At 35.9% G+C, this 123,816-nt stretch overlaps 2 protein-coding genes across 2 annotated transcripts; both read left to right on the top strand.

The window, feature by feature from the left end:
• Nucleotides 1-19,470: 19,470 nt before the first annotated feature.
• Nucleotides 19,471-46,480, top strand: Pmvk (Phosphomevalonate kinase). Its single transcript, XM_089106571.1, has 3 exons — nt 19,471-19,601; nt 40,092-40,297; nt 46,191-46,480. The coding sequence occupies exons 1-3, from the start codon at nt 19,522-19,524 to the stop codon at nt 46,478-46,480; spliced, it is 576 nt and encodes a 191-aa protein (XP_088962697.1). The 5' UTR covers nt 19,471-19,521.
• Nucleotides 46,481-46,505: 25 nt separating this feature from the next.
• On the top strand, nt 46,506-116,618 carry LOC148939413 (fanconi-associated nuclease 1-like). The gene is made up of 11 exons (XM_089106570.1): nt 46,506-47,787; nt 51,562-51,763; nt 54,126-54,356; nt 59,930-60,061; nt 69,586-69,817; nt 71,368-71,549; nt 73,595-73,707; nt 89,171-89,463; nt 94,461-94,580; nt 107,056-107,170; nt 115,080-116,618. Exons 1-11 carry the CDS (start codon nt 46,506-46,508, stop codon nt 115,703-115,705), a joined length of 3,528 nt encoding a protein of 1,175 aa, XP_088962696.1. The 3' UTR covers nt 115,706-116,618.
• Nucleotides 116,619-123,816: the final 7,198 nt, after the last annotated feature.

The raw sequence follows: 123,816 nt of genomic DNA, 5'->3' as shown, positions 1-123,816 counted from the left end.
TTTGATGCTTTGATAAACAAAAATCACACTGTTCAAAAAAAGAATAGTTTTCAAGATTGAAGCCGTTTAGAGATTTGAGAGGGGAAGCACGGTATATCAAGAACGAACCTAAACCTAATATCGAGAGCGGGATTCAGCATCCGTCACATTGGCCCAAAAATCTGGAACTCAATTCCAGCATCAGTTCGAGAATGCAGCAACAAGCGACATTTTCTAAGACTGGTGAAGAAATATCTTACGACACGTTAAGCATTTTGTTTATTATGGTTTTCTTTTTCATTGTTGTAAAAATTAGTTAGAAAATGGCTGTGTGTTTTCGTTGGCAATATTTTCAGCGCTAAAGTATGCCACCAGGCATGTGCGCTGTTTTGTGACATTTATTTATGTACGTGTTATAAATAAAAATATTCTAATCTAATCTAAAGAACGATTTGTCTGGGTGGCACGGTGTATCAGAGTCAGTGCACTAGTGTTGATCAAATAAAAATCGAAGTGCCTCACTTGTATTATTATTTTTCTTTTCTACTTTATATAGAAGGCATGTTCGTAATAACTTGTAAGGGGGCTCTTTTGATTTAAATTCTAGTACCCAGTTTGAGGGCTGAAAGTGACTAGAGGTCAATCAGTTTACGTCCCATAAGCTTTATGCCTCCTGAATGATCCACTAAATACGCGTCCGTGGATGACACGAGCCCTGCAGCACCAGGAAAAAGGGACTCAAATCATATAAATTCCCTCATTATTCACAGATTGGTTTTGTTTTAGGCCTGGGAATGTTTGATCTTGGCTGTCTGATTGGAATGACGTTTTCGGCTATTGTTCTTTGGACCAAGGAGATCCCAAATTTTCTTAGGTTGTTAGGGGGCATGGAAATAAGCCGAAAATGTTTTTGCCTCTGATCGCTTTGAAGTTTCTGGCTTTCAGTCCTTAGGCCAACGGAACATAACACACTGAAAAAAATTAGTTCCCTCCCAAAAAAACGGTCCAATATGACCAAAACACTTTTCTTTCCGACTGCCTTGAAACTTATATCCTTGTGCTTTGGCCGTGGGTGCTGCAATGTACAAGAAAACATGGACACTGGTTTCGGAAAAAAGACTGGTTTACCTAAAAATGGGACCGGAAAAAAGGCCAAATAACTTTTTTCAGGTAAATTGAAATATGCGCCCGTAAGCTCCTGGGACAAGAAGACCTAATGCTCTGAAATAATTTTTTGATGGGGGCTTGAGTCCCCAATAATAGGACCCGAAAAAGAACCAAAATATTTTTCTTCAATTGACTTGAAACTTAAATCCTGAATTACTTGGGTCGAGAACACCCCAATGGAAAATATAAAATTGGAAAAAGAGAAGCTGGTTAAACTGAAAAAGCCCCAAAATGTTTTCTTTGAACAGTTTGAAACTTAGGCCCATTAGTTTTTGGGCGAAAAGACCTAATGCACCAAATGATATATCTAGTGTGCGGTCTCCTCCAAATGGGACCCAAAAAAGTCCAAAAAATACTTTGTTCTGGTTGACTTAACTCTCATAACCTTGGTTTGCCCCACAATGAGCTCAGAAAAAGGTCCAAAAAAGTGTTACTATGAATGGTTTGAATTTGAAATCAGTAACCCCCCTAGGCTCCATGAAAATCGGTCAAAAAGCTTTATCTATATTAGCTTGAAACTTATATCTGCAAATTCTTAAGTCATAAAGATGCTAATTCAAAGAAATAAAAAAGAGTACTTGGACTTGCTAGACAAATTTTGCCAAAGCCAGACTAAAATTTCTTTGTAGTGGCTTGAAAGCTACATCTGTAAGTTCTTGCACCAGGGAACCTTGTTGCAGGAGCCCCCCCAAAAGTGGGGGTGCCAAAATTCAGCAGAAAATATACCTTATAATAATTCTGATTCGTTCGAGGACCCTTTTTCAATCTTTGTCCCCTTGTTTTTCCCATAAAAGAACCCTTATTTTTAAAAATGTTTGAGCTGGGAGTGTAGGCTCCCAAAAATGGGATCCAGAAAAGGACATAAAAACTTAGTTTTTCTAGCGACTTGAAGCTTCTATCTTTAAGTCGTTGAGTCGAGGGAGACAAAATGGAACAATAAATAAATATAAATTCGCCTGAAAGAGGCAAAAAATTCCTAAGCATCTCGAATCCTATAAACATTCAATTCAATCATTTATTACCCAAAAGAGAACAAGTAGTACAAGTGGAGTATAAACATAATAATTTAAAAAAAGAACATCAACAAGCACTAGCAATTAATTTCTACTAAGAAAAAACTGTAAAAGACCATGGCCAGGGCCAATATTACAAAATGCATCTGCAGAAAGCTTTTTGTGTAGGTCGCCAAGCTTTTGAGTTACATCTGTAATATAGAAATTTTAACTAGATACCGATTTCTAGTCCATGGTGGCAGAGAAAAAAGAAATTGCAAAATTTGAAATATGTAACATTAATCTTTTTCAAATCCTTTAGCTTAAGAACAGAATGAACACCCGAAAAATTAAGTACAGAATGATCAGAAAAAGTCGAGAATAAGCACCCAAGAGCTCTTCTGTTACATTTTCCACTGTTTGCTACAATTTTTGAATAACTGAACTGAATGTTTCCTACTGCATCGGCAACAGTTTGTTTACGAAAAAGAGCTAGAGAATTAGAAACAGTAATACCAGGCCACCGAAAGGAAGAGACAGAAAGTACAGAAAACTCATTACATACCAGAGGAGTAGACGAAGACAGATTATAAGATAAGAATTCCCACTTGTCAAGATTCAGGGATAGACCAATATTTAGGAAAGACTGAGAAACCAAAGAAACCATCACAGAAACAGCAGATTTAGTACGACTAATCAACAGAATTTCATCAGCATAGGCAATGTAAGAAATATCAGTAAAACCAGAAAAATAAGTGCCTGAGATATTTTCGAGAACAGTAGAAATAAAAATATTTGAGAAGGGTTGGTGATAAAACACCTCCCTGCCATACGCCTCGAAGCACTTTAATAGTTGTTTCTGGAGAAGATTTCAGGGGGAGGTAAGAATTAGAATACCAAAACCATAGAAGGTAAATAACCGAAAAAATAACACCAGAAGAAGCCAAAGAAAAGAACCAATGAACAACAGAATCAAAAGCCTTTGAAAGATCAAGTGTACAGAGATTCACGCGTTTACCCTTAGAAGAATTAGAAGTTAGAATAGAAGAAAGGACATGATGAGCATGTTGGCACCCCACACCAGATCTGAAACCAAGTTGATTTTCACCAAAGAAAGAAATATTTTGAGTTAGATTAGGTAAAAGAATATACTCGAAGACCTTGCTAATATTGCAAGAAACAGAAATTGGACGTTAAGAAGAGCAATGTGAGCAATTTAGTCACGTTGCCACACAAAATGCTTTCCGGGATGATAGAAGACGCCAAGCACATTTGAAACAAAAGCGCAAGATGTGACACAAGTTCAGCACATTGGGGAGTTAGATGCTTTTTAGAGATACCATCAGCATCAATAGATTTTGACTTAAGATGGTTCAAAACTTCACAACGGGATATAGGCAGAACAAAGTGCTGACTTAGAAATCTAGCGACAATTTTAACAAACGCTTCGCAAAACATTCTATGAACATAATAATTCAAAACGGAGAATATCTTCGAATAATGTGCATGCCAAGAATTTGGTGAAATAGCATCACTACTAAAATCAGAATCGTCTGTTTTATTTGAATTAATTACTTTCCTCCATTCTTTAGGCGAAGATGGAAAATCAAGCCCACGTTATCGGACACTTTTTAGATACTTCTCGAATTCTAATTTAGTTTTCTGTTTAATAAGAAAACCATTACTAGACCTAGGCCGACCACATTCTGTCCAAACTTTTAGCCAAAATTTAGCTTTATTTTTACATGCCTTAAGGTCTAGGGTTAAGTGACCAAAGAGGTTTTTGAGTATTCTTTCGGATTCGCTTTACTGGGACAGAAATTTTTTCAGCTTCTTTCATAGTGGAGAGGACAGTTTGATAATATCGGTCTATTTCATATTTAGCATAAATAAAATTCTGACTACACTGCAGAAGCTGCTACGGAACGTAAATCGTACTTAAAAGTGAAGCCAATGTTGTAAGATAAACAGAAAAATTCGCATTATTCCAATCAGGCCTATAAAACCATTTAAAACGTACACCACGACTCTTAGAAATACTCCCAGAACAAACTTCCGACTTTGATAAAAAAAAAAAAAGACAGCGGAAGGTGATCAAGATCTTGCTCATTAAAATGAACCGTAACTGGTGAGCAGACAAGAGCTACAGAACAAATAACGTGATCAATGTCTAATTTACTACCTGAATGGTGAATATACGTATAATCATGGGACTTCCGAACAATTTTATAAGCCGGGAGGGAATCAAGAAGCTGATCATTCCTTACATCATCAGAAACGATATTATCTGATAATTTAGACTATCAGAAAACGAGCGCACTTAGGAGAGCTACTAGTATATGCCCTTTCCAAATGCCCAGGAGAACGACACTTGAAGCAACACTTTGGCAATTACTTGAACTCATAAACACGGAAGTTTCAATACCTAAACTTTCCACCTTTTCACAGAAATTATCCTTTGGAAAGCACGTCTGCAAACTAAAACTTACCGATTTACTTCTTTCAAATGGACTAGATCCGAGCATACAGAACTGGTCCATAGTAATTCAAGCTCAAAATTAGATTGGATCTCTCGAATAACACCAGAAGATAATTTCTTAAACCACATTGGCCTGTCATCACATAAAGAAAGAAAAACGAGCAAAAATGGGGTTTTTGAAGGCCAAATGCAAAATACTGTAAAAACACAACAAAGCGAATATTTCGAGAGGACAAACGCCTCTCTTCTTCAGTGCGAAACGAAACTATGTATCCAAGGAAAGCGCCGAAGAAAAAAACGACGAAAAACAAACGCAGAAAGTCAATGTGAAAAGAACCAGAAAACCAAAGAAAAAACCAAAAACTTAAGAGATGAATAAAATTCAATAAAAGCCAAAAATTATAAGAATTAAAACCAAATACCTAACAGCCATAAAAGCAAGTAATCTGCCAATACCCATAATTTGCACGATACCCAAAAAAAATATGAGCTGCCGTCGAAGGGTATTTTCGAACAACGAGAGGATAAAAGAAAGGAAAACAATTCATTCACTCAAAACAAAACGAACAAGCAATCAAATAAGTTGGAGAACTAGGTCATCTGATTTCGGATTTTAATTATTGCATTTCTCGCAGACACCCTTTGAGACCTAAAGGGTTGTTCACGTGCTTGATTATATGACTGGGAAAGTGGTTCAAGGTTTATTTCAGGGATTACTAAAGTATCGGCTTCTCTTTTGAGAAAACTGAAATATGACTCGTTTATTCTTAAATCACCGGAATCTCTGTTTAAAGCTAGACCTAAATGTTGCTATTTATAAATTTCAATAGCTTTTCTGTAGTGCTGGACAATACCTTTGTCATGCGAAATTAGGCTAACTTGAACAAACAAAACAGTATGGTCTGGGTTTTCAAAAATGTGCTCTGCAGAGTCAAATTTTTCTGTTTTTTCCGCTTTTTAGGTGTATTATTAGTTGAACTAGAATGCTGAGTTAATTTATCAGCGAGCAGCTCATCAGTTCTTCCGATATACCAAAGACCACACGAACAAGGAATTCTATAGACACCGGAGTTTTCACCTATCGGGACAGGGTCTTTGCCTTGATGAATTGGGACCTGATAGTTTTTCTGGGTCTATAGTAAGTATAAATATTGTTGTTTCTTAGATTTTTTTAAATGTGGTCTGAAACCCCATTAACGTATGGGAGACGTAGATAAACTGAACTTTAACTTTGATTTGTGTTTTCTGTGTAACTATCTGATAATCTTTTAATGTGTTTTGCAATTACAGAATTTATTAAACTAATTGGATAACCATTCCCAAATAAAATATCTCTAAGGTGGTTGAGCTCTAAATCCAAGAAGCGTGTTGAACAAAATTTCAATGCTCTATCAACTAGAGAAGTGACAACTCCTCTTTTCACAGCAAGAGAATGATTAGAGGAATAATTTAAGTAACGGTCATTATGTGTGGGTTTCCTATAGACACCAAACTCGCAACATGTATCATTTCGGTGCACCTAAACATTTAAGAAAGGAAGACGCCTCTCTACCTCTGCTTCCTGAGTAAATTTAAGTTTTGGATCCAAGGAGTTGAGCAAGTGAAGAAAAGAACACAGAGACTCGTCACCATGCTCCCGCAAATAAAAAACATCATCTTTAAAACGAACCCAAATTTCAGGTTTACAAAAACTTTGCAAAATAGCCCTTTCTTCAAAGTCGTCCATGAAGATATCAGCCTGTATTGGAGAAAGGGGAGCACCCATGGAAAGTCCATATATCTGTCTATAAAAAATGCCTCTATAATGAAAGTAAAAAGAAGTTCTGTTAAAAAGGGCTGTAAGTGAAAGAAGTGTCTGATTTAAAAGAGTAGATTTTTCTAATATAGGTGGGTTAGAATTAAGTTTATGCTCCAAAATCAGTTCGGCCTTTTGAGGATCGCAATTGGTATACATTGAATCTACATCAAAACTGCCAATTTTTGTATTTGGTTTAACATAAACGTGGTTTACCTTGGAAACGAAATCACCGGAATTTTTAATATAGGATTTTTGAGCCTGAATTAGTTGATGAAATACAACTGATAAGAATTTACCGCCTCTCTTCTTCAGCGCGAAACGAAATGATGTATCCAAGGAAAGTGCCGAAGAAAAAAACAAAAAAAACGCGGAAAGTCAATGTGAAAAGAACCAAAAAACCAAAGAAAAAACCAAAAACTTAAAACATGAATAAAATTCAATAAAAGCCAAAAATTATGAGAATTAAAACCAAATACCTAACTACCATAAAAGCGAGTTATTCGCCAATATCCGCGATTTGCACAAAATCCAAAAAATTATGAACTGCCATCAACGGATATAACTCGCTTTTTTGGTTGTTAGGTATACTGCTGTGAGAGATTGCTGTAGTTAGAGCACATTTTGTTGAAACTTTGTTGGATTCGCCTTTTGTTAATAATCCAAATTTAAAAAAATTTAGTAAAAATGAACACTTGCTTTTACACGCACTACATAAAGATCATTCCAGGATTATTACGAAAGTATAAAGACAATACTGTTGTTTTATTAGATTCAGATGATTACGACAAAAAAAGTCCGAGAAATTTCAAATGATTCTAACACATATGAACAATTAGCTACCAATCCCACAGAAAAAGTTGTCCAGGAAGTCCGAAAAGAGCTTTTTTAGCTATGTGAGAATGTGGGAAAGCCGTCATAACCTGACTAAATTATAAAAGTAGCAAACTATAACTTTTGAGTAATGATAAAGTAACGAAGTATCAACTTTCTTTGTGTAAGAAAACAAACAACATTTAATTTGAATAAGTGTACCCTATATCCAACAAGGTCCATTAAATGCAAATACAAATACCGGACCGCCGCTTCAAAATCGAGGGGTCAACGACAAGAATATTACGCGATTTTTATCACATGACAAAAAACGGTTTTAAATAGAGAAACCGGAAACTAACCTTTTTGAACAAAAGACTTATTATTAGGATTACATCAAAACTGGTCTCTGGCCAATGAGAGAAAAGAATAACAAAATAAGACAAAGCATAAAATAGGGATTCGGGGACGAAAACAAGGTAGTCTTTCTTGGACCAAACAACGAGTAAGTGTTTTTTTACTTTGTAATTAAGGTCGACTACCACTGTCTGTCTGAATTCCCCTTGGAGATAAAAGTTTGAAGATAAAATTAAAATAAGAAGAAAACCTCTAAAGATTTCTGTCACTTGGAGATAACTTAATACGTATGTAGGAGAAAATAATAACAACTAGTGCGGAAATCTAACATTTTACTCTAAGTTGGTGTTTTTGGGTTTATTGTTCGGTAGTATTTCCACTTAGACAAGGATTGAGCCATTTGGACAAAACAGCATTTTAAGGTTAGAATAAGCTAAATAAAATTTCTTCCCAGAAATTTAAGCTTCGAATAACTGAGGGTTCAAAGAGGGAAGAAACCTTAACCAAGAAGTCAACTTTAGGAGAGCCATTGTGCTGCCCCTTTTCAGCCTAGAGTTCCTTGGAACTTAGTTTGACTGTATCCGCACCTTATATCCAAAAATTGGAATTATCAGACAACAACATTACTTGCCCCCCCCCCCCTTGTGCAAAATCCAGACGTTTAAGCGAAGGAGAACCCTGTTCCCTTTTAATCATTCTTTGATTTTGTTAAACCCGTACTGCATGTTTATACAAAGGTGGCCTCGATGTTTATACAGATAGATTAAGGGAAAGGGAACAATATTGTCAATTTAAGAATCTCCAGACCTTTATGTCCACATATTTTCAAATGAGAGTTTTCCTTGCTAAGGTAAAAGCTTACTAAAGGTCCAAGGAACACACAACCCTTGTCAAGAAATAATAAGAGGATCTCTTGGTTTGGGTTAATGTAAATTGAAAAAACCAAGTACGGTTATTCTTAGCTTAGCTCAGCAATAGCTTGAACTAAAGGATTTTAATAACCCAGAACTCAAGCCTTGACTAGCTATTTACAAGTGTAACTCTTTTAAGTAGAAACAATCAATAGTCTATAATTATCTTAATATCATTGTTTTTAGTAAACATCAGGGGATGGAACAAGTAGACCATACAAATTGGGCCTAAAAGAGGTTTATACATCTTAAACATAATCAGAATTATATTATTTTTCTTTTTATCTTCTTTTGGTTTAAAAAAACTTTGTCACTGGATTCTGATTACCAATTTCTTACCCAACCCTCATTTTGTAACACTCTACAAAATTTGTTAGCCCTGCTAGTAGCGATATCCATACAAATGGTTACAGCGGTACTCAAGTTCGGTATAATTTTCGTTTAGTTGGGGGAGGATTGATTAAATTTATAAAATTTGGTAAAATTTATTCCTCTGTTCCTCACAAGAAAGTGTGTGTTCAGTTTTCCAAACCTATCCAAGACAGAAAAGTTTGTAAAAAGTGTTCATTAAAGAAATTTTTTGACCTTAAAGGGAAGTTCAGACAGCCTTTTATCTTCCAAAGATTTTGTCTTTCTTCTCCTTTTCTTTCTCTTTGTTACAAGTTCTAGTATCCGAATCGTCTATAATTTACTTAAATAGGGTCATAGATTTATCATCCTCAAGTGTGTGTAATTATAATACTAAACTTGAGGATAAATTTAAATCAAGGTACTGAGAAGATTCTCATACAATTTATAAATAGACCCATTTTAGAGACTTAAAACACTATAAGGGATCAAAACGTTTCCCACACTAAGAGTTTATAAGAATAGAACAATCATGAGTACAAATGAAAACAAAATCAAAGAGTTAGAAATTGCACTACAAGACGCACTGTCTAGAATAAACGTTCTAGAAGGGCAATATAGAGATGCCACGGTCACAATTAGGCCTCAAAATCTCTTTGTGGAGCAAGCACCTCCCATCTCGTTACTGACATATCCCAATGAAATCCATTCATGGATTACCACCCTTAAACAAATACAAAGGAGTTTAGGGAAAGATGAATTATTAGCGCTGACAAAGAGATTTGAATCGATTGATTTTTTTGGAATAGGTAAAGAAGAGATGAGGGGATTTCAATTAGAAGACCCTGAAATTAAGGTGGCAATCAATGAAATAATAGAATTAGAAAATACACTCTTAGGCTTAAAATCTCCCCAGGATACATATAAAAATAATGAAAAGTCTAAGGAGGGTAGAAATGAACAGTCGAGCCAGACTGGTTTGACCAGGCCCTGTGAGGGATGTCAGTCAAATACGGGTAGCTCAAACAATCCCGGAGCTATCAAAACATCGAAAGGGGATGAATTCAGTAAAAATACTGAAGAGGAGTTTCCTTCTATAAGAAGGAACAAGCCTGGGTACAGGGATAGATGCCTAGCCTTTGGGCCTATCCGTGGCAAACTGAAAGAGGTAAAAGTAAAGGGCAGTACGCATGCGTGTGTTACTGACAGCAGGTCAATTTTAGAGGGGAGTGAAATTGAATCCTGTAAAGGACAAGTTCTGACGGCGGAACTTGCGAAGACCAGAACTACTATGGGAGCTACTGGCACTATGGATAATCGGGCCGAATCCGAAACGTCCAGGCATTCAGACTCGGAGAGGGACGAGCCTTTATAGATACGACAAGCTCGTGCGGTGGAGCTTGCGAAGACTAGGACTATAGAAAGGGTCACTAGCATGGATAATTGGGCTGGGTCTGGAATACCCGCAGACCTAGGCACCAAGAGGGGTAAGCCGCAGGAAGAATTTCCAAAATTTGACGTTTCGGGCAGAGCTCAAATTAACAACAGACCAGAAAATTCAAATTTGGGGAAAGGGAATCCTTTTGTTGTTAAATGGTTAAGAGATCTTCAGTTCCTCGTCCAAGGAATATTGTACGCAATAGACGACTCAGAAAGAAGGAAACAGATGCATCAATTTAAAATCATCCTACCAAAAAAACTAATTAGAGGAATAATTAATCTTATGCATAGGAGCCTTTTCCTAGGAGCACATATTGGGACGGTAAAAACTTTGAATAAGTTAAAACAAAGTTGTGTTTTTGAAAATATGTACTGCCAAGTTGAGGAGGCGGTAAAGAATTGTGATCTATGTTTAAGGAGGAATAAAGTTAACAATATATATCCTAAATTGAAAGAAATTATTTTCCCCGATCACCCATTTCATATTTGGTCAATGGATACCACGGGAAAACTACAACTTTGCGCTAACGGTGACCAATATATAATTATTGCAGTAGAGCATTTCACTAAGTATACAGTCATAGCACCAGCCAAAGACCTCAGGTCAAAATCAGTGATGGAATTTATAATAAAAGAAATCCTATCCTATTTTGGAAATATGGATTTCCTACTGTCTGATAATGCCACATGCTTTACAATAGTATTTGACAACATTGTTTCTAATCCGAGGGAGGGGTTCTGTTCTGAAGCTGAATGGGTATCTAATCTCGTTCAAGAGGTATTTGTCAGCCGACAAATATGTATGAATGAATTAAACAGGGCCGTAAAGGTCAAGCGGCACAATACAACAACAAAATATTGGAAATCGAAATCTTCCCTAATAATTTAGTGTATTTCATTCAAGTAAGTTCATCAAAAAATTATTCTTATAGGGGACCCTATCTAGTGTTATCGGAATTATATAAAAACGTCTTTTTGTTACAGGAGTTAAAAACTTTTAAACTTTGTTTATTAAATATAATAAAAATTAAAAATATAAACGACCACGAAAGATTCTTAGCCATGAACCCCGAGATTGCAAAACAAAGGTCAAAGGTAGATGACAAGCCCTTAGATCCTATACCAGACAAAATTGAAGGGGAGCAAATAAATAAAACACAGATAGAGGAAGACATCCCCCATAATATATGGCAATGTAATTTACCAAATAAATAAATGAACTTTATTTACACTTATTCAAATTAAATGTTGTTCGTTTACTTACACAAAGAAAGTTAATACTCCGTTACTTTATCTTTACTCAAAAGTCATAGTTTGCTACTTTTATAATTTAGTCAGGTTATGATGGTTTTCCCGAATTCTGACAACCTCCCACACTTAAAATTCTTAGTACAGTTATTTTTTCTTAATGAAACCATAACTTTGCTAAGAATCAATTTAGTTAAATTTCTTCTTGTTCCACATTTACGTGAAATCCTTGAGACTTTTGTTTCCTATAGTCTAACCATAGTTTTCTCAATGTTTTGAATATTATTCCTATAGAGACTAGTCCTAATAAAGATATAAATAGATTAAAGGTATTGAGAAAAAATGTCCAATAGCTAGCTGTTTTCCTTCCTCTAACGTCCCTTAAGGAAACGTGCATTTTTCTTAGTTCAGCTATGCCAATCTGCGTCTTGGAGTTGTTCTGGAAATATATATAGATTAAATCTTCAAATTCTTTGCTCCATTCGTTTTCTAATTGGAAGAAATATGAAGTGTTTGACACTGGGAATGGAATGCTGAACATTTCGAACATTCTGAACCCATCTTGTTTATTTGATATTGAGAAATCACAAATAACCATCAGTTTCTATTGTTGTGTCACCACATTGCAGCTAGTCGATTTTTAAACTTCCAGTAAGTCGTAACATCTATAATTAACCGATATTCTATAGCCTATTGGTAGTGAATTTTCAATTTCAAAAATTGTCCTAAGCATATCTGCCGGATCTGTGACAATGAATGGGAAACTTTTATTTTTTGCTTGAAGAATAGAAAGGATTACTGTTTCTATTTTCTTTACTAGCTTTTTTATTTGGATTGAACTTTTTCATTTCTTTGTTTATTCTCGAACACTTTCACACTAATCTAGCGAGAAGGGAAACCAAATTATACCCTGTTCAGGTTGCTGATTTTGAAGGTTTTTGTACTTCTCCAGAGGAACCAGTTTGGAGCAGCCTTTTGAAATTTTAAATTTATAATAAGGTATGTTTGTTATTTATTAAGGTTTTACTATTTTCCCGCCGAGAAAATTCTTTAAACTAGGATCTTTATAATTTAATGGTTTTGATTTAGCTTTTCTTTCATGGATAAATCTTCCTTGTTCGTAATTATCAACTGTTTGCACAGAAACATTTCCTTCGGAATTGTCATTTATTTCCTCGATGTTCATTCCGTCCATGGGTTGTAATTGAGGCTCTGGTAAACTCAATTCTGTCTGTTCCTGCGTTACCAGAACCATTCACCTCACTCGAAGTCGTAATGTAAGGTTGGTTTACACTTTCCAAATTATTTTCATTTATTTGGTAAATTATATGTATATATATATATATATATATATATATATATATATATATATATATATATATATATATATATATATATATATATATATATATATATATATATATATATATATATATATATATATATATATATATATATATATATATATATATATATATATATATATATATATATATATATATATATATATATATATATATATAAATAATAATAAATATATATATATATATATATATATATATATATATATATATATATATATATATATATATATATATATATATATATATATATATATATATATAAACTTGAGTGATTACTCATTTTAATTTGTGTTTTTTCTAGATTTTATCTTTTTGTCCATGTTAATTTGTGTGAGTTTTTTGATTGCTTATTCCATGAATTTATTTTATTAATTCCGAAATGCGGTAAGCTTTACCAAGCTTGTCGCACTAAACGCTATAAAAATTTATGACAATGCTGACATCATAATACACACATACACAATCTATGAAAATAACCCAGTATGAAAACATACAGGTCACAAAAACAATGGATTAAAAAAATACCCTCAAAACGGATTGTGATAAGACTTAGTTTGGAAATCTGCAGAGGCTAAACTACTTTTGACAGACTGGACCGTGATAGTCGCAACTGTTTCTGATGGAAGTGCGTTCCAAGTCTTCCACACTCGGCTATATTAAGACTTTTGGACTAACCTTCTCTGTGAACATGGTGGGTATGTTTTGTGTTGGTGTTGACGGGCACTACTGTATTCTGCAAAAGGGAAAAAGTGAGTTAGAGTGGTATTATCAATGTTCCTAACAATGCGGAATGTGTTTATTAGGTCAGCTCTATCACGTTGTAACCGAAGATTAGGCAGCTGTTGTCTCTGATTTCTCTGGTGGTATGGTAGATGTATAAGGTAAGTTATGAGTTTGATGGCCCTACGTTGCACTTTCTCAGCTCTTTCTCTATCTCTCTTATTAAGGGGATACCATACTGATGAGCATTGCTCAAGTATTTGATGTACAGTGAATATACAAAGTGAAATCAATCAACGAAGATTAAACTTTGAAAATGGTTTTCTTTAGACATAATAACGGATAAATTGCCTTATGGGTGATATCCGATACATGTTAATCAAATTTGAGACTGTTTTTGAATCAAACCCCAAGGTCTTGAACATGCTCCACGCTTGAAATTGATTTACCATCAACGAAGTAATGGTAATGTTGAGGGAGTCTACGCAAATAATGGCACAGCATTGCACTTGGTTTCGTTAATAAACATAAAGTTCGCCGTACACCACCTGCACAGAGCATCCAAATCCTCTTGAAGTAAAGAAATATCATGTTCATTCATGACTGACTTATTGCCCAAGACAACTGCCTTGCGGAACTCCACTTATGACAGACATAGGTGATGACAAAGCATCACCTACCGCAACCTCTTGGGTTCTATGTGTAAGATAATCCGTTATCCATGCTTCAGTTTTCGGGCCAATACCGTATAGTTTACATTTCTTTATCAGAAGGGGGGTAGGAATTTTATCAAACGCTTTGGAAAAGTCAATATAAGTACAATCAAACAAAATACCACTATCTGCCATCAATTGAAAATCATTTATCATCTCCAGAAGTTGCGTGTTACAAGACCTTCAGAATAAGCATGGGCACTGTTTCTGTTTTCTGTTTCTGTTTTGTTTTTAAAGTACCTGTTTTGTATTTACCTATTCTGTTCTGTTTCTGTTTTTATAATAGCTATTTCATCATGTTTCTGTTTTTTTTCTACCTGTTTTTCTTCTGTTTCTGATTTTCTTTATGTTATTCAAGAATAATATATTTGAGAATCTCGGACTTACAAAATAGTTCTTTAAATAATAAATTGAAATTGTGAAGAAGTGTGGTTACGCCTCATGCGATTTTTAGGATTGGAACGTAAGTAAAATGATTGAACTTATTCTGTCAAACATATCAAATAAGGCTGCTGTACGGTAAAGATATGTTTGACAGACTAAGTTCAATCATTTTACTTACGTTCCAATTCTAAAAATCTAAGTAAGTACGGTAAAGGTGCAGTTTAATTCCACTAAAACAACGTATTGCTTACAGTACATTATTCCGTCAATTGAGCAGGAAAGTTGCACAGGCACTGTCCAGGAGAAGCAGGATACAAACAAATCACTTATCACTGTATATCCTGGTTTTATTGGTAATGTGGTAGGGCCTCTGTCTCCTACATTACATGGAAAGTAATCTGCGCCTTTAGCTGGGAGAACTTTAATTTAACTGTTTTAATGGAACTTGTGCTGCTAAAATAAAAGTGACTTGCTATGATTACCATACTGACCTATACATGATAAATACTGATTATCAATTGCAAATTTTCTTAAATACTTAGCCAGAGAGGAATGTAAATGTATTGAAGTGTTGCCCAGTAGAAATATATATTTTTGCTAGCAAATCTATATTGCATCACCATAACAAAATAGCCAAACATACTTTTTCTCATGTTACTAAAACCATGTCTATATAAAATCAATTGAAACCCTTTCAATGAAAAGCCTAGAGTCTAAAAAGTGGCTTAACTAGCTAATTTTCTGTAAGGGCCAAAGTGTTAGGATAAGATAAGATTTATTGCTGAAAAACGGCTATCTAAAGCCCAAAATGGGCCGAATTCGTACTTTAGCGTCAATAAAACAAAGAAAATTTGAAAACAAACAACAACAACAAAATTGTAGAAGGGTCAACGTCAAATAGTAAAAATGTCAAAAAAAATTAAAACTCAAAAATTAAAAAGACAATGCCGAATCTTATAAAGTGCTCATATACTCTTTTCATTCAGTAAGATACCAATCTTCCAGTGAACCCAGCATTTATTTGCCATACTGCACAAGAAATTAAAAAAAATAATAATACTAAGTGGTGAATTATTTCTTATATCTGTCTCTTAAATACCCATTATAGACAAGCAAATTCCTGTAAAAATTAATATTGTGCTTTAAATGGTCTAAGTTTCTAGGAAACCATAGTTGGGATCTATCATTTTGCTTTTACTTGCCTATATATTGTCTTGGCTTATTGCGCCAACAAAACTGCTCAGGAGGCGACTGGTCCCTTTCTCCCTAGTTGCGCAACTGAGGTGGAAGAGGTCAAATGTTTGGGTGGAGGTGCAATTTTCAAAATGGTAAGCTGGTGGAAGGTGCTTTTAATTTTGTAAAAAATCCTAAAATAAACCTTTGTGTTAAGAAAAGCATGATGTCATTTTTCTGATGACGACTTGGATGTTCCAAGTAAAACTTTTAAGCTATCTCTGGGTATCCTACGAGAAAAAAAGGAATCACAGAAAGTAGCCTATCAGGTGCAACTTCTGCAAAGTGTCAGTAAAGGCTAAGGGAGTCTCTACCACGATATTTATGCGCCATCTTAAAAGGAAACATATAATTGATGTGCACAAACTAAAGTAAATACTACTGGTACACTAAATAACAAACCCGAACCAACTCAAAAAAATATATCAAATTCAGGCTGCTTCCCTTAAGAAAGCTCCCGATAGCGAAGCAAGTGACACAGAGGATAATGAATTAGTGAAATCTGGAATAAGAATAAGAGATAAACGACCATTTTTTATTTCTAATCAATCAAAACAAACTGCTCTGCAGAAGCTCTGCTACTAAACCCTGTTTAAGGACAAATTGACACTTTCTGTATTTGATAAGCCAGATATGAAACAGCTTATTTAAAATACAACAGGGGGCTTGAAAGCACCAGCCTGGGAAAGCATTCATCATCACATAAATGTTCATGCCAGAAAAAAAGTTAAACAGAAGGCTGGTGAAAATAATTCAAACGGCCTTTCTCTTCCTTTTTCTGAAATTTTCGGAAGATAAGATACTTTTCCTGAAGAATCTGATTAAACTGAGGTAGTGTCTACAGAATAGGGTGGCAAAACTGATGGAGAAGAACAGTGGGGAGCTGGAAGTCTGTCAGAAAACGAGGTTGCAGACCAGGCTATCTGATGACCTGTTAGACTTGCTCAAACATTGATAAACTGCGAAAATTATATAGAAAACCAAAAGTTTCCAGTGGCCAGCATGGTAACATTAAAAGAGGTTGCAACGAGAGTGACCTTTATTATCATATCCCTCTTTAAGTAAAAGTGCGATGAAATAGCACATTGGAAATGATTGAATCTACAATAAAACTTAGGGAGCCTGGAAATAGTTTTTACATTCGACAAATGCAACGACTCTATTAGGAGTATCTGGCCTATGTCTAATAGCTGGACAGTAATATAAGCTGCTTTTACCATACTTTTTACCAATTACAATACCACTGTAATGATAAGTACCTCTTCATATCCAACTGGCAGTCGAGCACAAATAGCTTTAGAAGGGCTTGAGCTCTTTTGTAATACTAAAGCCGGCAATAGTCCCATTTTGCACCCCTCAAATAATTCATAATCGTGGTGTAAAAAAGATTGTATGACAAGCCTTTATTTTGAAATTAATCTATTCCAAAAGGCACCTCCTCTGGATCCTTCAACATTTGAAAGGTTTTCACTTGGGGTTTGTTCTCTGGTCCCTCAATCTTTGATACCATTGCTGTAGGACACATTAAGTAATGGCACAGGGACTGCAAAAGGGGCCACTCCAACTTGCTTTTGTACTGCTGAAGTCCTTGAGGCTATGGTAGAGTCCGATGAGGAGAGCTGATTCCAGTCGTTTTGGATACAACAGGTTTCAAAATCATTTTTCTTCTTCATTACAGGTTTCAAAATTCGCAATTTCTTCTTCATTAATTTACCTAAATACAACAGTGCAAATTTATGTAATTCCGGGGGGGGGGGAAGTAAATTTTTCTTATATTACACCTTTGAAATATTGGCAGATCCAGATTTTCAGGGGGAGGGGATGGGTTCGGCTAAGAAATAAAATTAGTATTCTTGGATTGTGTAATTATAGTTAGTTATAATTGAGGGTGTCACTACCCCTTCTCCTTTGGAAATGGACCATGAAAACGTGTCTACATAATCAAAAGCATGGCCGCTCGTATCCTTAAAACAAAAGTTTAAAATAATATCAATTTCTATGATAGAGTAAGTGCATGCATTGAAGAAAGTATTTTCTGTCGCAAAGCAACGGCAATTTTCAAAATAAGTTGTGAAAAAGTACAATTGTCCTATATTTACATCTCTTCAAAAACCTATTTAAGAGAAGAAAATACTTAAAGAAAAGCATTATGTAGCAAAAAGTATAAATTTCTTCGAAATTCAGAATTTGAGAAACTTCATATTACTTAAAAATGAATTTGGTCGAGGGCATAGAACAAGATTTTCTAGCGCAAAGCACGGTAAAAATATCCGACGTACCCTTAAGCCATTATTTTTCTTGTGAAAAACTTTCACACAAATTGGCTAGGAAATAATTAATCTTAAAGGCTGCTTTAAGCCACGAGGTACGAAAAAATTTTACTTGGCAGTAAGAAGTGTCATTATTCCCGCGCAAATTTCCTTTTTTCATATTTTTGTTTAAGATGGCTTTCAAACATCAGTATGGGGGGGAGGAGGGAAAGCATGGGCTGGAGGGGAAAACTGCCCCCTTCCAAATCAACTACATGCTCTGCTTAAATAATAATGACTTTGAGCTGACTGCGTAATTTCAGGCTGAAAATTATTTTCTTTTCAAAATGTCTCAAGTAACTAATATGTATTTCCAGAAAATTTGAATAGATGCTGTATAAATATAAAAGGACAAAAGGTCTAAAAGGGATAAAGAGAAACTAAAAGGCTAATGTTTTCATATTGGAGACCCATTAATTTTATGGACCCAAACCAAGAGAACTTTCCGGAGCTGCCAGAAACCGCTCTAAAGCCTCATAGTTCACTACTACTAGTGTGCCGAACAAACATGCATTGATTGCAGATTATTTCGTGCAAAAGCAGTATTTCAGACAATGTCCAAACAAGGGGAAATCACAATTTTTAAATGATAAGCTTGAAGGCTTGAACAACTGATGGTATAATTAGCTTCACGATAATAAGCCAAAACTTATCATCTAGAATTTTTTTCTTCAATTTTTTGGTGTTCGAACAACAGTTGTTTCTTGAAAAAATAACTATTTTCTGTTTTTATCAAAAACAGAACAAAAACAGAAACAGGTCTTCTGTTTTTTTGGTGACATGTTCTGTTTCTGCTCTGTTTCATTCAAGCCCTGTTTATTTTTTTCTGTTTCTTCAGTAAATCAGAACAGTGCCCATGCTAACTCCAGAAGTTGCGTATTCTGATCTTTATTTTTGAAAATAATAATTAGTAATAGCAGTCAATACCAACTGCAGTGGATTCTTAACTGGGGAACAACAAGCACACATTGTCGGGCCTTGCTGGATGACTAACCGTGGACAGTAGCGAGGTGAAGAGTTTCACAGTTTATATTTTATAGTTTTTTGAATAGTAAAGCATATTGATAAGTTCATTAAATTATCAATATTTGGATTGGAAATTTTCCCCACACGACCCGATTATTCTTTCAATTTAATGTTGGTAAGATTTTCACGAGAAATAACCGAATCACCTCAAATTTTCGATATTCGCCCCACTTTATAGGAAGAACTTCGGAGCACTTTTGAGTTGACAACAGTGACGCATCCATAAATTTAAAAATACAGAACATGGCACCAGCTTTAATTTTTATATTTTCGGGAAAAAGAAAATGTGGTAAAGACTATATAACCGACAAGCTTTATGAAAGGTGAGATTTTATTAATCTGGAATGCTAACTATTTCTGACAAGGACGCAGAGTATTGATAAAAGATTGGTACTATTTCTTTCCAAATATAGGCCTAATGGTCACTGCTGTTACAATTTGCACTGCATCCCCTGCCTCTCTTTAGTCCAATACTCTTTAAACTACACTTTTATTGCCCGTTGTTTTATTGAACTGCATTTATGTTCAAAAAATTTATTTCATGGAACTACAGGTTTTTATTTACCACTTGACTTTTAAAATGTTCAGATGGATAATTATAGAGCCTAGTTTAAAATAAAGCAAATGCACATAAATATGGTCTATTATTCTTGAGGAATTGTCAGAAATGCTTTTCATCCCATTTAAATTGCCCTTGTGTTTGAGCAGTTGGTCTTAAGCATTAAGGGCTAGGCACATGTAGCTGATTTCAGCAAGGATGTATTCCATGTTGAGTGATTCCAATTAATGATGCTAAGAGGCAGGGCTTAGTGACAAGTTTTTTGGTGATTAATTAGCCTACATTCTAGACAAAGAATGTACGAAGGCTTTAGAGCTTTAGGCATGTAATTAATTGTATTTAATGATTATTGTAAATTAATTGTAATTAATGATGATTAGTCACCGAAAAATGTCACTAAGCCCTGCCTCTTAGCATCATCAATTATAATCACCTGACATGGAATATAAGCTACAGGATTTCAGTCTCCAGCCAGCCACAACAGCACCCCCTCCCAACTCAAATATAAGAAAAAAAAAGCTGAATCAAAGGGCTGTAAGCTATGTTTTTCACCCAGTGTTTGCATATTGAATTCATTATACTGGGAAAGAGGCCATCTTTGACCCTTGGTATCCAAAAAGGCTAAGGATATTAAGGCAAAGCTTACAGGTAGTGTTAAACTAAATCAAAATACACTATGTACATGAAGGTTGTCAAAAGGTTGTGTATCAGGTACAGCTTAGGGCATCAAGTTGGAATTATCAGGAAACGGCAGGGGCATAGCTCCAGCATTTTAATTGAGGGGGCAAACACGTTCCACATCCAGAGAGTCAAGGGGCATGAGTGTAGGCAGTATCTTGTATAGAGGGGGGCAGCCGCTTCTGTGATGGGGGGGGGGAGGGATCTTACTAATACTTCACAAGGTCTTTAGAAACTAGTCATTCTATATTTCACTAAAACTTGGCCTTTAACATTTTCCATGTTCTACTTTTCCTGCAACAGTATAACATAAGAGACCCACTATCCTACTTCCAATTTCCAGAAAACATAAACACCACAAAAGGGATTTGACACAAATCACATTATGGTTAGATAACAGCTTCTTCAAAGAATTCAACTCAAAAGTTTACATTTGAGCAAAATTAAATATCAAAATTGGTATAGGGGAGACCAGCCCACAAAAAACCTATGGGGCTTTTTGGTGGATTATAAAAGTTCTGACAGATTGCAGTGTATGTTTTTAAAAAGTCTGACCTTAATTAATACTTTTGCCAAAAATATCAGATTAGATCAGGTTTTATGGTGATTAACTCTGGAATTTTGTTTAATTTTGTCTGAAAGCCTATGCCTAATCACGAATACTAGAAAACTCGTGTTGTAAACTCACATTGTATTCTCTTATTTTTGCCTGTTTTTGACAGCTTCTGAGACATGCCATCTTCACCAGTTTGCTGTTAGTATTTTTTCATCCTGTGGGATAGTGAACTCCCATGTTTGGCCACAATACCCAGGGTAAATTTGACATGTGGAACCAATGTGTCCAAAAGTAGGCTATGCTTGTAAGAGCTGTATAAACAGCATATTTAAAGGTTGAAGGCAAGCTTAAAACCCAAAACTGTGTTATTTCTGGCGTTGTTTAATCCTGTCAGAACAGTAGGTGAACTGAATTTCTATTTTTTCCTGTTAAATTTCATTCAAGATAAAATGATTAAAAGTAAAACAGAAGAGAAAAGAAAGAAAGGTGGCTGTGATCCAGAAGAAAATAAAATAGCAGTTTTTTCTGTATTATTCTACAAAAAGTTAGTTGGATTCTCTGGAAGTACCATGGGCGTCCCTAGAGGAACACAGCATGACTACATAAAAAAAAAAGTTGAGAAGCTGAATATCCCTCTAAAAAGTCTGGACCTGAATTTCCTTACAACCTGTTGCAACACATACTAAATATTTACAGAGGAACAAGAAAAAGGACTAAAAACTTACTTGAAAACGATAGCTGATATGCTTTTGACTGTACTCCCCTAGAAGCGCGTAAATTTGCATACACTTATGCCATTATTAAGAGCATAAAAGTACCGGATAACAGAACTGCAAAGGCAGTGGAGGAATTACAGGTAAAGATTGGTACCGTGGTTTTATGGATTGCCTTAAAACTCTATCAGTAAGAACACCAATAAGTACAAGCCTATGATGGACAACTGCTTTCAACTGTCACAGTGTTGGAGCTTTCTTTAACAACCTGGATTGAGGCCTATATAAACACATGTTCAGACCACAAGACATTTGAAGTTTTGAGGAATCAGGTCTGAATAAATCCACAAGCCTGGTAAAATCATTGCACAGCAAGGCCAGAAGTAAGTAGGGAAGGTCATGTCAGCAGAAAGAGGTCAGTTGAACACAATTTGTGCTGGTGTTAATGTGTTGGGAACACAATCCCTCCTCTACATATTTCCCCACAAAAAACAGTCTCCAAAATTTTTACTCAGGGAAGCTTTACCAGGAACCATCACGATCAGCTCAGAAAATACTCCTGGCTGGATGACTGCCTCTCATTCTTTGCTTTACTTGCAGCATTTTATCAATCAAGTCAACCCCAAAAAATCAACAGGAAAAAAATATGGAAAAGTCAGAAGTGCTCACTGACACCCCTATGAAAGAATGCATTACTGCTAGGATAAAAGGTGTATCTGCCAAAAAGCCCTAGTCCTGGAACAGAAGAAAGTCAGACAAGTGAAAAGACTAAAAAGCAAAAGGTGTGTCTCTTGTAACAATAGTTATAGTTAGAGTGACGATTCTGATGTAGATGATCCTGTATACAACAACTCTTCAGAACCCAGCATAGACATTGAAGACAAGCCCCCTACCAGCAACTTCTAATTTGACACTGAGAAAGTCAAGGCTGATGATTACATTCTGAATGAGCTGAAGAGCAAGACAGGGAATTCTGTTCACAATATTATCATTATTAAAAAGTAGCAACTAAAAGAACTTAAGGTCCACGTTTGGAAGGAGACTGGAGCAAGAGACTTTGCGCTAACTGACAAGATGGATAGTGTCTTAAAGACTGAAGTTAAAATAAAAACTGCCACCACTGAAAGGTAGAACACCAAGATTAGTGGAGTGGCTTACTTTTGGTGTTGATAAGTCAATGTGTAAATTGAAATTAATACTCTTTAGTTTTTTTTAATCCTAAATGAAATTAATTTTTTAGTTTTTTATGCTGACCATATTCTTTCTTAATTTTATAGCTGAAAAACAAGCTTTAATGTCCTCCTGGTCACTTTTCTTTTTCTTTTGTCCAGTGGCCAAACATAAGCCAGAGACGACCAAACTAGTGCCAAGGTGGCCCAGGTTTGGCACTCTTGACCACTTGGATAGAGAGGCATCCAGGTGGAAAAATGGCGGAGTATTTCTAATTGTCTTTTTCAAGGATGGTATTCAATGAGTTACTTTTGCTTTGGCATGCTCAGCAACTTCTTATTGCTTGAATCAATTCATGGAGAATTAAACAAGTCAAAATCAGCCAATCATGGGTCAGTCTCCTGTCTATATATCAGACCAAAAATCAATATTGAAGATTGAAACGTAAATGTTGATATCACAAACAATATTTGGAAATTTCTGTTTATTTCCAGATTTTTTAACCATCTACCAGGTAACATCAAACAAAAATTCTAAAATACAAAAAGTTCTTGCTAATATCTATTTTAAATTTGAAGTTCTAGGGGGGGGGCAGCGGCCCCCCCCACCTTCCTTACGCCCATGGCTATATAATAGTTTTTTTTAATTTATTGGGGGGCAACTGCCCCCCCGCCCCCCCCCCCCACCCGCTTGCCCCCCTGCCACCCCCAAACAACGCCACTGGGAAATTTTGAAGGGGATTGAGGCAGTATGGCTAAAGGAATGTGCTGAGTACATTGTTAAGCCACTGCTGAAGATTTTCCAGACATATATAGACAAAGGGGGTTCCTTCCAAACAAAAGTTGTGCCACACAACTACTAGACACACTGAACAAATGGACCCAAGCTCTGGAAGAAGGCTGCAGTATCTTGGCAGTATTGTTTGATGTTGTAAAAAACATTTCAGAGCATCTCCCATCCCTATCTTGTCAAAAAGCTACAGGATTTCAGTCTCCAGCCAAAACTACTAAACTGGGTTGAGTCTTTCCTGAAAAATAAAATGCAAAGAGTCAGGGTTGGTGAGACCCCTTCTGAACCAGCCAGAGTTACAAGTGACCACTTATTGGGGTGTAAGTCCGGGGTTGCCACTTATTGATGCAAAAATGGCGCAAAAAGGTTGCTATGCCACTTACTCAAAGGGGAGAACCCCTTGTCAGCCCAAATGTTAGTGGGATTCCCGCTCTTATTCCAACGGTTCTGCAAATATCGGGTTTGGTACTACCCGATTTACAGTATACCCTGTCCCCAGGTATGATAACGCAGTCGAGTGGTCAAATGGCCACTTTCTAAAGCCAAATGTACCTGCCTTGGGTTACGGCTAGAAAATCTCTTAACTCGCTCCTTCGAGGTAACAAACCTCCCTGTCAATATAATAATGACGGTACCTCGTAGCTCTATTCCTACCCTGCCTGGGTTAAGGAAACTATTACACAGTTTGTAGAAAATACCTTGCTTGTATTCTTCCAAAAGGGTCACAATAATCCCACATAAATTTATATCCCTGAACGGGGTCTAAGCGCAAACTAAAAACAAAATAATATTTTTCACACCACTATTCATATAGGTGGACCTTCACTTGGCCCAGCCAATCAGCTACATCCCCATTCAAACCCAATTCTACCTCTTATATTTATCTTTCAATGACTCCCGAACCAGGAAGTACAAAAATAAACTTGGTTCAAAGCTTACTTATTGCAAAACCACTATTGCTTAGTAACAGAATTTGACCTGTCTTTTGAAATTATACTATAAGCAAATGTAATTAAGAAAACATATTGGGGCAAATTACAGGGGTCACCACTTATTGATGCAAAAATGGCGCAAAAAGGTTGCTATGCCCGTACTCAAAGGGGAGAACCCCTTGTCAGCCCAAATGTTAGTGGGATTCCCGCTCTTACCCCAACGGTTCCATAAATATCAGATTTGGTACTACCTGATTTACAGTATACCCTGTCCCCGGGTATGATAACGCAATTGAGTGGTCAAATGGCCACTTTCTAAAGCCAAATGTGCCTTTCTAAATGCCTTGGGTTACAGCTAGAAAATCTCTTAACCCTCTCCTTGGAGGTAACAAACCTCCTTGTCAATATAATAATGACAGTACCTCGTAGCTCTATTCCTACCCTGCCTGGGCTACGGAAACTAGTACATAGTTTGTAGAAAATACCTTACTTGTATTCTTCCAAAGGTCACAATAATCCCACATAAATCTATATTCCTGAACGGGGTCTGACGCAGACTAAAACAAAATAATATTTTTCACACCACTGTTCATAGGGGTGGACCGTTGCTTGGCCCAGCCAATCAGCTACATCCCCATTCAAACCCAATTCTACCTCTTAGATTTATCTTTCAATGACTCCCAAACCAGGAAGTACAAAAATAGAACTTGGTTCAAAGCTTACTTATTGCAACACTGCTATCACTTAGTAACGGAATTTAACCTGTCTTTTGAAATTACACTATAAGCAAATGCAATTAAGAAAACGAAAACAGGTCATTTATCTGAAAGGAAAAGAAACAGGGGTGGAACCCCAACAGGAGTCATTCAAGGTAGTGTTCTTGGGCCCCTGGTGTTCATACTATTTGTCAACAAAATTAACAGCAGTATCTCAATCTCTACCAAGACTTTTTGCAGATGACATTAAACTCTACTGAAAATGGCATCACACATGGATGAAGCCATGATTCAAGCAAACATTGACAAACTGACAGAAAACCTGAAAAACCATGGGCTAAACTTCAACACAAGCAAAACAAAAGTCATGTAGATCAGCAAGAGAAAAGAAACAGCCCCACAGTTGACTATAAAAAGTAGATCAGGTGCAAGGGTACCGCTAGAGACAGTGGAATCTGAAAGAGACCTCAGAATTATTATTGACTCTCAGCTTAAGTTTCATAACCACACAAACAAAATAGCTTCAAAGGCCTATCAATTCACTGGTCTCATTAGGTGGGGCTTCAAGCATCTTGACCAGCAGACCTTTGTAAAGCTGTACAAAGGGTTAGTAAGACCAACTATTGACTATGGTAATGTCATATGGGGGCCTCACTATAAAACAGACTCAGCCAAGATAGAAAAAGTTCAAAGACAAACCACAAAGCTTCTTCCAGGCTTCAAAGAGATGAGTTGTGAAGAGAGGTTACAGAAACTGTAACTTCCAACACTCGAGTACAGAAGAAAAAGAGGAGACCAAATCCAGATGTACAAAATGAAAAACAAGTTGGAAAAACTCAGCTTTGAAAATTACTTTCAACTCCCAAAAACCCAGACTACACAAGGTCACTTGGTAAAAGTGTCCAAACCTCATGCCTTAAATAAATCAAGAGGGAGTGTAAGAGCTGTAGACAACTGGAACAGTTTCCCAGAATGTGTTGTGACAGCAGACAACCTAAATGTATTCAAAAATGGACTCAACCGATTCTGGAAAGAACACATGTACACACACAACTCTTAAACATCTGACTATATTGACTTAAACTGTTAACACTACCACCTGTGCACACTCCTCCAAAGTTGATGTTGTGCTGAGGCTCTGCTGGCTTTACACTCTGGGAAGACCCTTACACATGGTTTAAATTGCAGAATTTCAGATAGCCAAGTATCAGAGAAACAAGACTTGATGAACCAACTGACAGCCATGTAAAGAGTGCCATAACAGGGAGGTTTCCCTAAAGGCACTGAAGATCCTTTAAGGAATGATTAATTGACCCAAAGGAAATATGTGCTTGCTACTTACTACCTCTATGACTAGTGCTAAGGCTATTAAGGGGAAAATCTCAGATAAAATAGAGGGGCATGGGTGCACATAAGCTGAATTTTAGGGGGGCTTACCTGGTCTAACTGGCACTTTCAATGCTGTAGGCCTATATTAGAAATCTCAAAACAAAATATAAAAATATAAGGCAGCACCATTCAGCCAGGAGGGGCTAATGCCCCCCCCTTGTGGGCACCCATATTGACATGGGGATTAAGGTGAAAATTTCAGGGAATATTGAGACAGAAGTTGAACTAAATCAAAACATACTATGTGCATGCAGGTTACCAAAAGGGTGTGTCATCAATGTCTTAAGAACTGCTTAGTGCATTAAATTGAAATTTAGAGGGTACTCTGTAGGGGATGTTAAACAAACCAAAAGGCAGGGTGAACTCAGGTAACTCTAACACCCCTATCTTATGTGGCTCAGTGATGGCAGATGTCTGTATTTCTGTACTCTATTTTCTTCCTTTGGCTTGCTATTTGACAACAGTGTTCAATATTTAAACCATTTTCAATTCCTTTTGTAGTGAAGGAAATTTGAAACTTCAAGGAGGGTATTTTTTGTTGGCCACAAGGTAGCTAGCAATTTTTAAGTGACATTGCAGGAGAATAGAGCAGGAAATGAATATTGAGCAAATTGTTTTATCACCCAATAGAATGATTCTAAACAGCTGATGAATTAACAGGATAGTTTAAGTATTTATGGTTATTTATTGGTACTTTACTCTCAAACCAGTCAGGAGATATCAGGACTTCCCAGAAAAAAAAACCCTCATTTGGGGTAACTCTGACATGTTGGACTTACCCTGTACAGGGTAATTTCCAACATAGGGGACGAGATTTACCCTCTGTATACAAGTGGCTGGTCTTTTGTAATTCTACCCTAGATTTTAGTGTATTTTTCAACTATTCATAATGTTAGCAATTCTCAGTCCCAATGATTACTCATTTTACAAACAAACAGCTAGGTGAAGACTAGTGGCTTGAGTTTAAGAAAAGAAACAACTTCTCACTTAAGAAACCTGAGAAACTTGAAAATATGAGGGCCATGGAACAAGCAGAACCCTTCATCATTCGGGATTTTATGATCTGCTTCAAAAAAACAACAGAAGAGCTTAACATTGGAGACAAACCAAAATGATGGTTCAATGTGGGCAAAACTTCTTTTTGTTATGATCCTGGTAGCCTTAAAATTGCTGGTGCAAAAGGATCCAATAAGCATGCCCAGATGACGTCTTACTGCAAGAAGGACTTGAAAATTTGTCAGATCTGTGAGACTTACCTTACCTCTTCACTGATTAAAAAATCTGATTAGAAATCTACGATTCCAGCATGTATCAACCTCAACATGATTGATTGAGGTTGAGTTTGACCCAGCCAAGTTTAAACAATATGCTGAGAGAAAGAAATCAGAGACTCAGAAGTCAACAAAAGTGACAACCACAGTGAATGGTGCAACTGATCAGATTACTATTTCAGTGTTAGTTAGTAAAAATCATATTGAAATCATTTGAAGATATGATTTTTATATGATCAGCATGTACATGATCACCATACCAGGGTACTTTGTATTGAAGGAGTTATCATAGAAACTTGGAAAATGGCTCATTCGATTGGAAATGGGAGTGGCTAGCAAAGGGATTGGAGGGCAACTAGCCCCCCCCCCCCACGCCCATCATTCCTTCAAACACATCCAATCAAAATTTTGAGATAGCCATTTTATTCAACGTATTTTTAAGTTCTGGAAATTAGGTTTTTGAGGATGACACCCCCCCCCACAGCCCTCAGGGCAAGGATTGTAAGTTATGCCCTGGGGGCATATAAGGTTTTTATAGAGCGCGTTGTCATAGAACCTTCAAAAAGGGCTCATTCAATTGGAAATTAAAATGGCTAGTGCCCTTTTTAATAGTTGAAAGTGATGGAAAGGCAACTAACACTCCTTCCAAGCCCACAATTTCCCCAAACACATACAATAAAAATTTGGAAATAGTCATTCTGTCCCAGACAGTTCAAAGTTCAGGAAATTATACCTTTGAGCAGGACATCCCCCCCCTCCCCGCAGTCTTCATGGCAAGGGTTATAAGTTATGCCCTGGGGACATATAAGGTTTTTATTGAAATCTTTGTCATACAAACTTGAAAAGGGATCATTTGATTTGAAATTTAAAGGGCTAGTGCCCTTTTTAAGAGTTGAAAGTGATTTGAGGGCAACTAACCCCCCTCTCACACCCACCTTTTCCCCAAACATATCCAATCAAAATTTTTAGATAGCCATTTTATCCAACATAGTTGAAAGTTTTGGAAATTAGGTCTTTAAGGATGACATCCCCCCCCCATAGCCCTCAGGGCAAGGGTTGTAAGTTATGCCCTGGGGGCATATAAAGTTTTTATTGAAAGCGTTGTCATAGAAACTTCAAAAGGGCTCATTCAATTGGAAATTGAAAAGGCTAGTACCTTTTTTAATAGTTGAAAGTGATTGGATATCAACTAACACCCCTCTCATGCACACCATTTTCCCAAACACATCCAATCAAGATTTTGAGATATCCATTTTGTTCAACGTAGTTGAAAGTCCTGGAAATCAAGTCTTTTAGGATGATAACCTCCTCAGAGCCTTTAGTGCAAGGGTTGTAAGTTATGCCCTGGGGGCATAGAAGTTTTATATAGAAAGTTGTTGTAAAAATTTCGAAAATGGCTCATTTGATTAAATTGAAATTGCCCTTTTTCATAGGCAGCGCCATTTCGGTGCCTAAGTAAGGAACAATGTTGACACAATGTATTATTCATTTTTATTTATTTTTTTTCATACCAGGGCACTTTGTATCAAAGGTGTTGTTGTAGAAACTTCGAAAAGTGCTCATTCAATTGGAAATTGGAATGTCTAGTGCCCTTTTTAATAGTTGAAAATGATTAGAAGGCAGCTAACACCCCTTCCACGCCCACCATTTCCCCAAACACATCCAGTCAAAACTTTGAGATAACCAATTGGTTCAGTATAGTTGATTTCCAGATAGAAATTATGAATTTTGAGGAGGACACTCTCCCACGACCGTCAGGGTAAGGGTTGTAAGTTATGCCCTGGGGGCATATAAGGTTTTTATAGAAAGCGTTGTTGCAGAAATTTCAAAAAAGGCTCATTCGATTGGAAAATAGTTGAAAAGGATTTGAGGGCAACTAATCCCCTTCTCACGCCCACCTTTTGCCCAAACACATCCAATAAAAATTTTGAGATAGTCATTTTGTTCAACGTAGTTGAAAGTTCTGGAAACTAAGTCTTTGAGGATGATAGCCCTCCAAGAGCTCTCAGGGCAAGGGTTATAAGTTATGCCCTGGAGGCAAATAAGTTTATCATAGAAAGCATTACCATAGAAACTTCAAAAAGGGCTCATCTGTTTGGAAATTGAAATGGCTAGAGCCTTTTTAATTGTTGAAAGTCATTGGAAGCCAACTAACACCCCTTCCACGGCCACCATTTCCCCAAACACATCCAATCAAAATTTTGAGTTAGCCATTTTGTTTAATTTAGTTGAAAGTTCTGGAAATTAGATCTTTGAGGATGACAACCCTCCCCCCCACCCCTCAGGGCAAAGGTTGTAAGTTATGCCCTGGGGGCATATAAGGCTTTTAGAGAAAATTTTTATCGTAGAAAACTCAAAAGGGTTCATTTGATTGGAAATTAAAAGGGCTAGTGCCCTTTTTAATAGTCGAAAGTGATTGGAAGACTTGACATTTTTACAGTAAAGATTGATGTAGGTATAATGTATTATTTTTTTTGTTGGTGTTTAGACCAGGCAGTTTGTATCGAAGGAGTTTTTGTAGGAACTTCGAAAAGGGCTCATTCGATTGAAAATAGAAAGGGCTGGTGCCCTTTTTAATAGTCGAAAGTGATTGGAGGGAAACTAATCCCCCTCCCACGCCCACCCTCCCATTTGCCTTTATGTCTAAAAACTAAATGTTGCCTTAAGTTTTAATCAAAATGCACTGTGTTAATGCTAATTCCCAATAAGGCATCTCAGGAGTACCCCAAAAACGACTGAGGGTATTATGTTCAAATTTTTGGGGCTACTTGTGCTCTTAGAATTTAACCAAATCAAAATAGCGTCATTTTTTGTTTAATGGAGCTCTTTACTTATCTTTGAAAATCTTATTTTGTGGAAAAAGTTTTTTTAATTAATCCATACGTAGAAGAATCCTCTATCATGTTTTAGGGTGATATAATTTGTATCTCTGTATACATAGAATTTACATGGGGGGGATGTCATATTTGCTCCAGACTTGGGGTATGTTTGACCTTCCTGAGATTGGTTACTTTGGTGCATTTATTCATGAAAATACCACGATTAGCAAAGTTTCTGGATTGTGAAGAATATTACTAGTATGACTAAGAGCAATATCAGAGGGTTTTTATTTTTCCAGAAACTCCAAATCAATTTTAGGACAAAATTAAGCTGAAAAAAATGCAATAAGGCCAAGATCACCCTGCTATATGCATGCTATTACTACTGCCTCTAATGCTACTAGTACTACTATTGTTACTACTGCTATTGCTACTACTATGGCTATGCATATTAAGGTGGAAATTTTAGGGTATGTTGAGGGGATGCTGAACTAAATCAAAATACACGTTGTTTATGTTAGTTGTCAAAAGGGCATATCATTAATGTCCCATTAACTGCTTAGGGTATTAAGTTGAAATGTTCGAGGTATGTTGGAGGGGGGGGGGGATAGAAAAACAAAAGTTGCTATTTGTATACTGCTACTATTATAACTACTACTTCCACTGTAACTTTTGCTAAGGCTAAGCATATTAAGGTGAGACATTCAGGGAGTGTTGAGGGGGATGTTGAACTAAATTAAAACACACTATCTTCATGCAGGTTGTCAAAAGGGCATATCAGCAGTATTTTTGGGATGGCTTAGCCTTATAGTTGTAAGTTGGAACTTTCAGGGCATGATGAGGGGGATACTCAACTGACAAAAAAGACAGTATATGCATATTACTACTGCATCTACTGCTACTACTAATTGTACTCCTACTTTCAGGGTATGTGAAGGAAAACAAAAGGTGCTATGTGCATACTGCTACTAATTCTACTACTACAACTATTACACTACTCAGGCTAATGATTTTGGTGAAGCTTTCAGGAAATATTTAGGGGATGATGAACTAAATCAATATGCACTATGGGCATGTAGGTTGTCAAGAGCGTGTATCAGGAATATCCTAGGAACAGTTTAGAACATTAAGTTGAAACTTTCAGGATATGCTGGTAGGTTTGTTGAACTAACCAAAAGACTCTATGTGCTACTACTACTGCAATTACTGCTACTGCTGAGGCCAATTGTATTAAGATGGAGCTTTCGGGGAATGCTTAGGGAGAGTTTGAACTAAATCGAAATGCTGTGTTTGCATGCTGGTTGTCAAAACAGCATATGAGTAATATCTTAAGAACAGCTTAGAGTATTAAGTTGAATCCTTCAGGGCATTTTGGGGGGATGTTGAACTAACCAAAAGGCATTATGTACTACTTCCACTGTTGTTACTGCTACTATTGTTTCAACTACTGCAAGGCTAAGGGTATTAAGGTGAAACTTTCAGGAATATTTAGGAGGACTTACTTATTTACTTGCCATATTGCTCCTGCTTGTGGGGCTGTGTAGAGAGAGTAACCACTCATTACCTCCAGTTCTGAGCTAGCATGATAGCTTCATCTGGGATGCTACCAATCATTGACAGGAAGTGACCAAGACTCTCCTTCCATCTAGAATGAGGCCTTCAATGCGGGTGCTTTTAGCCATGCGTTAAGGGATTGAAACTAAAAGTAGGATAATTCTGACTTGCGTTTCTGCTGGTATGCAGGCTAGGTGGCCAAACCACTGAAGAGTCTGTACAACAAGCTGATGTGAGTTGGGTATCTGGTTTGTAAGTTACAGCAGTTGGGTGTTGAAGACAAACTCATACTATTTAATCCCTTTGATTTGTCTGAGAAACTTGATTGGAGCCACACCTACAGCATTTAGGACAGAAACTACAGCAGGTCAGGTCTCAGCACTGTACAGAAGAACTTGGTTTACTTGGTGCTGCAAATATTCATCTTTGTTCAGTGGGTAATGCTGGGCTTTGAGCAGGCAGCACAACAGAGTTGGGCCATGATGGAGGAGGTTTTTATGATATGGGACTGCGTTTCAGCTTTGATAGAGCTGCTGTCCATGATGAGTGAGCCAAGATATGTTAACTATATATCAACTTCATGGTATGTCCTAGTATGCTGAATGCAGGTGAGTTCGAGGTTGTGTCTGCTGGATCAATGATAATATCTTAGTCTTTTGCCAGCTGCTTTTCAAGCCCTTTTTAGATACTTCTTCTGCCAGTGGGGTAAGGGCTTCTTCGAGTTCAGCTGCAGATGTGCATATCAAAGCTATATCATCCACAAAATTGCAATCACTTAGGGCTTGGTTGCCAAACTACAGTCAAAACTACAGACAGTTTGTGGTTTGGTCCATGACGTAATCAATAACGGCGTTGAAAAGTTTTGGGGCAGCAGCACATCCTTACCTCACACTAGTTTTTATTTCGAATACTGGGTTACAACTGTTTATCTGGACAGAGCTCTTAGTATCACTATAGAGGACCTTGAACAGATGGCAATTCTTGTCAGGAAGTTCTGTTTGTTCAAGTATCAGCCAGAGAGAATCAAGGTCAACCAAATCAAAGGTTGCTTTAAAGTCAACAAAGCCAATATATGCCGTACGCTGGAACTCGTGGGCTTTTTCTACAACTTGATGGATGGTGAAGATCTCATTATTCATGGACCTGTTAGGTATGAAGCCTGCTTGCCAAATTTGGTGGTATTTTTGGAGGAATTGATTGCTTCTGTCCAGTAGAGTCTTGGCAAACGATTTACTGGGGACTGATTCCTGGGGTGATTCCTCTGTCATTGTAGCAATCACTTCTGCTGCCTTTGTGCTTCAACATATTAAGGATTAGTCCTTCTTTCCATTCTTGCGGTATTATCTCTGTCATCCAGGCAATCGACACCGACCTGAAGAAATCTGGGGGGAAAACACGAAAAGCGTCGGATGATTTGACCCCAACGACGCATTGCACTCCCGGCCGAAGGCATTGAATCAGGAGATCGGCTACTGCGCAACGCAGACCTATGGTCAGCATGTGAAACAGTTTTTTTAAGTTTCCAGACGATGAAGAACAGCATGTGTAGCCAAATAAGCATTGCTGGTCCTCCGAATTTCAGCAGTTTGACGGTGATACCACAGATTCCGGGCGCCTTATTGTTTTTCATTCTCCGCAGAGCTTTCTGTATCTCTTCCACTGAAAGTGGATCAGGTTCTGGATGATTCTCTTGTATGGTTTGCTCAGTGGATGACAGGAGATAAGGATCAACATTCACTCTATCAGCATTCAGCAGCTTTGTAAAGTGTTCTTTCCATCTTCTAGTTTTGCACTTTCATCTTCAAGTATTCACCAGATTCTAATCTGGCTGCTCTTATTTTTGGAGGTTTTCTTTTGATCAGGTCTCTGACATGCCTCAACAGGGACTTACTATCACCTGTGCTAGCAGCTTCTTCCTGTTTATCAGCCTTTTTTCAACAAATTGTTGCTTATCACGGTCAATAAGTTTGTTCCTGATCCTGTTTAGCCGTTTGTATGTGTGCATATCACCAGCCAGCTGGCTTTTCTGCGCTGTTTAATGATCTGCAGTGCTTCCATGGACAGCCACAGCTTTTTGGAGTGCATCTCGTGCCATATGGTATCATCAGGAGCTTCTAGTGTGCTGCTCTTGTAAGCTTGCAAGAGAGTATCTGGGTTGTCGAGGGTATTCAAGCTACTAAACCTATTTTGGATTTCAACTGGGTACTTATGTCGGATTTCAACCAACTTGAGTTTTTGAACGTCTGACTTGGGTTGGCATCACTCTGACGGCGGAGCTCTTAGTCTGAGACGGAATTTGACCGCTACCTTGTGCCCTATGGTATCATCAGGAGCTTCTAGTGTGCTGCTCTTGTAAGCTTGCAAGAGAGTATCTGGGTTGTCGAGGATATTCAAGCTACTAAACCTATTTTGGATTTCAACTGGGTACTTTTGCAGGATTTCAACCGACTTGAGTTTTTGAACGTCTGACTTGGGTTGGCATCACTTTGACGGCGGAGCTCTTAGTCTAAGACGGAATCTGACGGCTACCAGTCTGTTGTCGGTGTTTCTGAGTTTGGCAGAACGTTATGTTCAACAATTTGTGACTGACAATCTCCATCTCTGGTTGACTATGATGTTGCCGCGGCATTTCTTCGCCTTCTTTTTTTAGCAACAGGCCTACACCACTACTTCTACTAGAAGTTTGACCTGGCCGTATAAACCTGTGACATATACTGGTGATTTTTTCATTACCTGATCGTGTCAAGTGGGTTTCTCTCAACCTAAGAATGTCAATTAAACATCTCAACATCTTGAGGCCAAGAAGATCTTTGGCTCTAGAGCTATTCGTGGTTAAAACATTCCAGGTGGCTATTCTAAGCCTACTTTGATCAGCAATATTCAGAAGATGTCCGGGACGTGCTGAGATCGTAAGGATTTAAAATCAGTAGAATCTGAGGCTTGAGTGCTCTTTCATTACAATTACTTCCAGGACGAAGGCCACAAGCCCTACTGTCCTTAGGCCTGGATTCTGGTTGACACCAGGAAAACCCTGGGCATTGACAGACCCTATGGTGGGCTCCCACACACATGAGGTTGGGGCTGCCTTATTTGGGGCGATTAGTTTGGTGTATTTGTAATTTCTCAGGAATGACTTAAAGCATTAAGTTGACTTCCCAGTGATGTTTAGGGGGATGTTGAACTAAATCAAAACACTATGCTCATACAGGTTGTCAAAAGGGTGTATCAGCTATAGGCATATCCCAGAAACAGCTTAGGGTATTACATTAAAACTTTTGGGGCATGTTAGGGGGAATGTTGAACTAACCAAAAGGCACTATGTGCATACTACTACATCTATAACTGGTACTACTCTTGCTAATACTACTAGAGTTTCTACTACTACTACTGAAACTAAGGGTTTTAAGATGAATATTTCAGGGAATGTTTGGGGGATTTTGAACTAAATCAGATCACACTGTGTTGATGCATGTTATCAAAAGGGTGTAACAACTTAGAATACTAAGTTGAAATCTTCAGTGCCTATTGAAGGGAATATTGAGTCAACCAAATGATACTACATGTGTACTACTACTACTTCTTCTACTACTGCTGCTAAGGCTAAGGGCATAAAACAAAATTTGTAGAAAATGTCGAAGAGGATATTTTTTTAAATCAAAAGACGCCATTTTTGAGCAGGCTGTCAAAAGACATATCAGGAATATTTCATGAACAGCTTAGTGTATTAAGTTGAATCTTTCAGGGCATGTTGAGAAAAATGTAGAAAAAGTTAAAAATCAATTACACTGTTACTAGTAGTACTGCTGGTACTAGTACTGCTATTACTAAGGCTAATGGTATTCCAGTGAAATTTTAAGGGATTGTCGATGTTGGACTAAACCAAAAAAACGCTATATGCATGCAGGTTATCAAAAGGGTGTATCAGCAATATCTCAGAAACGGCTTAAAGTATTAAGGAGAAGCTATCAGAGTATGTCGAGGGTATGTTGAACTAACCAAAGATGTGCTATTTTAATACAACTACTGCCACTCTTACCAGGGCCATATTTAGGGCTCTGACGCTTCTAGGCCCATAGTTTTTTCCGTCCCCTTGGGGGCATTTTTGGGGAAATCCGTGAAAATTTAGTGATAATAGAAGCACTTTGAAAGATAGACTTAAAATCGAAATCTAAGATGTCATTCTTGGGAGACATCTGACAGTTTATAAATGGCCACGGATTTCCACGGATGTTGTTTAAAATTACCTTTCTGTGAAAGGGCAACGCGGTGGTGGAGTGCACCTGGCACTTCGCGGATAAATCACATTAGTCCAGTTTTTGTTAAGAAAAAAGTCGCTCAGTGATAATTTATTACGACTTCTTGCATCGTGCGTCCCTAGGCCCGGGCCTAGAGGGCCTATTGGTAAATCCAGTCCTAGCTATGACTAATGCTCGCTCTTCTCCAGCTATCACCACTACTACTTCCAATGCTCCTACTTATACTGCCACTACTACTAATGCTGAGGGTATTAAGGTAAAACTTATCAAGGCATTTTGAAGGGATATTTAACTAAATCAAAACTCACTGTGTACGTTTGGGCTATCAATGGGGTGTATCAGCAAAATCTCAGCAACCCCCTAGTGCAAAAAGATAAAAATTTTTGGGCCTCTAATATTGCTACCATATTTCCTATTATTTCTACTATTAAACTAAATTGAAATAGTTTAAGTGCATCCAGGTTGTCAAAATGGTATAGATGGGATTTCTTAGGACTTAGGACTATTTCTTAGGAAATAGAGTATGAAGTAGAAACTTTCAGCGAAAGCATATGTTGCTAGAAAATCAAATCAAAAGGCAATATGTGCATCTCAACTCTCAAGACCAGCTGAGGGTATGAAACTTTCCAGGCTGCTACTACTACTATTAAACTAACTCAAAAGGGTTTAAATGTATCTAGGTTTTCAAAATGACATAAATACAGTTTCTTAGGATTAGAATAAGGTATTAAAGATATTTCTCAGGGAAAGTTGAGGGGGATATAAAACAAAATCAAAAGGTACTAGGTGTATCCATATTGTCAAAGGGGTGTATTTGCAATATCCCAGCAACAGCTAGGGGTGTTATGTTGGAACTTTAAGAGAATGTTAAAGTAAAAGTTCAAAAGAGGGATAAAATGCGTTTTAATAGACGGTGTATAGAAAATTCACAAAAAATACCAGATATTTCGGTCACATATACAGTGACCGTCATCTGTATTGAAATATCTGGTATTTTTTGTGAATTTCCTATACACTGTCTATTAAAAAAAGGTTTTATCCCTATTTTGAACTTTTATTTTATCGTCATAGAAAGGCAGTGTGGTCTCCGAAATTATTTAAGAGAATGCTATTGGAAATGTTGAACTAAATCAAAAGACATTGTGTCTATCCAAGTTTGTCGTAATGTCGTATTTACGACATCTTTGGAACAGGTGACGGCATTAAGTTGAAGCTTTCAGGCCATATAGAAAAGGATTTCAAGAGTTCAAGTGGGCCCAGGACGTCAAAATGGCACAGATACAATATATCCGGAATGGAGTAGAGTGTTAAGTTGAAACATGCATGGAAAGTTGAGGGAGATATTGAACTACATCAAAATAAGATGTGTGTATTAAAATTGTCAAATGGGTGTCTATGCAATATTCGGGGTATTATGTTGGGCTTTTCGGGGCATATTTCTGGGAATGTTAAACTAAATCAAAAGATAATATGTGCATCCACTGTCGTATAAAGAGCATATCTGTGATATTTCAGAAGCGGCTAAGGGTATTAAGTTAAAATTGTGAGGGTATGTTGAGGGGTGAATTTAACTAGATCAAAATGCACTATGTGCAGCCAAGGTTGTCAAAAGGATGTCTCTGCGATATCTCTGGAAAAGTTAAGGGAGTTAAGTTGAAACTTTCCGGGCATGTGGAGGAAAAGAGTTGATTAATAATTTGTCTATATTCAAGGCTGTTGTATGATGGGGGGGGGAGGTAGAATTCCATCAACCTTATAGAACCCCAAGGATTGTGTAGGATTTCAACCCATGTATTTGAATATTTTCCCCTGTACCCAACAATCCAATGCTATTATTATATATAGTACAACTATTATTAAAAATTCTTGCAAGATTTTGTCCAACATAAATAGTAAACCAAAAGCAGAGTGCATTTTAACGTTATCTCTTTTTTAATTTGAATAAATCCAAAATTCTTAAGAATTTCAGGAATGAATATCAGTATATACATATATTAAACTGTCAATCCACATTCATTTATTATTTTTTTTTTAGTCATCTTGGTTATGATGGTGTTTCTTTTTTTTTTGATGTTTTGAGAAATAGAATCATCTAGTTCGTTATCACGAAGTGTTTGAAAGTTACTGCAATACAAGTAATGGCTAGTTAGGAATGAAAAAGTCGATCTGTAACATAACAAATTTATTTCCATGCCGAGAACGAAGGCATTGAAATCTGTCGTTTTCAGGGAAGCATTAGCATTGCTTTAGCGTTACGATAGAAGTAGGATAACTTCTATCCTATGTAAGTTTTTTGTCGCAATACTCTACCTTTGTTTGAAGAAGCCTGTCGCTTTAAATTAGGCCTATATTTAACATGAAGGGAACTGCCACTCCCGTCAACCCCCTGCTCGTTACGTCAATATGATGTTTGTCCATTTCTGAATACTTGCTACAATACAACCGACAGCTAATTAGTACTTTAAAAATCTTCAATCGGTAAAGAATACAAGTATTTTCGCATTAACAACGAAAATTTTTCGGGTACTTGTATGATATACCCCCTACCTAGTATTTTTCTAATATGTTTCTTTGACACTCAATCCTAATGAAATATACCTAAGTGTGATAAAAATATAATACTTAAGAAACAAATTTGGGCTATATATTTGCACATTAGGGGGAGTTGAAGCGGGTCTGCATGCCTAATGTCTTAGGTACAAATGTTCTGCATATTATGTAGTAAGAATTGTTTTCTAACTTCGCACTATCTATATACTTTACCCCCCCCCCCCCAATTTGAAAATATATAGCCCAAATCACTGTTTATATAATTAGTATATATGTTTCTATAAACTGTTCACTGTTGTATATTCACTGTTTCGTGTCACAGTGTGTATTCACTGTTTCTATAAACTGTGGCCCAAATTATATATTTTCCATCTATTCTGTTATTTCTCTGTCTTGTCTGACGCAAATTTGAAAGAAACTAACGAAAAAACCGGTTTACAGTGCGTCAATGCATACCATTTTTGAAAAATTAAGCAAGAAAATTATTGAAGTACCATTTTTCATTTTGAGTGAAATGCAAGCAGTACTTTAGCTTTACGATCAATGGGGGGGGGGAAGCTGACAGGGGCGTCATTTTCTATTTGCTTTAGGGTACTTTCTGTGCATGGTAAGTTTTTGTTGTCGGCATTTGCGTCGATTTGAAAAAGCATGTCGTTCTCTATTATTAATTAAGATTTTGAAGGAACGTAACTTTTGTTGTCATCCCCCACAAAACACGATTTCGAAAATAGTTTATCATACACTTCGGCCGCAAATGAAACATGAATTTCCATTTGCAGGTTATTAAGCATTTTCAGGTTAACGAAAATCTTTTAGGAGGACATTTTGAAATAAACTGTTCGAAATCTGTAATTTTTCCAGGATTGGGAATGAGAGGTCAGTTCTACTACGACTAGCTGCTCCAATCAAATTCAAGTGGGCACAGGAAAAGGGACTTGACTATCAAAAATTACTTGATAATTCTGACTACAAGGAACGGTATCGATATGAGATGGTGAAATGGGGCGAATGTGTTAGGACAAAAGACCCGGGATTTTTTTGTCGTGCCGCAATAGAAATGAATAATGGTAATTTATAAATATCATTCTCGCATTTGTTTTGTCTCTATGCTTGTGGGATTCGTTTTTTTGCATCAATTAAAAAACAAAAATTAAAAAAAAATGTTTTTGAAATAGAAGTAAACAACTATATTTAAAAGCCTAAACTGAGCAGAAATACAATCATATAACAGTTCAAACTAAAAAAACAACAGAAAATGCATCGAGTGAATAAATAAAACCCAACATGGACACAAATTAAAATAAATTATCACATCAAACATCATGCTGCTATGGATGAATACAAGAATCCTCGAACGAACAAAAACTAAAATGAATATTCATGCCAAACTTAATACGGTACCAACAAAAATTGAACGTATAAGATCAGGGTTACTAACCCTCTCCTCAAACATTCTACAGACCAGAGCATGATTTGCGCTTTACTAAAGAACGATCAAATATTGAGCAGCGTTTTTGTAAAAAAAAAAAAATTATCACAAAGCTATCAAATGGAGCGGGGGAGAGGGCCAGCTTCGTGTTTATCGTAGAAAAATTTTCAGTATTCCATAAATATTATATTCATATGCTCCGTGGATGCTTGCTCAAAAGTAGGAGGGATTGTTTCAATCCTTGCCCACACGAAAAAAAAATTCCTGGGGTGTCCTTTTATTTTAAAGGTTGCAAAGGGGCTTCTCCACCCTGAGTTTTGTGACGATTAGTTTCTAATTACGAACAAATAAACGCTCACATTGGTATAAGTCCATTTCTTAGACAGTGAAGACAGATACATAAGTCTGGATATTTCGATCACATGTACAGCAATCGTCATCAGCAGATATATTAAAGCATTAAAGTTAAAACTAACATTTTTATACAGAACAAAATAATAACTTCCGGTCCACAAATAGTTAACGGTTCATTCACTAGATCTGTCTGAGAGAGTTCATTAACAGGATTCGTTCAAAGTCTTGAGTTCTTCTTCTTCGCCTAAATGTAAGTTGAATTTCTAATGAAGGCGGCACAATCTTCCTCTTCTTCTAATTGCAAAAGAAATGATGTTGAATTTATATTTATTGGTCACATCTCCCTATATACACGACGTATTTTTGACGTAAAACCTTCAATTAGGTATTTTTTTTTCAAAGACCACACTTCCTTTCTATGATGAGCAAATAAACGTACAAATGGGGATAAGTCGTAAAATTTACAACTCAAGACTTTGAACCCTGTTAATGAACTTCCTCAGGCAGGTCTAGTGAATGTGAATATAGTGAATCTAGGGCATTACTTCGAAAACACTTTCTAATTAATCCTTTCTAATTAAAACTTTCTGAATATCATTTAGATATTCAAACGCCGTTATTGGGCGATATGGTTGATTACAACAATCGTGCATATTTAGGGCCCGATAATTTCGTAATTTATAGTTGTTTAAAAGGAAAAAAAGAACAAAAAAGATTTATGTAGTACTATTAAAACTAAGTCATCCTTCTCTTATCAAAAGTAAACGTTGGAAATTCGTACCTAATTCCAGACGAATTATAAAAGCTTATGCGGTATTTGTTTGGCTTTGGAACTAGTTTTCAGTGAGTCTTGTTTTACAGCTTTATTCATTGCACGGTTTTTTTTTATCTGTTTTTTAATGTTAGAATTTTTTTATTTGATGGATCGAAAGAATAAAATTCAAAATTAAAATAAAATTATTACGTCTCGTCCTGTGTAACATGTATCTATAAAACTAGCACTATAAAAACTAGCACTAGCACTAGCACCGACGATATTATCTGATAATTGTAGGATTACGCTGAGCTAGCACGTGCCACGTCACTGAAAACAGAAGCAAATAAAAAAAGAAAAAGAAAATAGTACCCGAAAAATTATTACGTCTCATCCTGTGCAACATCTATCTATAAAACTAGACGATATTATCTGATATTTGTAGGATTTCGCAGAGCTAGCACGTCACTGGAAACAGAAAACTGCAAAAAAAAAAAAAAAAACAATCAAACAAAAAGGAAAACTGCATTAGGAGCCGAAAAGTCACTAAGTAGCAATGGAAAAAAAGTCTAATTATTGCTAAGCCTCCCAATAATTTCTCATCGGCCATGATATGGATAAACTTTTGTTGTGGAATTTAAATTATATTAAAAAGTCAAGCAAATAAAACAAAATAAAAAATTTAGTACCCGAAAAGTCTTAAAACAGGATATGAAACTAACCGACTGATCTGTATGGCAACACGTGGGCCTCACCAGCCATAATATCAATAGCCTGTGATATTAAATTTTAACTGTAGAAACATGGTTTTATTGTTAGTTGAAATAAAGAATCTTAAACTTTAAACATAAACTTCAGAAAACAAGTTATTTCTGTCAATACTGCGCGGAAATTCAAGTTATAATACGAATTTATGAAGTTAGTTCGTAGTCCTAACACTACCAACACAGTTTCACTACGGATTTCTCTGCAAAATTAGAGGCAACGCACTAGCGTTGCCTCTACTAAAGGGTCATGAGGCTTCAATGTATTATTGATATTATTTTTTTCCCAGAGACACATCGTATGGAAGGGTTGGTCGTGTAAACTTCGGAGGGGGTTTGTCGATTGGAAATTGAAAGTTCTAGAGAGTCAAATCCTTTTTGAGAGTCAAAAGTGATCAGAGGAAAAACAGCCCCCCTCCCACCTCCTTGTTTACCAAATACATTTCATCAAAATTTTTCAGATAGCCATTTTGTTCAAAACTGTCCAAAGGTCAAATAACTATGCCTCCAGGGCGGGCACAGCCCCTGGGGCAAGGGCTGTAAGTTACGCTAGTTTCCCATTGTTAACATACAAGTTTTTTTTATTGGTGAAAAAAGGGCAGGTATGATCAAAAGACTTTGTATTAAGGTGAAACTTCTAAGGGGATGTTGACCAGGATACCGAGACAATCAAAACACACTATGTGCTTCATGGCTGTCAAAAGGGAATAGCAGCAACATCTAAGGAGCGGTGAAGGATATTAAGTGGAAACTTTCAGGGTATGTTGAGGGGGTGTTGAAGAGTTATGGGGGGGGGGGGTACCCAGCCCTATCTAAGTGCCCCCTCTCTTAAAAACTGATCGAAATTTTGAAATAGCCATCTTGTTCTAAATAGTTTAAAGATAAAAAAAAATATGCCTAAGGAGATGACATAACACTCTGCAGCTGTCAAAACGGAGGTGGGACACAATCAAAACAGACTGTGTGGATGCTGGTTTTCAAAAATGCGTATCAGCAATATCTCAGGAACGGTTAAGGGTATTAAGTTGAAACTTTCAGGGGATGTTGGAGAGTGATCAGGGGAAAGCCAGTCCCCTTCTTGCCTCTTTTAGATGCTCCTCCCTTCAATACTGATTGATGTCTCAAAAAAGTGATTTCTTTCAAAATAATCAAAAGGTCAAGTAACTATGCCTCCGGGGAGCCTCATCACAGCCCCAAAACAAGGATTTTAAATCATGCAATCTGTCCTTTTTTACATGCAGGATTTATCTTTAGGAAAATGTGGAAAATTTAATTATGGGTGTGTTCGAAAAAGCTAATGGTAAGGCCTATTGAGGTAAAACTTAGAGAAATATTGAGGGTAATGTTAAACTGAATTGAAAGACACTACGTTCATCCATTTTATTCAAAAGGTGTATGTGCAACTTCTTACGCACTGCTAATGGAATTAAGTTAAACTTTCTGGGCATTTGAGGGGGATGTTGAAAATTTTAAGAGGGCAACCGGTTTTTCTCCTATTCCCTTTTTAGCTGCCCTTTCCCCAAAGAAATTTGATCAACATTTTGGAATATCCATCTTGTTCAAAATATTCAAAAAGTATAATAATTATGCTTCCAGGGATGGCATCCCCCCAGCCCCTTGGGCAAGTTTTGTAAGGTGGTTATGTATGTTGTCCATTGTTTATTTATAAGGTTGGCTATCGAGGAAAGAGGGTAAGTTTGATCCTGAGTCTCCAAAAAGGCTTAGGGTATTAAGTTGAACGTTTAAACTCTTGCCCTTTTAGATGCCCACTTAAGACTAATTGAAGTTTTAAAAGGTTATTTTGTTCAAAATGTCATTAAGTCGAACAATTATGCTTCCAGCCATACTATGCCCCTACAGCCCCCGGGCAAGAAATGTAGATTACCGTATGCAATTTGTTAATTTTTTTACATGCAGGATTTATCTTTGGGAAAGGAGGGGATGTTTGATCTTGCATGCGTCCGAAAAAGCTAAGGGTGTTGAGGCGAAAATTTTGACAATTGTTGAGGGGTATATTGATCTAAATCAAAAGACACTATCTACATCCATGCTATCAAAAAACGTATCTGTAATATCTTAGGAACGGGTAAGAGTATTAACTTGAAACTTCCGGGGCAACTACTACTGCAGCTGCTGCTGTGACTGCAACTTCGACTACTCATGACTGTGATTGGGTCCAGCGCTAACAATTGTTGGTGAAAACGACTAAACATGAAAATCGTCGTTTTAAGATCTTGGTGATCGAGCGATTGAAGAATTTTTCATTATGAAGACTTGTGGTTTTCAAGGCTATAGGAAATTGAGTGAATTTGGAAGTTCTAAAACCCTAATACTAGGGTCTGGCGGACTCTCCCGGATAATTCCCCCTCCAATGCGGAAAATTCTGCCCTCCCCAGAAAAGGAGAAGTGGGTAGGGTTCATGATGAATAAGGAAGCTGCTAAGTTTTGCTTAGGTTGAGAAAGTATTAATAATAGAATATTATTTGCATATTTTATGACTGCAACGGGCAAGGTATCAGTCATAGTTTTATGTGACCCAGTAGAACCGACTGATGGATATAGCAGTGACTCAGAAGAATTTTACTTACAGCTATAGAAACAAATTAGAGTAGCATTGCGAGTAGAAGTAGGGTATTTTTATTAGGGGATTTTAATGCCCATGCTGGTGGAAACAGGGATAGATGATATCCTAGCCCAGGTAAATTTGATGCAGGAAAAGAAAATAGTAACGGTCATAGACTGCAACAATTTTGTAGGTAGGCTATTCTAATCTAGTTATAAAAGATACAGTATTTCGTCATAAAATTACTCATAAGCTAATTTGATACTCACATGATGGTAAGACGGCCAACCTTATTGATTGTGTTAGTGTAAACCGAAAATTGGTAAGATCGATACAAGATACTAGCCGCTAAAAGTAAAGATCAGTATCTAGCAATGTCTAGGGTTAATCTAAACCTGAAATTAGGGAAGGGTAGCTATCTTCTGGGAAGTTATGACGTTGGTCGACACCAGGTTGAGAATTTGAGACAACTCCTCGCAAGAATAAAGTTTTGGCCAACAAGACCAAGGATAAAACCTCTTTTGTTTTTCTGTTTATTTTAGTTTCGAAGGGGACTTCTGAAGATAAAAATAGGTGGAAAAAGTCCCAAGTACAAAAAAAAACTAACTGATAAATCAGCTTCACTGAAATTCAAAGGAAAGCAGCTAAAATGATATACAGCGTTTACATATTTTAGCAGCAAATTCTAGAGAAAGAAAGGTGAAGGGTCTATTGGCTGTTGGGAAACAGTCATAACTATTTTAGGATATCATAAAAGAAAGCTTTAAGACCAATTCACATTAAATTTTAAACGTCTGTGATATGCAAGAAAAAAGAATTAGGTTTTGCGCAAAATGTTCTTGGGAAATCTTCCACTGGAACATAAATATTTCAAACAAGAAGTAAATCATAGTTGCAGTATCTGCAATTTTCTCGTCAACCTTCTGACGCCCTTCAGTATAGTGATGTAATTTTTTTTAACACAAATATTAGTTTTCGTTTTCGTGTGGTTACTTCTGGTCCATTTCCTATATTAATCATGAAAGATTTCTTTAGTTTTGACCGTTTTCCTCGTTTTCTTGAAAACAATCGTTTCCTAATATCCTTTTTTTTCTAGCCGATTCTAAAGATATTTGGATAGTAACGGATTGCAGACGTCGTTCAGATTTGGCATTCTTTCGAACAGAATACGGCAATATTGTTAAAAGTGTGAAAGTAAAAGCTACTGAAGAAGTGAGAACGTCTCGTGGATGGGTTTTTACCCCAGGAATCGATGATGCTGAAACTGAATGTGACATGGACACCGTAACTGATTTTGACTTTACTATTGAAAATAATGGTGACTTTAGTGACATAAAGGATATATTCGAGGAGATTGTGGCGCTAGTGGAAGAAGTTTTAAATTAATTTTTATTGCTAGCTATTGACTAAAATGGGAAAGAAAAGTGGCAGCTTTCAGAAAAACAATCTTTTTAATTACTTTTCAAAAACGCAAAGTATCAAAAATGAGGAGGATAGCAAAAATGAGGAGAATGAAGTTGTCATTCTTGAAGAAGTTAAATCAACTAGTCATTCGAAATCAATTGGCGAATTTGTTGAAACGGCTGCAATTGCTTCAGCCTCTTCAAGTATTCAAATTAAAGAGGACAATATAAAAGTGTTAGATTGTGATAAACAACTTGTCAATGAATCTGAAGGGAAGGGATGCAAAATAGATCCTACTGCAAGTAACAATATACGAGACAATATCAGGGTAAAATCTGTGTCTGAGATGTTTCTGCGCGTGGAACCTCATTTAAATGATTCAGTCAATCCTCGGAAATTTCTCGAAGTTGAAGTAAACGAAGACAATAATTCTAAGGTTTCGCAGAGACTAAACTGTTCAATTTCAAAAGAATCAAGTTCTGAAAAAAATATGGTGCAGCCAAAATTTTACCCTTTGGAGCAAATTGCCTCAGATAATTCTATTGGAACCATCCATCAAGAAAATGAATATTTTGTAGATGATGTCTATAGTCCACCTCCTATTTCAAAGGGAGCACGATTCATATTTAAAGAACCTTTTTTCAGTATAGACCCTAGTCAAACTGAAGCAGGAAACATTACTCCCAAAAAAATTCGCCCGAAATTGTGGGATTCCATGACAGGAATAAAAACTGACGAGAAAAAAGGTGAAAATTCTCCATTTAAGCATTTGGCCACACCTCCTCATTCAAAGCAAATGGAACGAGTGCCTCCTTTTTCTATAAACAGCACTCCTAATAAAGCTGAAGTGTTGACTCCACGAAAGAGCCCCGTGAGTTTGCAATGTTCCTTGACTGATGTGAAAAAAAATAAGATAAAAAGTGTATATTCTCCTGTTAAGCATCTTGCAACGCCTCCTCGTTCAAAAAGGAACATATTCTCTAATAAAGGCAAGCCCGTTGCTCTTAAACGGCGCTATGAAATACCGTATTATTTGCTAAACTTTACGACATTGATTAACTTTGTCACGAATGATAGTTTTTACAAGGACTTATTTGATCAAACGGATAGGGGATGCTATGATATTTTTAATAAATGTAGCCGTGAAGCTCAAATAGTCTATGTGCGCCTTTTCAACAGGAAGAATGAATGGAAGCGACAAGACAATATAAAATATAAGGAAGAACTTGGAGATAGTGACTTATCAGAAATTTTGAAAGAACTCGTTTCTGCTGGACTTCTCGATGATGGTAAATTTTCCACCTTCCAGTCCAATCTACTCCTGGGCTTAGTATAAAAGCTTCGTTCTATTTTTGTAAAGACTTGAGTATACCAGGAATTTTGGGGATTGATTCTAATGGAGCTATTCTATAGTGGAAAACCCATATCTTCTCACTTAGAAAAATGACCTAAAATTACTCACAATTTAAGATTTTAAATAGACATTGAATGCTAAGTGCATAAACACATCTTATATAGTTTTAAGCGACTGAGAATATTTTACCTGGTAATATATGTTTACCTCATACAACAAATACTACAATTATTATTTTTGCTTAGTGCAATAGTAATATATAATGTTGGTTGTTAACTTTTTTTTTTATTTATTTATTTATTCTTAGGAGAATTGTGAAACAAAATAGCTTGTTACAAATAAAACATTTGCTTGTTACAAAATAGCTTGTTACAAACATATTTAATCCAGAAAAGGTTGTTAATAAGAAAAGCAAATTTACAATCCAAATAAAAATAAATACTCAGGAATATATAAGTCACTAAAGAATGTAAATGGATTAAATTTGGCCAAATTCTAAACTAATATTGATTAATTTATACCTTGCACCGAGGATAGAAGCTCAACAAAATCGTTTGTATCTTCTAAAGGCAATTGCTCTTAGAACGAACGCCTTTACTACACCTCCAAACAGCAGGGATAATAGTCAATGCAAACAGTAGTCTCTTCTGAGATTACTTTGATGATTTCCTCACTTTGATAAATTTCGGGAAATGTATGTGAAAACGCATGTATATGCGAATAATAACTCCACAGAACACCATATAGATTACTCGAGGAAAAAATGGGGGGGGGGGGAATTAAAATACTTTTTTGGTATCTTGATTGATTTAAAATCATAGTAAAAAGCCAAAATACAGTTAAGGGGTGGGGCCGCTCAGACCTCTTGGAAACTATATTTTCCAATTATTTTAGATATTACCCTGAAGCTGAAGTAGCTAAGAATATGATTCGCTGGCTAGAACATGTTGATACAATTACTGTAGCGAGTGTAACCGAAGCAGTTTTTCTTATGGCTTTCTGAAAAAAAAATCCGTGTATTCTCTTTTGATAGAGGCAAACCAACTCCGGTCCTAATGATACTCCCTAAAGGTCTGACCTATGTGGACGGGTCTGGGCTCATTTATAATACTTTCCTAAGCCCATAAGACATCAAGAAATCCATAATTTCTGGAAGCTTTGTCATCATTTTAAAGTACTCCACTACGCTTACTTAAACATATCCTTTTTTTCAACAGTTTTAAACTATTTCTAAGCAAGGCATGGTCTTGCCTTTAAGAAGTAGGCCTTCGGTCTACGGCCAATTGACTTAACCTTTTTTTTTTTTTTTTTTTTTTTTTATAGGCAGCATTAAATAAAACCAAAACTAAAAGGGAATGGCAATTTTGGATTTGAAAAAGCATTAAACATACCTACCACCTGGAGGGGATATCCCCCAGAGAATGAGAAATTTCCCCCACGAAGTTTGTTGAGTTTTTGGCGCAAAATGCATCGTTTTGAGTTTCAGACTTCTCCCTGTAGAAAAGTCCCGTATCATCTCACTTTAAAGTTTTGGCTTTTCTACCAATGGCGGGTTTTGTTTTAATGTGACATAAACATCCTTTTTTGGTAAATTATCACTGTCAATATTATTTTTATTATTCTGATTATTGTTGTGGACGGCCTTGCAAAATTGAGTTGAAGCTCATGCCATAAAAATCCGTTACCTCTACAAACCCCCCTCCAAAAAAAACATTAAAATAAATAAATTCATGACCAATAACCGCTAGGCTATCGATGCCCTTTGGGTATTGTATTTTGAGACATGACTTGCCTATATTTTTTCCCTTTATACAAGAGCCTTTCTTGGTAATGTTGACGTGTGCGACATTGTGTTTCCTGATCCTGGAACCCTACTTGCCAGCTACAGACCGGCTTAAGAACGCAGGACTTGTCCCTCAAAAGATAGAGGAGAGCCATTCACCAATTATCAGCCCTTAGCAGCAAATGCCACTTGAGTCTCGGAACCGCTACTAGCAAGAGAAATTATTTCTCCCACTTCGGATTGGCCCTTGATGCATCTTTTGTTATACATATCTCGGCACTTTTGTACTTCCAGGGGAATCCCCCCGGGCATGATTTTGGCTGTCAATACTAGCTTCGGTCCATTAAATCCCAGCAGTGTTTTCCTCAAAGCACCATGCCTCATTTTTAGAAACTGGACTGGACGGCCAGTGGTTGGACCATGACGAAAATTAGCAGTAGGAGGGCCCTGTCTTTGAAAAAAGATTGAAGATAATAAGTTCGATTAAAAAAAAAAAATGGGAATGGATCCTAAAGTGCAGGACACTCCTCCACCTGTTCTATTCTTAGTTTCTGTTTCAGCACATTATACTTTGTTAACTTTTTTAACAATAACTTTTAAAGGTATATTTTTCTTCAAGTCTTTAAAATGATTTTTCGCTGAGGCAAGAGAGTGTACTGAAATGTTAGTATCGGGTCACCGAAAATAATCTGAAACAAGAAAAATATGATCACAAAATGATCAAGAATTCTCGAAGAGAGGGTAGGGTGATAGTTCCATTCTAAGGGATACTTTTTCCATATTGTTAAAGCCATATCAGGCAAGTTAATTTCATAAACTGTCTTTACATTGGGAAAAAAAGAAGCAATTTTCAACGAAAAGATGCAAAAAATTGCAGTTGATCGTTTGAATTTGCCTAATATACAGGCATGGAAGTTTGTATTATCCACAAATTTACAGTGATATTTTCGTCGTAAGTTCGTGAGCCACCACTATTCACCGCTGCGCCAAAACGGTAGCAATCTTCCTTTACATCGAAAAGGTTTGAATGATGCCTGAAAATGAAGTATGAAAACAACTAATTTAATTCTTGACCAAAATCCTTTTTATTCCAAAAAAGTTATGCATGACTTCCAATGCAATGAAAATATAACATTTTTTTTTCTTTGTCCTCTAGTTCCTAGTTTTCTTTTTGTTGCTTACGATTAAGGGACACAAGGCACTGATTTTTTTCAAATAGTTATGTGTTATATCCAGCATGCGCTTTGCACTTTAGCCATTTTGTGAAAAAAATGGTTGATTTTTTTCGGTCATTATATACTTCTGGTAACAATATGGCTTTTTGGTCATTATCTAAGTGGTACTTTTATTCATATTTTTCATGTATTTTAAAATAGTTTTTACTATCTATTATTTGTCCAATTTTATTCTTATTATTTGGTTTTCTCTAAATTTAATTATATATGTGAGCGTTAGCGGGAAAACTTCTGGGGTGGAAAACATGGTTGGGTCATGGCTCTTGTCTGGTCCATGTTTCAGAACGGGATATATCGAATAGTTCTACAGGAATTACTTTAATAAGAGAGGTTTTCAACATTTTTGAGGACCCACATTTGAAAACACCAACTAAAGTACCGCTGAATCATACGATATATTAGATTAATTCTGGGAAAAATTGTACAAATTTGAAGATCTTGAAAAGAAGGAGAAAGACCCGAATGCTCCTCTGCGCAACTGCATGTGCCCAAACCATCACAGAGGAGGGGGTTCAACTATGGAGAAGGTGATTTTAACCATTATGCAACCAAAGTCGAATACTTTCAAGATAGGTTTTCACACTCTGGGTTACTCTGAACCCTCCAAACCCTCTCCTTTGGGATACCCCTGAAGAAAGAGAATACAAACAATTCCATACTTGTTTTTTGAAGTTTTTTTTTCTGTTTTTAGGGTCATCTCTAATTGATCTGAGAGAAGCATTATTGTTACTTCAGGCCAATGAGTTAAAAGAAATAAATAAAGATTTAAAAATAAAATTAGGAAGAAAAGAAGAGATCATACATGGCATATTGCAGCATTGCCAAACTGTCAAGCGTAATCCCTTATTAGGAAGCACAACTGTTATTTCGCTCGAAACAAAGGTGGTAGAAAGGTAATTTTTAAGACTTTAATTGGTTGCTATGGGTACTTGGCAAATATTTTACGCAAAAAGGATTTAATTGTGGTAAAAAAAAAAAATAATATATACATATGTACTTTACAAAAAAGGTATGCCAGTCATAAAGGACATAAACATCTTTAAAATAAAGAACGATATTAATTGATAACAGAAGTTGCTGTTTTTCGAGAAAAAAAAATGACAAAAAGACGTAGCCAATGATTTTTCTTGTAGGGGGCGGGGGTGGGAGACTTGCTAACAGGGGGAAGGCCAAATTTTCTGTTTCTTCAGTTTTCAACTTTACCATCACCTTTGAGGATTGTTTAAGGGGTGATTTTTTTATGGTGGAAGGGGAGGGGGGAGCTGTCTGTCCTTACTCCTAGTAGATTCACCCATGGCTGTAGCAAGTACATCTGTAATGGAACCAGAAGGTGTTTTTCAATTTAAAGGTCCTGAGCTTTTGTTTTGACTATCTTAGTCCGAAAACAGTTGGCTTTGATTTTTTATGTAATAGCAAGCTATTCGTTAAATATGGGAAACTTTCTAATAAGATGTACAAGACAGAAAATAAATATTATAAGTTTACCTGATAATCATTTTGTGTGTCAAAATATATAATTGACTATAAACTGAGAAGCTTAGTTAATGCATAGGTGGAATTCAATTTGTGCATAGGTTTAGGGGTACATTGCATATGTACAATGTACAATTTCAATGCATACAATAAATGTACAATGTACGTTGTGCATTCATTGTTTGAGTCATGCGATGAGTCATAGCCAGTCTGTCTATTATTAAGCGCTCAACTGATTAGCGAGCCTTGGTAACAATAGACACACGAAAAATTATTACCTGAGAAATCAAGCAAAGATTTATGAAAACATTTTTTTTTCAAATGTAAGACGAGAGTAACATCAAACCTTAAAACAAATAAACAGTATCTTGTACATAAGGGGGATTACCGTCCCTCTTAGCCCTTTGGTTTGACAAGTGCTTAACTGACCGTTTTTTTTAGAGCGCAACAGTTATAACCATTTAAAAATTGCAAGGGCCTTATTTACCGATCGCCTTCCGAATATTCAAACTAAATATTTTATTATTTAAAGAAAATGGGAATTAATTAACACTTGTATTCTCGAGGATTTGCGATGAAATAAAAAGATTTTATCACATAGCTGAGGGGTTAGAGTATATTTTCTTGAAGTACTAAGAAGGGGGTGGTTAAACTCTATGAGAGCCTAAAATGCGCTCTTGACCTCATTGGCAACCCCCTCTCTCCCCCCCATAAAAACCTGCTAGACTCTACCACGACATAAGGGCCATTCTTTACTGTTACTTACAGTTTGTTACTAGGAACTGTTTGATCTAAGGCTCTATGAGCCCTATAGGCTGTAATTCTAGGTTACAGCCAAAGTTGTTGTAACCCATTCTTCCACAACTTGTGTTGCTTGCGCTGAAGTTTGATGTTCGTGTATTATTGGGTCAGCAATACTTCTTTCGGTGGGGTGGGGGGAGATGGTAGTTAGTAGGAAGGATCTGGTCAGGATGCGAATTTGAGAATGGCCCAAACCCTCTTTAACACTGATCTTTTCCCGATTAGAAAATTTTGGGGAAAGGGTGAGGGGGGGTTAAGTCTCTCGGTCGAAATTTGTCGGCTTCTTTTTTTTGCTGAGATGAAATTTTGAAAGTGTTTTAATTTGAATGTCGCTTACTAAAAGCACTGAATTTTTTTGAAGCACTCTTTCTACTAAACGCACTCTTTTGAATTTTTCGAAAACTGTTAAGAGTCGGTAACTCAGCCAATATTGATGTGTTTTGCCTAATTTAAGCTCCATAAGAGTAATTCTTTGAATTTCTTACTGGCAGAATTTCACGACCTTGATATGTTTTATATGTTTCTTCTTTATTTGCAAAAAGAAATCCAAGTCCACTATTCTACCATAATACCAGGAAGTAAGAAAGGAGGCCGATTCGTAATTTCTAATAGGACTGTGTCTCGTCTTTTTTGACGCCATGTTGATTTTGGCAATAAGTACTAATCTGTTTTTTTAAATATTGAATTTTTTCATCATCTTAAACTCTTTGGTATCAGAAAAAGGTAAAATTGAGTCGTAACACCTGCTAATGGGACAGCAGGAGAATATAGATTTAATTTGCCTATGTTTTGAATAACAATTTTTTATAAAACTAAACAAATTTTGAAATTAAGTTGGGGCAATAGTCGGGGCGTGGCTACTTCAAATTATCCCCCTGAATCTTTGAAATAAAAAAAATGTAAAAAACAGCACGGGAATCACTTTGCTCTTTACTATGTGTCCAATATAGCGAACAGCATGATAACACATTTTTACTTTAGGTGTCGAAGGATTGTTGCTCCCTGTTATAGATTATCATCCGGCTTCCGTTACGTTTTCCGCCGTATGCTCTCGCTTGCTATGATGCATAAAATCAATTTAGAAGATGAAGAAAGAGGGAAAAGCTTTTTTCTACTGGGGATGCTTCAAACAATGGTTGGGAAAATGAAGTACCCAGATTACAACATCAACAGACAAACAAGAATATTCAGGACTAGAGATGACCTCATTAGGTATTTTGGTACTATCCTTTTGAAATGGAAGTAATTAAATCAAAATGGCAGCTTTTGCTTATCACTAATCTGTAATTGGGAGTATACCTTAATGGGATTTGAATTTCACCATAATCTCACACAAGTCACTCCCTTTCTCGATCGGATTGTAAGTTTATGAGATTATTGAAGAATTTCCATTTTCAAGAGCGATCCAATAGTGACAGCCTTATCTCTGTTGACGATTTATCACCGGATTATTATTAATTTTCTCACTGCTAATCTGGCTACCCAGCAAGGCTGTCAAAAAACTCCAGAAAAATCTAAATTTTTTACAAAATTGAATTAAGCTTTATAAATGAGATTGTGCAAGTGATGTTGATTCTTATGAAGGCTATAAAATAAATTGTATAGTTTTAACCTATCTTTTGTAAGCAATTTCCACTCGAATCTCCAAGCATCGTCCAAAATTTTGTGTAAATCTCCTTAGTCTCTTCGTATTACAGAGATTTCAACCTGGCTTAGGTGTAAAGATTTATCACGGAGGATCTGTAGTTTCTTGTGCAGTTCTGTGAGCTGCTCATGCTATTTTATTTTGTAAAATATGTCTTTTACCTGCAGCCATATCAATTGATATATGCATATCATTTTTGTCTCTTTTGCCGCACTTCAAAGCGGGAGCAGCTTCAAAGCTTTTTCTACTGTGGGCACTTTAATTTCTATATTATGGGCGCGTGGTTGTTGAGGGGCTAAATGAGTGCTAATAGGGACTGATCAATATGTTGCTGCTTCAGGTTTTTGCTTTGATATTCGTTTGATAAGAGATATTCACAAAGATATTCTATTAACTCTTAGATGCATGCTAGATTTCCTGGTTCGAGACCAAGTCATTATGAAAATTTAGCTATTATCCAAAGCAAGTTAAAGCCAGAAGTCATTATAGTTGCATAGGAATAAAAAACCAGAGTAGTTTGCTGAGAATATAAATTTTAAAATTCTATGGTCTAAATTTTCTAATTGAACCAGTTAGGCCTAGAAATTACAGAACTCTAAAAAATTATTCTTTGTAATCTGTCGAATTTCGTCATTAGCATTAGCTAAATCTTGTTATATTGCAGCATCCCTAAAGGCTTCATAGGAAAAAAAATAACACAAAAAAACGATTTGCTTCAACACATTAATGAGAACTGTGACAATGGAAAAAAAAATAAAATAAACTGTAGTTCGTTGGTCATGAATTACAATTTGAAGCAAATTCTGTTTAAGTTTATGTTGAGAGTGGGGAGGGGAAAAGGGAAAGAGAAATAGCCTTGGTTTTTAAAGCAGGTTGTATTTTTCTACATTAATGGATTTGATTTGAAAATTGAGTTAGAAAAGATAAGATATTTATTTCAAAAAATTTCTATCACAAGCCCCGAAGGGCTGAATTTGCATTTTGGAGCTATAAATCCCCCCCCCTAAAAAAAAAAATCAGAAAAAAGCACAACAACTAAAAAACTGGCAAAACAGTGCCAAAAACAACAATATCAGAATGGCAAAACCATTCATTAGTCAAAATTTTAACTGGCAAAATGTCAAAAAATTAAAAAATGTAAAAACTAAAAAAGAGTGAAATAAAATTAGCGTTAAAAAGGTTTAAAAAAGAACATAAAAAGGGGGAGGGAACAAAAGAATCAAACGAATATAAAACTTGGGTATCACCAGTAGCGAAAAAAAAGAAAAGGAAAACTAGCGGTTTATTTTATCATTAATGAAGGGGACAAATGTTTGTTCATGCCTGGAGCTAAAGCAACGGACGGGAAACAAGATAGGAATGCGTTAAGAAACAGTACGCGGCATGCGGTGTCTGAGTGGGAAGTGTCTTTTGGGGAAAATGTTTTCCGCGCGAAGGTTTATTATTGCATTTTTTTTTTAAATGGAGGCACAACATTCCTCTCCTGTGCTCAAAAGTTTGAAGCTTGGCCTTTTTTAGAAGGAGCGAGTATGGTGCCTTAGCTACTTTAAAATATTTTCTCAGGGCTCTTTTTTGAATGGATTCAATTTTTTATGATTCATGACGGGAGATGCCAGGATGCCAAACTGAATAAGCATATTCAAGATGCGGGCGGATAAAGGAAGTATAGATCCTTCAAGAATGGGACGGGGGGACGTTAAATTTATTGAAGAGGTTAAGGAGAGACGTGGACTCATTAGCTTTATGGACAATATCTTTAACGTGGATATCCCAATTTAAATTAGAGGAAAGTGTAACCCCAAGTAATTTAAAGGAAGACACAGAAATATCTGGGAGGAAAGGGCTGAGAAAAGGGTTGAGAAAAGGGGTGAGGTTTTGAGGAAACATATTGAAATTATCATAGATTTAGAAGGGTTTACTCTCATGTCTAAGTCCGCAGCTTCATCTGCAATATCATTGAGGATGCTCATAGGGTTGCTTACTAAGTTTCTGTAGTAAGTGTCAACAACCGTTAGGTCATCTACAAATTTCCGTCTGTCGCAAAATTCCTTAGCGAGGCTACTTATCATAACAGAAAAAAGGAGGGATCCTAGGAGCTTACCTTGGGGTACTCCATTGTGGACAGGGAGGGGATTGGAATAATTATTCTGATATTTGACTACCTGTGATCAATCTGATAAAAAGGAGGCAACCAATTTAACCAGGAAAGAATCAATATTGAAATCAGTTACAAGTTTCTCAACTAAAATATTGTGGTTAACAAGGTCAAATTCTTTTTGAAGGTCAATGGAAATTAAATTTAGCCAGCAATTAGGTTTTTCGAGAATTTTCGCAATTGAGTCAATAAGAAAAACATGGTAATGGGAAGTAGAAGTAGATTTGAGGTTCCCGAATTGTCTCAGGTCAGTAAGATGTAGGGTATTTTTCTTTTTGCCAATCTGCAAGGAATACTTCATATAGTTTAGAGAATATAGGAGTGAGTGAAATATGACGAACACCTTTAAAGCCAGGTTTTCCGTCTGTCTTGTTCAAGTGGGTTATGAAACCCTATTTTCAAATTTGCAGATATTGACCAGACTCAGTAATATCATTGAAAAGAACAGACAAGGGCTTTGAAAGGAAGTCACTGAAAGCACTAATAAGAGGAAACGGGATATCTAAAGAACATTCACTTGTTTTTCGTAATATCCCAATTCTTTTTTCGATCTCAGACGGAGATGTGAAGGGGAAATCACGTGGGAGATCATCAGGAGGTAATTGATAAGATAATGCCAGAAGGCTGTGGACAATAGAAGCAAGGAACTTGTTAAGATTATTAGCAGTAACTTCTGGGGATTCAGGTAGGTTGAAATCAAGCTGGTCTCGACTCCTACCACACAACTGTTTTACCTCGGAGTACCAATTTTTTGGTTTATTGATAAACAATTCTTCGACCTTATTCTTGTTGTAGGACCGGGAAGATTTACGTATTTCCTTGTTAATTGCTTTTCATAGTGTATTAACTTCATCCAGTGTACCATTTCTGAAAAGATTCATTTTTTTTTTCTAATTAGCACTTTTATGGGCTGATTAATGAATGACTTGTCACTGGAGCACTTTTTAAATATTTTTTTCTGGGAACAAAGTTAGATAGCTTTTAATTAGAAATTAGATAGATGATTTAGCTTTTTGTGAAAGGTAGTGATTTTTTCATCAAGATTATGCAAATTATAAATATCAAAGCAGTCCTCAATACTCAGCCACGTTTCAAAAGAAAGAAGGCTATCATTTTAAATGGGGGTAAGAGCCATAAGTTACTGAGAATGAAGGCTTAAAATTGAAAGAGGGGACAGGAGGAGGGAAGAAAACAACCACCCAATGGAGGCAGAGCTGAGGGAGAACTATAGAAATTATTCAGATTAGTTAGAATAACATATAGAGAGGTGTTTCCCCTAGTTGCTGGTATTTTAACTACTTGCTTAACTTTTAGAGAGGAGAAAATTGAATTCATCTTAAGTTCGTTGTTGTCATCAACCAGAAAAAGTCCGGCATTTGGGCACTTAGAGATGGAGATAACAAAATCAGCGCTGGTCTGAAATTGCTGGAAAAATTTGCATTTTGCATCAATGTTTTGGTTTAGCGAGTAATAGAAGACAGCTTTTTCAATGATATTGTAGGGACAGGGGAGTACTTTAGGTCTAATGCTTAGCCAAAGGATTTCATCATACTCGGGTAAATTAGGAAGAGGAATAATTTGAAACCACCTCCTGTTTTTCCAAGTGGGTGATCCGAAGGATTGAGTTTAATAAATTCTGAATAATTTGACATCTGAAGAAACCTTTGGTCATGAGACTCTACTTCTGTAACAGCTATAGCCTCAATTTTATTTTAATTCCGATATCACCGTGAGTTCAGTAAGTTTGTCAAAATTAAGATTTTCGGCGTTAGTTATTAAAAATTTTGTAATTTTAAAGCGACTGGGGAAACGTGACTGTCGTTGAGTTTCAGTTATTCTTGGGGTGGGTTTTCATTTTGGGCTGTGGGATGGTGTGGATAATTTTGGGGGCAGACTATTTATTACAGGATAATTTTTGAATGTAGGATCTCTCAAATCAGAGTAACATTGGCAGCGTACCCACGGGGAATAAAGTGCAAGGAATGGAAGGAAAGGTTTTTTGGTGATTCGGGAAGAAGTCAAATTGGAATTGTTTTTATAGGGGGTGGGGAGTAAGGCAAGATGATGCTGGGAAAGGGAAGTAGGTTGGAGGGTGTCTGAGAGGGGAGGGTCCGGTTCATTTCGGCAAATGACGAATGGAGGACAGAACCAGTTATCAAATTCTTGGACGCACGGAGAGGATTTAGGCCTATGTTATGTGGATTTTTGGGAGAGATGTGATTAAGGGGAGGTTAAGGGATAGTCCAAATTGGGTAACGTGATCTGAGGGGTTGGGTCGACCAGACACGCGTAAGGATTTGGGACGGAGGAGACTTTCGACGGATGGATTCCTGGGGTATGCTGCTCTGCATCGGGTATGCAGGGGGATAAGACTGGAAGTCGACTGGAACACGACCCAGGGGTAGATGGGGTCACGAATGCTTTTGGCGTCGCCCTAAAAAAGGTTGGATTTTAAACCTACCCTCTGCCACTGGTGATACATGAGCAAAACGACACGATTTGTCAATACAAGATATCCAGTTGGGGAGGAATATGATTGTTTTGTATCGCTAATAAGGGGTCAGATATAATGGTCGAAATGTACCTTAATGTTTCTTTTAGTCTGTCTTTTAATTTCGAAAGCCACAACGCAGACTCTGGTTTGATAATTTAAAATGTTGTTTTCTGGTTTAAGAGTTGTAATGTAAGTTATCTTTTTTCTGCAATATTTATTTTTATTTTGCAAATATTTCACACAAGTATTAAGATACAGTCTTTCAAGAAGACAGAAAAACTTAGAGGCCTCTGCTGATTAAAATGCTAAATAAACCATAAAGATTCGAAGTTGCATAGTGCTCAGTAATTATTCCGGGATTTCAAACTAGTGTTAGAAGTAGATTAAATTAGCTCCTCTTTTATCTCTTCTACAAAAATTCAATTAAAAATACAATTTAGTTAAAAAATTAAAAGTATGTGTTTATTTGAGTAAAAAAATTTGTCTTCTAGGTACTCTGACGCTCTCAAGCAATGTGAAATGTTACGGGAAGCCATGGATTCTAAAAAATATGAAGACGCTATTGTAATTGCACACAATTCCTTAGAAAATTTTAAAAAGGACTTAGAGAACTTAGAACGAATGTAAGAATTTTTAATTCCTTGTACTTAAAATTCGAGGTGGAAATAATTGTCCTGTCACCCATTGTTTTAAACTGATAAATAAAAAAAAGAAGTTTTTTTCAACTGAAAGCAGTGAGTAACATTGAAATTTAAAACGAACAGAAATAATTCAGTACATGAGGAGGGCTAGCCCCTCTTCAATCCCTAGCTTGTTACGCCAAAATTTGACTCTTTGTTAAAATTCTTTATGAACAACTGCTTAATAATAAGGACTGTTGAAGTGAAGTACGAAGATTTTTTAAAGCACTAAAAAACCTCAGTGTAACGAGCGAGGGATTGAGAAGGAGGCAGTTCCTCTCGTGTACGAAATAATTTTTGATCACTTTAAGTTTTAATGTTGCTCCTTACTTTCAGTTGAAAAAATATATTTTTTATTTGATTTCTGATCGTTTTCAATTCATGTCGGGAAATCCCCTCCCCTCCCCCTCCGTGGAAAATTTCGCCCTGAAGAAAAATCCACCCGCTGAAGACCCCCCCCCCCCGAGAAATTTCGCGTCGGAAAATTTCCGTATACTAAATGTAAACAGTCGTAAAATTGCATAACTTACAGGTCTTCCACTGGGGTCTGGGGGATCGTGTCATCCCCCTTTCAACTATGCTGAATCAAATGATTATCAAAAAGTTTTGATCGGATATCTGTGGGGAAAAAGAGGCGTGGAAGGGGGGGGGGGGGGCTAGTCGCCCTCCAATCTTTTTGTTCCTTTAAAAAAGGCCCTAGGATTTTCAGTTTCCGTTTGAATGAGCCCTCTCTCGGTGTTCTAGGACTATTGGTTCGATACGATCACCTCTAAAAAAAAAAAAAAAAAAAAAAAAAAAAAAGAAAAAAAAAGAAGCATCCGTGAATTTTCTTCCGGCAAAATATACAAAAATTTAGATTTTTGTTGATACATATACAGTAGTGTTCTCTGATATGCATAATCTGATAGTGTGGTTTACATTAACACCGTTTAACTTTTCGGGGGTGTTTCCCTCCTCTTTTTGTAAATTGGGCAAATTTTCTCTGGCTCGTTGGTTTTAGTGGGTAACATTAAACTTAATGCATATATTCTTGGAATCATCATTAAAAACTAACTTTTTATGTATTAAATGTTATCAAAATCAGTTTTTTTAGAGTTTCAGATATTATTGGGCTGAGTCGCTCCTTACTTAGAGTTCATTACCACAAATTGTTTTGAATTATGTGTATTTTCATATTGTAACGACTTCAATATAATTGATTTTATAACCAGTCTCTTTAAATGCTAGGAGTAGGATAAGAAATTAAGCAAATGGATGTAAAAAATTTTGGATAACAATAACTTGAGAAAACAAAAAATACAATAGACTGTTTTTCTTCGTGTCCTTTATAAAGGACAAAAGGACATTATTGTAAATTACATAATTTGTTGCCATTGACTCCTCTGACCTGCGAAGATTTACGATGCTATGACAGCTGATTTTTCATTTTTTTTTTTCTTAATATTTGCTACAATAAGTGCTCAAAATAAATCGTGACTATAAAGACCAAGGGGCGTATCTGGAATTTTAATTATTTAAACAGATGATAAAGTATACTTTGGAATATTTTTTTGGTCTTTTTTTTTGGGGTGGCAGAGGGTTTGAATTAAGCATGGGCACTGTTCTGTTTTTCTGAAGAAACAGAAAAAAAATAAACACGGCTTGAATGAAACAACAGGGCAACAAAAAAAACAGAAGACCTGTTCCTGTTTCAGTTCTGTTGTTTTTTTTGAAAAAACAGAAAACTACTGTTTTCGTTCAAAAACAGCTGTTAAACAGCTGTTTTTCGAACACTTAAAGGTCAAAGACAAAAAATGCAAATGATAAGTTTTGGCTTATTATCAGAAAGTTAATTATAGCATCAGTTGTCCAAGTCTTAAAGCTTACCATTTAAAAATTCTGCTTTCCCCTTGTTTAGGCATTGTCCAGGCATACTGCTTTTGCCGGAATACTCAGAGATCAACAATGCCTGTTCGCTCGACACTAGTAGTAGTACGCTGAGATGCTTTAGAGCGGTTTCTGACAGCCCCGAAAAGATCCCTTCATTTTTAGTCTAGAAAATGAAAAGGTAACAATATGAAAACGGTAACTTTTTAGTCTCTCATTAACTTCTCGTCAAGATTGCCGCTTACCACGGGTAGTATCACGGGTAGAGAAAACCCAGTACTATTACAGCATTTTTTCCCGCAAAAAATTGCAGTGTTTCTAATAAATGGGTGAAAAATTGTTTGTGCACGCAAGTATCACCATCCTTTTCCCGCTATGGTTATGTTCTTCCATTTTCCCGTCCCTTTTTTCCAAAAATGCACTTTTATATTTATAAAGCCTCATCTCAAAATTCTCGGAAATGCCTGGACATTTCGAAAATAAAACAATGTTCGGCATAAAATTATACAGTCAGCTCAAAGTCATTAGTGTTTAAGCAGAGCCCATAGTCGATTTGGGAGGGAGCGGTTTCTTCCTCCAGACCATGCTTTTCACTCCCCCCATCTGATATTCGGACTTCTGAAGCCATCTTAAACAAAAGTACGAAAGAAGAAAGATGGTTCATTATTTCCTAGCCAATGTGTGTCAAAATTTTTCAAAAGCAAAATTAATGATTTAAGGGTACTTCGCATATTTTTACGGCATTCGCGCTAGGAAATATAGTTCAAGGCCCCCCACCAAATTCATTCTTAAGTAAATAAGTTAGTAAAATTTCTCAAATTCCAAATTTCAAAGAAATTTAAACTCTTTGCTACATAATACTTTGTTTAAGCATTCTTGTCTCTTAAATAGGCTTTCAACGCGATGCAAATGTAAGGCAATTACAGTTTTTACAATTTACTTCGAAAATTTCCGTGGTTTTGCGGCAGAAAATAATTTCTCCAACGCAACCACTTGCTCTGTCATAAAAATTGTTACTACTTCAAACTTTAATTTTAAGAATAGGAGCGGACATGCTTTTGAGTATGTAGGTACGTTTTCATGGTCAGTTCCAAAAGAGAAAGGGTAGTGACACCCTCGACTCTGACTAACTATAAATACACAATCCAAGAATACTAATTGTATTTCTTAGCCGATTCCCCTCCCCCCTCCCTTCAGAAGCTCTGGATCTGCCAATATTTCAAAGATATAATTTAAGTAAAGATGCACTTTTGCCCCCTCCTCAGGATTCATATAAATTCATACTACTGTGTTTATGCAAATTAATGAAAAAAGAAAAAACTTACCGGAAAGCTCTATATCCGGGTTGCAGCGGCAGCTAGCAACCTATTAAGATTTATAAGAAAAATGCATTTTTTGCCCCCCTCCCCAGGATTCATATACATTCGTACTGCTGTATTTATGTAAATCAATGAAAAAAGAAAAGCTTACCGGAAAGCTCTACGTCACTCTGAAAGATAGACTAGCAGTTTCTCCTGAAAAAGATTTTAAAGCATTTACGGCAGAGTTGCTAATGCTGCAGTTGCGTCTTACGATTTGAAGCATGTTGTATCCAAAAACGACTGAATCCAGCTTTCCTCACTGGACTTTACCATAACCTCGACTTCAGCAGTACGAAGGCGAGTTGGAGTTGACTCTCTTGCGGTTTGTGCACCATTACTTAATGTATCCTATAGTAATGAGGTCAAAGATTTGGACCAGAGAACGATCCACATGTGACAACCTTTCAAATATTGAAGGATCCAGATAAGCTGCATTTTGGAAAAGATTAATTGCAAAATGAAGGCTTGTCACACAGTACTTTTTTTTAATTCTTTAACGGGTGCAGCAATGAGACTATCACCGGCTCTAGTATTACAAAAGAGATCTGGCCCTTCTAAGACTATGTGTGCTCGGCTGTCAATTGGATATGTAAGAAGAACTTACCATTACAGTGTTATTGTGCATGGGAGAAAGTACGGTAATAGCAGCTTCTAGTACAGTCCAGCCATTAGACATAAGCAAGGTGCTCCTAATAGAACCGTTGTAAATGTAATATGTAAAAATTATTTCCAGGATACCTAAGTTTTTTGTAGACATTTCCAAAGTGCTATTCGCACATTCATGTCAAGAGGAATATGAGAACGAAGGCCACTCTCTTTTCGACATCTTGTTAAGTTACCATGCTGGATAGTGGAAACTTTTAGTTTTCTAAATAATTTTCGCAGTTTATTTCAATGCTTGAGCATGGTTAAAGTGTCTTCGGATAGTCTATGCTGCAACATCGTTTTCTGACAGACCCCCGGCTCCCTGCTGTTCTTCTCCATTACTTTCGCCACCCTCTTCCGTAGACACTGCATCATTTTCATCAGTCTTCAACAAAAGTACCTTTACTTCCAGAGTTTTCAGAACAAGGAACAGAATGGCCGTCTGAATAAATTTCACCAGTTGGATCGGCATCTTCGACTTCTCTTCAGGGATGTCATTGGCTAAGTTTTGAGTGGACCAAAATCAAAGAGCGTGCGTAACAGATGAATGAAGACAATTTTCAAAACATGAAGTTCAGGAAAGTGATCATAGCCTAAAGTCACAATGTGGAGCATCTTAACTGTCAGTGAAAACTTCCTGATTGCAGCTTAGATTGCTGGAAGGATGTTAGTAGTTGTATGAGAATGATTAAGCCTCTTGAAATGTGAAACACTCTGGTGCAATCTCTGCTCATTTTTTATCTTCCAGGGTAATAGGCAGTGATACTTATAAAACCTGATCCTTTTGCAGACCAGCAGTCACAAGTCAACCTAGCCTTAGTGGCAGACCTTAAAGCAGCCTTCTGTTTAACTCTTTTTTATGGCAGCAACATTTCTGTGATGATAGATTGTGTCCCAGGATGGTGCTTTCAAGACCCCTGTTGTTTTTTTAAATAAGCTGTTTAATATCTGTCTTATCAAACACAGAAAACTACAATTTTGTCCTTAAACAGGGCTTTGCAGCAGAGCTTCGGTAAAGCAGCTTGTTTTGATATAAGCATGCTGAAGTATTCCACCTTTTGAAACCATTACCTGTCTTTTCTACCTTTAACCATATAATTTTTTTTGGTAGATAAAGCCCATTGAAGAACCCTAAGAGGACATTATTTCATTTTCAGAGCCAAAATAGACGCTCTTTGATATTCATAACATGAAGGCGATAATTTAATGTAATGATTTCTCTGCTTTAGGAATAAATAGTTTCGCTTTCTTGATAGGAAATAACTCCGCATTGTATTTGAAAAAGTTCCCGAATCACGAAATAAATTCGTGACCGTGTTAATTGCTAATTACCATTTGTAAGTAAAAGGTAGAAATATGATGATAATACTGGGAGATTTTAACGCCCAGGTTGGTAGAAATAGGGATAGATGGTATCCCAGCCTAGGTAAATTTGGTGTAGGAAAAGAAAACAGTAATGGATACAGACTTTTGCAGTTTTGTAGGTATAACAATCTAGTTATAATCTATACGGTGTTTGGTCATAAAATAGCTCATAAGTTAACAAGGTATTCACGTGATGGTAAGACAGCAAACCTTATTGATTATGTTATAGTAAACCGAAGACTGGCAGGATCAATACAAGATACTAGGGTATATAGGAGTGCTGTTATTGATGTTAAAAGTAAAGATCACCATCTAGTAGTGTCAAGGGTTGATTTAAAGCTGAAATATCGGAAGGGTAACTACCTCCCGGGAAGTTATGATGTTGATAGACTCCAGCATGAGAGTTTGAGGGAAACTTTTCAGGAACAGTTGAATACTAAACTTAAGAGTGTAAAATTTGATAATGTGGAAGATGGTTGGAATAATTTTAGGAAAATAATTTGTGAAGTTGCTGAAGGTGTATTAGGGAAGAAAGCTAGGACTGCAACTAAGAATATTAGTGAAAAAGCTTTATGTTTAATAGAAAGGAGAAAGGACTTGTACAAGAATTACCTGAGAGATAGATCATATAAAAATAAAAGAAATATAAAGGAAGTGGAGAAAGCACTAAAATATGAACTATGGAGGTGTGAAGGAGACCATGGATAAAATTGTCGAGGATCTGGAAGATGCAGCTAGACGGCATAATAGTAAAATATTGTACTGGCACGTTAACAAATTGAGAGGGAGTAGTCAATCCGGCCATGGCCCAGTTAAAGATAGGAATGGGGTCGCAATTAGCGATAAGGAAAAAACTAAAGAGAGATGGGCCAAACATTTTGAGAATTTGCTTAGCCGAGATAGAGTTGCAGAAAAAGATATACAGGAAAATGAAAAAGTCTGTGATACCTGGGATGTGAAGGAAGATTTGTTTTGTTAGGAGGAGTTAGCAACAGTACTAAAAGGATTAAAAAATAATAAGGCTCCAGGTGCTGATAGTGTGGTAAATGAGTGTCTTAAATATGGTGGCTTTGAAGTTAGAAATAAGTTACTGAAGATTATGAATATGATTTTTCAAAGAGGGGAAGTACCTAACGATTTTGGGAAAACCCTAATTAAGCCACTTTATAAGAAAGGTGATAAAAGTGAGTGTGGTAATTATCGAGGCATTATTCTGATCTTTGTAGGTAGTAAATTACTTAGTAATATGATGCTTTTTAGACTGAGAGATGCCGTAGACAAAGTTTTAAGAGAAGAACAGTGCGGTTTTAGAAAAGGTAGAGGATGTGTCGACCAAATTTTCACTCTTAGGCTAATAATTGAGAAGTGCCTGAGTTTTCAAACACCTTTGGTTCTCAGTTTTGTAGATTATGAGCAAGCGTTCGATTCTGTTGATAGAAGAGCTTTAGTAAAGGTTGTATCCTTGTATGGTATACCAGACAAATATATTAAAGTGATTAGTGTTAAGTACGAGAATAACAGTGCTGCGGTTAAGGTAGGAAATGAGGTTAGCAGCTGGTTTTGTATTAAATCAGGAGTTAAGCAGGGTTGTGTTCTATCCCGCTTTATATGTATTTTTTTGATGGACTTTGTTTTAAAGAGCACAGGAAAGGCAATGAAAGACCACGGAATTAAATGGGGAGGAAAAATTTTCTTTAATTTAGATTATATTGCTGATTTAAGCATTCTAGATGAAAGTGTGAGCAAAATGAATGATTTTTTAGAGGTGTTGCGAGTTCAGGGTGCCAGTATAGGTTTGAAATTTAATGTTAGGAAGACTAAGTTACTAAGGCTAGGAATAAGTGAAGAGGAAAAGGTGACGTTGGGTAATGAAAAGATTGATCAGGTGGACAGCTTCACTTACCTTGGTAGTATTATTAGTAAAGATAGTGGGAGCAGTGGAGATATTAAAAATAGAATAGCCAAGGCTCAGGGTTTTTTTTTCACAGTTAAAAAAAGTCTGGAAGAATCGGAAGATAAGTCTGAAAACCAAGATTAGAATATTAGAAGCTACAGTGATGACAGTGGTCAAATATGGCTCTGAAGCATGGACGCTCTGAAAAGCGGATGAAGATATACTAGATGTTTTCCAGAGAAATTGCTTAAGGATTGTTCTGGGTGCCCGGCTGACGGACTGTATTTCAAACTATAGGATACACGAAAAATGTAGTTCAATACCGCTCTCTAGGCCTATAATGAAAGAAAGGTTGATGTGGCTAGGGAACGTTGTGCGGATGAAGGATGACAGATTGCCGAAGATTGTTCTTTTTGGCCAACCATCTAGGGCTAAACGGAAAGCTGGTCGTCCCCGTCTTGGGTGGGAGGACGTCGTAGGGAGGGATTTGAAGGAAATGGGAACTTCGTGGGCGGGTGTAAAAAGGGAGGCTTTGTGTAGATTGGGGTGGAGGAGGAGCGCGCATAGCTGTGTTGGCCTCAGGCGGCTTTGTGCTGCGGTGACTCGTTAGTTTTTTTGGGGGGGGGGTATGATCTTCGGTTTTCATTCGTGCTTATGTCATGAAAAAGTTAGATAGAATTTTTTATTCGAATTCCAAATTATTCGGAAAGAAGTATTTTCGATAAATGGCTTAAATTTTTTACATACGAAGGGACTGAACAACATATTCATAAACTAAATTCCTCTTATATATTAACTGAGCAGAGGGAAAAAAGGAAAAGAAATATAGATACTAAATAAGTAAGACGAATGTTTAAATTCTCAAAGAACACGGTAAATACTTTCAAGTGGAAAAGGTCCCTTTGTGAATCCCGGCTGGTAAATTAGATTACAGCTGAAATTATTTGAACTCTTCATAGGCAATTATCGAAAAACAGACTTTTTGTTACTTCTCTGTAAAAAAAAAAAACCTAGTCTGTTCTTCAACCCTTGGGTAAACAGGAAATTTATTTTAAATAAAAATTTGCTGAGAAACCATGTCTTCCAGTCTGATCCTAAACAGAAATTAATGAAATACCTGTGTACTACAAAATGTCTTTTTTTGATTGTGTGACGTGAAGCTTGGTGGCTCAAGAAAAATTGAAATCCCTCTAGAATGTAGCTGTAAAACTTCTATAAATTTCTATACCAAGACTTCAAATAATTGTGTTTAAATTTAATAATTTATATGTAAGTTTTAAATAGTCTTCTAAATCAAAGAACATGTACTTCTTGGCATTTATTTTAAAATATATAAAAATAATGAATTGAGTGTCAATTTGGGAGCAACAAGTCCTTTATTGAACCTAAAACGAGATCAAAGCCTTTCAAAAGGATAGAAGCTAATAGTATACGAAAAACCTATTCAGTTCTTTATATATTTTTTATATCTAGTGTATGGTACAGTTACTTATAGATGAAAACACAGCTAGTTGGATGGTATGTAAATATTAAGAGATGAAACAGAAATAAGATGGAATGCAGTTTTGTCTTTAACTTTTTGATAAAAAAACGGTTTTAAACAACGGTCAATTAATGAATTAATCATTATGTCAATTAATTCTGCATCCTTTAGCTAGTTTTAAGCGTTTTGTTGTTTTCAAACTTTTTTTATGTTTTTTTTTTAACTCGAAATACGAATTCGGCCCCTCGGGGCTTGTGATAGCAATTTTTGAAACAAGTACATTATCTCTAACATCTTGATTTTTCGTGCTGTTAGAGAATGGATTTCAATCATAGTTTCCTTGCTGTGGAAAAAACGCACTCGCCGAACGCAAATGAGATGCAAATGTCGATGTCGAAATCACCGAGCAGTAAAGACATAGATATACAAAATTTTCTTTTAGAAAAAGAAAAAAGAAAACAGTCGGTCACCCGTGGTTTATTTTTCTTTCGAATCATAAATATGTGGTTGATTTTTTTCTCATTTTTGTTTTTCGCCTATGCTACTCTGTCCTTTTTATGTTGTTCTATTCTGGTTTTCAGATAAATAAATATGCTCAAAAGACAATATTCATCGAAGTGTGGACACATTAAGTTATCTTCTTAATTCGTATAAAAAGCCGAAAATCATGCTGGTGATTTTGACAAAAAAAAAACTACAAATAAAGACGCAATTTAACGTTTTTTCGAGTTTTAAATGATATCTTATCTATTCTAGTGACTTTTGGACTATTTTTCTAGTTATTCTTTCCTTGGGCTAGCAGCAGTTATGCTAACGAAGTGTTGAATTATATCTTTAAAATTTGCTTTCGTAGGGCATATGAAGCTACTATTCCTTTACATTTGCGTCGATATGTTTCTACCTCCCTTCACGCCTACGCAGTTTGGAAAATGGCTGAAGCATACGAGAAGCAGCGAAAATACCAGGAAGCTGTGGAAGTGATGGAGATTCTTGTTGCTCAAGATGTTTACATACCTTATTATAAAGGAAAAATATTCGATAGGTTAGCTTTGGATTATGGGACGCATCTTAAAAATCTTGATAAGGCAAGTTTTTTTTATTTAATTGTTGAATCAAATAAATAAATTGAAATTCCTTAATAAAATAAACTGAAATCTAAATTGAAATATATTGAAATAAATAAATTGAGTCAAAAGGCTGATCACTACTAAACCTCTGAAAATTTGAAAATGAAAACCTCTAACCTCTAAACCTCTAAAAATTTGAAGTCAAAATACTCTTGGATCAAATTTACTTGGGTGGGTCCTTCTTTCTTCTTTCTAGGATTCAAGGGGCCTCTTGTGCTTGAATTACTTTTTACTTAAATTATTTAAAATTCGGTTATATAGAAATTAATTGAATTATATAGATTTTATTCGGTTAATAGTTCTATATAAATTCGGTTATAAAGAAATTATTCGGTTACAGTAATATATATTACAAATGTTCAATTCTGTTATTGGTCAAATTTCTATTGGCTGTACAAGTATTGGCTAATTTTTCTACACTTAACGAAACATCACTCTCCCTGATGTTTCATCTCATCAGATACACTTTGTGAAATAGTTTTACTTTTCGATGTGATAAGACAATGCTCGCTAAAACAGTTATAAAATTTAGTAAAGTCAAGATTGTGGATTCATCTAAAGAATAATGTTAAGGAGAGATTTTTTTGAAGATTCGAGGTTCTTATTCAATTATTTTTATTAGAATTAATATTTTTGTACGAAAAGGCTTTTCACTAAACTGCTTGATGGAAACATCAGCTCTCAAATAAACTTAGTCAAATGTCTTTCACTGTTTAATATTCGTTTTCATGCTTGTTTTTATAGAATATAGTCCCTGTAGCAGTAAATGTCGCAAATTTGAATGGAAAACTGCAATATATTTTGTTAGCTCAAATAGGAAAAAGCTGAAACCGAAGTTGTTTTAAAACCGAAACGAATGTTTGATATCCCTTTTGATTAAAAGAAAAAAAAAGATGTGGATTGCAGAGAAACAGTATAACCAAAAAAAAGAGAATTGTTTACCTTTTCACAATTGACATGTTATCGTTCTTATTATTTCGTATTAGCCATACCCGCATTAGGAGAAAAGGAATCTTGAAAAAATTTGGGGTAGTTTGTTAAAATAGGAAAAAGATCCAAATATTTGGGCTGGAAAAGCTTTTTCATATACAATACCAAACCCTTCTCTCGGGTAGTTCAGAACAAGGGAGGGGGGAGGCATCATGTCACAAATCTTCTTGACAAGTGGATACTGTAAAAAGAGTGATTGTTTCACCCAACCAAAGGCAATGTTGACCAAGAACCCTTGATACTGGTGCAAATTTGGGACACAATTTTACCGTATAATTTACTTGTTCTTGATCATGAAACTAATAAAGTGTCATTTGTTTGGCAGCATACAAAAAGCAAAACAGCTCACTTATTCCTATTCTTTTGGTGGAAAAACGGACCTAAATGTTCCTCTGCTTGCGCCTGCACCTCTAAAAGAGTCTCAAGTTGTCCAGTTATCTTGAGTTGTAATTAAGAAAAAACAATTTGCGTCTTACAGAATCAATTTTTATTCAAATTAGTTTAATTTACTATTGCAGCTTAAGGAAATTGTTGATGTTGCCTGTAATAGCCGATGGGTCTCTGAATCTCATAAATTCTCTCTTAAGAATCGTCTGTTTCGTTTCACCAAGAAACAGGGTACATCTGTTGAAATGATAAGGGACCCTACCCAGTTAAGACTTACCAAACAAATTGAGCTACAAGGACGGAGACTAGAAAGGTAAGCTAATGCTACAGCATGGATTAATTGACACACAGATGCGACTGTTACTATGCTGCAGTAACTGTATATCAATCAATTTCATTCAAATTTTGAGTATAAATTCAATATCTAGGTACAAAACAGCAACTTTCATTAATGGATCCAAATCCACTTTGTAGATAGCACCTTTTTAATTAGTTTGCAATACAGATATCTACCGTATCCCGTAACCCTTTAGAGAGCTTGCTCCCATACAAGTGCCCTTCTTGCTCTTCCCCCTGTCGATGGCCCTGGTTTATGGAAGCCTAGTTTAAGATATTTAACACATTAGTCGCGACTGCAAAGGTTTACCATCTTGGTGAATGGAGTGGTTCTATCCCACCCAATATGTGTATTATGTAAGAGTAGCTTACGTGGCTTGGACATATCCCTAGGATGGGAAGATTTTTTCTTATTGATGAAAAAAAGGCCTTAGAGTACCATAAACAGCAAATAACGCTGTACTAACCAACCTCCAAGCGATTCTTTTTTCTCTGTCAGCAGAATGCCCTATGGGGTTTTTGTTCCGCTGCTGTTGTCCAATTGTTATGTAATTTTTGTAGGGGAGAGTAAAGAGTTCATACATTAAATGAAAAAAAACAAAAAATGGGGAAAAGAAATAAAACGGGGAAAAGCAGACAGTATGGCACCTTGCTTTCTTTGAAAACTATTCGCAAGGCTCTTTTTTGGATACATTCAATTTTTTTCTTTGCGGGAGATACCAGGGTGCCAAACTGGAGAAGCATATTCGAGATGCAGGCGGACAAATAAAGTATAAATGCTTAAGGAAGGGGAAGGAGGCGCTAAATTTATTTAAGAGCTTAAGGAGGGAGATAGACACATTAGCTCTATGGGTGATATATTTAAAATAGATATCTAGATATCTCACTTTAAATTAGAAGAAATTGTATTCTTGAACAGGTTTAGTAAATGGGTCACAAAGGCTTAAAAGAAAAACTGGAAGATTCAGATAGGACAGGGATAATAAAAACAAGATAAATTTTAACAGTTTTATGGGAAATGGCAAAATCAGAAGGTTCAAACAGTGTCTATCAGGGTGAAAGAGTATTTAACGCTGTATCTCAGATTTCTTAATGCTGTTGAGAGTTTTCTACTTCTTTTTTTGCAGTAGCACCAAGAGACTCATGCAAAACTCTAGCTGATAGAAAATTATATATTATGAAAATATTTTTCTTAGTGGCCCAACATAAATGTCTAATCACGGGATGCTATCTTAATTGCTTGAAAAAAGCAATATTAAAACTGCAAAGCATAAAATATTGGTTGTCACCATAAACGTTTTTACACTAAATTGAGCATAAGTATTTCATATCAAAACTCTAAATGAAATTGAAAATTAAATCACTGTAGAATTTAAGAATGGTTTTTATTAAATACAGATAAATTCAATTGAAGGTATCATGAACTGTAAGATTGTTTAGGCTACTGAAGAAAGCAAATTCCTCTTGTTCACGATGAACCAAAAAATTAAGCTGTAGAATTGACTGGGCACTGCCATCAAATGGGAATTCCATTAAAATTTGTCCAAGTTATTATAAGCTGTAAAGTTACATTAAACATAAAATTCTATTGAAGAATGTAAATATGGGCTTCACGGGCTCTAGTTGCTGGGCTCTACAGAACGTTCAACATGCCGTCATACTCCAGTAGTATGTAAGTATTATATAAGTTTTGTGTTCGAGTTTTTCTGATATTAAAGTGTTCATGGAAACCTCTCATTATGACAAGATGATATTACTTTTATATTACCATTAGAAAAGTCTACATATGTAAAATTAAGCCTAGCAATTGTTAACGTATGTAGCTAGTAATGTATGTCAGTTCTCCAACTCGTTGTAGTTATGGTCTTCAGATGAGACAGAAATAAATTCATCTTCTTGTAAAAACCTTTCCATTTCGTAAAAAGAGATTCGATACATTATATCATGAAAAGTTTGTCGAAGTTTCTAAAAATTACTAATAGATTTTATGGTTTTTGTTAATTTTACTGTAATTTTATTTAGTGAAACTGGAGGGAAGTCTACATTTATCAGATGGAATGAAAACGGTGAACGGACATTCTCGTCTGTCGAAGAATTTGCAATTCAACATTTTAAAGAAAGTGGCTTTTCAGAAGGTAATTTAATAAATGTTCAACTCCCCTTCCTCTCTATCCCTCTATGCTACGTATACTATCTGTCTTTACTGAATCACGCGACAAATTTTCAAAACCTCTAAAAATGTAGCTTCAGCAATGAAGTTGCAGTGTAGCCGCAAACTATCACTGCGAAAACCTTGATAAAAACCTGGATTTTTTTCTTGGGTATTCTTTAGCAGTTTTTTTTTTAAATTTGTTTTGGTTCTTTTGGAATTTGTGTTTTTTTTTTTTTTTTTTTTAACTGGGATTGAAGGCTTCAGAGTATAAGTTCTTTTTTGGGGTTCGCTCTTATTGAATTTGCATGTGAGGCTGCCTAATTGTCCTGCGATCCAACACTTTAAAAAACTGTTTTTTCTGAAGATAATGTAATAATTGTTCAATCAACTCCCCTCTCTCTAACTCTTCTCTCTTTCTCTCTCTCTCTCTCTCTCTCTCTCCCCCTTTCTCTCTTTCTCTTTACTACATATACTGTCTGTATATACTGATGCATGAAATAAATTTTCAGCTCTGAAAATGTACCCGCAGCCATGAAGTTTCTATATTCAACTAAAAAATAAGTTAGCTTTATTGACATCTTGTAATAGAGTTTTATGTTATATCTCTAAGAATGTACAAAGTGTTACGTTTGAGAGACTCGTACAGATAAAGCTTTATTTTATAATTTATATAGCACGTATTAATCAATCTTGAGACCGGAAATTTATTAGGAAATAATCAATGTTAGAAAATAATCAATGCTTAAGTTATGCTTTTGTTTGGAACGAAACCGTGCAATAAAATAAATAAAGCCGAGTGATCAAAAGGAAATGCTTAAAATTATATATTTTTTTCAATAAGCTCAATTGTAGGGTCGGGATGTCAAAGATACAGTTTGTAGGCCATGAATGGGCACCAGAGCATCTATACATAATCCCTGACATTGACTAATGTCACTTTAATTTCATAGCATCATTAAAACAAATTAAAAGTCAGTACTGACATTCCTGAATGAAGAATGATTCTTCAGCTATTTGAAGTATTTCCGTGAGTTCATTATATAAAATATAATATCTGGTTGTCACCATATAATTTAATAGGCACAGTACTAAGCTAACTTGTCGCTTTTTTGAGAGCCAAGTTTTAGCCCATAAATTTTAGTGAAAATCTTTCTGCGAATTCTTTTATGCTGCGATTATCCATTGAAACAAACCAGATATCCCAATTTGCTCTGTTACCCACAAACATGAAATCAACAAGCCTGTAATGTTGCAGGCATATAATAAAAGAACTTAGCTTTCTTATTTACAAATGTTCTGAGGTTGTCAATACCACAGTTATATGCCCCTGGCATCTAAAGAAATGATCTCCGTCTTTCTTCAAAAGCAGAACCAGCACACTTGCATTTATGTTACGGTGTTACTCGTTTATATCGATAGTGGATTTCGCTGATTCAACATATTGTATTTTCAATTATATTTTTCTTTAGAAAATATTTACTTATTTCATGTTTAATAAAGATTTGAATTAAATTACTGATTATTAAATATGAAAAAATGTTGCAAAGACATTTGCTTGTTTGTTATTTTTATTGTCGATTTTTTTTTCTTATTTTGGCTGCTGTAGCTTTTACCACCACTAACATGAATCTTGTACTGTGAATGTCCGAAATCTGGTTTATGTCGACATTCTCCGGTAAATGTCCGAAATTCTCTTTTTTCTTCTTGGATTCAATTAGTTTTGCGAATCAGCTTTTACAGTCTTATGCAAGCTTTGATGGTAAAAGCTAAAAAGGTTAGGCTGCGTTAGGTTAGGTTAAATTAGGTTATAAATCTCAGAAATGGGTTAAAAACCTAATCCAACCTAATCTAACCCAACTTAACCTATCACCATCAAACCTTGCATAAAAGTGAAAAAGTTGACTGGCAACGCTGGCTAAACCCAAGGAGAAAAAAAAAGATATTTCAAACATTCACCAGTGAATTCGACATTCACCAATTTCGGACATTCACGGTAACATTTATATCAAATATTGATAATTTGTTGAGCCTAAAAAGATGTATTCGGATGTATTATGTTTTCCTACAGAAACATTTTCTAACTAAAGTCAATACAGATTCTCTTAAACGGTCACCCATTCATCACTCGTTTGTACGTGAAGCTAAAAAAACGTGCGGTCGAGCCTCTTGGGGCCTTGCAACTTTAGTTCACCTCGCTCAGAAGCCTGAGCTTATTTCTTCTGATCATAATTTACTGGCAATAAAGTGCGGTAATATGGTTTTGCCTTGCAGCTTTAGTTCGCCTCGCTCAGAAGCCTGAGCTTATTTCTTCTGATCATAATTTGCTGGCAATAAAGTGCGGTAATATGGTCTTCATCAATGTCTATATGCCTTGCAATCGTAAGAACATTTCTTCCCTATCTTCCTTCACGGGTGCTTGCCAGCGTCTCAGGATACTTCTGCTAAGAGTGACTAATCAGGGATTAAATTGGATTGTCGCTGGAAATATTAATGCCAATCTTCTATCCCAATCTGAAAGAAGTGACCTGTTTTTTGATGCTTTGCCTAGTGGTTATCAGTTAGTCAATAAGGAAAAAGAATTTACCTACATTGATAACCGTGATGGTGATAAATCAAACTTTGATCATATTATAACTTTAAACGGATCACTTGTGATATCTCCTGTCAGTATTTTGGATGATAAAATTGAGGATGATCACTTGCCTTTAACTTGTGAAATTGAGTCGCCTGCTCTACTGGCTTGTGACTGTTCTTCTAACCATAATAAATGGTTTGATAAGCCAAATTAGAAACGAGTAAGTTTTGAAGTTTATTTGTATGTTCTTTGCTCGTTATTGTCAAACCTGAAAGTGCCTTTTCATCTTTTACAAACCTCTGTAAGGTCACCGACAACTAAGATTGATTTAAATTGCTACTATTACCAGCTCGTGCATTGTTTGAAGTCAGCTGCCTCAGCTTCAGTTCCTGTTGAGCGTGTTAGATTTGGCACCAGAAAACTGGTGTGGAATGTGTGCGCATAAGTGAAAAAAGCTAAACAACGCGCGAAGTTTTGACTTAACCTTTGGATTGCTTGTGATCGGCCCAATTCTGGTGAAATATTTAAAATCAAGCAAAATTCGAAACGTCGGTGATTTTGTTGCTCATTTTACTCGGGTTTTTTCCAAATTTAATCATCTATCCAGTCCATGTTTTCTTCCTTATTGCATAATACTATTCCTCAACTTCTTCAGCAAGCCCGTATATTTTCAATGTCTGGAGGTGTTATATATTGAGCTTTAAAGGAGGTTAAGAAATCAAGTGCTCCTTATATGGGTGGTCTGTGTCACAATCACTTTGCCATTAAGTGTCCATTGTAATAATAATAATAATAATTTTATTATAAGCCAAAAAACAGGCCATACAGAACAGTATTCTTAATTACCCTCCACAAGAAAAATAACATAAATATCAAGTTTCACTCATTCATGTCAGCGCTTCATTTACATATTTACACAACTGCCTGATTGACCTTTTTACAGTCGTTTTCAGGATCCCCGGGAACTCCAAGTTGCCACCCTCAAAATACTTTTCCCTTAATAGAGAAAGTTGCTGGCACTCGTTGAGAATATGGGTGACATCCTCAATACCTAGGTTACATCTGGGGCAAGAGTAATCCGCATTTGCATCTGCATTAATCCGCATTATTGTTAACATGCATTCAGCTTCTATTCCAAATTTGTTTAGCCCAATCGTTAGTTCCAGATAGTTTTCTTTCGGGAATCGTAACATCAGCTTCGAAAAAGGGAAAGGATCCAGGTCAGTGTTCCAGTTATCGACCAATTACAGTGTCCTGCTTCATGAGCAAGCTGTCCGAGTATGCCGTATTGCCTGAAATTTTGACTAAATGTGATTTTTCTGATTATCAATTTTGGTTCAGAGCTGGTTTTGGTTGTTCTCAAGCCCATCATGTACTTGTTTAATTGCTAGTCTCGGCAAAAATGCAAAAAAGGCCACTTTAGTTTTGCTCGGTCGATATCTCGGGCGCTTATGACAACCTTGCACATTCGCAAGCGCTTCCCCGCTTAGTTAAAGCAGGAGTCAATTCTTCCGTCGTAAAAGTTCTTCAATATTGGTATTTCAATTCGTTGGCTCGGTTAAAATGGATGTCTGATATATCTGAGCCTATCTCAGTAAAGAAGGGAGTCAGGCAAGGTGGTGTGCTGTCTCCATATATTTTCAAAACTGTTCTTGTGGACTGATTGCGAATGCTGTCTCCTACTGTGGTTTAAGAAAATGCTGTTGTTAGTCACATTGCCTATGCTGATGACGCACTGCTAGTTAGTCATACTAGGTCAGGCCTCACAAAGAATCTAAATGTTCTGATTAATTTTTGAGTATGATTGAGTTTTCTGTAAATGCTTCTAAATGTGAGGTTCTGTGTTTTAACATCTCTAACCCTGTTCCTCCTTTACGTGGAGGCACAGTGCTACTCGAGTGTGTCTCAAAGTTGAAATGGCTTGGGATTACTTTTTCTGACACTTTCGACTGCATGGTCGTCTCTGGTTGCTAGTGCTCTGCAGTGTATTCGCATCTCATATGGTAAAATATCGCCTAATAGAGGAAGGTGCAGCCGCCGAGGCTTATGTAAGCTTTACCATAGTTTTTGTTCTCCTACATTTCTTTTTCTTTCCGGTTTTCAGCCTCTATTGCGGAAAAAAGACCGTTTTCAGCTAAGGAAAGGCTATTTTAAATATTGTAAATTCCTGCTATGTTTACCAAGATGGTACATAAATCACAAGGTCATTTCTCATTTGGACTTATCGACCCTCTAGTGCTGCTTGACAACATCGCATAAGGATCTGAGGACCAATACTCCAAAGAAGCTATGTACTAGTAATCCTCCCACTTATCTTTTTCCAGATCAGTCATTCAGTGGATAGTCTTACGTTATTTATATTGTGCTTTTCCTTCTTATTTCCTTGTGAACAATATTATTTTTTTTATTTTTTTTTTACTCTGCATTTATTTTATATTGTGGGTCACAAATAAACTTACCTACTTACTTACTTATATCTCAATTAAATTGCTATATTTTAGCAACTGTAGCTTAATGCCATATAAATTTGTTAGAAAAATTTAAATTCAATTCAGAGCTTTTCTAAGTAAAATAAGCTTGTAACACTTACTAATGCAATAGTTTGGCTCTTTTACTAAAACCCTTGTAACTATATGTAACGCTTGAGTATATGCTCAGATACCTGGTAGCTTGCATCAAAAACATGTCTTTGTCACAAATATGGCCGTAGCTTCGAACTCTGAAATGCAAGATCTGCTTTAACGTGGAAGATATGAAGTTGAAAGAATTGTTCCCATCAATCTTTTGTTTGATATATTCGGTAATGATTTTCTTCAAATTTGTATTTAGGTCTTTTGCTTGGCTTTCTTGTTACAAGCGTGGATTATGACCTGCTGATGTCTATCATAGGCAGCGCAGCACCGCTGCCTAAGTAAAGAACGATGTTGGCACATTTTATTATTCATTTATTTATTCCATACCAGGGCACTTCGTATCGAAGGAGTTATCGTAGAAACTTGGAAAAGGGCTCATTTGATTGGAAATTTGAACGGCTAGTGCCCTTTTTAATAGTCGAAAGTGATTGGAAGGCAACTAACACCCCTTCCACGCCCACCATTTCCTCAAAAACATCCAATCAAAATTTTGAGATAGTCATTTTGTTCAGCGTAGTTGATTTCCAGATAGAAATTATGTTTTTGAGGAGGACACTCCCTAACAGCTCTCAGGGCAAGGGCTTTAAGTTATGCCCTGGGGCATATAAGAACGACGTTGGCACAATGTATTATTTATTATTTTTTTTTCCTTTAGACCAGGGCACTTAGTATTGAAGAAGTTGTCGTAGAAACTTGGAAAAGGGCTCATTCAATTGGAAATTGGAGTGGCTTGTGCCGTTTTTAATAGTCAAAAGTGATCGGATGGCACCTAACACCCCTTCTACACCCACCATTTCCCGACACACATCCAATCAAAATTTCGAAACTGCCCTTTTGTTCAGCCTTGTTGAGTTAAAAATAAAAATTATATTTTCGATGTTTGAACTTCCTCATCTTTTCTACGGCAATTGTTTTAAGTTATGCCCTGGGGGCATGTATGCCTTTTAAAGAAAGCGTTGTCGTAGAAACTTCAAAAAAGGGTCATTCGATTGGAAATTCAAAGGGCTAGTGCCCTTTTTAATAGTCCAAAGTAATTGGATGGCAACTACTCCCCCCCCCCCTAACGCCCACCTTTTCTCCAAACACCTCTAATCAAAATTTTGAGATAGCCATTTTGTTCAACGTAGTTTAAAATTATGGAAATTAAATATTTGAAGATGACAACCCCCCCCCCACAACCCTCAGGACCAAGGTTGTTCGTTTTGTCTTAGGGGCCTATATTGTTTCTTATAGAAAGCGTTGTAGTAGAAGCTTCAAAAATGGCTCATTTGACTGGAAATTGGAGTGGCTAGTGCCCTTTTTAATAGTCGAAAGTGATTAGAGAGCAACTAACCCCCTTTCCACGCCCGCCATTTCCTGGAATACGTCCAATCAAAATTTTGAGATAGCCATTTTGTTCAGCGTAGTTGATTTCCAGATAGAAATTATGTTTTTGAGGAGGACATTCCCCCACAGCCCTCAGGGCAAAGGTTGTAAGTTAAGCCCTGGGGGCATATAAGGCTTTTATAGAAAGCATTGTCGTAGAAACTTCAAAAAAGGCTCATTCGATTGGAAATTCAAAGGGCTCGTGCCCTTTTTAAAAGTCGAAAGGCAACTATCCCCCTTCCACGCCCACCATTTTCCAAGACACATCCATTCCAAATTTTGAGATAGCCATTTTGTTCAACGCAGTTAAAAGTTCTGGAAATTATGCCTTTGAGCAGGACACTCCCCCCAGAGTCTTCAGGGCAAAGATTATTATTATGTATTTCTAACTGACACTATACAGAGGTACAATACGTGGAGTATCACGAAGAAAAACACATAAAAATGTAACGCAAATTAATTTATAAATTAAAGATTACCAGTTACAGAGTAACACATAAAATTTATAAGAAACCAAAACAAAAGAGAAATAACATGAAAGGAGAAGGAAAAGAAGAAGAGAAAAAAAAATCACAACTTGCAGGATCTAACAAGCAGTAATATACAGAAATATGGACACAAGCTGTCAGTGTTATTATTATTATTTGATTTTACTCACTCTCTACAATACTAAAAAATGTGGGATGACCAAAGAGAGAAAAACAAACAAACAAACGCGATGGTGCGGAGAAAAACGGATACAAGCGGTATTTGAAAGTTCTCTGTGTAGAACTTTCTCTGTGATATTACTGTTACAGCAATATCAGGAACAAGAAATTTATTAATAATTACCCGGTTTTTAGTCCAACGTGGAAGAAACAACAAAAACTTACAAAATCTAAAATAAATAATCCGGATTCTTCTTAACTCATTATTCTTAAGTAGGGGAAAAATTGCAGAAGCAAAAAAAATTGAATGGTCACAAAAAGTTGACTAGAGCTTGGCCAACGCGAGTTTATTATATTTACTTCTATTGGCAACAATCTTAGCATATCCCAATTGAGTTTTCATATTAATATCTGAGACTGTGCGCTGACGCAAGCTCGGAAGACTATTAAATACCGAGCCATCGAAGAGAATCTACGAGAGAGATACTAAAGCCACCACAACGAAGGGGAGTACTAGAATTGTTATTAAAAGAAAGAAATGTACATCTATCTACATTAAGAGAAAGGCCTATGTCTGAAAAAGAAGTAGCAACACAAGAAACCATGTTAGATAGACCAGTTTTAGTACGGCTTATAAGAAGCAGGTCATCAGCGTAGGCAAGGTATGAAACATCGGAAAACCAGAGAGATAGGAAGCCGATATCTTTGCCAGAACTCCTGAAATACATAATTTAAAATGGGGTCGGAGATAAAACTCCACCTTGCCTTAAACCCCTTTTCACTTTAATAATAGAAGCTGGCGCCGATTTCAGCCGAAGAAAAGAATTAGAGTACCAGTAACGAAGAAGCATTATAACCGATAGATTGACACCGTAACCATGAAGAGCAGAAAAAAGCTGACTATGACTTACACTATCAAAAGCTTTTGATAGATCTAAAGCACAAAGATATATACTCTTTCTCTTAGAAGAATTCTCAAGAAGCAAAGAAGAATAGAATAGAATTTAAATTATTCTATTCTATACTCTTTCTCTTAGAAGAATTCTCAAGAAGCAAAGAAGATAATACACGATGTTCATGCTGACAACCTACTTCGGGCTTAAATCCAAACTGGTTATCTCTCTCAAGCATATTGTTAGTCTCAAAAGCTAGTAATACATGCTTAAGAACTTTACTGAAAGTGCTAGAGAAAATAATGGGTTGGTATGAAGAGAAAATAAAATGAGAATTTTCCCTCTTTAAAATTGAGGAAACAGCGCCACACAAAAACTCTCCGGTACACCAAAAGATCACATAAACACGTGAAAACGTAAATGTATATGGTCAATAAGGGGGGAACATTCTAATTAAAGATAAAATCTAGAGATACCATTATAATCAATATTATCTAATTTAAGTTCCTTAATTGCTTCAACTACGGATGAAAGAGAAATGGGGATACAAAGACGCTGAGATAGGGGGGGGGTACTAAAAATAGTAGAAAGAGAATGAGTATACAAAAAATGCACACGGTAATTAACATTAGAAAAAATAGACGAGTAATGGTCATGCCAGGCAGATGCAGTAAGACAATCACTACTTGGCAAATCACTTCTAATCGACTCAGAATTAATAACTTTTCGCCATTCTCTCTTTGAAACTGAAAAATTCATACCACAATAACGCATTGACTTAAGATACTTTTTTATATTCACTGTCGCGTCTTACGCTTAAGGTCAGATACAATTCCACAAGGCGGTCTATCACATTCATTCCAAACTTTTAACCAAAACTGCTTTATTTTTCAAGGTTTTTAAATTAGGATCTAAAGACCAAATAGGTTTTTGCGTACCACATCTAACACGTTGCAGCGGCACTGCAACTGCCTCGGCATCTTTTAGACATTTAATTATTTGACTATAATAGCATTCCAGGTCCTTTTGGCAATTTACTGGTATAGAGCACTGGAGCAGATGATAGGGAACTCGTATAGCAGGCAGCAGGTTTGTTAGTGTAAACGCATAGAGAGGGACATCAGCTTTCTTCCAATAACTTTTTTCAAACCATTTTGTAGACTGAGGTACTTTACGAATACTTACACGGTTTATGTTAAGCGTAAGAGTAAATGAAATAGGGAGATGGTCTAAGTCTTGTTCTTCAATATGTAGAAACACTATTGCTGTACTAATACTAGGTGAACAAATAATGTGATCAATATTACTCTTGCTGCCTGAAGGGTGAATATAAGAAAACGGATGAGTTTTGGGTATAATATGATAGGATGGAAGGCAATCTAACAACGAATCACTTCTCACGGGTAAAAGATTTACATCCGCATTAAATGCAATGATGATCATATAATGCAGAGAACTAGAAAGAACTTTTTCCACTGAACACTTGAGCGAGTTACATTCGTAGGAATATCTAGTCGCCAATCTGGCAGAACAATCATCGTACGGCAGATAAGAATTAATTAAAACTGTAGTGCCCATACGAACAGCCCAAAAAAAGTCATCCGAGTAAAAAATCACCGGCGAAACCAAATTGGGAGTGCGCTTAAAAACACAAGCTAGCCCACCGGATGGGCGGCTTCATATGGTTCTGGCAGTAGTAAAAAACACATCATGATGAAGGCTCCGACGCAGAACGTTAATGCTAAAGTCTGTAAGAAGATGCTCCTGTAGACAGACCAAATCAAAATCATTGTAGAGCTCATCAATAACGAAGTCCTTATCCTTTGTACCATTAATATTGAACGATATTATTGAAAACTCCAAAGTCATTGCAGAATGGGGGAACGCAACATTAGTTCCTTAGATACTGGGCAGGACAGACTATAAGAAGCATGGTTTTTAGCACAGTTAGCACACTTGGGAACGGCGCTACAAGGACTATCCTTAGTAGAAAGATGTGGCCCAGCACATCTGGCACATTTCGGGACATTGCTGGTGCAAGCACTGTGAAGGTGATCGTAAGACCGGCATTTGAAGCAGCATTTAGGTATTTCCTTAAATTGATGAATTCGAAAAAAATTAATATCCAACTTTAATTCCTTCTTTGAAAAACGCAGACTGATTGAACGAGTCCTCAAAGTCAAACTTGACTCACACAGTCTTAGCCAATCGATTGCACTTATTATACCTTGCAGTCGTTTAATAACTGAGTGGTCGACATCAACTGGGAAACCTCTGAGAATCCCAAAAAAGTGCTTGGATTGTACTTTAACTGTTGCTCCGGTAATAAAGTTCTGAACTGATGTACAGAATCTTCAGTTGCAGATTTATCAATATTGACATACCATCTGTCATTAACAGGTTTCACGCTACAAATTAATTAATGCCCAGCTATTTGATCGAGAACAGTTTTGCATTTAATCCAATAAAACAGCTCTGAAGGCACTTTAGAGACCATAATGAGTGTCAATTGCTGGGGTAGGTTTGGGTAGTTGAAGAAAATTCAACTGATAATTGTCCTGACATTTCAACAACCACTTGTTGTAGCTTCATAAAATTTTGAGAGTAAAGAAGTATAAGCATTTGCAGGGAGACATGGCACCTCAGTAGGTCGCTTTATCACAAACATAGGTACAAAAGTGTCGCTACTGTCAAGAGCTCTTAACAGAGAAATAATGTCACTAAAATGACTAGAAAATGCATTGTTCCCCTTACGTGCTGGGCAATCCGATTCAGGTGCACTTATTTGCCACAGTAAACTTTTAGCTTCTTTGACTATGTTCACGTCAAAAAACTCCATACCATGTCTTTTGATAATATCCTCCTCAATTCTGCTTAGCAAATTGCTTTGAATAGAATTCAGCACTGGGGAATATACAAGTTCAGGCGTTTCGTCAATGCTTTTCATAGCTATCGCAATCGCCACACAAATTAAAAAGTCCCAGTATTAATTCAAGAAAAAACACTGAATTAATGAATATCGAAATATAGGTCAAATTAAAAGCAAACTAGATTCCAATTTATAATCCTCTTAAGTTAACTCAGGTCAACAACTCACTTGGACTAAATGACCTATATTTTATGACCTCACCGAAATAAATCCAGACAGGCAATAATATCCAATTCAATTTTGGTGTTACCCCATTGAACTCTGAATGTAAATAAGATTCATTATTATTTCCTATTTTCTTCCTTTCTTTTCTAAAATGTCGTGGGGGCATATAAGGTTTTCAGTGAAATCTTTGTCGTAGACACTTGAAAAAGGGCTCATTCGATTTGAAATTCAAAGGGTTGACGCCCTTCCTGATTATAAAAAGAGTTTTAAGGGTAACTAACCCCCCTCTAAAGCTCACCATTTCCCCAATCACATCAAATCAAAGTTGCTTGATAGACATCTTGTTCAACGTAGTTTAAAGTTCTGGAAATTAGGTCTATGAGGATGACACCCCCCCCCCCCGACAGCCCTCCGGGCAAGGATTGTAAGTTAAAAACTTCAAAAAGGGCTCATTCGATTGGAAATTGAAATGGCTAGTGCCCTTTTAATAGTCGAAAGGGATTGGGAGGGAACTAATACCCCTTCCACGCCCACCATTTCCCAAGAAACATCCAATCAAAATTTTGAGATATCCATTTTGTTTCAACGTAGTTGAAAGTTCTGGAAATTATACCTTTGAGCAGGACACTCCCCCCACAGTCTTCAGGGCAAGGGTTATAAGTTATGCCCTGGGGGCATATAAGGTTTTCATTGAAATCTTTGTCGTAGAAACTTGAAAAAGGGTCCATTTGATTGAAGATTCAAAGGGCTAGTGCCCCTTTTAATAGTCGAAAGTGATTTGAGGGCAACTAACCCCCCTCTCATGCCCACCATTTATCCACACATTCAATCAAAATTTTGAGATAACCATATTGTTCAACGTATTTAAAAGTCTTAGAAATTAGATCTCTGAGGATGATAACCACCTCAGAGCTCTCAGGGCAAGGGTAGTAAGTTATGCCCTGGGGGCATATAAGCTTTTTTTCAATAGTGAAGTTGTAAAAACTGCCAAAAGGGCTCATTCGATTGAAAATTAGAAGGGCTTGTGCCCTTTTTAATAGTCGAAAGTGATTGGAAGATAACTTACACCCCTCTCACCAGTGGCGTCCCGAGACTCATTTCATTGGAGGGGCAGATCTTCGTAAATTTTACCGAATTGCTAGCTGATTTATGTCGAATTTTCAGCAGAAATCAAGAATTTCGGTAAATTGTGGGCAATTTTGCTAAATTTCTGCCGGACTTTTAGCCTTTGGCGAAAATTTTACCGAATGCCAAAAACATAGGAGGTGCGGCGCGCCCCTCCCCGCCTTCCCCTTTGGGACGCCCCTGCCTCTCACACGCACCATTACCCCAAACACATCCAATCAAAATTTTGAGACAACCATTTTGTTCGACGTAGCTAAAAAGTCTGGAGAGTATGTCTTTCAGGATGACACTCTCCCCATAACCTCCATGACAAGGTTTGTAAGTTATATCCTGGGGCCTATAAGTTTATTCTTATAGAACTCGTTGTTGTATAAACTTCAAAAAGGAATAATTCAATTTGAAATTGAACGGGCAAGTGCCCTTTTTGATAGTTCAAATTGATTGAAGGGTAAGTGACCCCCCTGTTACATCCGCCATTTCCCCAAACATATCTAATCAAAATTTTGAAATAGTCATTTTGTTCAGCGTAGTTGAAAGGTCTGGAAATAATTTATTTTAGGATGACACCCCCTCAGCCCTCAGGGCAAGGGTTGTAAGTTATGCCCTGGGGGCATATAAGGTTTTTATTGAAAGCGTTGTCGTAGAAACTTCAAAAGGGCTCATTGGATTGGAAATTGAAAGGGCTTGTGCCTTTTTTAATAGTTGAAAGTGATTGGAGAGTAACTCTCACGCCCACCATTTCCCCAAAGACTTCCAATCAAAATTTTGAGATAGCCGTTTTGTTTAACGTAGTTGAAAGTTCTTGAAATTAGGTCTTTGAGGATGACAACCCCCTCACAGCCCTCAGGGCAAGGATTGTAATTTATGCCCAGGGGGCATATAAGTTTTTTTTAGAATGCGTTGATGTAGAAACTAAAAAAGGACTTATATAATTAGAAATTGAAAGGAATAAGACCCTTTTGAATTGCCAAAAGGATTTTGACGGTTTCGTATTTTTACAATAGAGATTCATGTGTTTATAATGTGTTTCTATTATTTTTTCTTTTGTTTAGATTAGGGCACTTCGTATCGGGGGAGTTGTTCTAGGAACTCTGAAAAGGGCTCATTCGATTGAAAATTGAAAGGGCTAGTGCCCTTTTTAATAGTCGGAAGTGTTTGGAGGGCAACTAACCCCTCTCTCACGCCCACCATTTCCCCAAACACATCCAGTCAAAATTTTGAGATATCAATTTTCTTCACGTAATTTTCAATGTAGTTGAAAGTTCTGGAAATTAGGTCTCTGAGGATGACCCCCCCCCCCCAGCCGTCTGGGCAGGGGTTGTAAGTTTTGCCCTGGGGGCCTATAGGTTTTTATTGAAAGAGTAGTCGTAGAAACTTCAAAAGGGCTCATTCGATTGGAATTTGAAAGGGCTAGTGCCTTTTTTAATGGTTGAAAGTGATTGGAGAGTAACTCTCACGTCTACTAGACTCCGAAACACATTCACTAAAAATTTTTAGACTTCCACTTTCTTCACCGTATTGTAAAAGTCTGAAAATTAGGTCTTTGAGTATGGCAGCTCCCTCGCAGCCCTTTGCGCAAAGGTTGTAATTTATGCCCTGGTGGCATATAAGGTGCTTATAGAAAGCGTTGTCGTAGAAACTCAAAAAGGACTCATTCGATTGGAAATTGAAAGGGCTAGTGCCCTTTTTAATTGCCGAAAGTGATTGGAAGGTTTGATATTTTTATAGTAAAGATCGATGTGGGTGCAATGTATTATTATTATTTTTTTTTTGTCTAGACCAGGGCACTTCATATCGAAGGAGTTTTTGTAGGAATTTCAAAAAGGGCTCATTCGATTGAAAATAGAAAGGGCTAATGCCTTTTCTTATAGTCGAAAGTGATTGGAGGTCAACTAGTCTCCCCTCCTCACGCCCACCCTCCCGTTCCATTATGTTTAAAAACTAAATGTTGCCTTAAGATTAAATCAAAAGGCACTGTGTTAATGATAATTCCCAATAATGCATCTCAACAGTATCCCAAGAACGACTGAGGGTGTTATGTTCAAACTTTCGGGGCTACTTCTTAAAATTTAACCAAATCAAAATAGTGTAAGTGTATCCAAGCTATCAAAAAAAGTAAACAGATTTTTTTGGCGAGTGGTATCAAGTTTTCTATTTCAGGTCAACTAGAGGAGGTATGAAACTAAATTAAACACTACTATTTGTGTCCAGATTTATAAAAGGGAGTATTTTGTTAAAAATTGCTGAAAATGTTTCTCCAACATACAAATAGCAGGCCAAACTATAAAGTCTTAAAAAAACGAAAAGATTTAAAGAATTATTTTCTTTTTCCGTGAAAAGACTATGACAATATAAAACGAACAGAAATTAATTAAAAAAAACTTTTTCCACAAGATAAGTTTTTCAAAAAAAAGTAAAGAACTCCCTTAAACCACAAATGAGCAAAAATAAAATCAAATAATCGATCAAGCGTGAAACTACAACATATCAGTATCGATGAATAAATGAAACACAAATGAACAGAAATTACAATAAATAACCGAGTTAAACTCAAAACGAGCAGAAATTAACATGATCAGGGCTCAAAACCCCTATGCCTTCCCTAGGCCAGAACATAATTTGCACTTTACTGAAAAAATACAATGAATGTCCATTGTCAGTTTAATATACATATACTAATATTTAGTAATCAAAATGTAAATATTATTTGATTTATTAAAGTTATAAAAGTAAAACATTTATATTTTTTCAGTAATTAGTTGAATTTTATTTGTTCTTCTAAATGCGTTATTTGGAATTTCTAAGATGATTGATTTAAAAAAAAAATTGAGTTCATCTCAAATTTCATCTCAGCAAAATATTCCTCTGTAATTCGACACTAACTCACGCAACAGAAAGTAAAGTGAACTAAAGGAAGTGATAATAGTGAACTAAAGGATCCTACAACGAGCCTTTTTAGCCTCTTTTTTAGACTTTTTTGGACAACGAGCCAGCGAAGTCGGACAAGTTCTTTTGAATAAGCCGTTAGTATTTACTTAAGAACGTTTGTTTTTTTAAATTAAAATATTTTGCAGTGATCTAAATCACAAGTTTAAAGTACATTTTCAATTATAGGCATCCATTCTGAAGGATCGTTGTTTACATCTCTCTTTGGATTATCTTTCTGGGACATACTCTATGACTTGGACATACCTGATGCATTTATAGGAATACAGCAAGAAGCGCCTCTAGATTTGGACAGTTCATTTTATGAAAATCGAAAGGCGTTTATTGATGAAAGGCTTCAAAACATGAGAGAATGGAGAGAAGAAGAGGTCCGAAACACTTTCAATGCAGTTTGGGAGAAAAACTGCGATGTTATATCCTTAGTCAATTGGTCATTGCTGGGATCTGTGAATAATTGTGTTGTAAGTACTAAGAAACAATTAATAATGATGTCTACATTCTTGAAGGGGGTGGGGTGGGCTTGAGGGTCACATGCTAAAAAACCCATGCAAAAAAAATTCAGTTAAAGTAATAATTTTTGTAAAATTTATTAATTTTGTTTGTCAATTTATGTGAAAAATCCCTACCGTTAACTATTATTCTCTTCATCTTTCGAGTTTTACAGTAGATAGGAATACGCCTAAAAAATGACCTGTAAATTTTAATATTTTTAAACATCTGTTTTCAGGAGTTATTTCTTGACAAAATTTATCTGCTTTTCTCACTGGTAAGATTACTATCCAGATTTTGAGGTAAAGTCGTCTTAAAAGTGAACCTGCCATATGTTTTTCTTGCACCACGATTGATTTTGTATTAGATAACTTTGTGAAATCTGCATGTAGATTTTGATTAGCCTCAAAGTTTTTCATTAAGAAAAGTAATGCCAGGGAGTAAGGGATGATTTGACCTAGCAATGAGTGATATGTCTTCCAGGTATATATTATGCGGTCACTTCGTATGGAACAAATGGATGTAAAATCTAGGGTAACCATTAAAAATAATTTCTGGTTTTTGCACTTGGTCAGATTAACCTCTGAACAGCTCAATCGTAAAAAGTTAAAAGATAATCAATTTTACAAAAGAGAGTACTATTAACCAAACAGGAAAGGTGTTCTCCGTGTATTTATGTCTGAATCTTATGTTGTGCTAGTTTATGGCTTCGGTTTGATATGTCATACGTGTATGTAGAGGGGGGGGGGGGTTGGTGTTTGTTCAAAATTACGAACTACCCTAGAGCATAGAAACTCGTCTGTAACTAATGAAGAGCTATGCATATATCCACGGTGCGTATCATAACCCCGCTGATAGAATTCTGATAGCAAATCTGGTATATTTCTAATAGCAACACAACTTCACTGGGGACTTGACCTAAAGACTCCAAATTATGCAAATGGATTATATTTGAATATATGTTTTAGTAGAAAAGGTGGGCATGAACTACCTTGTAAACACCAAATGTATGTATAGAATTGAAATCTGTATGATTAGAAGTACAAATTGAACCTATTGCTCATCGTAACCCCAAACTTTTGGCAGGAAGGTAAGCATGTTGCACCTTACCTAAACTGTAACCACGGATTTTCATTCTCAGTGTCAAATTATCAAGTCGAACCTACGGACTGATCCATTGTTAAATGAGCTCAGTCGTAAAACGAGCCAAGCTTAGTCTTTTGCACAACTGAAATAATTTCAAGCTGTGACTGAATCGGTGAAAATGAGTTAATTCCTGTCTGGGTGTAAATGTAACCCAAGTTTTGACACGGTACAAAAGCGAGTCAAGTCCTGGTAAGGTCAACATGACCCAAGTTTTCCCTGATGTTGAACAAAGCTAAGTTCTGACATTTCAAAAATATAAGCCGAGTCCAAACTGTACTGTTACCTGGTTTAAAATTGATCTAAGTCCTGAATTGGTGTAAAAATGTTTTTTAAGAGCTAAGCCCAAGCTGCACATAGTTCCCTCAGAGTCATCTTTCTCAGCAGAATGGTTGGCAGATAGCTCCTTGTTTTAATTGGAAACTTGTTATGATTTTAATTTATATGATTGCTGGGAGAAAACAGGCCCTTGGCCCCTCCAATGGTCTCTTCTCCACTCACTACTAGCTTTTTAGCAGAGAGATATTTGTCTCGCACCTTGCTTCAAGTGTAATAATGCAAAAATATTCAATCTACAATGTTTTAGAGATAATTACTTGGCTAAAAAAAAAAAAAAAAAGAGAGAGAGAGAGAGAGAGAGAGAGAGAGAGAGAGAGAGAGAGAGAGAGAGAGAGAGAGAGAGAGAGAGAGAGAGAGAGAGAGAGAGAGAGAGAGAGAGAGAGAGAGAGAGAGAGAGAGAGAGAGAGAGAGACAGACACACACACACAGACAGACAGACAGACAGAGAGAGAGAGAGAGAGAGAGAGAGAGAGAGAGAGAGAGAGAGAGAGAGAGAAAGAGAAAGAAAAGAACTGTCATCCTAATCCAGTAATTGAGATAAATGAGCACTTGAACGAGGTCTTAACCTTACTTATCTGTTCAATTACCTAGGACAAAACAGTATAACCAAATCGAAATGTCCGAATCTTTGCAAGCTGTTGTAAGTTTACAAGCAAAATCATCTCAAATCTAACGAAATATTTCCAAGTAATTAAATTTCATTAGGGCTCATGAGAGTAAATACCACCTGCCTAAATGGGTTTTGACGCCTTACTTTCCTTACACGGCACGGTGGAGCGTCTACCATAAAGCTCTCTTATGGTATCCCATGTTAGGTAAAACTTGTGAAACCCATGCATGCTAGTAAAATTATTCAAAAAAATACATACAAAATAAGATTGGTTCTATCCATATTGGCATCCCATAGGTCAGTGAAACTTAAAAACAAATCTGGAACAATTAAAGACTCTATGGGCTGGATTTGAGTTACAAAACAGAGTGGTTTATTGGTTTCTGGAACCAATTATAGATTTAAAACCCTTCAAGCTGGTCTGGAAACATTGTACAAATTCGAAAATCCCAAAAGAAAACTGAAAGAGAAATTACATTAAAATATCCCTCAGTAGTTCTTTGTAATTTTTTGTATATTTACCTAAAAGCTCATTATGCACAAAGCTAAATTTTTTTAATTGCCAACTAATTTTACTGGCAGAAAAACCTCTTGAAATAAATTTTTGGCTAAGCGTTTGACATCTATTTTTGAAATCTGTGTAATTACTGCAAATTCTTGCATACCTAAATAGTTAGGAATAAAAAGCTGAATAAGTGATATCTGAATGTATCTTACTTTCGAAGAATGGGAAATTAATTACTTCAAAATTTAAATCATCAGTATTAATATATATTTTAAAAGTTAATTTATAATCATCTGAAATATTAATATTGAAATCTCAAAATGTTCAGAGTATCCTGTCCCATAGCTAGGCTCCAAAATTATCTCTAGTGAATAAATATTTTCTGAAATCTCTATAAACTCCGCACAAATAATTACCAAGAGATCATCCAAATATCTTTTATTATTTGAAAGGTAATATTTTACATTACTTGGGCTATTTTTATTTATCATTTAATTATATTCTAATTGACTTAAAAAAAAGTCTGCTATAAATGGACTGGTATTCCCAACCATATGAATGCCAATAATTTGTTTATATAAATTACATTTAAACCTTATAAAAGTATTGACCAAAAAAATTTTCAGTAAATCATATGTCATGTCCAAGCTATAACATCCTGAACTAATAGTACTTTTAAAGAAATTCGTCCATCGGGCTTTTTTTTATTAAAAGTATCTATTTTTAAAAATCTCATATTAGACAAAAGAAAAGATTTCTTAATAACCGTTCTCAATTTTTCGAACACTAAATTAAGTGACAGATTTGTATACAGTGTAGCAAAATCAAATGCATAGACTCTCTTAGCTGAAACCATAGCCAAAGAGTCTTTCACTTGTAATGAATTACTAACACTCCAATATGGATTAAAGTTAGAAAAAATTATAATTCCAGAGCAACATGCTTTAAATTTATGTCTAATTTCTCCTAAAATTAAAGACAGGTCAGTGGCCACAAATCTGGTTGGACACCTCGCTGCTCCAGCAATAAAACGTGGTTTAGGTGGATTTTTATACAATTTCACCGTCCAATATAAGAAAAGACTCTTAAATTTAAAAAATGTTATATAATGAATCCCGAGGCTTATTAAGGAGATGCACTCGTGGTTCTTAAAAGAGGTGATAGTCGCTAATGTTTGTCAATTGCTACTACTACTACTAACAACTCACCGCAGCACCAAGCCGCCTGAGGCCAACACAGCTACGCACACTCCTCCTCCATCCCAATTTATTCAAAACCTCCCTTTTTACACCCGCACACGAAGTTCCCATTTTCTTTAAATCTTTCTTTATGACGTCCTCCCGTCCCAGACGGGGACGACCTGCTTTCCGTTTAGCCCTAGACGGTTGGCTGAAAAGAACAATCTTCGGCAATATGTCATCCTTCATCCGCATAACGTGCCTTAACCACCTCAACCATTCCTTCATTATATCCCTAGAGAGTGGTATTGAACCACATTTTTCGTATAGCCTATTGTTTGAAATACAGTCAGTGTAGGAAGCAAATCAAATCAGGAGTTTTAACTTGCCAACTTTATTCCCCTTGAAAGTCGTCTGGTAGGACTTAAATCCATAAGTTTAGGTTGCCTAGGCTCTTAGAGCCTATGGCATCGAATATTCAACTCTTCCATAGACTTGAGTTGGCAATTGATCTTGCTACACGGTGGATGGATCGTGGCAGAAAGTTCCAAATATAACCACAGAGAAATTACTATCAACAGAGAACGATTCCGCGCCTAATTGGAGGGGGATTAGTGGTACATCTAAACCAGCTACATTGGTCACATAGAGATGAACAAAATGTATTTTAAGGTTATATTTTAACTAAGAAATGCGCAAAACTTCTGATCTCTTTGCACTCCCCTATATGGTATATACCGAGTAGATTTCGACCCAACAACCCTAGTCCCCTTTTATTCGAGCTTATTCATAGCTAAAGCCTTCTGGGTTACTGAAGGTTAGTTTAAAATTTTAGCCCGACTTGATCACTAGTTTTGTTATTTGCCATAAATAAGCTTTTTCTTTGGTATGTGTTTACTTTAGTCTCTGCTCACCCCCTAAGAACCGGAGTTGTCAAGTGATTTGGTTTTACGCAACTTGTTGGAAGCAGAGATTACCGTATAAGCTCCTTTGGATAGTTTCTTGTCTGACTGATATTCTGCAAAAGAATAACCTCATTATTAAAATTGGTCATTTCATTGTCTTAAATGAGACGATGGGAACACAAGATTAGAGGGGAGAAATCACAATATAAGAGAAAACTTTTTTTGGTCTAGTGATAAATCGACATTTGTGCGAACTCTCCTATAGCTACTTATACTCCTTTTTTCCAAGGGTTTAGTTCTGAGCATTGGCTTACCAGGATTTGTTGGCATTTGTGAGAGGTTTACTAAAAACTACCGTGTATGGAGATCTGGCTTTCCAGATCTTACTGTTTGGAACCCTGAGACACGGGTGAGTATACAGCTCCATATCTCTCTTCCCCTCTCCCCCTCTCTGTATCTCTCTCTCTCTCTCTGTCTCTCTTTTTCTCTCTCTCCGTCTCTCTCTCTCTCTCTCTCTCTCTCTCTCTCTCTCTCTCTCTCTCTCTCTCTCTCTCTCTCTCTCTCTCTCTCTCTCTCTCTCTCTCTCTCTCTCTCTCTCTCTCTCTCTCTCTCTCTCCCTCTCTCCTCTCCTCTCCCCGTCTCTCTGTATTTTTCTCTCTCTCACTGTCTCTTTTTTCTCTCTCTTTCTCTCTTCTTCTCTCTCTCTTTCTCTCTCTCTTTCTCTCTCTCCCCCTCTCTTTCTCTCCCTCTCTCTCTCCCCTTTCTCTCTCTCTCTCTCCCTCTTTCTCTTTCTGTCTCTCTCTCTCTCTCTCTCTCTCTCTCTCTCTCTCTCTCTCTCTTTCTCTCTCTCTCTCTCTCTCTCTCTCTCTCTCTCTCACTCACTCACTATCTCTCAATCTCTCTCTCTCTAAAAATCTCTCTCTCTCTCTCTCTCTATCTATCTCTCTATGTATCTATCTATCTATCTATATTTTTCTCTTCTCTCCCTCTCTCTCTCTCTCTGTGGGGAATTTTCATAGTTGGTGTAGATACTAATAAATTTTTGAATCGTGTTGGAATTACATTTGTTCTTACTACTCTGAGTACCATTACCAACATTAATGATATTAATCATAGACAGTGCAGTAGTGCTGCATTATTGAGAGGGGGGTCAACTCTTGGTCAACTGAATCCCCTTTGAATTAAACCCCCCTTTTAACTCAACCCCCATGCAACTCGACCCAAGGCTCAAGAAAAGTTTGAACCTGTACTGATTAGGAGCTCGAAATTTGCTCCAAACTTCAGTTGCTGATCAAGTATTATAATTAGCTTGTCTGAAATTGTGTGAATGGGAAGGAGTGAGGGTCGTTGAATTTGGGCCTTGGCTCCAAATTCAAAATATCTTTTTCTCTGGCCACAATTAAATTCTAATAAGATGTAGTCTCTAGTCTTGGAATACACAATAGTAAGAAAGAATTTAAGAAATATTGTGAGGTATAATGAAGAAATCGAAGTTTCCCAGGATTAAAAATTTCTGCTGCAAAAAAGGGTCTAAAAGAACATTGTGACGGTAGCAATTAATACGCGTATTTTGAATATAGAGTCAGTCCTCTTTTTATTTGGAATTTTCGGGTGAAGTATGCTATCATCAAAACCAGTGACCCGTTAATTCACACCTTTATGGGGTGGGGGAAATAAAACCCTAATTCAAAGAATCTTGGATAACTACCGATTTCAACGCCCCTATGAGGTTCCAGCGACCTGCTAGTGCTGCAAAGAAAAAATAAAGAAAAAGAAGATACTTCTGGGCATCAAGCTCTTTTTAGTAACTCCCAAGAATTTATCATAGTGTTGAGTTGATAATAAATGGCATTTATCCTTTTTTTTCTCACTTAGTGATTTTTTCAATTTTTTTTTTCACTTGAAAATGGGACTGGGAAGGTGAGTATCCAGGAGAGGAGTTTTAAACCCCACTTTAAGGGTTTTCAATCATACAGATTTCAGTGGTAGACCTTTTATTGTTTCGAGCCTCTACACTCCAGAAATAAAACTAAAATCATATTTCGGTGCCATAAAGTATTTTATGATGGTGTTGTCATTATGAAAATACAAATAGAAGTGCCTTGTTAGTACTGGAGAAACAAAAAAGAAGAAAGAACGCTTATCAGCGTTTCCAGCTCCTTATTAGTTCTTATAAATTTGTTTCCGCTATAAACTTTTACTATTAAGATCAATCTAAATAATAACTATGATTCCTTAATCAGTATTAGGGGCAAATTTTTCTTGCGAGGCTATGGGTCGTGGTTTTCTCTATCCTGTGTTGCAGCTATTGCTGCAACCATAAGATTCAAGTGTGTTTGGGCCCTGGGCATGAATTTTTTAGTAATTTAAAATATATACGACATAACGGTAAATTTTATTTTTTAGAGGGGGAAATAATTTGGCAGTCAAGAAGCGGAAAATATAAAACACTTACACATGCATTAACCAATGAATAAACACCATTTCATTCGATTCAACTTTTATCCCTTCCAGCAAAACGGGCTGAATTATATTTTCTAGTTATGTTGTTGATTTGAGGAGGGTTGAGCTGAACGGGGTTGAGTCAAACAGGGTTGAGTTGCATGAGGACTGTGGTAAATTAGGGTCGAATTGCATGGGGGTTGAGTCGAGTGGAGTTGATTTGCACAAGGGTTCAGTTGAAAGGGGATTGAGTTGCACGAGAGAATAGTTAAATGGGTTCAATTGCATGGGGTTGTGTTGGATGAGGACTGAGTTCCATGAGTGTTGAGTTGGAATTGAGTTGAGTTGAATGGGGGCTCATTTGAACGGGGGTTGAGTTAAAGAGGGTGTAGTTAAATGGGGGGTTGAGTTGTACGAGGCTTCAGTTAAATTGGATCAGTTGCACACGGTTCGATTAAACGAGGATCCAGTTGCACGGAAACCGCCTTCAGGTTGCCAAAAGGGTGGATCTGCAATACTTCAGCATGGGTATTATGTTGAAACTTTTAGAGCATGCTGAAAAGAATGTTGAATTAAGTGGAAAACACTGTGTACAACAATGCTAGGCAATATCCCAGGAACGGCTGAGGGTGTTTAGTTGAAGCCTTCAGGGCAGGTTGTGGGGAATATTATGCTAAATCTAAAGATACTGCTTGCATCCAGGTTGTCAAAAGGACGCATATGCAATGTGCCAGGAACGGCTAAGCTTATTCCGTTGAAACTTTCAGGGGAATGTTGGGGGGGGGGATGTAGAAATGCGCATTGAGGTTGTCAAAAGGGCGTATTCACAATATTCCAGGAACAGCTAAGGGCATTAAGTTGGCCTTTCGTGGCATATTGAACTAAATCAAAAGACACTATGTGCATCTAGAATACTAGGTTGTCAAGAGTGCGTAGCTGTAGTATCTTAGGAACCATTATGGGCATTAAATTAAAACTTCCAGAAAACTTTGAGGGGAATGCTGAACTATATTAAAAGACACTGTATGCATCCAGGTTGTCAAATGGGAATATCTGCAATGCGCCAGAAATGGCTAAGGTTGTTCAGTTGAGACTTTCAGGGCATTTTTGATGGGGATGCTGAACTAAATCAAAAGACGCTATGTGTATCGGGTTACCAAAAAAAGGTGTATCTGCAATATTTCAGGAACAGCTAAGAGTTTTCATTTGAAAATTTCAGGGAATATTGAGGGGGTGTTTACATAAATCAAAATATCCGATGTGCATCCAGATTGTCGAAAGGGTATATCCAAAATATCTTAGAAGCAGCTTAGAGTATTAAGTAGAAACTTTCAAGGTATGTTGATACAGATAGTAGACTGAATCAATTGACACTACGCGCATCCAGGTGGTCAAGAGAGTGTATCTACAATATCTTGGGAACAGCTAAAGGCATTAAATTGGAACTTTCAAGGCATGTTGAACTGAATGAAAATACATCATGTTCATCCAGGTTGTCAAAAGGGTGCATATGCTAGATATCAGAAACAAATAAGGGTAAGTTCAAACTTTCAGAGAATTTTGAGGAGCATATTGAAATAAATCAAAAGCCATGATGTCCATTGAGGTTGTCAAAATGGCGTCTCTGCTATATTTCAGGAACTTCTAAGGTATTCGATTGAAACTTTATATGCATGTTGAGAAGCATGTTGAACTAAATCAAAAGCCACTACTTGCATCCATTATGTCAAAACGGGATATTTGTAATAGCTCAGGAACAGTTTAGGCTATTAAGTTGAAATTTTTAGGGAATGTTGAACTAGATCAGAACACACGTTTTGATTCTGTTTGTATTTGTCAGAATTTATTTGTTTCTTTCCATTTTCTTTCTTTATACTCCATCAGTGTAGTATTTTATATTTATGATGAGCAATAAATTTATCCATACATACATATAGACATACATACTATGTGCATCCAGGTTGTCAAAATCGCATATATGCAGTATTTAAGTAACGGCTAAGGGTTTTAAGTTGAAACTTTCAGGATTTGTTGACGAGAATGATGAACTAAATCAACATAAAAAATTAAAAAATTATGTCCAATTTATAAATAGGAAGTCAAAATCTTAATTTTTAAGCAACATAAGAAAAAAAAGTACAAATGTTCCTTTTATTAAGCAATAAGAAAAACCAATGCCAATTAAAAGCGAGCATAAATTAACCAAAAAACTTTTTCTAAAACATGAGTTTTCTAACAAAAGTAGGGAGCTAAATCAAACCAAAGACGAGGAGCAATTAAGTCATTTAATAAATCAAACTTAAAACAAACCGAAATCATAAAACAGCCAGATATCAGCCCAATAGCGCTGCCTAAGTAAAGAATGATGGGGGACAATGTATTATTTTTTTTTTTTGTCGTCTTAGACCAGGGCACTTTGTATCGAAGGAGTTGTCGTAGAAACTTCGAAAAGGGCTCATTCGATTGGAAATTGGAGTGGCTAGTGCCCTCTTTAATAGTAGAAAGTGATCGGAGGGCAACTAAGCCCCCCCCCACGCCCATCATTCCCCCAAACACATCAAATCAAAATTTTGAGATAGCCATTTTGTTCAGCGTAGTTGATTTCCAGATAGAAAATATGTTTTCGAGGAGGACACTCCCCCACAACCCTCAGGGCAAGGGTTTTAAGTTATGCCGTGGGGGCATATAAGAACGATTTTGGCACAATGTATTATTTATTACTTTTTTTCCTTTAAATCAGGGCGCTTCGTATGGAAGAAGTTGTCGTAGAAACTTCGAAAAGGGCTCATTCAATTGGAAATTAGAGTGGCTGGTGCCCTTTTTAATAGTCGAAAGTGATTGGAAGGCAACTAACACCCCTTCCACGCCCACCATTTACCGAAACACATCCAATAAAAATTTTCAGATAGCGATTGTGTTCAGCGTAGTTGATGGCTATCTAAAAATTTCGATTGGATGTTGTTGGGGAAAAGTAGGCGTGAGAGGGGGGTTAGTTGCCCTCAAATCGTTTTCGACTATTAAAAAGGACACTAGCCCTTTGAATTCCCAATCGAATGAGCCCTTTTCAAGTTTCTATGACAAAGATTTCAATAAAAACCTTATATACCCCCAGGGCATAACTTACAGCCCTTGCCCTGAAGACTGTAGGGGGAGTGTCCTGCTCAAAGGTATAATTTCCTGAACTTTAAACTGCGTGGAACAAAATGGCTATTTCAAAAGTTTTGAATGGATGTGTTTGGGGAAATGGTGGCCATGGAAGGGGTGTTAGTTGCCTTCCAATCACAGTCGACTATTAAAATGGGAACTAGCACTTTGAATTTACAATTAAATATGCCCTTTTTGAAGTTTCTACGGCAACGCGCTCTATAAAAATCTTATGTGCCCCCAAGGTAAAACTCACAACCCTTGCTATGAGGGTTGTGAGGGGGTTGTTATCCTCAAAGACCTAATTTCCAGAAATTAAAACTACGTTGAACAAAATAGGTATCTAAAAATTTGGATTGGATGTGTTTGGGGAAAAGGTGGGAGTGAGAGGGGGGTTAGTTGCCCTTCAATCACTTTCGAGTATCTAAAAGGCTCTAGCCCTTTGAATTTCCAATCGATTGAGCCTTTTTTGAAATTTACACAACAACGCCTTTTATAAAAACCTTATATGCCCCCAGGGCATAACTTAAAACCCTTGCCCTGAAGGATATGGGGGAGTGTCCTCCTCAAAAACATAATTTCTATCTGGACATTTGATCGCATTTTCAGGGCATTTTGATGGGGATGCTGAACTAAATAAAAAGACGCTATGTGTATCGGGTTACCAAAAAAAGGTGTATCTGCAATATTTCAGGAACAGCTAAGAGTTTTCAGTTGAAAATTTCAGGGAATATTGAGGGGGTGTTTACATAAATCAAAATACTCGATGTGCATCCAGATTGTCAAAAGGGTATATCCAAAATATCTTAGAAGCAGCTTAGAGTATTAAGTAGAAACTTTCAAGGTATGTTGATACAGATAGTAGACTGAATCAATTGACACTACGCGCATCCAGGTGGTCAAGAGAGTGTATCTACAATATCTTGGGAACAGCTAAAGGCATTAAATTGGAACTTTCAAGGCATGTTGAACTGAATGAAAATACATCATGTTCATCCAGGTTGTCAAAAGGGTGCATATGCTAGATATCAGAAACAAATAAGGGTAAGTTCAAACTTTCAGAGAATTTTGAGAAGCATATTGAAATAAATCAAAAGCCATGATGTCCATTGGGGTTGTCAAAATGGCGTCTCTGCTATATTTCAGAAACTTCTAAGGTATTCGATTGAAACTTTATATGCATGTTGAGAAGCATGTTGAACTAAATCAAAAGCCACTACTTGCATCCATTATGTCAAAACGGGATATTTGTAATAGCTCAGGAACAGTTTAGGCTATTAAGTTGAAATTTTTAGGGAATGTTGAACTAGATCAGAACACACTTTTTGATTCTGTTTGTATTTGTCAGAATTTATTTGTTTCTTTCCATTTTCTTTCTTTATACTCCATCAGTGTTGTATTTTACATTTATGATGGGCAATAAATTTATCCATACATACATACAAACATACATACTATGTGCATCCAGGTTGTCAAAATCGCATATATGCAGTATTTAAGTAACGGCTAAGGGTTTTAAGTTGAAACTTTCAGGATTTGTTGACGAGAATGAGGAACTAAATCAACATAAAAAATTAAAAAATTATGTCCAATTTATAAATAGGAAGTCAAAATCTTAATTTTTAAGCAACATAAGAAAAAAAGTACAAATGTTCCTTTTATTAAGCAATAAGAAAAACCAATGCCAATTAAAAGCGAGCATAAATTAACCAAAAAACTTTTTCTAAAACATGAGTTTTCTAACAAAAGTAGGGAGCTAAATCAAACCAAAGACGAGGAGCAATTAAGTCATTTAATAAATCAAACTTAAAACAAACTGAAATCATAAAACAGCCAGATATCAGCCCAATAGCGCTGCCTAAGTAAAGAATGATGGGGGACAAATGTATTTTTTTTTTTTTTTGTCGTCTTAGACCAGGGCACTTCGTATCGAAGGAGTTGTCGTAGAAACTTCGAAATGGGCTCATTCGATTGGAAATTGGAGTGGATAGTGCCCTCTTTAATAGTCGAAAGTTATTGGAGGGCACATAAGCCCCCCCCCCACGCCCATCACTCCCCCAAACACATCAAATCAAAATTTTGAGGTAGCCATTTTGTTCAGCGTAGTTGATTTCCACATAGAAAATATGTTTTCGAGGAGGTCACTCCCCAACAACCCTCAGGGCAAGGGTTTTAAGTTATGCCGTGGGGGCATATAAGAACGATTTTAGCACAATGTATTATTTATTATTTTTTTTCCTTTAGATCAGGGCGCTTCGTATCGAAGAAGTTGTCGTAGAAACTTCGAAAAGGGCTCATTAAATTGGAAATTAGAGTGGCTTGTGCCCTTTTTAATAGTCGAAAGTGATTGGAAGGCAACTAACACCCCTTCCACGCCCACCATTTACCGAAACACATCCAATAAAAATTTTCAGGTAGCGATTGTGTTCAGCGTAGTTGATTTCAAGATAGAAATTATGTTTTTGAGGAGGACACTCCCCCATATCCTTCAGGGCAAGGGTTTTAAGTTATGCCCTGGGGGCATATAAGGTTTTTATAAAAGGCGTTGTTGTGTAAATTTCAAAAAAGGCTCAATCGATTGGAAATTCAAAGGGCTAGAGCCTTTTAGATACTCGAAAGTGATTGAAGGGCAACTAACCCCCCTCTCACTCCCACCTTTTCCCCAAACACATCCAATCAAAATTTTTAGATACCTATTTTGTTCAACGTAGTTTTAATTTCTGGAAATTAGGTCTTTGAGGATAACAACCCCCTCACAACCCTCAGGACAAGGGTTGTGAGTTTTACCTTGGGGGCATATAAGGTTTTTATAGAACGCGTTGTCGTGGAAACTTCAAAAAGGGCTCATTCGATTGTAAATTGAAATTGCCAGTGCCCTTTTTAATAGTCGAAAGTGTTTGGAAGGCAACTAATACCCCTTCCATGCCCACCTTTTCCCCAAACACATCCAATCATAATTTTGAAATAGCCATTTAGTTCCACGCAGTTTAAAGTTCAGGAAATTATACCTTTGAGCAGGACACTCCCCCTACAGTCTTCAGGGCAAGGGCTGTAAGTTATGCCCTAGGGGTATATAAGGTTTTTATTGAAATCTTTGTCGTAGAAACTTGAAAAGGGCCCATTCGATTGGGAATTCAAAGGGCTAGTGTCTTTTTTAATAGTCGAAAACGATTTGAGGGCAACTAACCCCCCTCTCACGCCTACCTTTTCCCCAACACATCCAATCTAAATTTTTAGATAGCCATTTTATTCAACGTAGTTGAATGTTAAGGAAATTAGGTCTTTTAGGATGATAACCTCCTCAGAGCCCTCAGTGCAAGGGTTGTAAGTTATACCCTACTGGAATATAAGGTAAAGAAGGTTGTTGTGGAAATTTCAAAAAGGGATCATTTGATTGAAAACTGAAATTGCCCTTTTTATAGTCGAAAGTGAGTGGAGAGTAATTAACACCCCTCACGCGCGCCATTTGCCCAAGAACATTCAACCAAAGTTTAATGATAGCCATTTTGTTCAACGTAGTTGAAATTTCTGGAAATTTATGTATTTAAAGATGACAAACCCCCCAGAGCCCCCAGGGCTAAGGTTGTAACTTTTGCCCTCAAAATTTTGATATAGCCATTTTGTTTAACGTAGTTGAAAGTTCTGGAAGTTAGGTCTTAGAGTATGACAACCACTGTAACAGCTTTTAGGGTAAGGGTTGTAATTTATGCCCTGGGGGCATATAAGGTGTTTTTAGAAAGCGTTGTCGTAGAAACTCAAAAAGGGCTCAGTTGATTGGAAATCGAAAGGCCTAGTGTCCTTTTTAATAGTCGAAAGTGATTGGAAGGATTGAAATTTTTATAATAAAGATCGATGTGGGTATAATGTTTTATTTTTTATTGTTGTTGTTTAGACCAGGGCACTTCGTATCGATTCGATACGATATGGCTACGGCTCATTCAATACGGCTTATTCGATACGGCATTCGATTCGATACGGCTCATTCGATTGAAAATAGAAATGGCTGGTGCCCTTCTTAATAATCGAAAGTGATTGGAGGGCAACTAATCCCCCTCTCATGCCCACCCTCCCATTTCCCCATTACGTTTAAAAACTAAATGTTGCCTTAAGATTAAATCAAAATGCACTATCTTAATGCTAATTCCCAATAAGGCATCTCAACAGTATCCCGAGGACAACTAAGGGTATTATGTTCAAGCTTACGGGGCTACTTCTGCTCTTAAAATTTAGCCAAATCAAAAGTCTAAGTTATCAAAACAGTAAACAGATTTTCTGAAATGGTATCATTTATTTAGGTCATCTTGATATGAAACTAAATTAAACCTGTTCAGTTAAAAGGACTATTGTCAGTAATTGCTGAAAATGTTCTCAGCACAGCAGGCAAACTATAAAGTCTTTAAAAACGAAAAGATATTATCTTTTCCCAGAAAAGACTATGTCAGTATAAAACGAACAGAAATTAATTAAAAACAAACTTTTTCCACAGAGTAAGTTTTTCAATGAAAATTAAAGAACTCCATTAAACAAAAAAAAATGAGCAAAAATACTATCAAATAATTTACCAAGCGTGAAACTACCACAAATCAGCATCGATAAATAAATGAAACCCAAAACGAACAGAAATTACAATAAATAACCGATTCAAACTCAAAACGAGCAGAAATTAACATAACGAGGACTCTAAACCCCTACGCCTTCCCAAGGTCAGAACACAATTTGCTGCTTTATTGAAAAAGATATACAAATGATTTTACATTTGTCAGCTTTAATATATCAAATAATATTGACATTTAGTGATTACTAAATGTTAGTATTATGTGATTTATTAAAGCTGTACAATGCACATTCATTTGTATATCTTTTTCAATAAACATGCAAATTGCGTTCTGACCTTGGGAAGGCGTAGAGGTTTTGAGTCCTAGTTATGTTAATTTCTGCTTGTTTTGATTTTGAGTCGGTTATTTATTGTCATTTTTGTTCGTTTTGGGTTTCATTTATTTATCGATGCTGATTTGTGGTAGTTTCACGCTTGGTAAATTATTTGATAGTATTTTTGCTCATTTTTTTTTGTTTAATGGAGTTCTTTAATTTTCATTGAAAAACTTACTCTGTGGAAAAAGTTTGTTTTTAATTAATTTCTGTTCGTTTTATATTGACATAGTCTTTTCTGGGGAAAAGAAAATAATACTTTAAATCTTTTCGTTTTTTAAGACTTTATAGTTTGGCCTGCTATTTGTGTGCTGGAGAAACATTTTCAGCAATTTTTAACAAAATACACCCTTTTAAAAATCATGGACACAAATAGTAGGTTTTAATTCAGTTTCATACCTCCTCAAGATGACCTGAAATGGAAAACTTGATACCATTTGCAAGACTATCTGTTTACTTTCTTTGATAGCTTGGATACACTTATGCTATTTTGATTTGGCTAAATTTATTTATTAAAGAAACTTATTTTGTGGAAAAAGCTTTTTTAATTCATCAATAAATAGATGTAAGTCAAAATGAACGAAAATAATAATGAATATTCAGTTCAAAATTTAAAACAAACAGAATTACCATAAACAAGAATAGGACTAACGGCTCCTAATCCTCCGAAATACTAAAGCACCATTTTTACTTTTCCGAAAGCAATTTAGTTTGGAACAGCATGTTCTTATTTTTTATGATATCCACAACAACACAACAAAAAATTACTTCTCAAGGCGAATCAAGGCTTACAAATGTGAGTGATGCTACCTCTTCCTTTCAGTCAATCTCTAAACTTCCAAAGGGCTTGAACCTCAGTTGCGATTTCATTAAAAACAATATGAACTTTGACTAGTGTGGTTTTATTTGTTTAGGTATCAGCAACAATGAAAAAAAAAGAAATCACAATAACAACTAAGATTACTGAAAAGAACGAGTTATATTCATTCCTGGAAGTCTCAGCAATTTTACATTTATTAAAGTTATAAAAGAGAAAATGTTTAAAGTATATTTTGTTTTTATTAAATCGCAAATGATGCTCTAGCTTTTTGAACGCTTAAAGGGCGCTAGCCCTACTCCTGTATCTGGTAATTTGTGTTCGTTTTAAGTTTAACTTTGCTATCCATTGTAATTTCTGTTCATCTCGGGCCTCGTTTATTCATAAGCAAAAGAGATAGAGAGACATCTCAAGCTTTCTTCAGAAAACGTTACTTTGTTTTTGTCATGGCTGGCCAGTTCGGTTTTAGATCTGTCATTTCTGTATTCATTGAAAGTGACTTATTTTCGTTTTAAGTTTGAGCTATTAAATGACTTTATTTCTGCTCCCCCTTTGAAAACTTCTATCTTAGAAAAAGTTTTTTTTAGTTAATGTGTTATAAAGCTATGTTAATCCAAAATAACTTTATGAATAAATAGCCAAGAGCAATACAAAAACCAAAAAGGAGTAGGAAAGAACGAAGTTATGTAGCTTACATGGTGGTCGTGGAGAAGGAGGTGTAAGTCATAAATCTGAGATAGTGGTGAGTGAGATAGTGGGGAGATTAATAAAAGTGATGGGAGATGATGTTGAAACGTGTTGTTGCTACGATCGCCGATACTTCGAGTATCATTTCACGTTTTACTGTATAACAAAAATGGGCCGTTGAAAAAACAAACAGAAATCAAATAAAAAGACAAATATTTTTGAGGATAAGGCAGCCTTTGGGGGCTTGAGGAGTGGCAGCCTCACCTTGATTTGTTGTAATTTCTGGTTGATTTTATTTGTTTTAGTTTGTGTCTGTTCTAAGTTTAGCCTCTTGACTGAGTTAGTTTCTGATCGTTTTAATTTAATTATTTTAAAAACTCAAAACTCACTCAGGAATAATTAGTGAAAGAACAAAATATTACTTATCTATACATAAGTTAGTTTACGTTTAAATTATCCAGATTCTAATATTTCATTAAAGTGCTAATTTTGGAATATATACATATATATATATATATATATATATATATATATATATATATATATATATATATATATATATATATATATATATATATATATATATATATATATATATATATATATATATATATATTTATATATATATATATATATATATATATATATATATATATATATATATATATATATATATATATATATATATATATATATATATATATATATATATATATATATATATATATATATGGCCCATAGGAGGAGGGCAGGTGTGGTGTAGTGATATTCTTATGCTAGATTTACTTATGGAAGTTTTACTATTATTTTTCTTGTTCATACATTTTTAAGATTACTTGTATGATCTTGCCTGTTAATATTGCAGGATCATTGCATTGTAGAAGTTAAAGGACCAAGTGATCGACTTTCACCAAAACAGATACTATGGCTAGAATATCTCAATGAAGTCGGATGTAAAGCTGTCGTCTGCTGGGTCGAAGGTATTTATCTATTCTAATTAGGTACTGATGTGGTTCGTCTATTCGGCTCGTGTATCTAGTATATCATACCATATCGAAGAGATTAGCAACCCTACCTGAAGAACAATAGTGAATTAGATCATTCAAAGTGTTGGCTCCAGGGCCTGATGCAAATTTTTTTCCAATCCAACTGCCAAAAGTGCAAAAATATAAGTTTACGTCAAAACTAAAATTAATATAAAAGAATTTTCGTCAAAGAATAAACAGAAAGTCATTATTACCAAATAAAAGCAACAGCAGCAACGACGCAAATAAAAGAAATAATATAGACAACAAAATGGAAGAAAAGTTAAAAAGATATTTATGACGAGGTTGCGAAGTCATACATGGACTAGAACTGATTATTTTGTTTCTTCTCCATTTTTGATAGAATAGACTTTAGATGCAGGGCATGAATATTTCGCTTCCCTTGGAAAGTGTTTGCTCTTAGAATTCCAATTGCTTGAAAACATGTTTTCTTCGAAATCTCACATCGTTCCCAAAACGGAGAGGTGATTCCTTGCGGGCTACCACCATCTTGCACAACCATATACGTCTTTAAAATTGGGAAAACCCGGGAAGTCAATTTTTAGTGAAGAAGACCTCCTTTCACAGCTGTGTAGTATTACTCGTAACGAGAGCAAGTTTGAAAATAATGAACCTGTGTGAAAAATCACCAGAAAATGAGTTGAAAAATATATTATCATGGAGGCCTAGAACCGTTACCTTCCTGATTACTATAGCGAAAGACAAACACTGCCATAATTATATCATAAATATGAATATTATTAAAATTATTCAAGATTAAAGACTTCAAATTGTTAGTTAAGTGACTTACCTATAAAAGCATCTTTTTAGAAAGACAAATAAGGTGTCCTATTCTGTTATATTTATTCCTTTAGTTTGAATATTGACATGTCCTTATTTTCTTATGGTTCCAACAATATCACTTTTATCACTTAATTTTTACATGTTCCCACTAGCCTATATTTGTTCAATACCCCTATTGAAGTGCGGTTGTACCATCGTATTGATTGCTGTTTTTCTCGACGATCACATGCAGATAAAAAAGGCGTTATAACTGTTTGGTTGGGCTTGTTTCTAAACAAGAAAAGTTTCCGCTTGTTTCCTTTTATGATTCAGTGTGGCAGCAAAGGTGAGAACTTGCGCAGCGAAGAATCTGAATAGTTTTGCAATAACCAAAAGAAAAATTGAAGAAAAATCCTGGCTTGCAGGAAAGAATGAACCTATCGGGCAAACAATGTTTTCATTTTAATTGGTTTGGTACTTACACTTGAAAGATTAATCAATAAGTAAAAAATTTATCATGATTAACGCTTAGTCTTTTTCAAGTAACTTGGTGCATTTTAGCTCCCAAACTTGCCGTATAAGAGGATGGGAAACTGTTAAGGCTTGAATCTCAAATTGGTGTCGAGGGTAAAAATAATCAACGGCATCTAGCATCACAAACACACCTGTGACGTTACTATACAAAGAGCCTGTCAGATAACAATCGTAAAAATCGTAGCTTATACTCTTTTTTGAGGATCGGAGAAGGAATAATCTGTCTCTTCACTCTCTTTCAAATACAGAATTCGAAGTCCCCTTACATCTCTCCCCCCACTGAATAAAAAGATAAAATTCTGGAATTTCAATTCGATCTTCTGCCCATGAGAAAAATATTATATACTTACCAAGACTACTTATGAGAACTTATCATGGTTTAATGAAACCTACTAACCGTGTATTTATGAGAATACTTGCTCAGCTTCAGGATTCAGGAACCGTTAATTAGTGTCATGATTGTTATCAAAACTTAAGTTTAGTGTTTCAAAGCTTAGTCTTGTTTTCAAAGCTTAAGCTTAGCTACAAATTATGGGCAATGGGCAATTATATTGGGTATTGTTACTTTTTACCGGCGATTGTTGATAGAGTTCTTTTTATAGATATTTTACTTCGTTTTTGATTCACATGGGTTGTACTGCATTATCTATGGTGATAATAGTTTTGGATATATTGGTCCATTTTAAAATCTTAAAGATCCAGCTCTCTTCAGTTTCTTAGTATTTTTATTGTGTTTTTATGTTTAAGAACTTAGTTGAACTAAATAACTACTAATTACCAATTAATATTTAGTTGTTGACAGCATATAATAGAGTATAATTTAACCCTATACGAATATGAACCACATGAATGTCCATAAATTAAAATTCTGCAGGGACAAAAATACTGTTTTCTTTGAAAAATCAAGAATACAAGATTTAATTAAATATAACGCAAATTTAGGGTTCCTATAGCTTCTGATACAAAGCTGTATATGATCAAAAGCATTCATATCCTTAAAATAGACATTTTCTATGGGAATATTTCTCTTTCTTCATTAAGCAAATTAATAAAAAGATGAAATTAAAATGTAAAATAATTTTTTTTTTTTTTTTTTTTTTTTTAGCAATGGAAGAATATTGTACGCAGATATTACGCTCTTCTTAGTAGAAAAGGTTATAATCTTCTCAACAGGTCCTGAAAACGTTCCCTTTTTGTACTTATAATTGTAACCTTTATTAGTAGGTGTATGATTCACAGGAAAAACATGCTATTGTTGTAAGCATCAACAAAACAAGATAGTATGATGAAGATAATACCTTCTTTCTTTTTTCAACGTGCTCTGTTTCTTCATTTTACTGCTCTCATCAGAGTCTATTCAGGAACGTCCAGTGACTTGTCTCTTCGATGCTCTAAGAAAGCTGACGCTTCAAAATGGTTAGTCAGGATATGGGGAATACATAACCTGTATCTGTCTACTCGAGAAAATATAAACGTCTAGAAGGGGTATACATAGTTCGATTGAATGAGATATATACTTCCACTTATATTCTGGAGGACCTAAAACAATGCTTCTATTCATACATACCCTTTACTATCTCAAATTCCTTGAGATAAACGCAAGGTCTTAAAGAACCACTGCTAGAAATATATGCTAGGGATCTCTTTTTTTTTATTGTGAATCATCTTCGTTCAGTCTTTCTCACAGAACGTTCATATACCTGTTTCTCAGCTTGAGATAAAACGGGTTGAGATGAAACTCCAAATTGCGATCTTGGTAGTTTTGTTGTTGTAAATTTGATTTTATCTAAAAATAATTTTGAACGATTAATCATTTACTATACCAGTTATCAAAACATGATAGAAAGGTATAATTACTCTTTCGTTTTCCACATTGTCGTCAAACTAGAAGGGGAACATCACTTATTTAGAGCCCCTTTACCAAAGTTCATAGACGTCATTGGGTATAAAAAATTCTTTTATTATATTGCCCATAATACCCATTGAGATAAATCCATTCCTAGCTACTTTTATGGTGTCTTTATTGTGGCGAAAGTCTCTATTCAATTCAATTCAAACTTTTTATTTCCTCCGACTACGAAGATTAAAAAAAAAAAAAAAAAAATAAACGCTAATCAACAGGCCATAAAATTATTTTAAACTATACAACAACAAGTACACAAAGGCCTTCAATCAAACTTACCATACAAATTAACACTTCATTCAATAAATAATAAATTAACACTTAAAATTAACACTTCACAAATTAACACTTCATTCAATAATTAATAAATCAAAAAAAAATAAGTGAACAAAAAATAAAATAAAATTAAATTAATTAAGCTTCATGCGCAGCTTTATATAAATTATAAGAAAAAAGAGGTAATTTGGATAAAAATTTTCTTTTGCTTTTTCTCCAAAACATCAACAGGGTTTTTTATTTTATATGTATTCATTAAAAAGGTATTTGATTTGGATTTAGAAAAGCGGCAAAGGAACTTGGCAAAATTCAAAAATGTGGTTTTTACATGCGCAATATTACTAATTCTAAAAAACAGGAAAAGCGATGAAAAAACTAAAATCTGAGGCAAAGCGACTATATTATATACCCAAGCCAGTGATTTCCGAGAAAAAAGATCGCGAAGACAAATTACTGCCCCGAAACTAGACGCTATTCTACTTTTAACTGCTTTAGAAATAGAAGCACGGCATAGAGCTGAAGTTGGTCCATAAGGCACACCAAGATATAAAAAAGATTCCAAAGGTTTTAAAATACTATCATAAATACGAACAAAAATTTATGAATTAACGAGATCATTAGCCTTAGGACCAAGAATTAAAAACTGACACTTTTCAGGGCGAAAACGAAGTCCATGCTTACTAAAAACCTTTTCCAAAAAATCTACATTTTGTTGAAGTGACTGAAGTGATCGACTCAAAAGGAGTAAATCATCTGCGTAAGCAATCCACAACAGAACATAACCTTTACCATAAATGGAAGTCAACTGAATTTGATCAAATAGCCCCGAAACAGTAATATTAAAAATCGAAGGAGAAATAATGCTTCCTTGCGTCAGCCCCCTACATAACTTAACATTATAATCACTAAACTGATTCTTCCACTTAATACAAATACGAGAGGAGCCATACCACTTTTTTAAAACCGAAACTACTGGTAGTGGGACATTATTCTGCAGAAGCGCAGTCATAGCCCAAGAATGGATAATTGAATCATACGCCGCCGCAAAATCTAACACATGTGTATAAACTATATCCCATTGCTTACAAAATGATATTATTCTTGAAAGGAGGGCATGAGCAACATCCATGCTTAGCCCCTTACGGAACCCAATTTGATTCAGACCTTGGTTACAAGACTCCAGATACTTAGATTAACCGTTGGCAGTGAAAGCTAAATCCAGTATGCTCATGAGATCCACAATGGAAGCAACAAGGTTCATTCTGGCAAGGGTTGTTCAGAGAATGAGAGTGTTCACCATCAAGACACTTGAGACAACATTTCACACTAGAACAGCTCCACCATATGTGCTCTAGTGACCTACGTTTTTAGCACATTCGCGGTAAAAACTTAAAATCAGTAAGCCGGAAATGTTCGTAGCCAATGTGAATCCCATGACGCAAATAATAAGACTTAGCCGTCGCCGAACGGAAGTATACACGATATGATTTCGAAACACCGATGCGCTGTATCTCTTTGATACCTTGGTTAGAAGCACACACACTCTCTGGATCGATCGGGAAGTCCATTCGTGATAATAAACCGACAATTTTCGATTTGCGAACCTCAGTTTTACCGACCTTTTCATTCAAACAGGCTTTCAAGTTTTCGGTGTTTTGTCTTTTCGTATGAATGACCCTTTTCGGTTGCTGGGATCCTGATTCCTTAGAAAGTAAAATCGGCATTATACCATCAGCTCCATCCAACGATTTCAGAAAAGCTTCACAGTTTAAGGGATCGTCACAATCTGGTGGTGGTGAATCTACTACAAGACCCACTGTTTCTGACTCGCTATTCAGCGGAGGCCAAGATTTATCATTAAGTTTTTCTTTATTTATACAGCTCAAAACCTCGCTCTGTACTCCGTCACAACACTCTTTCACCAAAGCAGGAGTCTCCGCTACCTAACTTGTGATGTAATCAAGTTTATCAATAATGCTAAAAAGATGCCGGTCCCGGGTTTGAATGGCACGGCTAAAGTGAGAATTTTGATCCGTATCTATCGCAGGTATCGCATCAGTTGCAGTCATAACGAATTTTAGATTTGGCAAGCGAGAGGTTGCATCCTCAGAAATAAGGATGTCTATAATATCCTGTGACAGGCTTTGCTTAGTAGAGGGGCCGCGACGTGCAAGGAGTTTATGCGTGGGACTCACTAGAGATGTTAGGAGGCTTCTAGCTTGATCAAAATGATCAGTAGAATAGAAGTTTGCACACGCAGATATACAGGAGGCGGACGAAATTCCTGACTGTAGACTGTGCCAGAAAAATCTTAAAACTGGTGAATAAACAAGAGTCTCTGAAGGAGGCGAGATCTGCGGGGAAGCAGGTTTATCAGCAAATTTCTCGCAGCAGTCAGAGCACTGATATATTATAATACTGTCTTTCCCAATGCTCTGAAGAATTTCACAGTGGTTATGGCAGAGGCGACCACAAGCCCCAGCAGATGTGTTGCAAATAACTGTTCCTCTGGTTGTGAGACTGAGGCTCTCTTTGCAAACTTTGCATCCTGTCTTGTACAACTTTTCAGAAGTCACGGCAGCCATTTATCAATTAATAATAAAAAATATAAATATTAACTTGGCACTATGCGCTAAGGAAATGGAAGGGGGCTACCCTAAACCCCTATCCCGCCTTCACCTGAGTAAAACTATTACAATATAAAATATCTGCTTACGGATGGTGTTTTCCTCGGCTATAGTATATCAAAAAAAAAAAAAAAAAAACAGTTCATAAACGCGCACAGACTATCACTCCGTATTGCACCAAAATTCATTTCATTTCACATAGCACCCTCCTTCGCGCAATTTAATTTACTGTAATTTGTTTCAAACTTAATCCTTATTCCGAAATGATCTATCGCCATCCAATCATACCAGTGAGATGAAGAATTAAATCTCATCATTAACAAATGTATTTGTTTGCACGTTACACATGCCTAATACCCAGGGCCGTATCCAGGATTTTGTTCGGGGGTGGGGGATATTCTGTTTCTTTTTTTTACAAAAAAAAACTTTAAAAACACATCAATAATGTGTTTTTATGCATTTTTATTACGTTTTTTACAAGTCAGACAAACATTTCGGGGGGGGGGAGTGAGGGTAAACCCCCTAGCCCCCTCCCCTGGTTACGGCCTCGCTGATATCTATTTGTTACAATCTGAATTTATTTCCTCCTATAAGCCTGTATATAAATTTTAATTGAATCAAACCAAGAACGAGTTTTTTGCTCAAATTCTTATTATTCGGAGAACGTTTTTTAATTTGGACAGGACTTGGGCAACACCTCTTTTCCTGAGTTTAAGAATTTCATTGATCTAATTTTGAGATGTTACCTAGCTACCTAGGTATCTAAATAAGCTACCTAGTAGTATTATTTAGAAGGACTGCAATTAGTCTTACCATTTCATTCCAAATAATTTTTTTACAGTACCGGCTTGTTCCTATTTGCTAAGTTGTTTAGGATGTAATTAGGGGACTTCCAAACCTGAGCCTTCTCTAGATTTCTATTATTCGAAGGATTTCTCCATAATTCCCACTATTGTTTACAAGACATACCTGGTTGGTGGCTTTTATACATTTACCCTCCACCTCTCATAGCATTGCTGAAGAAAACTTTTTTTTTTACCGAAGTTATGAATACTTCCACATGTTTACAGGAAAATTTGTCAAATGTGTTTACATATGTTGGCAGGAAGTTTCTGCCTCATAAATAGCATACGGTTAAAAGACGAGTTTTGACAGTAACAGTAGTGATATAATGGTAGTATTAATATTAGGAAACTTCTTGAAATTTTCTAATAGAAAAAGAATAAAAATTAATAGAAAATTTCTTATATGAAGCTCCTATCTCTTTTTGTTCATTATTTTGCCAATTTTACTATTATTGAGGGTGGTGGTTCCATATTTGCACAGAAATCACTGCGAATAACCATTACGGTAACTTTGAAGCAAAATATCTTAGAAAAATCGAAAACAAATTTAGCCTGTGTACTTTTATTTTAGAGTATGTACCCACAAAAAGAAGAACTGGAGGGCATCTTCCCGTAATATCCCTCTTGAGATCCCCTACCCCTCATAAAATTATGACATTCGGGAGTATAAACCTCACTTTTAAGGTATTAGACCCCCTTCCCTTCTTTCTATAAGACTTAGCTTTGTGCATCTGCGTTTGGAAATTTGAAAAGAAATGCATTTTAGGCTCCATGTTGTATGCGTTTCTCTAAAACTCTCCTGGTGTTCTCTGTCAGTTCCTTGAAGTTGTAATTGCCCCTCCTGTGTGTACTCGATATACTCGATATTTATTTTTTTCCATTTCTCTGCTTTCTAGATATTGGGAACTCAAAAAGGAAAAGAGTACAGGACGACGAAGAAGTAGTTGAAATACCTAAAAAGCGAAGTAAAAGAGAAGTCGTGGCTACATCATCTAATAATACCGAACTGGATTCGACCAAAATTAAGCAGAATAAGAGAGAAAGAAAAATAATTGGTTCTTCAAAGAAGCTTCAAGGTGAAAATTCACAAAAAACTGCCGCAAAAATAAGTGAATCATGGAATGGTGAGATATTTGATTCAGATGGATCAGATTTCAAAGTTAATTCAAATAAAAATCAAGAGAAGATGAGAAAAGAAAAAAATACTCGCTATTCAGACAAGCTTCAAAGTGAAAATTCTGAGAAGGTACCCGTAGAAAGCAGTTCGAGATTCGATTTTGATGAATCAAATGCTGATCAGACCCATAATATGTTATGTGATTTTCAGCTACGGAATAAGAGAAAAAGAAATGAAAGCTTGTCGGACAAACCTGAATCAGATCCCAGATGTAGTCATGATCACGAAAATAAATTTCCTTCTTCCGAAAGAAATAAGGGCATTGGTAGTAGCGCTACAGGTAATGGAGATACAGCACCAAAAAGAAGGTCACTGCGCTCAAGAAACCTAAAAATGTACAAGTAATAAGCAATAACAGACCAGTTTCTCTGTTGTCATTCCTTAGTAATTTAAGGTTTAGAATTTAATTTAAAAAGAAACAGTTTCTCATTCACATAACTTGGGCAACTTATGCGAATTTAGCGTTTCCAAAATTATTTATCATTCATTATTATTTATCCCTAGTGCCAATTAATCACAAATTTTAAAACCTTTAGCTTATTCTGAGTGAAGTAAGGCCAAATATTTGTTGATTTGTGGGAGATTTTAGATGCTTCATTAATGAGCGATTTTTAGTACCCACTAGAAATTATATGCTCAGATGTCTTGAGGGAGTATCAGAATTTGATGTGAAATTTCGAAATTTATTGAAAGAAAATTCTTAAGACCGTATAGCTATTACCATATTTTTGTAGACCAAATTGTATTATTACCTTTTTACTTGGTAATTAAATGGTGCCTTCATCTTCCATTTTCATAATATTAACCATGATGCTATTTAGTGAACTAGTCTATTTAAACTATACCACTCGTGTAGTAATTTTCTTAAAAATATTGTTTTCCCTTGGATAGAGATGGCTCTGTATCTTGATACGGCGTCGTGGGAGAAAAGTTTGCGTTCCAAGTTAGTGCTGTCTGGCACTCATAATAAGAAAAAGATGTTTTCTTGCTTCTTAAACACTTTAGGCCTTTTTGTTATTTGCTTGCTATTTTCAGTCTCTTTTTTTAGACTCCAACAATTGTTATAAAATACAACTAAGGTTGCATTTGAAGGTTTAACAAAATGGATTACATTTTCTCTGTGATTTATGCTTTAATCTTATTTTATACTTTTAAAGTATGCTGTTAGTATATCCTTCTCTTCAAAGTCATTTTAAAATTTCCTCCCTAATTAAAATTACTAAAAGAGTCTTCTAGAGAAACTAAAATGGTGTGAAAATTTAGCAAAGCTAAATATTTTTCAGCTTTTAGAATGAGGGGTGATTTTAACAGCGTATTGACAAACTTCAAAATAGAAATTGAAAAAAGGTACAAAATATATATATATATATATATATATATATATATATATATATATATATATATATATATATATATATATATATATATATATATATATATATATATATATATATATATATATATATATATATATATATATATATATATATATATATTAAAAATAAAAACAAATATTCGAAATGAAGCAACACAGAAAAAAAGAACACTTTGAACGAAAAACACTACTATTTTAAAAGGGATTAAAATCATGCTTATGTGTAACAGTGTATTTACGTGATGTAGATCTTCTGTTTAAGGGCAAAATTATTTGATAGATGTGTTGAATCTTTGTAAAAGTGCTTGCTTATCACCCTTCACTGAATTTTACCCATTTTTTTTTTTAATTAGCTATGGCTTATTGATTAACTTAGATACTTTGTGTTTTTCTAGTTAAAGTTCCTTTGATGATGTATTTTATCTTTCTGTAGGTGTTTGATTATGCTACCCTAGCCTGATTGCCCCACTTTGACCTTATTTATATTTTTCTCTGTTTTTTCTCACTTTTTTTTCTAACTCTGTTTTTTTTTCACTCTCTGTTTTTTTTTTTTATTTTTTTTTATCACTCAGAAATCTTCCCGAAAAAAACCCACAAGCATTTGATAAAGCACAATCATTACTTATCGTTAACATTTAATTTGGGGAAATTTGAGGGTACTGTTTTATTTAATGGTACACATCGCTATAGACTCTATCAAGGAAACTAGTCAAACGGGAGAGACAGATACCCGGTTATAATGGTTTATGAACCAAATTTGGGATATATATTTGCACACTAAGGAGGTGGGGGTAAAGCATAGCATATATTAAACACGTAACCTAATGTAACCTAATCTAGGTACCTCCCCCCCCCCTAAACCTAAAAAAACAACAGTTTAAATATTGTAAATTCAATGAGAAACTACGTTCTACGATCAATTTAGATAGCAATTACCTGCTTTACGGGTCTCCATGCTAATTTGCTATAGAGTCTATAGCGTTGTGTACCATTAAGTAAAACAGCACCGATTTGCAGTGGCGTCGTTTGGGGGTGGCAAGGGGGGCAGTTGCCCCCCCTAATAAATTGTAAAAAGCTATTATATAGCCCATGCCCCTTGACTCTCTGGATGTGGAGTTACACAAACACGTTATGTACTTTCATCTTGAGGGGCTAATGTTGCATATTTCCTGTGTCCTAAACGTACCAGTGTTTGCATTAACCGAGAAAACATTTGCCAATTTTGGTTTTTCAGTTAGTTAAATTAAAATTCATTTTGGTTGCTTTACTGACTGTGTGGAATTATTTGTACGGACCCGACATCTGTTCAACAGGTTTCTGTTGAAAATTCCGTTCAATTCCCTTGCTTTACTATGATTATAGGTTCGGTTACAAAACAAAAATTTTGTTGAATTGTTGAGAAAATGTCTTTTTGTCCAAGTTTAAATAAATGGGATATAAACAAGCATTAAGTAAATAGCCTGCTTGCATAAAGCCTGTTGCGGAATAGTGGATTTGAACTGATATGCCTAAGAAGATTATATTTTATTTAAGAAAATTGTATTTATTCATTCCTTTTTAATTATTGGTAATCCAGACTGTATTCGACTTCTAGCTTTTATTTTTCTCTTTTTTTCTTTTAAGTATTTTATAAACTTTAAATTGCATTTTCTGATGTTTTTTACTATTTTTACTTTTTTTACATTTTTACATTTTGTTGTATGGATATTTAAAAAAGGATCAAAACTAAATCGTTTAGGAAGTTTCCTAACGCATCCTTTTATGTGGAATCCAAAAATTAATCACGTCTTCATTTAGTACCCTCGTTCTTGCGTATTAATGTTTTGAAAGCTCTTGCGTCTGAGATACCAAAAATAAATGAATCTTAGTTTGAAAAAAAAATCATTGCGCAAAGACCAGGAACTAAAAAAACCCCTGAATTTACCATTAATAGCCACTTTAGGATCCTCTCCTGAAAAATCTAAGTTACTGAAAATATGCAGACAAAGAAAATTTCCCAAAAATCGTAACTGGTGTAAAGATTCCGATCGTTTTTGGAAATTCATCCAAATAATAAAATAATCTATCATTTTTCAAATGATTTGTCTTTTTGCTTCTTGTTTTCCAGCTGTCCATTTTCCAGTTGATTTTATCCAGGTAGGTACTACTGGTACCAAAAATTCCCCTAATTGTCGCATTTTCTTTAGTTTGTATTAATGATAAATGGGAATGATAATGATAAATTGGTAATAAATGGGAATATCTTCGTTTTTGGTCCTTTTATTACTGGAAATTTGACAAGGGTAATTTAATTTATTATAAGAGTTAGTATAACTAGAATCTGCTTATAGTAGGACATCCAATTTTGTTGTGTTAATATATCTGCACAAGTTTTAGGTACCGGTTTGACGGACCGCATGTCAAAGAATAAGATACATGGAAATCCCCCTTTATAGGGCTTTAATAGAAGTTAGACTGAGATGGATAAGACATGTTTTATGGAGAAAGGGTGTCATGTCGCTAAAGATTTTTTGGTACTGTATGATATACCCCTGACCACACAATTTGTTCATTCATTTACGCATTGCAGAACCAGTTTTTTCGTTAGTTTCTTTCTGCTTAGCGGGAGACAAGACAAAGAGAAGTGACAGAATAGATGGGAAATATATAATCTGGGCTATACATTTGCACATTAGGGGGGGGGGGTGTAAAGTGTTTGGACAGTGTAAAGTCAGAAAACAATTCTTACTTCACAATACGCAGAATAATCATACCTAGCACATTAGGCATCCAGACCCGCTATATTTTAATCCCCCCCCATCGTCTAATGTGCGAATATGTAGTCCAAATTTGTTTCTTGTGTTATATTTTTATCTTACTTTGGTATTTCATTAGGATTGAGCATCAGAGAAACATATTAGAAGAATATTAGGCCGGGGATATATCATACAAGTACCGATTTTTTTTTTTCGCCATCTGTCTGGGGCCAAACAAAAAGCAAGTCGTCCCCGAGTGGAGTGGGAAGAGGTCATAAGAAGGGACTTAAAGGAAACTAGAACTTCTTGGGAGGGGATAGAGAGCCAAGCTTTGGATAAATAGGGGGAGGAACGTTCGCAGTTTTAGGTGGCTTGGTACTGCAGTCAGCTGTTAGCAATAGTAGCAGCAATTAACTGCGCAAGAGTCAGATAAGTCAAAGACTATTTTCGTTGAATATTTAAGCAGCATCTTAACTCTCGTTCACTTGGACAGTGTTTTATAACTCAGTATGTAAAGAAGACGTAGCTCCTAGTACTTCGCTCAGCACAGAATAAAGGATACTATAGAATAAATCCACGTAGCATTGAAGACTAAAAGGATTCGAGAAAGGTCAATCGTAGGGTATGCGAGGCACAGTGATGGTCGTAGAAAAATGGGCTCATAATTAAAAACAATTAATAATTGTGCCAGAAATAGCATTCAATTTCTTGGTATTTTTGAGACCACTACGAGACTTTGGTGGCTGGCTGATTCCCCCCAAAGGAAAATAACAATTAGACCTCCTCCCCCGCAGATAATTTTCTCCAGAAAATCCCCCCTCTCTTGTGGATATTTCCAACCTGGAAACTTACCCCCACAGACAATTACACTCCGGAAAATTCCCACGCACATAAAATTGAGCAGGCAAAGGGAAAGTAAAATAAATAAAAAGATTGAAGAAAAGAGGTTATTTTGGAATATTCTGTTTATATTCCACAATATAGGAGAATATTTGGTGTAGAATATCTTATTGTATTTGTTTCTATAATTTTATTTCTTCTTTTTTGTGGTTGAGTTCATAACAGTGTAAGACAGTGGTTTAAGAAAATATTTTGTTTTCTTATTTAAAATAGATATTTCATCAGTTATAAGTTTGATAAGTTCTGACTTTGAGTTTGACTCCATGTTATTTAAATTAAATGAAAAACGCCCCTTGAAGGAACTTCAGATAGGAAAAATATTCTGATCTGCGCCAGAGTGGACGCGTTCTTTATCGCAAGGGGTCAATAGAGATAACGTATAACCTACTTTTTCATGGGAGAATCTCCCGTGGGGGGGGGGGGGGTTCGGGAGTAACAGCCTAACATCCAAGTCCTTAACTGCAAAACACTTTCCTTCCAAAGTAGCTGCAATAACAACCAAATTCTTACCTTATATCTCTTATTATATTACCTTATAATTGGTATGCTCATAACTCTAGACAAACCTGTGTATTTTATTTGCTAAAATTGAAAAGCTGAAAAACCAACTAACAAGACTCACTAACTCATTCTGCATAGTTTGTGATTGATAAAAATCCTTAATTATAGGATCGTGGATTCGATCCCCACACTTGGAGTTTTTCTATAAATATTGGGAATATATTCTTTAAAAAGTGTAAAAGCTGTGTTAATTTGAAAAGACTGATATTAGTGTAAAATTTGTCTGTAGTAGTCTAAAGAATTTGGCTAAGGGCGGGGCGGATAATGTTCTTTTTCCCTCGAGAGAACTTCATATTGTATGTGCATGAGTCATAGTACATGATTACTACTATTTTGGTAGATCTGCCATGTTTTGTCTCACAGCTAGAAGATCGAGATGAAACTTTCAGGGCAAGCAAAGTCGGGTTCCTTAGGACTTACCTATGTACCTCTGCTTGCTGATGCATGTGTAGGAAGGTTCCAAAATCTCAATATTTTGGCGACTACCGATATTTTTCTCAGGAGCTTGTCGTCTCTCCAATAAATTCCTATGTGTCTATCCTCCTTGAAAAATTCAAATGTCATCTCTGTTTTACTAATCCTGATAATGATTTTTCACATTAAATAAGAATAATGGGTACTCGTCGATTATGTAATAAACACTCAAGAATTTCGACCTCGAATGATGCGAACATGACACAAGAAACTGGTCAGACAACTTCTTTATGCCAAAGAATTCGCTTTGGCTGGGTTTGAAAATAAATCGTACCTATATTTTATTTAAGTATTTAGTTGGTATTTTAGTTAGGTCTAGTTAGGTAACTTAGGTTACGTATTTAAAATATTCTATGCTTTACCCCATCCCCCTAATGTGCAAATATATAGCCCAGATTTATTTCTAAACTATTATATTTTCATCCTATTTGGTTTTATTTCATTAGCATTAACCAAACTTGACTTTTCGAGTGTTTATTATATAACCAATAAGTACCGAATAATACAAAAATTTTATGGTTATTGCAGCTGGTTAGTAAGGGAGTGTTTCAGTAAAATCACAGTTTGATTTCATCACTTTTGAAATCAAAGAAGTTTTCCTCCAATTTTTCATTTATAAAAAACAAAAGAAAAATAAATAAACACTTAACTGATATTTTTCTTCTGACAAAAGTACAAAATTCCAAATTTTCGTAGATAAGAGCTTGGAACTACTGCAATAGGATTCTCTGATATGCTGAATCTGATGATGTGATTTTGTACTTTTTGCCAGATGAAAGATCTCAGTTAAGTATTTATTTGTTCTTCTTTGTTTCTTTCGTTTGCCCAAGGGTGATCGTGTCGATTAGAGGAAAATTGAAGGAAAACTTCTTTTGAACTGGATAGATGGATAGATGAACCAATATTTATTCGCTCAACAACAAAAATTATATATATATATATATATATATATATATATATATATATATATATATATATATATATATATATATATATATATATATATATATATATATATATATATATATAAACAAATTGCATTAATGCCAAATGACGTATTTAAGTGGAACTTGTATTACCGTTGCAACCACGGCAATGACGTGAATGAGTTACATCCTGAGCGTTTGCTTCCTAGTAAAATCAGAAACTTCTTTTATTATTTTATGGGACATGTTTTCTAACTAGAAATATAAAGTAAGTATGACGGCACTAGACCCTTAAGGTCCAAACCGGCGGTTTTGATCTCCATTTCGCGGCCCCCAGCCATCCTGTACTTTCGTACACCTTTCCTGCTTCCCTTCTCCAGGTTTCTCCAGGTACCCATTTAGAGCTAAGTCGACTCTGGCTGAGCTTACAGAATCACGCCAATGACTCCGTCCCAAACCAAATAGCCGGTCACACCAGGAATCGAACCCTTGCCCTTCAGACAAAGGATTCGCAACCAAGTCGTCAAAAGTGGTTTCTATCAATCAATTTCTAATTAAGATTAGAATTGAATTCCATGTTTTTGGTTTAACTTGACAGATTCTAAGCCCTGGTAACACTGTAGGCCTTAATTTAAAAGAAAAATCAGGAATTACATAATGTAGGGTAGTCATGGAGTTGTGAACTAGTTGGAAATAACTCTGGATAGATCTGAAAATTGACCAAAATATGCTGATAGCAAACATTCAAGATAGCAACGAAACAATGTTGATTAACAATGGAGGAAGGATGAATCTCCAATAGAGATTCGTCCCTGCTGATAAACAATGAAGATGTACAACTAGCAATCGATTGTTAATGGTAAAAATTAACATGAGTGCTCTATTCTGTAAATTTGAAGGGGTTTATGTGAGGAAGGAAAAGTGGATGTCCAGTAGGGAATAAAGTAGAGGAGATGTGGATTAAAAAAAAGATATCATTTGTTTTCAAAATGTTAATTGAGAAAAATTGACTTAAATAGGAAAAAATTCAAGTATTAATCCACCCACAGGACGTTTTCTCGCGCAATTGGAATGTAACCACGAAAATACGCACTAATTTCAAAATTAAGGAATAATATTCGGGAGTATAGTAAAAATTAAAAACAAAACTGAAAGACAGGTGAATCGCAAGAAAAGTATGGCGAAAACAAGGAAATATTTTGATTTCTATGGAACAACGGAAGAGGGGTGAAGGATCAGTTTTTTGCGCACGACAAGCTCTATCACTCTTTTACCCAAGAAGTATTCCTGCGTAGAGATTAGCCCAATTTTAAAATATCTACAAAAAAGAAGTTTTTCAAAGAGCTGCATTAAACCAAAGACGAACAGAAACAAAGTCAAATAACATTGCAAGTGTAAAACGACCATAAATCCTTCTCACAATCAATCACTATCAATGCTAAAAGACCAGAACGTAATTTGTACTTTACTGAAAATAATTTTATT

Source organism: Artemia sp. Qi Xiang Cuo, chromosome 21, assembly GCF_049724085.1.
Source record: "Artemia sp. Qi Xiang Cuo chromosome 21, ASM4972408v1, whole genome shotgun sequence".
Lineage (NCBI taxonomy): Eukaryota > Metazoa > Arthropoda > Branchiopoda > Anostraca > Artemiidae > Artemia > Artemia sp. Qi Xiang Cuo.
This window is presented reverse-complemented; position numbering and strand designations above follow the sequence as displayed.

What these genes read in the sequence shown, in the direction of transcription:
- Pmvk (XM_089106571.1), top strand. Translation starts at nt 19,522, where the DNA reads ATGGCACCAGCTTTAATTTTTATATTTTCGGGAAAAAGAAAATGTGGT. An exon ending in ACCGACAAGCTTTATGAAAG is followed by an intron (nt 19,602 to 40,091) that starts GTGAGATTTTAT and finishes TAATTTTTCCAG; the next exon opens with GATTGGGAATGAGAGGTCAG. An exon ending in CGCAATAGAAATGAATAATG is followed by an intron (nt 40,298 to 46,190) that starts GTAATTTATAAA and finishes TTTTTTTTCTAG; the next exon opens with CCGATTCTAAAGATATTTGG.
- LOC148939413 (XM_089106570.1), top strand. Translation starts at nt 46,506, where the DNA reads ATGGGAAAGAAAAGTGGCAGCTTTCAGAAAAACAATCTTTTTAATTAC. An exon ending in GAAACAAAGGTGGTAGAAAG is followed by an intron (nt 51,764 to 54,125) that starts GTAATTTTTAAG and finishes TTTTTACTTTAG; the next exon opens with GTGTCGAAGGATTGTTGCTC. An exon ending in AGAAAGTGGCTTTTCAGAAG is followed by an intron (nt 73,708 to 89,170) that starts GTAATTTAATAA and finishes TTTCAATTATAG; the next exon opens with GCATCCATTCTGAAGGATCG.